Source organism: Dermochelys coriacea, chromosome 2 (genome assembly GCF_009764565.3).
Source record: "Dermochelys coriacea isolate rDerCor1 chromosome 2, rDerCor1.pri.v4, whole genome shotgun sequence".
In the NCBI taxonomy this organism is placed as follows: Eukaryota; Metazoa; Chordata; order Testudines; family Dermochelyidae; genus Dermochelys; species Dermochelys coriacea.
This window is the reverse complement of record NC_050069.1, coordinates 102,533,968-102,678,146: the sequence shown is the minus strand read 5'-3', so window position 1 is coordinate 102,678,146 and position 144,179 is coordinate 102,533,968. Positions and strand designations below refer to the sequence as shown.

Genomic DNA, 144,179 nt, shown 5'->3' with positions numbered 1-144,179 from the left:
ACTTAATGGACAATGGAACCTTGGAAGACTCCAATCCACATAAGAAGTCTACCTGGGGACATTCAAGGTAGCATGTGAACAATGGCTGCCACCTGTAAAGTTCTGAGTCATGCATGGACATGTGACTTGCCCATGTGACCTCCAAAACTCCAGCTTGCAGCTGGATTCTGCATAGGAGAGAGGAGGGGGTCTCCACCCACAAGAGAAAGTCTATTTAAGCCGCTGGGAGACTCCTCCATTTTGTCTTCTGCTGGCTCAAGAGATAGCCTCTCCACCCCCAAAGGATACCTGAAAGAAACTGGAACAAAGGACAGTAACCACAGGGGTGTGAGTGATTGCTGGACCCAGACTAGAAGGAGCCTAGTCTGTAAAAGAAGCATACTGTTCATATCTCTTTATGAGTGTTATAGAGGGTGAACAATTTATGAGTTTATCCTGTATAAGCTTTATACAGGGTAAAATGGATTTATTGGGGTTTGGACCCCATTGGGAGGTGGGCATCTGAGTCCTGGAGACAGGAACACTTCTTAAGCTGTTTTCAGTTAAGCTTACAGCTTTTGGGGGACATTGTTCAGACCTGGGGCTGTGTTTGTTGCAGGCTAGCATGTCTGGCTCAAACTAGGCAGGGCACTGAAGTCCCAAGTTGCCAGGGAAAATGGGCTCAGAGGTAGTCTCAGCACATCTGATGGCAGTTCCCAAGGGGTTTTCTGTGATCCAACCCATCACAGCAGAGATTTCAGCTTTTCTGCTAATATGAAGATAACACAATTAAGTATTTCCCAAGCCAATCTAGTGGTAAAGAAGGTTTTGGAGACTTTGACTACACTCAGGAGCACAAAGGAGCCCTGTTCTTCAAGCATGATTTCTAGGAATGTGATTTTCCTATAGATACCTAGAAATATTTAATGTTGCCCTTAGGACAATGTAACATTTACTAACTTCCACTTGGCCCAAATGTTAAAAAACAGTACAAGGAAAACTATGGATTTAATAATAATGGAAGCCATGTATTACATCTAGTCCTTATCCAAACCTTTCAGAAAAAAAAATATGATTTAGCAGCATTCAAAAATAAGAATACCAGGAAAAAAACATGTTCAGAGACCCTTTCCCCTAATCCTGCATATCTCTCCCTCTGCCCCACTGTGGGGTGAGCAATGTTTATGGGGCCAGTATTTGGAAAAGTAAGCTTGAATAACAATGGCAAAGGGTTGGCAGAAAAGAGATTCTTGCATTTACACAAGAGAAATGAAGCTTTTCTTTAGCATCTTGGGACCATCTAGGGCTCATTATTGATAGACCCACAAGTACTAATTATGAGATTCACACCAAGGGTCATGTTATGTAGTGAGGCAACAGTTCATTAGGAGTGAGAGCGAGGTCATGATTCCCCATGTGCTACCTGATTGAGCCTGAAAGTTCAAATCTAGGGAGAGAGGATGTTGTATGAAAATGCATTATAATTCATGGCATTAGCTTCTATTCTGATTTGATAGAGATTTGTTCAACAGCAGATTATCTCATACTTTTGCTGCATTTTTAATTGTTGCTTGAAGTCCAGAAATGGACAGTGATACCCATCCGTGGAATTCCATAGAACTCTTTAGCAGGATTTATGAGTCTATAGTTTTTATGCTGTGTAAAGTTTTGTAACACTTGGTAGTTTTGCTTTTCATATATTCATGTGAACATTTTCACTGGTTTCCATTCAGAAGGTTCACAGTCCCTGAGGCCTTGTGATATTACTTGGAAACTAAGAGTCATAAGACTTAATCTTTAGCTATGTCAAGTTCATGCTTGATACAGCTGAGGAGAGCAAAGTGGAAAGGCATGTCCAAGTCACTTTTCTGCTCACTTGATCCTGGGCTGCCAGGGGGCCAAAATGGACCCCAGTGAAATTTAGAACAGCCTAAGGGCTGCTCTTAGTTATGCCCACTGCAGCAATTTTATAAGAATCAAGCAGAATGTCATACACATTGCTTTGCCCCCTCCCACACCTGCCTCCACCTCTCCATACCCCTTCCGCCAAGGTGGTAGAGAAGCAGATGACATATAACAGCCTACACCAACCCTACACAAGCAGCCTTAGCAGTCCAAGGAGTCCCAGTGCCAGGAGGAATACTCCTTTAGGGTTGCTTTCTGGCTCATTTACATTGCTGAAGCAGTACACAGTGGCTAGATCTAGGGCCAAGGATTAAGCCTATGGCTTCAAACACACAACCACAAACAAGCACAGAATCATTCCAAACGTCTGAGAACATCAGCAGAACTTTTCATGAATCTGGTGAGAGTTATGAGTCATTTAAAGCTGGGGTGTGCAATATCCTAGGGATATCCCTTTCATATTCCTAACTAGGAGTTTATAATAATAAACTGCACCCAGAGTTTTAAATAAGCACAGAGCATGCAGATATAGAACTGGGAAGTTTAGACAGTGCTGGGTGAAAACATATGAAGGGATCAATAAAACTCATAGTTATGTACTCCATGATCAAATTGCAGTGCGCTGCTTCAAGGAGCTACCAGTAACCTGGCATATAATAGACTGAACTTCAGTGAATACTGTTGCTTAGAAAGGGGATGGAAACAATGATGCAACAAGTGAAATTTACTTCAAGGAGTCAATAGGAGTTTTGCCATTGACTTCAATGGGGCCACGATTTCAACTAATGTCTTGCCCGTCTCTAATATCTATGATCCTGTGAATGCTATTGAAGAGTCTGTGAGCACTGCCAAGCATCACAGGCTCTGATTTCTCAAGTACTCTATTTGTATTCACCCTCTTGCTGTCGTGTTAAGGAGTCCAGTAATAAGCTATTAAAGACATTTAATTTTACCAATTTAAAACTGAAAAACACAAACTATTGAGGTGGTGAAGTTGCCAGAAGAGACATCAGGTCTTACGTCAGCATATCTGATTCATCAGCTACTGTATGTGCAAAGCCTGCAGAATGGATAATTACAGTTCCATCACTAAAAGAAAAGGAGTACTTGTGGCACCTTAGAGACTAACAAATTTATTAGAGCATAAGCTTTCGTGAGCTACAGCTCACTTCATCGGATGCATTTGGTGGAAAAAACAGAGGAGAGATTTATATACACACACAGAGAACATGAAACAATGGGTTTATCATACACACTGTAAGGAGAGTGATCACTTAAGATAAGCCATCACCAGCAGCGGGGGGGGGAGGAAGGAGGAAAACCTTTCATGGTGACAAGCAAGGTAGGCTAATTCCAGCAGTTAACAAGAATATCAGAGGAACAGTGGGGGGTGGGGTGGGAGGGAGAAATGCCATGGGGAAATAGTTTTACTTTGTGTAATGACTCATCCACTCCCAGTCTCTATTCAAGCCTAAGTTAATTGTATCCAGTTTGCAAATTAATTCCAATTCAGCAGTCTCTCGTTGGAGTCTGTTTTTGAAGCTTTTTTGTTGAAGGATAGCCACTCTTAGGTCTGTAATCGAGTGACCAGAGAGATTGAAGTGTTCTCCAACTGGTTTTTGAATGTTATAATTCTTGACGTCTGATTTGTGTCCATTCATTCTTTTACGTAGAGACTGTCCAGTTTGACCAATGTACATGGCAGAGGGGCATTGCTGGCACATGATGGCATATATTACATTGGTAGATGCGCAGGTGAACGAGCCTCTGATAGTGTGGCTGATGTGATTAGGCCCTATGATGGTATCCCCTGAATAGATATGTGGACAGAGTTGGCAACGGGCTTTGTTGCAAGGATAGGTTCCTGGGTTAGTGGTTCTGTTGTGTGGTGTGTGGTTGCTGGTGAGTATTTGCTTCAGATTGGGGGGCTGTCTGTAAGCAAGGACTGGCCTGTCTCCCAAGATCTGTGAGAGTGATGGGTCGTCCTTCAGGATAGGTTGTAGATCCTTGATGATGCGTTGGAGAGGTTTTAGTTGGGGGCTGAAGGTGATGGCTAGTGGCGTTCTGTTATTTTCTTTGTTGGGCCTGTCCTGTAGTAGGTGACTTCTGGGTACTCTTCTGGCTCTGTCAATCTGTTTCTTCACTTCAGCAGGTGGGTATTGTAGTTGTAGGAATGCATGTTCCTGTAACCCACCCAGCAATATTGTTAATCTATCCAACTATACTCTTAGCCCAGCAGAAGAATCTGTCCTATCTCGGGGCCTCTCCTTTTGCCCCTCCACCCCCACGAACATGATACAGTTCTGTGGTGACTTAGAATCCTATTTTCGACGTCTAAGACTCAAGGAATATTTCCAACACACCTCTGACCAACATATTAACCCACAGAGACCTTCCTGCCAACACTACAAAAAGAAGGATTCTGGGTGGACTCCTCCTGAAGGTCGAAACAGCAGCCTGGATTTCTACATAGAGTGCTTCCGCCGACGTGCACGAGCTGAAATTGTGGAAAAGCAGCATCGCTTACCCCATAACCTCAGACATGCAGAACACAGTGCCATCCACAGCCTCAGAAACAACTCTGACATCATAATCAAAAAGGCTGACAAAGGAGGTGCTGTCGTCATCATGAATAGGTCGGAGTATGAACAAGAGGCTACTAGGCAGCTCTCCAACACCACTTTCTACAAGCCATTACCCTCTGATCCCACTGAGAGTTACCAAAAGAAACTACAGCATTTGCTCAAGAAACTCCCTGAAAAAGCACAAGAACAAATCCGCACAGACACACCACTAGAACCCCGACCTGGGGTATTCTATCTGCTACCCAAGATCCATAAACCTGGAAATCCTGGACGCCCCATCATCTCAGGCATTGGCACCCTGACAGCAGGATTGTCTGGCTATGTAGACTCCCTCCTCAGGCCCTTCGTTACCAGCACTCCCAGCTATCTTCGAGACACCACTGACTTCCTGAGGAAACTATAGTCCATTGGTGATACCCCAGGTCGGGGTTCTAGTGGTGTGTCTGTGCGGATTTGTTCTTGTGCTTTTTCAGGGAGTTTCTTGAGCAAATGCTGTAGTTTCTTTTGGTAACTCTCAGTGGGATCAGAGGGTAATGGCTTGTAGAAAGTGGTGTTGGAGAGCTGCCTAGTAGCCTCTTGTTCATACTCCGACCTATTCATGATGACGACAGCACCTCCTTTGTCAGCCTTTTTGATTATGATGTCAGAGTTGTTTCTGAGGCTGTGGATGGCACTGTGTTCTGCATGTCTGAGGTTATGGGGTAAGCGATGCTGCTTTTCCACAATTTCAGCTCGTGCACGTCGGCGGAAGCACTCTATGTAGAAATCCAGGCTGCTGTTTCGACCTTCAGGAGGAGTCCACCCAGAATCCTTCTTTTTGTAGTGTTGGCAGGAAGGTCTCTGTGGGTTAATATGTTGGTCAGAGGTGTGTTGGAAATATTCCTTGAGTCTTAGACGTCGAAAATAGGATTCTAAGTCACCACAGAACTGTATCATGTTCGTGGGGGTGGAGGGGCAAAAGGAGAGGCCCCGAGATAGGACAGATTCTTCTGTTGGGCTAAGAGTATAGTTGGATAGATTAACAATATTGCTGGGTGGGTTACAGGAACATGCATTCCTACAACTACAATACCCACCTGCTGAAGTGAAGAAACAGATTGACAGAGCCAGAAGAGTACCCAGAAGTCACCTACTACAGGACAGGCCCAACAAAGAAAATAACAGAACGCCACTAGCCATCACCTTCAGCCCCCAACTAAAACCTCTCCAATGCATCATCAAGGATCTACAACCTATCCTGAAGGATGACCCATCACTCTCACAGATCTTGGGAGACAGGCCAGTCCTTGCTTACAGACAGCCCCCCAATCTGAAGCAAATACTCACCAGCAACCACACACCACACAACAGAACCACTAACCCAGGAACCTATCCTTGCAACAAAGCCCGTTGCCAACTCTGTCCACATATCTATTCAGGGGATACCATCATAGGGCCTAATCACATCAGCCACACTATCAGAGGCTCGTTCACCTGCGCATCTACCAATGTGATATATGCCATCATGTGCCAGCAATGCCCCTCTGCCATGTACATTGGTCAAACTGGACAGTCTCTACGTAAAAGAATGAATGGACACAAATCAGACATCAAGAATTATAACATTCAAAAACCAGTTGGAGAACACTTCAATCTCTCTGGTCACTCGATTACAGACCTAAGAGTGGCTATCCTTCAACAAAAAAGCTTCAAAAACAGACCCCAACGAGAGACTGCTGAATTGGAATTAATTTGCAAACTGGATACAATTAACTTAGGCTTGAATAGAGACTGGGAGTGGATGAGTCATTACACAAAGTAAAACTATTTCCCCATGGTATTTCTCCCTCCCACCCCACCCCCCACTGTTCCTCTGATATTCTTGTTAACTGCTGGAATTAGCCTACCTTGCTTGTCACCATGAAAGGTTTTCCTCCTTCCTCCCCCCCCCCCTCGCTGCTGGTGATGGCTTATCTTAAGTGATCACTCTCCTTACAGTGTGTATGATAAACCCATTGTTTCATGTTCTCTGTGTGTGTATATAAATCTCTCCTCTGTTTTTTCCACCAAATGCATCCGATGAAGTGAGCTGTAGCTCACGAAAGCTTATGCTCTAATAAATTTGTTAGTCTCTAAGGTGCCACAAGTACTTCTTTTCTTTTTGCGAATACAGACTAACACGGCTGCTACTCTGAAAAAAGTTCCATCACTGAAAAGGATGTTTACTAGACCAAATTTGGTGCAGTAAAAGAAGACTAATGTATCAGAATTATTAACAAAGAGCCTTCAAGAGTGGGACAAAGCAGTGACACAAATTGACAAATAAGCACCTTTTACTATTTGTTGTTACCATTATTCTCTATGTAGTGATCATGAAATACAGTACAGTAGGGTTATGCAATAGTAATTTAATAAATGGCTTGCTGTAGGTCTCCACTTCATCATAGCACCCTCTTTATGGGCCAAATCTCAAAGTCCTAGCTCAGCATTTATTTAGGAAAAAATATTATTGCTATCAAATAGCCAGAGTAAAAACAGACTAAAAACGAAGGAGGACTTCAAGTTTGGCCCTGTGTGAGTTAGATTAGCATATAAATATGGAAAGAAAGAGAACTATGTGTACATAGCATGTTAAAATAAAAACAGATAATGAGAGCAGCTCCAGATAATACCCAAGCTCTAGAAAATAGCTAAAGCCAATTGGCTTTCAGTTGTGAGAGTGTTGGAATATGTGGGCTGGATGTTAGGGAAAAGGTTCCATCCCCTCTTGACCCATTCTGGGAAGATACAGAAAATAATTTCTAAACATATGCATTTAAAGAAACCAGGAAAGACTAGTGCAAAAGCTAAAGGAAGGCTCTGTCCTGTAAGTCAGGGTGCAGAAGTGGATCACAGTAATGAAGACATTCTGAAATAAAAGGGAGCTTGCTGAAACTTATCCTCTCTCTTACAGATCTCACACTTTCCTATTTAGATTACCACTCAACATGCTCCACTAGATATTTGGCTTAGCCTCAGTGTGATTCCAGAAAGAGATTTCTTCTAGCACTCACATTCTCATTCTCTCTTTCTGTACTCAGTTTGTTCAAAATCTCAAGAGTTCTATGAAACTATGCATAGGACAACAGGATCTCATTACACTTCAGAAAAATAACTTCAGGTGGAAATTTGTTTTCCAAGTTAGTTTGTCAAAGTTGCACTTGACAACATAAAATGTACAAATGTATTTCACAATGCTTCATTTGCACCATTTTCAGAGACAGTGCTATAAAAAAATGCCAACACATTTTGCAGTTTCTATAATTCTTTAGTGCCACATTCCTCAACCATGAAATGTTTTCATCACCAAATTCATCTGGCTATTCTGCCTGTGCGTCACACAAGTTTAGATAAACTTCAAGAAGTAAAGCTATGTGGCTTCTGTCACATTGTAACATTAAATCTGTTTAAGAAAATGTAAAAGACTTCTAACAAATGTTAATACGCAATAATGACCCACTATTAGACATTTGCAAATAATTTAGTAGCTCTAAGAATTGAAAAAAAAATGAATGAAATAGCTTTTAATTGCGCTTCGCTGCTGGTAATGATAACTTCTTGGAAATTGGAAAATTTAACCACTCTCTACATTTTTGACATACTTCATTTGATAAAAGTAGATGATTTTGAAATATTTTATATGGTAATACAGCCTATTCAAAGTCTTTTGTTTTCTTAACTACTGAATGTTTGTGCTGTGCTTCAAAAGCCTAATGTGCTAATATTACTATTATTTGTGTATGCACAATTATCAGTGAGATATCAGTAGGAAGGCACTCAGCTCTCTGAACAATATTTGTGGATTAATTTCTTTATTGAGAACCACAGAGCATTATTTTTGGTATATCACACAAAAATGGTGAAGATATAGCTATTATATATCTCAATTTCTTATGAAACACATACCCACACATATGCCTTCTGTAGGTAAGTCACTATGGTTTTTTTCTAACACGCAGAGCACTTTGAGACCCAAGTAGTAATGTGCCTTAAACGGGGGCTGGGCAAATTTCATAACATTTATCATTTGTGTTCAGTTGTGTATAAGTTTAGAGGCTGATCTGACCTTCTGACGTTTGTAAATTTGGGGCCTTATAGGTAGATGCTTATATTTGGGGCAGTGAGAACCCCCAGGAAAATGCCTCCCGGAGCTTCTTGGCTGGTAGGTGGAGTATAACTTCTACTATGTCTCTTTATGGGGTACAGTATGTTGTCTCTGCATGTCCAGCTCGGTCCATTGGCCAGTGCATGGAGGCAGCCACCTTACTCGCACCCAAAGAGGAAGGTTCTAGGATGGAGAAGTCACTGCATTGTTGTAGCATAAGAACTGCAGTTGGGCCTGGCTGTATGATGAGGCCATAAGGAGGAGGATGTGTCTATCAGCCTGCCCCCCTTACACAATTGCAAAACAGCTGGGCACTGTTGGCTCCCTGGCTGGAAAAGGCATGAAACCAAGCTTGCCAGTACTTCTTGCTTCCAGGGTGGGTTGTACTCTTCATAGCCCTCCTCATACTTGCTTGTACAGCCTGTGCTGAAGTCCACACCACTGCAATCTCTCTGCTATTTTAGCAAGCTAGTTAGAGTACAGCTAGCAAGGATATGTCGATACACGAGCTGCAAGTTACACCTCTGGATGCAGTAGAGATGTAGCCACTGTGAGAAAAGCTTTGCATTATAGTTTGGCACGTTAGCTCCTGCTCCTGGATGGAACCTGAAAGGCCAGAGGAGAGAATGAAAAGTAATCATCATGAAGGGACAACGGGGGCAGTGAGTACATAACTAAATGTTCTTGCAGGACCTAATGTTCAGTTCAGAGTGCGTTCTGGGCAGAAGTACGGGTGGGAGGGGTCACATATCTAAACCAGCTGGCCAATCCCTTAGTAAAGCTGCCAATAAATGGTGACTGGAGGAAAAGAAAAGAGAACAGCATTCTGTCTTTTATTTGTCTATAAAGCACTATATGCCACTGCAGATATAGTAACTAATAATAATAACGTGGATTGCAGCACATTTGTGGATTTTGCAATAAGTACTATCATTGGAAAAATGTTAAGTCTGAAATAGAATATCTCTGGGTGGGAGGGTAAAGCATTTGCTACCTATTTTACTCAGGTCTTTGTGTAATTGAAGAAAAATATATATATGCAGATACTTTAAGCCAGAAAACTATTATTCCTAACTGGAGCCTAAAATCTCAGCCTGCACACCTTGAACAATCTCTTAGCCGCACTGTTCTGTTGAGTGTTAGGAGAATTTTGTGTTTCATTTTTACAGCAGTAAATCATTAAATGAAAGAGGCTTATATTGTACATGCCATTGCTAGACGTGCACATGATATAACATCAGGATGAACTATTTTTTAATCTAATATACAACAATTTAGCAGCATTAGAAGCACATAAAACAGATAAAAGTATCGCTTTTACAGCCATTCATCAATTCATCTTTTCTTTTTAAAAAAAAAAAAGAGTTCAGATACCTCCTCAGGCTACGCATACATCTCTCTAGTTCAAATAAATACACAAAGTGACAGGGCTTCCAGTCAAAATAAACATTTGCTCAGTGTATACCCGATTTCCACCCAGTTCATGCAACGTGAAATACATTGAGGTTAACAAATGCATGCTAATCTCACTAGCACCTAGCCTGCAAATATCTCAGCTGCTCTATGGCTCCACACACATGTATAAGCATCCATGAGCATGTGACTAAAGTATAGGGTTTATTGTTCACATGGCACTTCCAAACCTACACTGGGACTGTTTAGGATCCAATTTTTAAAACATTTATAACCTGGATCCAGTAAAGCTGAGGATCAAATATCTATTTTAGTTTTCAGGCACCAAGAATGATTCAGTGTAGTGTGCTCCTATCTGGCTTTCTGATTTAGTAGTTGTGCAAACAACAACAGGAGCTACCTCCACAAATTTGTGCACCTAACTGCTACTTCAGACACCTACTTCCAAAACTTAGATCCTCAAAACCTGTAGGCACCTAAATTCCCACGGCACCTACATTTCTGCCAGCAGGTTTGCATACAGCTGCCCTAGCACTTTGCTCAATAGCTAAGCCTCAGCAGGATCCTCAAGATAGGTGTTCCCTCACTTTTCACACCTGCAAGAAGGCTCTCTCAGAGGCTGCCTGAGAGCACATCTAACGGATCAGAATCTGCACAAAACAATAGTGGTGGTCCCCCTTTCCCACAACAGCCCAGTGGTTAGGGCAATTGTGTAGGAAATGGGAGACCTGGGTTCAAGTGCCAGCTCTTCTGAGGCAATGTAGGGGTTTGAACCTGGCTATCTTACATCCTAGGTGAGTGCTCTAACCATTGGGCCAGGACTGAGGAGCCCTTACTTACGGAGGGAAACACCCATTCAATTCTCCACCCTGCCTAAGAGCTGGGACTTGACCCAGATCTCCCCCTTCCTCCCTGAGTTCACTAGGCTCTAGGGTATTTGGGTGCCAGGGGAAGGGGGTGGGTCTCCCCTCTTCTGAGGGAGTGCTCTATTCACTGAACTATTAATTAAAAGAGTAGCAGCAGCTCCTACTCCTTGCCCTTTTCTGAAAAAGGGCTGACCAGGCTTGGATGCCTACCTCAAGGAGAGCATTCATGGCTGTGAATCCCAAGTGGAGATAGGTGCCTCCCTCTGTCCAGTTGGCTAATTCCTTGAGAAGAATGGGGCTTAGGCTCTACCCCTCTCCTTGGCACCAGTTAGCTTAGGTGCTTCTCACTCAGTATGCTGGCTTGTGTGTCCCCCATTCTTAAGCACCTAACTCTCACCAGGCCTTATGTGAGACGATGGATTCCACCAAGTGGTGGGATGCCTAAACACTAAGGGTATGTCTACACTACCAGCTGGATTGGCAGGCAGAGATCGATCCAGCAGGGGTCGATTTATCACTTCTAGTCTAGATGTGATAAATCGATCCCCGAGCGCTCTCCCATCCACTCCTGTACTCCACCGCCGTGAGAGGTGCAGGCAGAGTCGACAGGCTGAACTTCACGTAGCTGGAGTTGCATAACTTAGATCGACCCCCCGCCCAGTGTAGACCAGGGCTAAGTATTACAATGCTGACCCGATACTCAATGGTACTGAGATGCCTGTCTCCTGTTGATTTCAGTGGGAGTAAGGCATCTAAGTATCTTTGAGGATCGAGGATGCTAAGCCTGAGTCCCCTCTGTGGCACTAGTTGCAGGAGTCATCAAGGAATGATTGTATCACTATGGAGAAAGTGTAGTGCAAGATGATACAATGATGATATCAGGTCAAAAGAAATATCTTATACTCAACAATACTTAGTGCTGAGACCTCAGGGTTCAAATTTTCAAAAGTACCTAAATGACTTGGGAGCCTATGTCTCATTGAAAGTCAGTGGGACTCAGGGTACATCTACACTGCAGCTGGAACCGTGCTTCCCAGCATGGGTAGACAGACATGGGCTAGATCTGCTCAAGATAGGACATTAACCGTAACAGCATAGCTGGGAGTAACATGGACAGTGGCTCAAGCTAGCCACCTGAGTATGTACCTGGGGGTTGGAGAGGGTTTGTTCTCCGGGGGCTACCCTGTGCCTGTGCTACCCTATGTTGCTCTTTTTAGCAGAGCTAATGCATGTCCCTCTCCCCATAGTGTGAAGCATCCTCTCAGCTGCAAAAAGTAACTAGCCTCCTAAGTTATTTAATGACAGGTTTCAGAGTAGCAGCCGTGTTAGTCTGTATTCGCAAAAAGAAAAGGAGTACTTGTGGCACCTTAGAGACTAACAAATTTATTTGAGCATGAAGTGAGCTGTAGCTCACGAAAGCTTATGCTCAAATAAATTTGTTAGTCTCTAAGGTGCCACAAGTACTCCTTTTCTTTTTGCTAAGTTATTTAGGTGCTTTTGATAATTTTAGGACTGGAAATCATAAACCTGTGTCCCATTCCCACAGCTTTACAGTCTGATGCATCCTCAGTGGGAAACCTTACTTTATCTGTATCTCACGTGTTGCCCCATGTGTGCCTAGACCTGACCTCTCACCTAGATTTTACACCCATGACTCCACCGCCTCCCTGAAATATCTAGCGCTGTATTCTCATGCTAGGACTTCCTCACTCCTAATAACAAGTCTGATGTACTTTTATGAACATGATGCTAATGAAAACTGATTAACTGAGGGTTCTTTAACTGAGATTACCTCTAGAGGCTACCTACAAGCTAGATAGACCAGGCAATCAATTGATAAATGCTTTTCCCCTTCTTAATTAGCTAAATATTCTTTTACTTAAACAAGCTCTCATTTTGCTACAGACACAGTAATAGATCCATTAGCAGGGTCTATATGAGACCAGGGATCTTTTATTTATGAGGACAAGTCCAAATGGTAACTACTTTTTTAAATATATATTTTTCCCTTGATACTGTACACTGTGTAATGGCTTTGGTCCAAACAGTGATCACACAATGGGTGCCTTTTTTCCTTTCTTGACCTACCACACTCCATATGATTTAATCTATTGTTTTGGATGTTGCTGATGATTTATGGTATGAAAAATGTAAATGATCTGGATGGCAGATGTTTTATATTTTCTGACCATTCATTTTCAGTGGGAATGTAATTAAAATTTATGAAGTGTATCTGCTGAATTGCATTGGCAATTGATGATCTCCTCTAGTGCTGTCTGTCTGGAGATGATGAGTGATTGTGGACAGTGAGACGTGTTGACAAGGGCAGAAACAGACGTGATGTTACTGTCACGAGTGAGGCTACCTGCAAAAAGGGCCGATTTTTTTCCCTTCTTTTTTTTCCCTGCTGGAGGAAGGTGGCAACCAGAACTGTCTTTCTTCTCACGAGATGGAGTACCAAGCCTGTTAATACACCTGAAAGCTGTCACTCTCCACAAATGCAATCTCTGTCTCCCTCACCACTGGGCATCTGGAAGTCAAGATATCACTTACGATAGCATACGTCAGAGATATTAATTAAATTCCTGATGGCCACCCAGAGAACTTAATGAATGCAGATTTTACAATGTCCCAACTCATAAAACTAGTGTTTAACCCTTTAAGTGTCAATATATTTCTTCCAGGAGGAAAGAAAAGGGGAAAGTTGGCAGCCCAGGGAATGTATAAGAAAGAGTTGGGGGACAAAGGCATCTAATGGACTTTCTGGAAGTCTGAAGAACAATGTAGTGCACCAAGATAAACTTGCCCACAAAACTTGCTATGGTTTTGTAATAGAGATAGACTTGAACAAAAAGCCCCTGGATTTAAATATCCCTGAGCTCTGAGAAATGACACGGAGAAAGTTTTCAAAATCTGGAGTTATTGCAAATGACTCTTATCTCTATATTGGAATGAAACTCCACATCTGAATACCCTCCAATTTGGAGGTGTTCAACTCCCAGTTCCAGATGTGAATTTTACCGTTCTAATTTTAACCTTTTACTAGTTACACTCACTTTATTTCTCCATTCCCCTTCTCTCCTCTTGCCCACTCTACTTGTTATAGAGCATATCTGATAAATGTTTAAGTGACATAGAAGAAAGAATAAAATACCTGCTACCATGCTATAAAGCTGCTCCCACAATAAATTACACCTAGCCCAAATGATTTTGAGGGGAATAATGTAATCCCCGAAAGCACAACTATTGGAACTAAAGTTTCTGGCACCTAATTCTCTGCTCAGATCTCTCGGCCACTTGGAAATGTTTAATTTTTTCGTTCAATTCTCAAACCATACTAAGTATTTAGACTGAGTCTTAAAAATAACTTCCATCTTAAGCACAATGGCTGCCACTAGCAGGAGGCTCATAAATGAGGATTTTATTTTAAAAGATTATTCCAAATGCAGTGTTACAGACATCCCAGCTCTGTTTCCATTATAGGTCAATGGCAACGCTTCCAGTGACTTCAGTGGGGAAAAGAGGAGGTCCATAATAAGGTGAGCATGTTCATGAAATGTCCAATCCCACTCTAACTTAAGTCAATAGGACTTCGGCCACTAACTTCAATGGCAATGGGATCAAGCGGAAAGAGTGGGTCTCGAGAACACAAGAACAACCTGAGCCTCTGACCTAGTGGACCATGTGACATTTCAATATAGCTATAAAATTAAAGTCACAATGGGCAGAGAATCATCTCAAACTGGTCCATCAATATTTTATCCATCTAGGTATTGATATGGTTCCCAGCACCAGCATGTGATTATGATTATGATTATTATTTAAGGAAGGAGATTGAAAGGGGGAGACCAGACCCAGATTAGGAACATTCTAGAAACACACAAAGAGGGTATGCACCCTAAGCTTAAAGGGCCTGGTCCCACAGAATGCCTAATGGATAGTGCAAAGCACTGGGAGCCAGAGGGAACTAAGTTCTATTCCTGGCTCCAAGAGTGACTTGTTGTGTGACCTTGGACAAGTCATTTAGTGTCTGTACCTCAATTTACCCATCTGTAAAATACAGATAATGGCACTTACCCAACTTTGTAAAGCACTTGGATATCTAGGGATGAAAGCTGCTTCATACATGCTAAGGATTCGCTGATTATCAGTGATGCCAATACAGAGCTGAAGTCACTTACAGGAAGCCCAGCACACCTTGCATGATTGGGCCCCACGTCACTAGCGACAGCACTTCTAAGTGTCAGAGAGACTTGAAGTGGGAGAGAAAACAGAAGGTAAACGGAATGATCTGAGCCTTCATCCCCAAGTAAGCACTTTTAAATGTATTTTCCCTCCTTAAAAGTGTCAGCAAATGAAGGAAAAGAAAAGAGTAGGGGAGCCCCAAAGGCAGCAATTTTGAGTGCTTTAGTTTTCTTTATTGACTTTAATTAAGCTCACGCAGGATTGGGGGCCTGTCACTCGGGGAATTTTTCCAAGAAGAAAAAAAGAGCTTGCTCCCCAGGTGGGTTTTCCCAAGTTTCTCAGGCTCTCACCACTATCTATGCTTGGCATCCATGACAGGATCGTCAAAACTAATAACTAAGGAACTCACTGTCTGTCATTCCAAAATAATTATGTATGGGGCTTTACTTGCTCTTGTGATAGAGCATATATTTCATTGAGAAAATATATGTAGACTAAAAATAATAATATATGTAATGCATTGCAGGCATTTTAAAGATTAACAGTCAAACAGGGGAAAGAAGTCTGTGTGTATGCATGTTAGCCATGGGTAGGTGGAGAGATGTCATTCCAAAGCTTAATTACAAAATGCATTCATGTTTTATTAGCCCCTTATCAGTAATTAATCACCCACTTTGATGTAAAGTTCAGGCTTACAAATGCACAGTGGAAATTGTCCCTCAGATGCATGCCAGGTTTTTAGGGGTGAGCGGGATCGACAGCAAAGATATAAGCATATTGCCCTCCAACTGCTGAAAGTGACTTCTGGCATGTCAGTGTAGTGCCTGTATAATAGCATGTGCGTGCAATAGCATTTGGGTGCCTATGAGGCCAAAAATGTTGGGGGGGAGGGAGGAAAAAAGGAAGAGCAATTTCAACAAGGAAGGGGAGGGATTGTACTCAGTGGTGTTCTTCAGGTGCATAGTTTGAATAAAAATGCAAAACGGGATGCTCCCATTCAGTAAATATTATCATTTTTATTCACTCATTAATTAAGTTGCTTAATTGCTGCTGTCAAAAGACTCTTGAGTTTGTGACTGAGGTTGTTGCACTGTTTTGATAGTAGCTGAAGACGAAAAAGCCAATATCGCTAATCTTGTTCTTTACCTTTAATAAGGAGGCATCAACGATGGGAGATGATAATGAATCGGCAGAGTTTACACATGGAAAAAAGACATATTTTCAGAAAAGGAAAAAATAAAAGGTCAGTTTTATGAACCCATCAGATGTTATTTCATTGGTGTGATTGATGCACCATTTCCTGCATATTATCATTTCAGTCATTACTCTGTGAAAATCATTTTTATGCAAAATATTTCCCCCCCTTTTAATCTAACTTTCCCATGGGGGCCTGGAAATGGAAATGGGCTCAAGCCTTGTCAATCAACGCAATTATAAATATTTTTTGTCTAGATCTGTCTCAGAAGGATTATTTTAAGCTGTTTCAGGAACACATCTTTTCTAGGGCACTAGACTGACAAATAGCCAACACTTATGGCATATTGTACATATAATTTGAGGCTTATTGTTTGCAATCTATAATGATCATGTCCTGTGAAGTTTGAGACAGTCTCAGAATCCACACCTATGTTACTCCATACATGACACCTACATAGCATGCTGATTAGGTACTATGACCAGGATTCATGAAGACAATTGAGCAAATGCCTAATTTAAGAAGGTGAGTGGTCCCATTGATTTGGGACCACTGAGATCTATTTATTTATCCTACTTCTTATGTTAACCAAACTTTTTCTGAATACTAGAAGCCACTTGATGGTTTATGATTGGGTGTGAATTCTATAAAGATAGACATACCGACTATGTCCACTAAGTCTGATCATCACTCAGATTTTGATGTAGAGGTTTAATTCAATAAGCAGCTCAAAGACGCCCTAGACAAAGCTCTTCTAGGGCACAGGCAGAGAACACTGCACATATAAACACAAGGTAAAAAGTAATGAGCAAGAGAGGGAGTGAATGGGAATACGATTCTGTATTAATAGTGCACAGTGCATGGCCACCAAGTTATTTTTGCCTAAAAACAAAAAGGGAAGCATGCAGCCATATTTGCACGGTGAAGACTGCACTTAAGCCCCCGGCTCCTTAGAAATGCCTCCTCTCTGCCCACAACTACTCTTTTTTATCCTGTGCTATTTGAAATTAAGTGGGTTGGCGTGTAGGGAGCTTAAGACTTATTTCTGCTCGATAGGAAGAGCTATGCCTAGTGCTTAACCTTACTTGTCCAGAAGCATAGCTTCAGCTCACATGTCCAGTGGAGCATGACTATGTCTTGATGTCCCTGCTGTGCACCATGCAAGGACTTATAGGATAGAGATTCCTTTTGGGTGTTTCAAGTCACTCATGCTGACGCCTAGAACACTTTCAGACATACTGTGACTGCCCAGAACACCCGGCTTGTTGAGTCTTTCAGTTCTGTAAACTTACCTACAAAGCTCTGTCAACACATTTCAGTTCTGACCTCAATATCCTTAGCTAATCATCTCCTGGCCCTCTGCTGAGCAGAAACTGCCAATTATGCTAAATTATGCAGTGCGTTTTGTACTGTGGACAATGATTCCCCAGGGACTCTGATGAGCCTACCAGACTAACACGCATGTCTCCTCACCAGAATCTCAACCTAGATGTCCAGAGTTGAAAGATTAGCAGCCCACAACTCCACCTAGTTTCAATTGCCAAGTTATTACAATATTTTCTAATGGCTTGGAAAAAAGGCCATATCATTGTATTACTCATAGTCATGTATCTCACTCATTTGTTTCTAAATTTGATACAGAGTAAAATAAAAAAGCAAAATGTATATGAAAAACTCCTGTTTTATAAGCAGAAAGTGTGTACAAAGAACACATCATTTTCATATATTCAAGTCTGAGGGGTTTTTTCAGCTAAAATATTCACAACACAAAATCCACCCGTATTGTTACAATTTACCAGTATAATACTGTTTATCAATATTTTTAAAAATCCACAATGCTAGAGAATCTAAAGCACCCATCTACTAACTTAAAGGTGTATTGCCTGTAATCATGTGCCCTTGTAAAAATAAGTAAAGTCATAAGGGATCAATTTATAAGGGATATAAATCCAAAACAGCCACTAACTGCCCTTTCATGGGGTTTCTTGAACCATCCTCTGACATATCTGACTACTCTTAGCTACAGGATAACTGACTAGATGAACCACCGGTTTCTCCAGTAGAGCAATTCTCAAATTCCTTTGTCTGAACTTGGGTACCAGGATATTGTTCTAATTTAGAAAAGATCTCTGATTTCCTTATATAAACTAAGCTGCATACCCAGCCCCTTCTGCCACCACACACACATGCTTCCAGAACTACAACAAACTGAACTATGGTGAGAAATGATATCAGAAGTCTGACTTTCTCCAGGGGGTGGTTGGAAAGAGAAGTAATGGAGAAGGTAGAGCTGAAAAGATAAGTGCTAGCCCATTGTTATTCTTTATTCCAGTAACTCACAGATTAATGCATGCTGAACTTTATGTATAGTGCTTGGAATAGAATCCATGAGACGGGCTGTGTTCCTATTAGCTGGAAGTACCTGACAACACACAAAAGATGATATTGTTGTAATGAATGTTATATCTTAAATCTGTGGAACTTTTAAAGAGCTGTAAAGAATAGCTGCCTTAGGACAGAAGAGAGACTGCAGTATGACTTCTATCTCTCCTTGGTGAATCTTTCTGTGCCTAATAAAATGTAGGCAACACCAGAGGACCCTCTTTCCTTCCTTAAATCAGCTCAATTGGAACTCAGGAAAACTGCAGAAGCCACACAGAGGAAGGTATTCTCCTCAGACAGCTTCGCAGACTGCCCCGCAGATACACTCCAGACTTTGAAGAGGGTATATGCAAAATCAAAGCCCTTTTCAGTCCTTTTCAGACCTGGTGACAGGCATTCTCCACAAAGTGATTTGGTAAGTGTTATAAAAAGGGAAAGAGTTCTTCCCAGACAACAGTAGTGCAGCCAACCCCAACACATCTAAGATGTTGTCCTTGTGAGTTTATCATGGCCTAAACCAGGATTTCTCAAACTTCATTACACTGTGACCCCCTTCTAACAACAAAAATCACTACAAGACCCCGGGAAGGAGACCAAAGCCTGAACCCCGCCCCCCCACCTTGGGGGGTGCCAAAGCTTGAGGGCTTCAGCCCTGGGCAGAGGGGCTTGAACTTTGGCATCAGCCCTGGGCCCAGTAAGTTTAACGACAGTCCTGGCAACCCCATTAAAATGTGGTGGCGACCCACTTTGGGGTCCCTACCCACAGTTTGAGAACCGCTGGCCTAGACTTATCCCCTAGCTCATTCAGCCATATAACTAAGTTACCAAATGGGCAAAGGGAATCTAAGTCACTCCCTAAATAACTCCCTGACATAGCAGTGGTAGTCTGGGGCTAAGCATAGTGTTGTAAATTTTGGGAGAAAGTTTCTCCTGAAGAGCAGGCTGAAAGGCACATGGAAGGCTCTCTTGGAGAAAAACACAATGCTTCCCTCCAGGCTTTTATTTTGCCAGCATTTCTCACTGTTACTATCCTCACAACGACTGTCATCCTAAACAAACCCAATGAGGAATCCACAGCCTTTGAATTCTCTTATTTCTGAAACATCAATGTAATTTTCTGCCATAGCAACAGTCTCCAGCACCATGCTGAGGACATAGTTTTGTCTTAGGACACAGAAAGGTGATATCTAGGCAAAGCAGCTCCTTTCTTCACCAAGTTTGTCAGAAGAAGACTTTTTCACAGAGAACTTGGACAAGGCCATTGCTGACTACTCCAAACTAAAAGGAAAATCCCTTCCTGTCACTTAGAGCCCTCAGAAAGTCATCTGCAATTTTTCATAAAATTCAGTCTTCCATTCGCACATATTCCCAGACACAGGCAATGGGAGATTATGGATACTCCAGAGGTAAGCCATAGAAGAAAGGGAGCTAGTGACAGCACATCAGACTTATGCCTTCCACCAGCTCCACCACGCTTCCTTATAATTTGAGTTCACAACCCCTGAGATAGGTCGTCTTCTATCTCTCTCTCTCTCTTTTCCTGGAAGAATTATATGTCATCACCACAGACAAATATGTTAATTAAGGCATCTATGCCCTAAAGCACATGGGACCTCCTTCTTCATCAAAATTACAGGGTTTTATTATTCTTCTGACTAAAAGCTCAGCCACATGGATGACGACTCTGGGGTGAGCACTGTTCAATGGGCTTTCTATGTGAAGAGAGATTAGCAGCCAAGAAGAAATGTCCCTTTAGCTGTTATCACAAAATACCTTTGTCACGGCAGGAGTTGACTCACACAGTAAAGAATCAAACTGTCCAGTAGCGAAACTTACATATGTAACTACAAATGGCATCAGTAGGGGTTAGATTGTGTGTTTGATCTCAGGCTAGAAATGAAGCTAAAGTGGGTTAAGAGGCCTCTTGGCCTCACTGAGACTTAGTTAACACTTTAATGTGTGCCTGAGTTGAAGAAGGGGTCAGGAGGTGAAACAGAGTTCAACCATAAGTTGACTGATAGCTGTGTGTGTACGGGAGGAGGATGTCTAGACCCAGGAAAAGAGTCACTAGAGGTTCATCCTGCCTGAGAGAAATTCCTCTCAGCAGTAGCTATCCCGTTGATGAATTGATCCATGGCCCTGTGGACAGGGCTGGCAATTTGCACTCACTTGTCTTACACAGCTGTGATACAGCTCCTTAACAGATGTGTACTGCTAGGCCCTGGCTACTCTCCAGACCAGCAGCCACCCATTGGGGTGTACAGGCACTCTAGGGCTTGGGAAATAAATTAAATACAAAAAAGATCAGTGGAAAATCACTTGGAGTTGGTTGATGTTATTTATCTATCTATCTATCTTGCCTAATCCAGTAGGAAAAACAAGTCCATAATTGCATCACTTGCTTTTGCTTTGTGGAATCCATAGTAAACTTTCCTCATTCCTTCCTCGCTTGTTGCTAAACGAACAGTAAGGACTGAGCTAGAATTTCATACAGAGAGGCTAATAGCACGGGCTAACCAAGAGTCTGATCCTGTGAGGTGCTGGGCATTCCTGAGACACGCTGCGCATCCTCATCTCCCATTGGTTTCTATGGTTGCTGAGGGCACTCAAAACCTCACAGGACTGAGCCCCAAATGTCCTAGTAAGTGTTGTTTTTAATCTGTTCTTAGGCAGGAAGGGACAAAACAAAACATTTGTGACTATTAAAGTTTTGCAGAGCATTAACTTTAGCAGCAATAAGGGTTTGCGCTTTATGGGCCTTCAGGAAAAAAAAAACGCTTTGAAATGTAAAAAGATTAGTTTGTTCCATGTTTAAACCAAAATAAGAAATTAGAGATATGCATGTGGAATGACTATTTTCCCCTCTAGTAGAGCCATGATGGATCAAAGAAAGAGAGCAGGCATCTCAGAACTGACACATCCCTAAAAATTTCATGATTGTTGCTATTTGATGTGACATGTCACAAGACTGGATGTCAAGCAGAAAAAAATCTGACAAAAACACGCAGTATTTTCAGAAACAGGGTTTGTTTAACTGCCGTTTTGAGAGGCATATCTGCATGATTTCAAAACTCTCCTTGTTCCCAGACATTTTAAAAAAATCACCTTCCCATCTGCTCTCAACATCTACACCCCATTAATTAAAATCAGCACTTAAAAGTAATACAAAAAATTAGCTAGATTAGAAAAGAATGTTGCTTAACTACGATGTTACTATCATACACACGTTAATAAAATCACCTTTCTTGTAATTAGAGGACAAATAGTAAAAAGTGGAGACCTAGCTATCATTTTGCAAAAAAAGGAAATATATTGGCCAGAGTCTGTCATCTCTCTCTCTCTTTCTCCCCATCCAGCAATACTTTGAGTAGGTAACAGCTGCAGATGTCATTCTTAAGGGATGCATTGGCAGTGGCAGAAAAAGGAATGCAAAAAGGGTTCTGGAGTATGGTCAAAAAGGGGGAGAAAACCAGAGGGCTGAAGACTGTTCAATAATAAGTGATTAATTTTCTGCTACTACTACAAATAGGGTATGGTCTGACTTTACAGTTTTTCTTCCAGTCACTGTGCTTGAAAGATACCATTTTAAAAGCCCTAAGCTTTCCAGTATTCAGAAACTTTTTCAAAACTTTGAATGTTTTGCAAAACACACACACACACACACACACACACACAAAAAGACATTTTACAAACTAAAAATACTTGTCCCGTTTAAGGGAAATCACTCAATATTCAGGGCAATTATTTTCTTTCCCTAAGAAAGTAGATTTTTTTATTTGCTCATTCAAAAAATATAGTTAAGAATAATTTCAGGTCTAAAAATAATTGCAGCCTTCATGATTGGATGGGTTTCCCAGGAATGGATCCATAAGCAATTCTCTGCATCTATCTCTGAGTGCTTATGGAATTGTGCCTTTCTTCTTTCAAGGCATGTCCCTTCTTTGCTTCCAAGACCTTGTTTTTGTTTTCAGCAACTTTCTCGTTTGTTTCCAGACTCTCTCATCTCTCTTTCTACACTCAGCACGTCCTCCTTAACTATCTAGCCAAGTTCTCTCCTGCTCTGTTTTGCTCCCAGCTAGAGTTACTATATGTCAGATTTTCCTGTGGACAGATTTTTAACTGTGGCAGATACATAAAATACATTTTATGAAGGAAAGCACTTAAATTCAAATTGTTAAAAGTCCATATACTGCATCTAGCCATTCCTTGATCTTTTTGGCTTTCCTAAAGCACAAAATTATAAACATTTGGTGCCCTATACCTCTGCCCCTGTGCACACACACAAATCCCACTGACTTCAAAGGGAGCTGTGCATGCACAACAGCAACCTGGAAAGTCCCCTGAATCCTTTAATCTTCTAAGAATTGAGTTTGTTTATTACTGTCTCAAAAGAAAATCCTTTTCCTTAAAGACAGAATCTTCTAAGAATATTGGCAAAGTGCTTAAACACATGCTTAACTTTATGCAAATGAATAGCATTGTTCCTGTCCCATAGAAGAGAATTTTGTTTTTAAGTCAGTGGCACTACTCACTACTTGTATGTATTTAAATACTTTACTGAATCAAGGCCATCAGACAGAACTTCCTCCTTCAAATGCATTTCCTCCAAAAGGCCTATTAATCCTCGCCCTTTCTTCAGAAATGGGCTAACTAATCAGGTGACAGAAAACACAATTACAGAGAAAACATTCCAAACAAAAATGGTGGAAATTACCACACCTACGATCAATTTCATTGTTGATTTTGTTGCATTACATCCACCTTCCTTCATCTAGGTCTAGATTGTGGCCTGTCCTGCAGTGGTTACCCATCCTGTGCCTAGTGGTGTGAAGGAGAGCACCGCTTCTGCAGGGCCACAGCAACCCTTCCACAATGCCCAGGAGTAGATAGAAAGACATAGGTAATGGATGGAGCCTGGGCTGTGCCTCTCTCAGTGCAGCAATGCACTGACCCATATGCGGGGCTTGTGGCAAAACCACACTTGAACCACCAATGTTTTCATATTTAGAGATTGATCATACTCCCATCAGAAATTTCCATTGACTTCAATAGGAGTAGAACCATGTTCTTCGGTTATAAGCAATTCTGATCAGGGACCTTGGTCTAGATCCCCAAACAGGACTTACACTCACTATTACACCCTGCCACCCAGTGGAATCCACAGTCCAGACTCAGGTACACAGGCTCCTCATAAAATGCCTGGGAGAGGTAGAGATGTAAGAATGGGATCACAAAAGCCAGCATGCTGAACAGGAAACCACCTAAATTAACCAATAGGAAATGCATAGGAGAGGGGCCTAAATCCCACCCCACAGGGGGAGCTAAGCACCTAACTCTGGGACAGAGGGAGATGCCTCCCTCTGCTCAGGATTCACATCTGTGAACCATCTTCCAGAATTTAATGACTTAGCCAGATCTGCCCTTTCTGACAATAAACTACAGAGGAGCAGGCACCCCTCCCTCACCCCAAGCCCAGTGGTTAGAGCACTCCCTCAGGATATGGGAGACCCAAGTCCAAATTCCCACTTTTGTATAAATATGTAAACTGTCACTGGAACAGGGGCTTCAACTTGGGTTTCCAATATCCCAGGTGTACACCCTAATCTCAGGGCAGTAGAGTTATTCACATGCTCTCTGGCCCAAGGACTATTTCAGTATTTCATACAAAGAGGGACAACTTCAACAGGAGAGACGGAGAGAGGCATTATCCAGTGGTTAGGGCACTCACCTGGGGTACAGGAGACCTAGGTTCAAGTACCTGCTTTGCAGGGAGAGTGAGGATTTGAATAAGGGCTCCCATGTTCTGGTTGAGTGCTCTAATCACTGGCTTGTAAGCAGCAATGCTGTTATGAGCAGGGTCTGATCTGGTAGGCAGCTTCTGAGCGTGCCTACTGAATCCAACCCTACAGGCAAGGTAAATGGGGAAATACCTATTCTCAGGATACCACTGGTGCTTAGGCATGAAGTATGTGCCGAGTGTCAGGACCTATATGGTTTTGCGCATGTGCAGACGCAGTAATTTAGGCATCTGGAGGACTTTATCAGGGAAACTTAGGTGCCTTGGGAATTTTGGCACCTAGAGGATTAGGCAAAAGCTGAGCAGTGGTTTTGAGAATCTAAATTTGGACCTAGGTGAATAAAGTCTTATATGTTTATTCCACAACAACATGAGAGCAACTGTCCAGTTTGACAGGTCCACTTTGGACAGCTTTGAGAGGAAAAGTGAAGTGAAGCAAGGATGTGTTCTTGCCCCTACACTCTTTGGAATTTTCTTCTCAGTACTCTTGAACTGTGTGTTTAAGAACATGAAACATGGAGTGTATCTCCACACAGGATCAGATGGGAAACTCTTCAACCTGTCCCAACTTAAGTTAAAGACCAAAGTCAAAAAGGTACTAATAGGGGATCTTCTATTCACTAATGATGATGCCCTCATAGCCCACAATGAAGATCTATTACAAGAACTCATGGACTGCCTTTCAAGTATCTGTCAGGCATTTGTTCTCACCATTAGCATCAAGGAAACGGTTGTATTAGGACAGGGGTTTCCACAAGATCCTTCAATTACCTTAAATGCAAACCAGCTAGAAGTAGTCCAAAAGTTCATCTATTTAGGTTCTACAATGACCATCAACCTCTGATTGGATGAAGAACTCAATGTTCACATTGGAAAGGCTGCTACCACCTTTAGCAGACTAACTAAAAGAGCATGGAACAACTCAAAGCTTACCATTAAAACCAAAATGCTAGTGTACATAAGAAGATAAGAATAGCCATACTGGGTCAGACCAAAGGTCCATCCAGCCCAGAATCCTGTCTACCAACAGTGGCCAATGCCAGGTGCCCCAGAGGGAGTGAATGTAACAGGTAATGATCTAGTGATCTCTCTCCTGCCATCCATCTCCACCCTCTGACAAACAGAGGCTAGGGACACCATTCCTTATTCAATAGTGTACCAAGCTTGCCTCCTCATCACTCTCATGTATGGTGGGGAAACATGGACAACTTATGCTCATCAGGAGAAAAGGTTGAACAGTTTCTACCTACATTGTTTACGCTGCATACTCAACACCAAATGGCAAGATAAAGTCACCAACTCAGAGGTTCTTCAAAGGGCAAATTTACCAACTGTGACAGCCCTGCTCAAGCAAAGACGACTGCGCTGGCTGGGCCATCTGTGTAGGCTGGAAGACAGATGCATACCCAGGGACATGTTATATGGGGAGCTATCAAAGAGAACAAGAACAACAGGATGTCCCAAGCTTCCCTATAAAGAAATATGCAAGTATGAAGGAATTTGGAATTGATCTTGACCAATGGGATACCTTGGCAAGTGGCGCCATCATCTCCATCAGGGTATCAAAGTCCATGACAGAAACTGGCTCCTACAGCTTGAGGAGAAAAGAGCCAGTAGGAAGCAACCAAGACACATACATTTGCAATAACTGCCAAAGGTCATGCAAATCTAGGATTGGCCTATTCAGTCACATGAGACATTGCAAATCATCTACATCATAGGCTGCAATTCCCACCCTCTCTCACAATAAAAATAATAGAACTCCTATAGAACTGATAGTTCCACATGGGCAGGGAGTGCAGACTATGTAACAGATACTCATACTCAAGTGAGAAGAGGAGATTCTCTGGCTGCAATCTTGGTACCTAGGAGTTTTACCCTTGACTTCAGTGGAAGAAGGATTCCACTCCAGAATTTTTGGATGTACTGAAAAATACCGACAGAAATAAACATTGCTTCTCATTTCAATTATTGCAGGAGGGTGAAATTCAACCACCACAGAGCAAATGACAAGCACAAAACCTATGCAATCAGTTAACTCCCATGTATATTAATTAATTATAAATTAATTGTAATTATGTTATATTATATTAATACATGTACAGTCAGTCGTGGTTTGGAAAATAGAATTTTCAATTAATAAAAACTATATACCAGGTGCTTCCAAGAAGCCATCCCCTTCCTCCATGCTGCTCCTATTCCCATAATATTGTTGCATATTTGTTATTATTTCATATATTTTTCTTTAATTTCCATATTCAAAAAAGTCATTTTACTATTGATGTGGTCAAATCCCTTCCAATGTGATTTGATGGCACATAAATAGTAATATGATTTTTATGCTGTTTACTGCTTATGTAGAGGAGTTTTCAGAAACCTTATATTATAGCCTTGTGTTAAATCCTGATAATTTTCAGGGGTCATCACTGTAATATATGGATGGAAGACTGCTACTGTGATGCTGTTGTCAGCCAAAAACCTTTCTTTCAAATGTGTGTCCAAACCATGGTATAACATAAATCAAAATATGTGCCAGCACAGCCATATATCCTTTTTGTGACTTTAAATATTTTTATAATCACTGGTGCAGGATGAGACACTGGGGACTCTTTATAACTAGCATTAGAAAAAGCTGAACATCAAAAGAAAATCTGCACATTACACTCCTGAAGCAGAAATGAACTTCTCACTACTTTTAACATGCACATAGATTTTGATGTTAAACCTTGTACAACTTTATATTTATTTCTACACCAGAAGCTATCCACCAACCCTTTGGACCTAGCATTCTGTAGTCCCTCATTCCCCAGCACACACTTACACAAAGAAGTATCTACATTTTTTCCATAAACTGCTCCCAGGAATGACACCCAGTGGGGGTGTCCAAGCTGTACTAAACAGAGATGGGCCCAAGCACAAGAATTGGGATCCAGATTTCAAATGTCCCAAAATTCAGAGGTATTCATATCCAGAGTTCTGGTTTGCAAACCATCTCTAGTTACAAAGGATTGACGCATAGCTAAATATTAGACTTAACAATTGGCTCTGTAGTTCTGAAGGCCAATGCATTCTAGTTGTAGTTTTTAAACCATTCAAAACTTCTTTCTTGCTTTCATATTCCTGCAGCTCCTATAACCTTGGGAGGTTATCTAAGCATCAATCAGTTCTCACTGCTTCTTGAAGTGTGTGTAAGTTTTATTTTACATCACGTTTTACCAGGCAACTTTATGTACGTCATAGCATTGCAGTTACACAGTTGCTGAAAGGCAGCATAAAGTGGGGGGAAAAATGCAAATACTGCAGCTACAATGACCAAACAGGCTGCATTCAAAACTCTTTCATTAACAAAACCTTCCGGACCAAGGTTCTTGTCTGTTCTGTCTACACAATGAAGATACCATGGTACTTTTAATAAAAGAAACTCAGTGTCTGTTGCCAAAATATCCCCTTCCCTCGCTGTAGCAGAGCATGCTGGTCAGTGGTTGGCTACTGCTCTCCAGCCCAGAGGTGGCTGTATTTTAATAGAGCTTTATCTATCTATGCCCAATCCTGCAAAGCTTTATAAGGTCACGTCTTCACTACCTGCCGGATCAGCGGGTAGTGATCGATCTATTGGGGATCGATTTATCGCGTCTAGTGCAGACGCGATAAATCAATCCCTGATTGCTCTGCCATCGACTCCAGAACTCCACCACGGTAAGAGGTGGAAACGGAGTTGACGGGGGAGCAGCAGCTGTCGATCCCGCGCAGCGAGGACACGAAGTAAGTGATTCTAAGTCGACCTAAGATAAGTCGACTTCAGCTACGCTATTCTCATAGCTGAAGTTGCGTATCTTCGATCGATCCCCCCCACCACCCAGTGTAGACCAGGCCTTTATGTGAGCAGCCCTTACTCAGACCAGAAATACTAGTGACTTTGATATGGCTAATTGCATGAGTTAGCACTACAAATACAAGATCAGGCTCATAAACTGTGAAGTGCTTTGAGATCCTTGGAGAGGAAAGGTACTACCTAATCATAAACCAGTATTATTACTAATAATTAGGGCTGTCAAGCGATTAAAAAAAATTAATCACAATTAATCGTGCAATTAAACAATAATAGAATACCATTTATTTAAATATTTTTGGATGTTTTCTACATTTTCAAATATATTGATTTCAATTACTACACAGAATACAAAGTGTACAGTGCTCACTTTATATTTATTTTGATTACAAGTATATGCACTGTAAAAAACACAAAAGAAATAGTATTTTTCAGTTCACCTAATACAAGTACTGTAGTGCAATCTCTTTATCATGAAAGTTGAACTTACAAATGTACAATGATGTACAAAAAAACCTGCATTCAAAAATAAAACAAAGTCCACTCAGTTCTACTTCTTGTTCAGCCAATCACTCAGACAAACAAGTTTTTTTACATTTGCAAGAGAGAATGCTGCCCACTTCATGTTTACAATGTCACCTGAAAGTGAGAACAGGTATTATCATGGGACAGTTGTACCGACGTTGCAAGATATTTACCAGTCAGATGCGCTAAAGATTTGTATGTCCTTTCATGCTTCAACCACCGTTCCAGGGGACATGCGTCCTTGATGATGGGTTTTTCTCAATAACAATCCAAAGCAGTGTGGATCAACACATGTTCATTTTTGTTATGTGAGTCAGATGCCACCAGCAGAAGGTTGATTTTCTTTTTTGGTGGTTTGGGTTCTGTAGTTTCCACATCAGAGTTGCTTTTTTAAGATTTCTGAAAGCATGTTCCACACCTCATCCTTCTCAGATTTTGGAAGGCACTTCATATTCTTAAACCTTGGGTTGAGTGCTCTAGCTATCTTTAGTTTCAGAGTAGCAGCCGTGTTAGTCTGTATTCGCAAAAAGAAAAGGAGTACTTGTGGCACCTTAGAGACTAACAAATTTATTAGAGCATAAGCTTTCGTGAGCTACAGCTCACTTCATCGGATGCATTTCATCAAATTTGTTAGTCTCTAAGGTGCCACAAGTACTCCTTTTCTTCTAGCTATCTTTAGAAATCTAACTTGGTACCTTCTTTGTGTTTTGTGAAATCTGCAGTAAAAGTGTTCTTAAAATGAACAACATGTGCTGGGTCATCATCTGAGACTGCTACAACATGAAATATGTGGCAGAATGCAGGTAAAACAGAGCAGGGGACATGCAATCTCCCCCCACCCCCCAAGGAGTTCAGTCACAAATTTAATTAACGCACTATTTTTTTAATGAGCATCATCAGTATGGAAGCATGTCCTCTGGAATGGTGGCTGAAGGGGTATATGAATGTTTAGCATAACTGTCACGTAAATACCTTGCAATGTCAGCTACAAAAGTGCCATGCAAATGCCTGTTCTCACTTTCTGGTGTCATTGTAAATAAGAAGAGGGCAGGAATATCTCCTGTAAATGTAAACAAATTTGTTTGTCTTAGCGATTGACTGAATAAGAAGTAGGACTGAGTGGACTTGTAAGCTCTGAAGTTTTGTTTTTGAGTGCAGTTATGTAACCAAAAAATGTACATTTGTAAAAACACTTTCGCGACAAAGCGATTGCACTACAGTACTTGTCTGAGGTGAATTGAAAAATACTATTTCTTTTGTTTATCATTTTACAGTGCAAATATTTGTAATAAACAATAATATACACTTTGATTTCAATTACAACACAGAATATATATGAAAATGTAGAAAAACTTCCAAAGTATTTAATAAATTTCAATTGGTTTACTATTGTTTAACAGTACAATTAAAACTGTGATGAATGACAATTAATTTTTTAAATTGAGATTAATTTTTTGAGTTAATCATGTGAGTTAACTGCTATTAATCGACAATACAACTACTAATAAACATCCTCATTTTCTACCCATTTCAAAAAAATGTTTCTCTCTTAGCACATGGTGTTCTTATGTTGGAACCCCAATAGCTCTCCTTTTGGCTGATTTGATCCTCTTTTTAAAAGTGCACCTTTTGTTTGCTCACAGACAGGCTCCTAAGGGAAACGAGTGGTTAACAAATTGCAAAACCAGGTAATTTGCTGTAATAAAGTACTGGGAAATTCCACGTAAATGTGGTTCTATAACCTCGACCTTAATTTCTTTGGCCTCTGCAACTTATCAGTACCTTTCAACAAGGCTAATGTCAGGTACTGTACAGTATTCCTGATTTTCAAAAAGCAGTTTCCTAAGGTCCAGATGATGTTCTAAGTGGTATAACATGACTCAAAGTAGTTTTGCCAGATGTGATATCCCCTGTTGTAACCTCAAATAGACTGAGAATGGGGAATGCATGCTCCATTAATTTCCATAGGAGTGAAGAATGTGTTACTCCTTTGCCATCCCCATCAGTATTTTCTAAAAAATCTTCACATAGTCATGGCTTTATTTTTTTTTATTCAGGAAGCCATGTATTACAGCCCTCTACAGTGTTTGCTCTTTAAGGATATTCACTTATTTTCCTTTCTCACTTCTGCAACACACATGCCCACACTCCTCTGCACACAAATTATGTCCTTAGGGGAGTATCTAAAATGACCTGTTACTGTGGGTATTTCGTAGCTGTTTTTCTCCTTCTAGTGATTAAAACCACAATTTTAGTTAATGTACAGAGCAGGTTTCATGCATAAATCTCCTCCCCGCCCCCTGGCCTTCCATAATTGCTTTTAAAATGCTGGAACCAATCTTGAATGCTGTCATCCATTTCTTTTGTGTCTTCAGTAAATCAAAATTTACATGACTATTTCCCACCAGATATTTTTGCAAGATAGATCTGTTTTCTGTGTGGTCTTTTTTGGCAGATATTCTGGTGGATTAGAGAGAGAGAGAAAGAGAGAGCGCACGCAGAATATAAGTATAAAAAAATGACCAGAATAATCTTAAAGTATAGTGACTGCTAAGTAGTCTTCCACATGTTAGCAAAGAGGCAAAACTGTCTCATGACCCATGTCTCAGGATTGGTATATCAGTCATTACAGATTGTTCATCTCACACTATCATTCTGAAGTGTTACAATATTATTAAAAGCATCAGTAACTTTGTCTTTTCTGAATCAACTGTTCCTCACCTCTAAATGTCGAGAAAAAGAGATAATATCTTTTTAACTAGTCCCAGTGCCAAATTCCTAATCCACAAACTGCACAATTCGCATTCAGAAAATGACTGCCACTTCCTTCTTAGGAAAGATTTAATGGCCGAGATGGTGCTGTAACAGGTCTCATGTTACTACAACTTCCTTATATTTATAAAATCTACTCTAGAATATTTGCTAGTATACTACGCAGTATTGGTATATGTTAGTAAAGACAAATTTTACACACCAAATAAATGAAAAAAGTACATTCCAGGAAGCATTATCCTCATTTTTAAATTTGTTTGTTTGGTTACCAATTCACAAAAATCAATAACACTACCAATGGACGTTCTAATCACCGGTGCAAATATAACAATGTTCTAACTGTATTTACATAGGATTTTACAGAAGATAATTGTTTTCTTTTAACTATTTTATTTACATTCACCACTCTGTGGATGAACCTATTTGCTTAACTAGCTGAAATATTTTTAAAACTCCTCACCAGTAGAAGATAGAGGGTGGCTAGATGGCTTATCTCTAAATCCATCTCCATAGGCCCATTCCCACCACCTTCCACAAAAAGTGCTATCAGAAAGCTGGAAATTTGGGCCAGATCCTCCAATGGATCTATCTAGCAGGAGGTCTGTCATGATTCATCACTGCTTTAAAAATAATCTTGAGTCACAAATGCAAGTAATATTACTAAACATGGGAATTATTGCACCAATGCAATAATATTGCTCAGTTATTTTTCCTCATGCAACAGGCCTCTTTACAATGCATAATCCATACTAAATCTAAGATGTTAGATCCAATATTAAATGATATTAATAATAAATAATACATAAATTATAACTTTTTTATTAAACTAACTTCATGGCACTGAGAGGGTGAGAATGGGTAAAACATTCTTGGAAGGTATGAACAAGAAAGATAAAATGGAGAAACCCTTAAAACAAAATGTTTGTTTTTAAAATAATGTAGCTCTGATGCTGATCTCAGTTACACATGTGGAAAGCTGGCAATTTACAAAGTCATTGGAGTGCAACTGGATTTGCGCCAGTATGAGTGAGGTCAGAACCTGAGTGTGGATACTTCTCAGTTCAGTCCTAAGAACATTCAAGAAGGACAGGCTGCTAGACAATAGTTTTCAGCAGCCAAGTAATATTTCAAGTTGGGTGAGCCCAGATCACTTCTCCAATACCAGTCCCATCATTATAAGGCAATAATTTATTGGGCCACAATTTGAGGTTTCCTGGCCTGTCCAATTCACTTAAAAAATGATAAGTAGCGTCACTTCTCAAACCAAAGCTGAAATTAAAAAGGCAGCTTTTGATGAGACAGTTAGGATCCTTGTAACTCAGACCATGCACAGACAAGAGAGGGGAAGCTCACAAGTCAAACTAAAACGATCTCTCCTTTTGAACCACTCATTGTCCTCCTCTGCTCCCCTGCAACCACAGACTCTCAGTGGTTTCTCTCTCCTTCTTTCTTCTCTTGTCACTCTGATTGGTCTCTCCTTCTCTGACTTCCTCCTAACTAGGAACTCCATTATGTATGTGAATGGAACCACTGAACCCCAGCTTCCTATCCATCTTGACTCCCTTTGTATCTTAGTTTATCACCCCCCAAGCCTGTGCCCAGGTCTCTCCTCTTCAAATCACATCAGCATCAACTCTCCTTTCCTCTTTTCTTATTCCATTCATGATCTCAACTAGTGATTGCCCTCCTTCTTAGGTTTACCAGCCTATCTGATGTCCATTCCTCCCTTTACTCCTTGTTCTGGCCTCCTCTCCCTCATTTGCACAACATCGACACTGTTTGCACAAGAGCCTTCTCTGCATGCAAAACGGCCTTCCTGTAGCAATGCACCTCATTGACTATCCACCTTATTTTAAAGCTCACTTGATAACAGAGAGGAAAGACGATCTAGTGATTGGGGTGCCGGTTTGGGGCATGAGGGATTGGGGTTCAGTTCCCTGCTCTGTCACCAATCTCTGTGTGGCCTTAGGAAAGCCACTTAGAACTTGTCTACATTTGCGGCAGCATGTAGGGTCCATGGAGCTATACGCCGCAGTGAAAGGTAGGCTGTGTCTATGCTGTGGTGTGTAGCTACATGTGGCAGTGAAAGGCTCCAACAGGGGGAAGGCTGCAGGGAGCTGCCAGAGACTTTCAGTGCAGTGGGGAAAGACTCAGGGCACTAAAAATAGCAGGGGAAGCATTTCCTGGGTATGTAGAGAGCTGCTTAGGATACATACTCAAAGGTTCACTATACTTGCCTCAGTGTTGGCACTGTTATTTATGCTTATGCTAGTTGGGTGTGCACTGTATGTACTATACACACCTCACAAATGTAGACCGCCCTTTCATTTCTTCTGCCTCCGTTCCCCATCTGTAAAATAGGATGCTAATAAACCCCACCTCCAGAAGTGCTGTGCAGATAAATACATTAAAGATTGTGAGGTGCTGCTCAGATATGATAGTAATAGGAGTTATTTTAGTACCTTAGACAGTTGTCTTCCTTATCACTATCTCATAATTCTTACGTCCATCTTCTATTATTTGCTATTTGACATTGCTATCATATTAAATGCAGCAGAGATGAGTGAATAGACTGATTTTACCTCTTTCTGCTCATAGAATGATTTCCTCACATTTATTCACTACCTGAATTTATCTGATAAATACTTATTCAAAAGTTTTTACTCTATGGCTTGATCATGAATATGTAAAATTTGAGCAGAGTTATTTAGTTGATGCTGGTCATGTAAGCGACATGATATTATTTCTTTCCCCTGATTGGATGAACTCACAAGCCCTTCCAGTGCATCTATTTACATGCACAATCTACTTTAATCTATTAAAATTCCAGTATCCTTGCACATTTGACTCAAGTTTTTAAAAATTATTTCAAAATGTATATTTTTATAATAAATAACAGAGGTAGATAGGGTGTCATCAATTTGGGTACTCAAAAATTACTGCAAAGCATGAGGGTTTCTGCCTTCCCTTTGAATGATTTCTAATGTGGTAGTATAATCCTTCATTCTCCATTTATTATCCTATTTATAATCTTCTACTAACCTTTATGTTACCATTTGTTCCTAGTGCTTACTCAAATAGGGAACCTGAACTTAAAACCTTCCCTGGGGCCTGGCAAAGATTTAGGTGGCACTGACTGCCGCTCTGCCCTTCCTCGCATGGCAGACCAAAAAGTATGTGGATTTATTCTTGCCCACAAAGATCCCTTCCCATTGAAGGGTATTCAAAGTGCCATAGGCACATAAAAGATATTCCTTTGGCTGTATGGCCCATAAACACTTCACCGAGAGAAGAACCTTGTTTCCCCAATGGACCTATGAGGATAAAATTGAATACTATGGAGGGAAGTAAAATCAGGTTATAAAAATGTACCCACCCATCACATCATGGTAGAGTATGTGCCCGATTCTAATCTCATTTTACACCACTGTGAATCTGCAGTAAATCCATTAAAGAGATTAGACTTTGGATTTACCCTTACGTAGATGACCACAGAATTTCATTGTGTGCATCAAAGTCTGATTATACCAAAACACACATAATCCTAAAGCAGCATGGATCTGCTTTTCAGGCCCCAATTAGGTGTGCAATTTGTGAGCACATAGACATTTACTAACTTCATGCAAATGTGTAAATCCTAATATGATTAGCACATCTACAATAGCTCAGTTTATCCACAAGTTTTGATGCATGCATATTTTCTAGTATCTCTTTCATAGCTGCAAATACTTCAGAATATAGTCTGGTAGCCCAATACAAGTTTTTGTCAGCACCTTGTTTTAGGACCTTTTTGTGGATTTTGACCCTCTATTCAAAGAAACTGCCTGATGACACTTGGTCACTGTTAAACACTTCGATATGAGCACTTATTAACATTTAATTTCACTTATTTTTAATGAAATCTTCACAGTGATACTTTGTAACAAAACATTAGCTAGGAGATATATGTTATATCTATATTAGTAATATACCTTGCTAGTACGCCCATCCCAATTAAGACATGATGATATGTGTAAGAGCAGAGAGAGAAGAAGTTTGGCTACTGTATCTAGAAGCCATGAAATTGATGCCGTCTTACTTTTTTGCAGCTGGACATGCCACAGTAAGCGTTGTATCACCTGTGATCCATAGAATCCTTGCCAGGTAACATCTTAGAGTGGTTCATTAAGAGTGTGCATGTCATGCACCATGCTACAGGCATATGGAATAGTGTATGGAGTGACATGTATATTTAAACTGCCTTCATTAGATTTGGCCACGGTCATGGACTCATCCTGAAACCAAAGACACTCAAGATCTGGACTCTTAGCCTCCACATATGCAGCTGTCTAGTTAAGATATTTTCAAACCAATGACAGGTTTCAGAGTAGCAGCCGTGTTCAAACCAATGAGGCACAAATACAAGAGATCCACAAAGAAGAAATTAAGTCAAGGATTGCTGCAGATGCAGTGCACAGAGAAGCCATTAGTAAGAAGTCAGAGTTGTGCACTGATCCCTTCAAACCAACTCGGCACCCAGAGGCAAAATTAAACATTGTCAGTGGTAGAGCATCACCACTATCAGTCAATGTAGATGACACACATACAGCTAGAATTTGCCAAATGCAAGAATTTGAACACAGGTGGCCCGGGGAGGTTGTGCACAATACCAAAAATAGAAGAGACACTGGCAATGACAAATAGCATGTGCAAAAGTTTGGTCCAGCAAAGATATGTGACATTAAATTTATCTATTCAAGAGTGATAGGCCTATCAGCAAGTTCACAAGAGGTTGACATCAAGAATACTTTGTCATGACTGCACCCTTGTACCAACATCAATGTTCACTGACTGGTGACATGAGGATTGCCCAGACTAAGTCTAGGACTAGGAATTAGGGGGGGATGGATGGGAGATGTCCAGAAAATCTCCACGCCAGATTTTAGCATTGAGAGGGAAGAAGATGAAGTAAGAAAGGATACAGCCGTTGGTAGGAGAATGTATATAAGGAGCGAGGGCGGTGTGGATACTAGTCTAATAGGTTATACTGGCTGTAGAATGACTGTGCCTAATAGGGTACAAAATGTGAGCGAGGCCAAACAGCAAAAATTAAGATGTTTATACAGCAATGCGAGGAGTCTAGGTAACAAAATGGAGGAACTAAAGCTACTGGTGCAGGAAGTGAAACCAGATATTCTAGGGATAACAGAAACATGGTGGAATAGTAGTCATGACTGCACTACAGGTATTGAAGGGTATGTGCTCTTTAGGAAAGACAGAAACAAAGGTAAAGGGGGTGGAGGAGCATTGTATATCAATGATGAGGTAGAATGTAAAGAAATAAGAAGCGATGCAATGGATAAGACAGAGTCCATCTGGGCAAAAATTACATTGGGGAAGAAAACTAGTAAAGCCTCTCCTACGAGAGTGCTTGGGGTGTGCTATAGACCTCCGGGATCTAATTTGGATATGGATAGAGCCCTTTTTAATGTCTTTAATAAAGTAAATACTAATGGAAACTGCATGATCATGGGAGACTTTAACTTCCCAGATATAGACTGGAGGACCAGTGCTAGTAATAATAATAGGGCTCACATTTTCCTAGATGCGATAGCTAATGGATTCCTTCATCAAGTAGTTGCTGAACCGACTAGAGGGGATGCCATTTTAGATTTAATTTTGGTGAGTAGCGAGGACCTCATAGAAGAAATGGTTGTAGGGGACAATCTTGGCTCAAGTGATCATGAGCTAATTCAGTTCAAACTAAATGGAAGGATTAACAAAAATAAATCTGCAACTAGGGTTTTTGATTTCAAAAGGGCTGACTTTCAAAAATTAAGGAAATTAGTTAGGGAAGTGGATTGGACTGAAGAACTTATGGATCTAAAGGTAGAGGAGGCCTGGGATTACTTTAAATCAAAACTGCAGAAGCTATCAGAAGCCTGTATCCCAAGAAAGGGGAAAAAATTCATAGGAAGGAGTTGTAGACCAAGCTGGATGAGCAAGCATCTTAGAGAGGTGATTAAGAAGAAGCAGAAAGCATACAGGGAGTGGAAGATGGGAGGGATCAGCAAGGAAAGCTACCTAATTGAGGTCAGAACATGTAGGGATAAAGTGAGACAGGCTAAAAGTCGAGTAGAGTTGGACCTTGCAAAGGGAATTAAAACCAATAGTAAAAGGTTCTATAGCCATATAAATAAGAAGAAAACTAAGAAAGAAGAAGTGAGGCCGCTAAATACTGAGGATGGAGTGGAGGTTAAAGATAATCTAGGCATGGCCCAATATCTAAACAAATACTTTGCCTCCGTCTTTAATAAGGCTAAAGAGGATCTTGGGGATAATGGTAGCATGACAAATGGGAAAGAGGATATAGAGGTAGATATTACCATATCTGAGGTAGAAGCAAAACTGAAACAGCTTAATGGGACTAAATCGGGGGGCCCAGATAATCTTCATCCAAGAATATTAAAGGAATTGGCACCTGAAATTGCAAGCCCATTAGCAAGAATTTTTAATGAATCTGTAAACTCAGGAATAGTACCGAATGATTGGAGAATTGCTAATATAGTTCCTATTTTTAAGAAAGGAAAAAAAAGTGATCCGGGTAACTACAGGCCAGTTAGTTTGACATCTGTAGTATGCAAGGTCCTGGAAAAAATTTTGAAGGAGAAATTAGTTAAGGACATTGAAGTCAATGGTAAATGGGACAAAATACAACATGGTTTTACAAAAGGTAGATCGTGCCAAACCAACCTAATCTCCTTTTTTGAAAAGGTAACAGATTTTTTGGATAAAGGAAATGCAGTGGATCTAATTTACCTAGATTTCAGTAAGGCATTTGATACCGTGCCACATGGGGAATTATTAGTTAAATTGGAGAAGATGGGGATCAATATGAACATCAAAAGGTGGATAAGGAATTGGTTAAAGGGGAGACTGCAACGGGTCCTACTGAAAGGCGAACTGTCAGGTTGGAGGGAGGTTACCAGTGGAGTTCCTCAGGGATCGGTTTGGGGACCAATCTTATTTAATCTTTTTATTACTGACGTTGGCACAAAAAGTGGGAGTGTGCTAATAAAGTTTGCAGATGGTACAAAGCTGGGAGGTATTGCCAATTCGGAGAAGGATCGGGATATTATACAGGAGGATCTGGATTACCTTGTAAACTGGAGTAATAGTAATAGGATGAAATTTAATAGTGAGAAGTGTAAGGTTATGCATTTAGGGATTAATAACAAGAATTTTAGTTATAAGTTGGGGACGCATCAATTAGAAGTAACGGAAGAGGAGAAGGACCTTGGAGTATTGGTTGATCATAGGATGACTATGAGCTGCCAATGTGATATGGCTGTGAAAAAAGCTAATGCGGTTTTGGGATGCATCAGGAGAGGCATTTCCAGTAGGGATAAGGAGGTTTTAGTACCATTATACAAGGCACTGGTGAGACCTCACCTAGAATACTGTGTGCAGTTCTGGTCTCCCATGTTTAAAAAGGATGAATTCAAACTGGAGCAGGTACAGAGAAGGGCTACTAGGATGATCCGAGGAATGGAAAACTTGTCTTATGAAAGGAGACTTAAGGAGCTTGGCTTGCTTAGCCTAACTAAAAGAAGGTTGAGGGGAGATATGATTGCTCTCTATACATATATCAGAGGGATAAATACAGGAGAGGGAAAGGAATTATTTCAGCTCAGCACCAATGTGGACACAAGAACAAATGGGTATAAACTGGCCACCAGGAAGTTTAGACTTGAAATCAGACGAAGGTTTTTAACCATCAGAGGAGTGAAGCTTTGGAATAACCTTCCAAGGGAAGCAGTGGGGGCAAAAGATCTATCTGGTTTTAAGATTCTACTCGATAAGTTTATGGAGGAGATGGTATGATGGGATAATGGGATTTTGATAAGCAATTGATCTTTAAATATTTAGGGTAAATAGGCCAAATCCCCTGAGATGGGATATTAGATGGATGGGATCTGAGTTACTATAGAAAATTCTTTCCTGGGTATCTGGCTGGTGAATCTTGCCCATATGCTCAGGGTTTAGCTGATTGCCATATTTGGGGTCGGGAAGGAATTTTCCTCCAGGGCAGATTGGAGAGGCCCTGGAGGTTTTTCGCCTTCCTCTGTAGCATGGGGCATGGTTGACTTGAGGGAGGCTTCTCTGCTCCTTGAAGTCTTTGAACCATGATTTAAGGACTTCAATAGCTCAGACATGGGTGAGGTTTTTCATAGGAGTGGGTGGGTGAGATTCTGTGGCCTGCGCTGTGCAGGAGGTCGGACTAGATGATCAGAATGGTCCCTTCTGACCTTAGTATCTATGAATCTATGAATCTAAGTCTACCATAAAGAAGAAGCTGCAGACAGAGGTGCAAACTAGACATACTTCACAAGAAGTCACCTGCAGAGTCACTGACAGTTCCACAGTTCTTTGGACAGTACACTGGTCAGCAAGTGGTATGGTCAAAGTACTCTGTGACCCATTTCAGAGTCTCTATTGTACACAAGCTAAGAGCGGATGGTGTATATCTCGTCTTTGACAGGTACTGAGACTTCAGCACAAAGTGTCACAAGATCTAGCAGAGCTACAGACGCAAGCACAGTGCATCAGCTGAGTACAAGGACACAGCTCTCTCTACAGAAAGTTGTCGTGACAGCAACTGAAAATAAGAGAGGAGATAACCATCATTTGTACAGAATTCACTCAAGACAAGAAGTTTCACTAACAACACACACTGATGACGCACTCAACCTAATCAGCACAGGCAGAGACAATACTGTAGCTGAACTAAATCCTGGAGGGGTGGTGATCAACAGAGAAGACATGGTCACTTTGCATGAGGAAGCCCACAAAATCCTTGCACAACAAATGGTAATGGCTGCAAAAGAGAAACCAGTGGGAATATCAATATTATCAGATAACACTGACATATTTGTCTGACTCTTACACCATTACCTTAAACAGGGCCTAGCAGCTTTACTGATTATGGAACCCTGAGTCTAAGAAAGAGTTGTAATAGACACCTGTTCCACTGCAAAGCAGCACCAGAACATTGGAGCAGGATTATTAGCGGCCTTTGTTCTCTCATACTGTATCACAGTAGTTTCCTACCTTGGCCTCAGCAAAGGCATTGTGTTGAAGATTCTGCGATCTGGATACTCCCTCTCTCTGATGGGTGACATCATTGCAGCAATGCCTGATGTCATTGAACTGGCAACCAAATTCATGGCTTCATGTTACAGGCAATCAAATTGTGCCACCATGTTGGAAGCACAGCAGAAATCATGGGCAGGGAAAATTGGCAAAGGTAGCACATCAACACTAAAGTTCAGCTCCTCATCACCGACAACTAGAGCAATATAGATAATGTAAGACGAGCGGATCTTCAGGCAGGTTTGTAGAAAAGCACTTTGGATCCAGGCACAGTTCCACTTGAAGCATGGCAGTATGTATGGATACACAATTACAATTCAATGCATCTGTTTTCAAAACTGTACCAGACAATGTTACGCTTCCTCCTCCAGATTAATCAAGTGCTCTTGTGAGAGTGATGCACTTTGTAGATTCATGAGATGTGTATGTAACACTGCCAAATTGCCACATACCATATTCTATGCATGCCAAGGAGGTATGGTGTGTTGCAATGACCTGACAAAATTAGCTTTATCATTTGCAGATGAAAATAGTGATGACAAGTAGTGATGGGTATTACTCATTTTAGGTCACTCAACTGTAGTTTGAATGAGATGGAACACTGGTAATCATTTATAATTATTCCAAAATGAAGTATTTGTTTAAAATTATCATCATCATGCTACATATATTTATAATTTGTTGAATATTTTACACACTAAAAAGAGTGGTCACTAAATTAAACAAAAATTGAGATTTTCTGCTATAACCACAACCACCATCCTCATGTACCCCAATTATTAAAATTGGTATTGTTATTGATTTATATCACAAATGTTAAATACATATATTTAGTGTATTAGAACACTTCAGACATGATTTTTAATGCCCCAGATCACTGCAAAGTCTCAGCAATTGTGGAGTAGTGGTGATGAAATGTAGATGTTTCAAAATGTTCAATAGTGACAGTGTGTCATCTGGCAAAGTCTTAAAATGTATGGTCTTGAGACATAGAATCCACAAAAAATTCTTGTATGGACTCTAGAGCAAGGTTAACCAGAGTGGCTGCCAGAGAAATAATACACTGTGTATTATTTCAACAGTGATCCACAACAGGCTGCAATGTACTTGATTCACATATGGTATGGTACAATGGAATTACCTGAAAAAGGTATTTAGACTGTATAAATGGAGCTATGAAAACTTGAAAAAGATTAGTCTGGAGAAAAAAGTTCTTCCTCTCTCTATTGCTTTGGGAATATGTTCAAGTCTATGTAGAGCTTCAATTAAAGTTTCTGCTGCTCCCGTACTTTAAAATATGTCTGTGATATGATTGCAAAGTTTCTCACTGCACTGTGTCAAAACCGGATATATTATAAAGTGACAGGTGTAAAAAATTATGGTTCTCCTTTTGTCCTCTTCCCCATGCTGCAGACTCCTATCTTGATCCCATCTTTGAGCCTCAATAAATGCACACACTGAACATATAATATGGATTTCCCCTTGTCCCTCAGCTGCAGCTTCCCACCCCTTGTTCTCCCCTCTAGAGCCAGAACTAACATGGCACTAATTCTTAAAACAAAAGCCTCCTCGCCCTCTGCCCTTACAACTGCAGATTCCGCCCCTCGGCTGCTGTTTCCAGCCCTGCTTTGCTCACATACGTCATAGAAAAGTGAAAGTTGTGCCAGAGCTTCCCCCACTTCCCCATTTTTTTTGTACTGCAATTATTTTAAATAATTGTTTCCAAAGGGTGACTAGACCAGAGTTCCTGAACAGGATTCAAAAACGACTTTTAGGCCCTGTTTATGCTAGAAAAACAATCCACTTATGATGTTGGGTGCTGGGTTAGCTGCAAACATAGATAAGAGCAAACTATATATAGCACTGCTTCAGTAGCCATAGTTCAACTGAAAGGGTGATGCACATAGTTTGTCCTTGTGTATACTTGCAACTAAATCTATGGCAAACCTATGGCAAACAACCTTTGTTAGCAACGCACAGTTTATTTTGAGGACCTAAGTCATTGTCTGTTTTTAACTGGAACAATTAAATAAATAGCTTAAGTCTATCAGGTGGTTGGTACAGCATCTGAGTATGCCCAGCCCTGAACGGGGCTAAGTGTCAGTAGCAAGAACTAACGTAAGCTTGACCTGTGTCTGACAGGTGTAAACGGAGCAGGGTAAGACAAGGAATGATTTTTATTGGTGGGGTGAAGACATAAAAAGACATATACCCAGAATGTGAAGCTCTGGCAAACAGCTCTACAATTTATCATCACGCCCTACTTGTGACTGTAACCTAACAGTGTGTCATCTTTATTTTTCATGTTATTTATTTACAAGTGCATTTTTAGTACCAACCCTTTCATTCATTAATCCTAATGTGGCCTTTTTCAATGTCTACTTACCATTTTAAATACTTACTATAATTTACAGGGCTTTCTTGAACACATCCAAGGTATATTATATGGGGCTAGCTTAATGGAAAGTCTTATATACACCAAAGCACGAAAAAACCCCACATTTTAATTTATAGTGGCTTTGAATTTTGATCATAATTTATTCCTAGGGAACTATTCAAAGCCACACCAGTAAGAATTTTCAGTGGCAATATAGAGGGGGAAAAACAATAAATGCTGATCTTATTATTCATTTTTATTTTGAAAGCTTTCCCATATTGCATTCTGGGATTATGAAAATTAGTTATAACTGCTGAACCACTGTGATTTAGCAATGTAATTTTAGCACCTCAGTATGAAAGAAATCCTATGCAATGGCACAGGGGCCTTAAGAGAGTCTGTTTCAGGTGTGGTCCTAAGATCCATTTTCAAAAAAATCCATGAAACAGAACAGTAAAAACTCAAAAATAAGAACCTGTCTAATACAGGAGAAATACATAAGACCCATTTCTGCCATCATCAGAAGGCTCTCAGGACTGAAAAGGGGCTTGATGGTTTGAATGTTGAGTGTGATCACAAAACTAAGCAAGTTTCATGCGCTTTTGTATTTTGCTATGAACATTTCACACAACTCTAATCTTAATACTTTCCTCCTTTTAAAAACATGTGCAAAAGTAATTATTGTTTGTAAGGTGCTTTGAGATTTTAATATGAAAGATTCTGTAGAACAGAAAATAATTATGATTTGTTGTTAATTAAAATAATAAAGTGCATGAAAAGAATGGCTGGGCTAGGTGGGGGTTTTTCCCCCCCTTTAAACAGCCAAAAGTTTGCAACCACAATTTTGTGTCTGCAATTAATTGTGGCTTCAGATTATATCATTTAAAATCTGACTCCTTGATTATTCCAGCAGAAATGGAGGCCCTTGAAAATATGCAGCCATGTATCATTAAATGTTAAACAACATTTAAAGAAGTTAAACAATTTAAAGAACTCAAAGGGATGCATTAAATAGACTAGAAGATGAACATCATTTCCAGTATTCATACTTCATCCAAAGTAATCTCTGTGGGTTTAGCTGTGGCTTTGCCACAAGCCCTGACCAAGGGGTAGTGTGCAGCATGTTGCCCCTGGAACAGAACAGGAACCACTGTGATTTAGACAGTCGTACTCTCGTCTCTGCTTCCCCTTCTACTCTAAGGGGAAAATAATCTGTGCCAGCCCTTTAACTAGTGCAGGTGACCTCCCTGGTGTGCCTGCTAAGATGTGCTGGCCAGCACTCTGGGGAAGTGAAAAGGAGTACAGAACCAACATTCTGTCTATTTCCCTCCACTCCTCATCAATATGCTCATGAGCAGGGCTGCTTTCACACTGTAACCTCCAAAGAGGTAGCTTGTGCCTTATTCCTTGCATGGCTTCATAGAGTAGCTCACAACTGAGCTCTTTGAAAAGTGAATAGTCAGTCTTCTCTTCCTGATGGAAAATTCTGAAATCTCAGTGTTAGGACACAGGACTTGCTTGGGGGGCTGAGTCGGGAGGGACAGGGGCTCAGGAGAACTGGCTTTAGTCTGCCATGTTAACCTCTCTGTGCCTCATTTTCTCCAATTGTAAAATGAGGCTAATATTTCTGTGTTATAAGGGTTCATCAATTCATGCCTGGGAAGCACTTTCAGAGTGTGATATTTAAGGTCAATTCATGAAACCTATCATTAAACTCAGGCTAAAAGGGTTTCATAGTGAGAGAGCAGAAGAAGATGGGCAGGACTAAAGTCCAGCTATATCTGCCCTCTGCAGTTGCAGTAGATCTGTGATTTTACAGTCGGTTAGGGACGAGCGCTGCTTGGTGGTACACAGGTTATAAGAAAACCAGCTGTGGCATTCAGAAATCATGAGAGACATGGCAACAGATAGATCAATACATCATGACACTGTATACAAACTGTCAGTAATAAATAATCAGGTATCAACTCACACAGTGTTGGATATACACCCAGGAGCCAAATTCTGCCCTCATTTACACCAATGCAAACCTTCTGTTTTAAAGAGCTAACATCCCCCCGCGTCTACACAACAAATCTCGGAATTACTCCAGGTGCTTGCCAGCAGTTCCTTCCTATATTATCTATACCAGAGGTTCTCAAACTGTGGTCTGTGGACCACCAGTGGTCCGCGAGCTCCATTCAGCTGGTCCGTGGATAGTTCCCTCTAAGGCACACGCCTGGGCAGCTGCACATGGGAGACTGAAGGGCCACCCACTTAATTAGTGGAGCAGGCTTGGCTCCACTAATTAAGTGCCTGGACCCTAGAGAAGATGCACATGTAAGGTGAGGTGGTGGCTTTGGGGGGAATAAGAAGTTGGTGGGAGGGGGCAGTGGGGCAAGTGAGAAGAGGGGATGGGGGGAATTTGGGATGTGCAGGGCTGCAGCGGCAAGAGAAAGAGGCAACTTTCCCCAGCTCCAGGGCTGCGGCTGCCTGGGAGAGATGGCCCTCCTTCCCAGCCTCAGCTCTGTGGCTGCTGTGGCAGGGGAGAGACCCCCTCTCTTTCCCAGCTTTAGCTCGGGGGCTGCTGCGGCAGGGGAGAGACCCCCCCTTCCTAGCCCCAGCTCAGGGGCTGCTGCGGTGGGGGAAAGACGCCCCCTCCTTCCTAGCGCCAACTCTGGGACTGCTGTGGTGGGAGGAAGAGGGCACATCCATCACATTAGAAAGGTAAGACTACAGATATTAAAATATGAGTTGTGTGCTTTTATTTGTAGAACAAAAAAACAAATAATTACTAAGTTTTTTTAAAATATAATGCTTTACAATAGTTAGCTAATGGTGCAAATAACAGTTGGAACGATCATGAAGTGGTCCACTGAGACCCTCAGTAATTTTCAAGTTGTCCGCGAAAAAAAACTTTGAGAACCACTGGTCTATACCTTTCAGAAGTTCACGACGACACAAAGTGTTTGGGTTCAGCTACCTCTACATGCATAAATGACACTTTAGAATCAGAAATCTCATTCTGCTGTGATACAATTTTTCTAGGAGTCTTGGATATGAAAGCAATGCAGGCTGCAGACACGGATTGCCTCACTGCTCTTTCTTGTTGGCTCTAGAACATAAAACCATCCCGCAGCTATGGAAAATTGCTGGGGACCTCTCTTGCTAGAAAACTAGGCAGACTTTTCTGGCAATTGCTTCACAATAGATTCTACTGAATCATACATCTTCAAAGAGAACCTAGAAGATTTCTGTGATAAATGAACCAAAACATGGCAACAATGCACTGGAAATACAAGGAAAGAAATATTAGACTCCAACTACAATACTAGCTTTTGCTCCAGCTTTTTTGTTGCCCCAAGCGGTGAAGGGAAAAAAAAAAAAGCCTGGTTGAGCTGCCGCCGAAGTGCCGCCAAAGAGGAAGAGAGGGACTGCAGGGCCCGCTGCCAAATTGCTGCCGAAGACCCAAATGTGCCGCCCTGAGGACAGACGGAGTGCCACCCCTTTCTATTGGCACCCCAGGCACCTGCTTCCTTCGCTGGTGCCTGGAGCCATTCCTGATTGAAGGGAACAGACTACAAAAACCTATGGGGAAAGGAACTGTCTACTTTTTGACTTAGGGTGTGCATAAGAGATTCATAAATTTGTTTTCTTTAACTGGTATAACACAGTTTATATTGATCTCGTGAAAAACTACCCAAAACTAAAGTTTAAAAATGTTTAGCACAGCTCAGTTGTCAATCCAAAAATCTTATTAGACATGTATTTGTCTTCAAATTCAAGGGTAATATATTTTGATAACAGAAAATGATAGACCGTGAAGTTATGCAGTTAGACATGGATACGACAGCTTTTCCCTCAAGAATAGTTTAAGAATGTAAGGATGTGGCCATCCACACTATCTACTTTGTGGGAAAGATTGGTTCTACACAACTTTTCTTGGGGGAATGGAGCAGGGAATTCACCTTTGTAAATAATTTGTGCTCATTCCTGCTTGGAATACACACACTTTTCATGTCAGTATTCCATATCCATGCACAAGTTCTAAGAATGGTTCTTTGGGACTGGCTGTGGTTTTATCAGCAATAATGGGGTGCACACACAGCCACCCAGGAGATTTACCTACTGCAGCAAGAATAAGAACTCATGTAGTAATAATAATACTATTCATTTAATACCATGTAGGGATGAAATAGGGCTTAAGTGGTGCATACATCTTGTGTTGGTCAACTGTACACGAATGAATATCACACTCATATCAGAATACGAGAGTCTCAAATACATACACATATACCAATTTCCTGAATCTAGTTCATATGCTGCTTTGCATCTTGACCGGTTTCAGAGTAGCAGCCGTGTTAGTCTGTATTCGCAAAAATAAAAGGAGTACTTGTGGCACCTTAGAGACTAACAAATTTATTTGAGCATAAGCTTTCGTGAGCTACAGCTCACTTCATCGGATGCATTTGGTGGAAAAAGCCACAAGTACTCCTTTTCTTTTTGCTTTGCATCTGACACTTTGACTCAGAAGTGTTACACAGTACGGTGTCTGACACAATTGTTCGCATTTACTTACAAATGAGCTACAGCTAGCACTAACTAAACTCGTCTCATCCTTTAATACACAATTTAAAAATACACATTAATTTCATTAGGTCAAAATGTTGCCTTACATCACTGGCAGGGGAGAGGCAGGACAGAGCTGAGCTGTAAGGCATATCCAAGCAGAATGCCTCAGTGGAAGAGAGGTGACTAGCACATCTAACACCTGCTTGAGAGAGGAGCATAGCACATTCCCACTTTATATGCTGTTGGTCACTGGTAGATGTGTAGAGAGAGACAGTGTGAGCGTGTTCCCCACTAGCTGCATACTCCCACTTGGAGCTACAGAGGTTGCAGGCATGCAGATTTGCCTCTTCCCCTTTAGCACTCTAGAGAGCATTAGGTCTGTACTGTGCTCTCATGTAGGGAAATGTCACTTTGGGGGGCAGAAAGTGCATTGGCTGGTGGCCCCCAACCTGTTCAGAGATTAGAAATTATAGCTGGAGAAGATTAAATCATCCTGCAGGCTACCATATTTATAAGTGCTTGGTTCAGTCTTCAATTACTTATTGTGGTAGGGCTTCCACTACTTCCCTTGAAAGAGTAGACACATAGGCCAGAAGGGATAGTCACGATTATCTAGTCTGACCTCCTGCACACAGGCCACAGAACCTATTTCAGTCCAAAAAAATCTCATGACTAAGAAATGTTTCCTGATATCTTGCCTAAATTGTCTTAAGTACCTCATCATCCCATCATACCCAATGGGACCACCCTAAACTATTCCATTCCTACCTTGATGTGTATATCCTTCAGTTACTTACAGACAGTTAATATATAGCCCTAATTATCAATTGCTCAAGATGCAATTAATCTAATTTTTCTTTATAAATCAATCCCTCCAGACTCTTAATCATTTGCATTACTTTTTTCTGGATTTCCTCCAGTTCTCTGACATCTTTCTGAGATTGACGTGCCCAGAACTGTATTTTTGATGCAGTCTGAACAATGCCGTATGTAAAGAGACTATCACTACCAATGGTCAGAGAAACTTCAGCAGAACCATATTCTGACAGAGTATGCAGTTTTATCAAAATTGAAACACTTTGAAAAATCAGATCCTCAGCCCCATGCACTCTGATTTGCTCAGCTCCAGTGGCACAAAAGACAACAAACCCAAACCAGGTGGCCAGTTCAATGTTCTCTCATGTGGGAATCCCCATGTGTTATAGGGCCATTCTAGTGGCTCCAGTGTCGCCCAACTCCAGCCACCAGGGGGCATAGTCAGTGTCTGGCATGCCCTTGCACACTGGCAGTCCCCTGGCTGCGGGACTACAGGCAGCCGTTTAAGTGCAGAACACTCCGAGGGTTGCTCCACTTTACGCCAGGAGCTGGAGCCTGTACAGATTGGCCCCTTGATCAGAGAGCCACAAAGGAGGTTGAAAAATCACCTTTCCATCTGCCTCTTCTCAGCTATGTAAAGCGCTCCTCCAACATGGCGGACGAACTGGCACTGTTGTTTTCCAAGGATTTTGCCTCCTGTTGGATAGCTGTAGTTCAGATTATTTGGCCCCAGATATATTAGCTTGCATTTTCCCAGATTAAATCACTGGGCTATACTGTGCAACCCTTGCTCATATTGAGGAACACTAACCTGTAGGAGCAGTTACACTGATTTCACTGGAGTCCATCATTTGTAAGTGCTCACAGCCTGAGCATGTGCTGCACAATCCACCGCCTTCCTGCCCACATTTCTAACCTCTCATGGCCCTTTTGCCTTATTCTGGTGTCTTCACTCATGCTCATGCCATTTCTCACTCTATCGTTGCCAAAGAATATAAATAGTTTATTATCTCTATTTATAGGCTTTTCTTGGGTGTTCACCAGGTACAAATCCAATCACCTATTTCCCCACTCTTCCAGATCATCATCAAAAACATTAAATAAAAAAAGGCCTAACACAGATCATTGTATAGCACCACTGTGGGAAGTCCCCAGCAACTCATCACACTACATCACATTTATCACCCCCCTGGGTTTATGGTCCTTCAGTCAGTTTTTAGTTCATGTGGCAATGCTGACATCCACATTAATTTCAATTAATATTTCAAGTAAGATGTGGTGAGGGCCCTGTGACCTGATGCTTTACTAGAGTCCAGATGCATTACAACTCCGCTATTCCTTTTGTCCACTACCATAAATTGATCTAAAAAGCTATTAGGTTTCTCTGGCATGATTTATTCTGAACAAACCCATACTGTTAATTGTGCTTATGATTCCATTTCTCTTTAATATACATTCCATTACTTTACCAGAGCTTGGAGTTGGACCACTAAATGGTCATGGCCAGAGTTGCTTTTTTTCCCCTCTCCCTTTTTACCAGTTCAGTATTTCATTTGTTTTTTCCCCCTCTGGTACTTTCCCAGTCTCTGTAACTTTTCGTAAATAATTGCCAGTGTTTCTGTAACTTCATTAGTTAATTCCCTTAACACACCTGCTGATCTGTATCTGTGTTCAGTTGTTTTAACTATTCTCCTACCTGCTTTTCAATAGCTTTGACAAAGTCATCATTGCTTCTTAAATTATCCATTCCTCTTTACCTCATTTTTTCTTAAATTTTACAGATTTTATAAAGCAGCTCAGTAGTTTACCCACTTAGAATTATAACTGATTTACTCTTCTTCTTCATTTATTAATGGGTCTACTTTCGCTTTAGTATTTTTTTTTTTGCTTAAACAATTTCATAAGTTTTTCTTAACCCCTTTGGCTAGCATTAATTCATTCTTCTTGCTGCACCGAGAAGCCCTAAACTGACTCTGTATCTTGGTTTGCTTCTCTCTCTCGCTCTCTCCCTTGCCAATACGGGGCTTTTTTTTTATCCTTCCAATCAATCAATCTCTAGCATGCTACAAATTGCCATTATCTGGCACTGGTGAAGCTGGTGACTACCTATAACTATTGACACCACTGTGACGGCCAGCTGATGAAACCACATTTGTCTCTACAATTAGCTTGTCCTTCCAAAACCTTCTGCCTCATTTGTCTGTTTATTAAATCCTAGAGAAGGGACTGTTTTTGTCTGTTTGTACAACATGTAGTAAAGTAGGTGTCGGATCCTTCCTTCAGATCTTTAGGCATAACAGCAATTGAAGTAATAAACAATCAAAATAATAAATAGTTTTGGATGTTTGCATAGTCCCTCATGAAGCCATAGGGATCTCATCTTGTTCCTTGCATTTTTCTTTTGCATTGGTATTTTAGGTCAGTCAATGGGAGTTGGGTGTCTTCTTCCGCATTGATGACCCCATTCTGCCACTACAGCATACAAGCTGGTCCACCTGAAGGGAGTGGGAGGCATATCCCATGGTAAGAGAATATCCCACAGTAAGAGAATGGGGCACATAGATTTTATGTCCTCTAGTGGGATATTAAAGGCTTACTTGTGGATGTCCCAACATTCCAGTGATCAGAGATACTTACAGTTTGATACTTGCACTTAGTCTATATTTAATAAATAGCACACACAAAGAGTGACATTAAATAAGCATTAAGGTTGCAAGGTCAAGCACTGAAAAGTTAGGAAATGCCAGAGTTAATTCCGCCCCCTCTTATGTGCATACTTCATGAGACAGTCTTTAAATTACAAAAAGAAAAGGAGTACTTGTGGCACCTTAGAGACTAACAAATTTATTAGAGCATAAGCTTTCGTGAGCTGCAGCTCACTTCATCGGATGCAGTAATGAGCTGTAGCTCACGAAAGCTTATGCTCTAATAAATTTGTTAGTCTCTAAGGTGCCACAAGTACTCCTTTTCTTTTTGCGAATACAGACTAACACGGCTGCTACTCTGAAACCTGTCTTTAAATTACATGATCACATACAATATTTTCCACAGGACCCCTGGCAAATTTATCAGTAACTCAAAACAGGGTCTTATAAAGGCAAGTGATGGGCAACCTTAATACTAAGGAGTGCTACCAGCCCCACATATAATTTAACAAAGCAAGAAAACAAATTGGTTATACAAAACATCTTGTCTCTCTAAAAACCATCTCTCCAACAACCTAAAATTACAGTAAGATATAGTCTTAACTGGTACATTATATATTCTCCTGGCAGGCCACATCAGTTCACAAAAATGCAGTAGGGCAACCATTTCCAACATCCTACTTATGAGCTAGATGCCCCATTGTAAAGCCAAGAGCTGCTAGCAGCATAAAGAATGAGGTTCCGACATAGTTAACAGCACAGAAAGAGTTTAGTTTATAGTTTAGTTTATGCTGAGTGATTACAGAAACCTAACCTCCCCTTCCGCCCTCCACACACAGTATTTTATTTTCAGTTTGGTTACTGCTAACTATTCTGTGTTAGTTGCAAGCCAAGTGGAGAGAGTTTATTTTACATCATCTATATTCCCTTTTCCTTAGTGGTACTTAATGAGTTGAAGGTGTTGGAAAGTTGTCCTCATCCAAGCCAATATCTTTTGAGTTATAAATGATATTTCATCTTCATATGCAAATTTTCTGTGCCTATGTGAATTATTTACAAGGTACAGCTTGTGGGCTCCAACAATCAGCTGTCAGAGAGTTGCACCGATACTGAGTCCCTGCCTTCCTACTAAAAGAATGTAAAGTTTTCCACTGCCCTTTAAGATCTGAAGATTTAACAGAGAATAGTTTGTCCTGAAGCTGGGAGTGCCTTTCCTGGGATGGTAGCTGACTAGGTTTTGTTGAGGGAGAGAGAATAATGGTGAGCTGAGAAATACCAAGAATAACTGCTTCAGTATCTTAAAAAAGTTCATTTTTCTTCCTCTGCATGCAGCTGCAAATCAAATCCATTATGGATCATTTAAATTCTATACTTCCAGCTTTGCATGTGTAATGCCAAAAGCAGTTCTGCCATTGCTTTTTTTCTTAATAAGAAAAAAATTCACTGCTGCTGTTACCTAGAAAGTAAGGAGGAGACAGATGAGAAAAATAAGGAAATTATAGTCTCCTCACTAATACCTCCCTTAATGTTTGCAAGAAGGAGGCTAGTACAATTGCGCCGTATTTTAAGACAAATTATTTTAAGTGCATTGAGTGTTATTTTGAAAGTTGGATTTGCACTTACTGAGGCTCTGCATTCGTAACACTGTCTCAGGGAGCAGAGTATGGTGAAGAATGATTGCTATTACAAGAGCAATTATAACATGATTCAGCATAGTTAGGAGCTAAGTTATACGAGTGTGAGTGAGTGTAGGTATAGGGGTGGGTGTGGTTTCTTCCAAATATCAGAAAGCAAAATTGTTTCTCTCTAGTAATCTCTGTAGTTTTTCCACCAGCTTTCAACCTTATTGTGAAGTTTGTTAGACCAATGATTTTTACACATGATGGTACTGCTGAAAAACAACAACAGTGTGCTACAGAATAGTCTCCCAAGAGAATCAGTAGAACCTCAATCACTTGGTACATCTAAAATAGACCAGACAAAAACACTAGTAGGTGTGAGTCAGGAACAATCTCACACTGGGAAGGAGATGGACTAGATGACTGGTTTTTCCCCCCGTTCTAATTTCTGTGATTCTGAAGGACTCCAGTCTGTGTTGTTCTTCTTTCACTTTCAGTTGCAACCCCACTGAAAAAGGTAAGTTGGTAATTCTTTCAGTTTCCCCTTTTCTAATTTATTTGATATTATAATGTTGGAAATTGTGTAATTGTTGAATATTTAAATGCTCTTTAAATTACTGTTTAAGTGGCTAAGTGCATTATAGGGGAAAGGTGTCTTCTTTTGGCTGAATTATCATGTTTCTGTCACAATCAGAAGTAAGATATTGGAACTAGACAAACCTATGGTTGACATTACCTGGTTGACAGAGATCTTGTATAAAGTGCTACAGTTTCATTTGGGCACTGAAAATTCATCTTCTTTTTTTTTGTTTTTTGGGTATGGCATTTTCCACTCTTTATGGCTGCTGTGCTTTTGGGATTTGGTCCAGCAAACCATCCCTATTCAGCAAAGCACTTACACCATGCTTAATTTTAGGAACATACTTAAAATCTCATTGACCATAAAAGTTAAGCAAGTGCTTGAGGATTTTGCTGAATTTGGGCCACATTCTATATTTGGTACCATCTTCTAATATCTGGCTGCATTCTCTTCTGTCTCAACAAGCCCCTGGATTTGCTAACTTTCTTCACTACCGGAACAGGATGTAGAAAATGTAGCTGGGATTATTGTTTTGCAAGGTATGGTGCATTTTTTTAATCTTTTGTCAAAAACTCAGAATGGCTGTAAAGCACTTTAAGAACAGATGAAAAAAGTTAAATATCATATCCGTCTCCAATAAAGGGTGTGCATTTTTGCTCTGTCTCACTCATCCTGGGACTAAATACATGTGATTTTTTTCACCTTTAAACCAGAGAACAGTAAAATGGTAATTAATGTGGACCACTTAAAATATACAATTACCTGGTAATAGAAAGATCATAAAAGTAGTATTTTGTAAAATCGATTTCATTACTACCCTGTACATATAAGTTCTTTATTATACAATGCACAATATTGTGCCTTACCATTTTCACAGTACAATGGCTTGCTTCTTTTTCCCCACAGACCATCAGCACACAGTCACATTACAGTACAATGGGCAACTACATTAGCTGCTCAGACTTTCACTTCTTTATAGTCTCAAAGTTATTATGCTCTATGCCTTTAGCAACTCCAAAGCCCAAAATACCTTGAGAATCTAAATAAAAAACTGTTTTGGATAAATGTGTAAAGTTTTGTGTAAATGTGATTACATTTACTTTGAAAGACAGATTGCAATTTTTGGGTCTCAGAGTTTAGAAGTATCACAAATAAATTGAGAAAGTTACAAAATATGGATAATCATCTACTATTGTCTTGCTAATTTCCATCACATCATTTGGTCCAACACTTTATTTTCAATCTGACAAATACATAATTTTATTTATTTTTTGCATATACCACATTCCAAGATGCATACATTTTTACTATAAAGTAGTTACTTCATGCAAAAAGAAAAATTTTTTCTTCAGTTTTTTTGTTGAAGTATTGCCACTTTTAGGTCTGTTTTCCACTGAATGCATCCAATGAAGTGAGCTGTAGCTCATGAAAGCTTATGCTCAAATAAATTTGTTAGTCTCTAGGTGCCACAAGTACTCCTTTTCTGTTTGGCATGACTTTTTCATCTGTTTCATTCCAAAGTATCAGCATCATGATGTCTCCCAGCTCTGTGAAACTGCCCTGGTAGTGATCAAGAGCCTGAGCTGGAATAAAGAACTTCTTCATTAGGACTTCAAAACTGTAGGAATATTTTCAATTGCTGGTATAACTTTTTCTTGCAAATGCTTTCACCTATTTCAAGACCACCTAAGGCTCTATAAGGTACACAGCAACACAGTTTCAGACATCTCTGTGACGTTCTGTACATCATATAGTTGCTAACAACCTGTCAAAGTCATCCTGACACCAAACTGAGAAGCTGATGGCTTGGTAACATATTAGCAGAGATGAAAAAAGATGGTCCTCATTACTTTAATAAAACCAGCAGAGACACACTGAGAATCAATTACTGATTTGTGACCTCTTGAACTAACTCTCAGTCAAGTAGGGAACTGCACAGAGCTTCTTACATTATCAAATGATTTAGGATGGAACACTGTCTGAAGACTTGCAACAAGTCAAGGCAAATACATTTCCTTAAATTGTAGCTTACTTAATTACCTTGTTCCTGAGCACAAAGATCAAATTGAGCAACTTAAGGTGCTAAAGCAATGTGCCAGCTGGACATGGAAAGGAAATAATTAACACACACACAAAGAGCTAAGTGTAACAATGAGATACCTGCTGACAAAAGCAAGGAGATCCAAAGTTAAGGCAGACACCATGTCCTTGACTAGATCCACATACCTAGGATTGCAGCACATACTGGTTGGTTATATAACGTCACATGCTGCAGCCATTTTAAATAACCAGATGAGATTTTAGGGAATTCCATTTAGGGAAGACAGAATTTCTCCAAGGCTGTGCAGCTGTCTGGACTACTACCTCTTGCCTTGTTGTTGGCAGGTGGTGCCATTAGTCTACCTCTTGCCCCTACATTGAATGATTATGGCTGAAGAAATTTCCATACATAGAGAGTGCTGTGAAAATATAGAACAAGAGACAGGCCCTGCCCCAAGGTGGTGATCAGTGAAACAAGATGAGTAATAATATTACTTGGCATCTAAAAAAACATTTTAAATAGTACCTAACAGTAACTAATTAACCCTTACAACATCTATCTTATGGGTGAGGAAGCTGAGAATCACCAGCTTTTGAAAATCCTAGTAGGTGCCACTCTGCATCTTTAGGCACCTAAAGATTTTTGAAAATCTGGCTGTAAGGCAACTTCTAGCATCTTTCATAGTCCAAACATCTCCCAAATGAAGCACAGTCACTGTGTAAGCAAATTCAGCTCAATGCGATTGCTCACATGCAACCTTACACATTAACTGAGGAACTGGAATTTAATCCAGGACAACAGCTTTAAACCCTTACAGACACCTGCTACCTGTTTTTAATAGGGCCTTCAATGCCTGCCTGAACAGCCAGTCAAGGCGAGCAGAAGCGACACCTCATTTTAACAGCTCACCTTGAAGCCTGCGTTCTTTTGTGTATGGCCCACGACATACTTGTTATGAGCAGAGAGGCCAGATGTCACTAGCTGAGCAGTTCAATGCAGCGCCACTGCTATGTGTTTCTGCTCTAGCTGCTGCCCTGCCCTTATGGCAGTTGCTATGATTCATTGGATGTAATATCATCCAAACGGCCACTCCAGGGAATTTTACAAAGCATGATTTTCTAATACAGCATGTGCCATTAAAAACACCGCCAACAGTCTTGCGCTTTATAAAAGGGCATCTTCATTAGCTCTCATTGTTGGGAGCCAGAAAGTTCCAGTCTCTCCAGGAGTCACAAGATAATTCATAGTTATCAGAAACATTCCATTTTACTTCTTTATTCCTGCAAAGCAGGAGTCCACTGGTTACTAAAGACAAACTCCTCCTTTTAAATCATAGGAATTAGACAGGAAAGAGGCCTATTAGATTATTTTGTCAATCCCTCTTTGAAGGCAAAACTCGAAAATACACACCCTTTTCAACAAAGGAACTGAGTGCCACAAACACTCTGCCGCTATGTTACAGGCCAGTACACTTTTACTAGTGGTTACCAACATTTGGCCTTTCCCCTGTGACATTGATTTCCTGGATATGACACATTGCTCCTCTCTTGCCCTCATCTAAGGCCTGGTCCAGCGCCCACTGAAGTCAATGGAAGGCTCCAATTTACTTCAATAGGCTTTGGATCAGGTTTTAGGATGGCTGTCTACTCTGGCATGCTCTCTTTGCTCTCCCAGATATAAGGGTATATAGGTGCAGATCTTACTTGCATTGATCAATGGATGGATTACACCAATGCATGATAGATTACTTTCTTTTGCATCTATCTCATCATTTTATAGCTCTCAGATAGAAAACTCTTCCCTTTCCCGGAACTAAACCAAGTATTCACATCACTTAAGACAAAACACCATTTTGAATTAAAATCCTAGTTAGGGCAACAGTCCCTTTGTCCAAACAAATAAACTTCATCCCTTCATAGAAAAACACTTTCTATCTAAGGATTTTGTACTACTCACCACCATCAGAGTACCTGAGCACCTTCTATTTTAAATGAGCAATAACAGAGTCCCCAGTGGACTTCAAGGACTCTCTGGCTGTTTTCCCATTTTGGATTATAAAAACTCAGATTAAGGAGATATTTTTCAGAGGGTTGGGGAGGGAGGTTGTGATGGTTGTGAATGTCTCTTGGTGATGGTAGCAAATCTTTATCATAGAAGGAAAGAGTTACTGGATTTCCTGAAGATGGTCAGACTGGATTTGTCTAATCTCCTCTGGAAATTTGTTCCATGGTTGAATCCTCTGAATCCATTTATGCATGATGGCCTAAACCACAGAGAAGGCAGTGTCTTTGCACTTCAATAGAGCAGATTCCACTACCCACACTTGCAGTTGTATACAGTAGCAGTTAATACCAACAAGCAACAACAAATACAATATCACAATCCATCTCAAGTTCTCTTAGGTTCTGGACTGAATTCCAGTGCAATCCCACACAAGGCTGCAAGGACAAGCTCTGGGGCTAGGTTGCAGCTTCTGAATAGTAGCCAAGAATGAGTTCTAATTCTGTGGTAAGTTTATCAAATAGGGAGCAACCCTTTTTATTATGTATTACCTCCCCAGTCATTATGAAATCATTTGGTATTCATTGGGATAAAACCAATCATTAATACACTCACTTGACTTTCATGCCTGTCTTATGCACTTCCACAGGAATTCCTTTGTAATTAAGCATTAGTTAATGTTAATAGTAATGGATATTTAAAGTAAAGTATTACCAGATAGGGTCACTGGCAGCAGACAATTAATGTATTCAAGTACTGGAGACAAGAAATAGCACCTGTTGCATCAGAAAGCTCCTAAAAGGATACTGAAAGCTAAGTAGTAAATATAGCACTTATTTCAGGGTTCTGTAATTGGGAGAGGACATGTTACAAGCATCTCACCTGAAAAATATAACCAGCATTTTTCCCACTCTTGCTGCATCACCAGAGTGTTTCTGTTTATGGGTCAAATAAGCAGAGACATTGCATCAAATATGCCATCAAGACATCAAATAAAGACACTCATAATATTGTACAACTGATGGACTATGAATTATTTTATATACTTTAAAATAAAAAAGAAAGCACCAGAAATGTGAACAAGCTTCAAGTTACACTGATTTTATTGCCTGCATCACATTAGAACCTGGATACACCACAATGAACTGTGAGAGAACAGAATCTGGCAATACCTTGTTACATGCCAGATTTGTGTTCCTGAAGTAGTTTTAGAGCTGAAATTCCCTGACCTTTGTACAACTGCCACAGATCTAGCTTTCTGGTATAAAACCACAAATTATCATCAAGTGGAGCTGGAAGGACAAATTCTTACACAAAGCAAAAGTAGCATAACTTGATGTTTTGCCAGTTTTTCAAAAGGCCAACAATTTTCACTCTTCAGCCAGGGGAGTTTTGTGAATTATTGTCATCAGCAAAAACTGCCTTTTGCCAAGTATAATAGAAAGTGGTGCTTTTTTCACTGTCATAATGTAACCTGGCCAGAGCTCCTGTAAACAATAACAAGCCGGGATTTCACTCAACAAGAACCCAGTCAAAATGTCTTAACAAAACTGCTGGTCACCACCATGTTAACATAATTCCACCTACTTCAGCAGCATTAACCCCACTGCACAGCATTGATCTAGAAAACTTGCAAAAAATCAGGAGTCTCCAAAATTGGTTGGAAAAATAAGCCAAATTGTGTTTGCAGTTCTTCAACTACTACTTCACTTTTATTATTGTGTTTCAGTTTATAATTAACTAACAGAAATGATTCCTTTTTCTCTTGCTTTTGGGAAGGCAAAAGAAGAACGGTGAGGAAATTCTGGATGTGAGAGGAGTGAAAGATTAGCTCTGTGCAAACCTTTCACGATAAAATCTGAAATCATGCAAAATTCAGCTTGTTTTGGATTAATGCATGAAACAAAAGCCAGCTTTGTTTGTAAAGCTTTTTTTAAAAAAACAAAACAACAACAACCACAACCACAAACTTCTTGGTATCCCTGGATAGTCCCAAACTTTTCAAGATTAAATGTTGTGACTTTATTTTAGTTTCTTAATGAAACCTGTAACAGTTCATCACAAGGGACTTCTTGGTTGGATGAACTTTGGGATACCCCACCCAAAAATAATAATAAATAAAACAATAAAATAAAATAATAATAATAATAAAAAATCACATTGCTATTCATAGAGCTTAACAATACTTGCCAGTCTCACCTTTGTCTTTTTGCATTTGCCTGAAACTCAACTAGTTCAAAACCATGTGAACAGAAACCAGTTCAAAGATTTGGCAAATCCCCGGCAAGCAAAGCTAACATGTTTGAATAGACTAGTGAAGAGAGCGATACAAATTTAAAAAAACCTCTCCAGGTTTAACTCTGGTAAGGAAAAGAGAATGAATGAAACATGGAACAAGTCAAAATATGGAAAAAAAGCAAACTCTCTTTCAACCAGGAATGTATCTTACCCCATCACCTTCTATCCAGAGAAATGCTACAGACGCATTACAACAGCAGTACAAATTAGAAGTATTATCTGGCATGGTCCTCAAAAGGCTTTAGGAGGTAGTATACAATTCTGCTGAACAGGTATCAGGTAATAGAAAAAGGACCCTTTGTCATTCTACCAAATTACGGTGATTCAAGTATACAGAGAATAGACTTCTACCTGGGCAACATCTCCCGTTATACCAGGGATGGGCAAACTATGGCCCGGGGACCGCATCCAGCCCTCCAGATGTTTTAATCCAGCCCTCAAGCTTCTGCTGGGGAGTGGAGTCCGGAGCTTGCCTCGCTCCGCGTGGCTCCCAGAAACAGCAGCATGTCCCCCCTCCCGCTCCTATGTATGGGGCAGCCAGGAGGCTCCGCACACTGCCCCCACCCCAAGTGCCACCCCTACAGCTCCCATTGGCATGGAACCATGAGCAATGGGAACTTCAAGGGTGGTGCCTGCAGACGGTGCAGTGCGCAGAGCCGCCTGGCTGCGCCTCCACATAGGAGCTGGAGCGGGGACATACCGCTGCTTCTGGGAGCTACTTGAAGTAAGCGCATATCAGAGCCTGCACCCCAATCGTGTCCCATGCCCCAACCCCTGCCCCACCCCAATCCCCCTCCTGCCCTCTGAACCCCTCGGTTCCAGCCCGGAGCACCATCCTGCATCCTGCACCCCCAACTCCTCATCCTCAGCCCCACCCCAGAACCCTCACCACCCCCTGAACCCTAATCCCAGCCTGGAGCCCCCACCCACACCCTGAATTCATAAATTCTGGCTGCACCCCGGAGCCCTCACCCCCCTCCGCACCCCAATCCCCAATTTTGTGAACATTCATGGCCCGCCATACAATTTCCATACCCAGATGTGGCCCTCAGCCCAAAAAGTTTGCCCATCCTTGCGTTATACAATCTTTTGCAATTGGTATAGGCTACAAAGGAATGGAAGAATGTGGTCAGGCATTATGGTGATGGGTGCCAGTATAAGAAACTAGATGGATAGAAGTGACAATATAATTTGGTTTATACTATATTATAGGTTTTCTTCTTTGCCTGTTGCCCATTTCTTGGCAGAGGAATTTGTATGAATGCCTGTGCCTCCCTACTCTCCCTATAACATTAGGCGGGGCTACTTCCATATGTGTTCTCAGGGCTTTTTATCTTCAGGCCGTCCCCAATGACCCATATTCCCATAGGACTTGGGAATCTATCTTCTGTACTGTAACCTTCTATATCACAAACATACAATTAGCATACAATGTGATGGAGACTGAGTAAATGTCCAGTTCAGCAACAAAAAAATGCATGAGGAAAAATTCCACATTTCCCATGTTTGCCATTAAAGATTTTTTTCACTTCACTATCTTAGCTTATCTACAAAAGCCATACAGAAGAAATCTTTAATTACTCAGAAAGGTCAGGCTTCAAAACTGTATATTTAATCTGGATTTAAATGAGCATTTTCTGCACAGATGTGCGGGTTTGCAAACACCTGCTGCTCACTTTTTCCTGATATTTAGAAAATGCACATTTTCTTTTGTTTACAATTTCCAGCGGTTGACAAGAACATGTGAGGAACAGTAGGAAGGGAAAATAAACATGGGGAAATAGTTTTACTTTGTGTAATGACCCATCCACTCCCAGTCTTTATTCAAGCCGAATATAATGGTGTCCAGTTTGCAATTTAATTCCAAATTCAGCAGTCTCTAGCTGGAGTCTGTTTTTGAAGTTTTTTTGTTGAAGAATTGCCACTTTTAGGTCTGTAATCGAGTGACCAGAGAGATTGAAGTGTTTTCTGACTGGTTTTTGAATGTTATAATTCTTGACATCTGATTTGTGTCCATTTATTCTTTTACATAGAGACTGTCCGGTTTGGCCTATGTACATGGCAGAAGGGCATTGCTCGCACATGATGGCATATATCACATTGGTAGATGTGCAGGTGAATGAACCTCTGATAGTATGTCTGATGTGATTAGGCCCTATGATGGTGTCCCCTGAATAGATATGTGGACACAGTTGGCAATGGGCTTTGTTGCAAGATAGGTTCCTGGGTTAGTGTTTTTGTTGTATGGTTGCTGGTGAGTATTTGCTACAGGTTGGGGGGCTCTCTGTCTCCCAAGATCTGTGAGAGTGATGGGTCATCCTTCAGGATAGATCCTTGACGATGCTCTGGAGAGGTTTTAGTTGGGGGCTGAAGGTGATGGCTAGTGGTGTTCTGTTATTTTCTTTGTTGGGCCTGTCCTGTAGTAGGTGACTTCTAGGTACTCTTCTGGCTCTATCAATCTGTTTCTTCACTTCAGCAGGTGGGTATTGTAGTTGTAAGAATGTTTGATAGAGATCTTATAGATGTTTGTCTCTGTCTGAGGGGTTGGAGCAAATGCAGTTGTATTGTAGAGCTTGGCTGTAGACAATGGATCGTGTGGTGTCATCTGGGTGAAAGCTGGAGGCATGTAGATAGGAATAGCAGTCAGTAGGTTTCCGGTGTAGGGTGATATTTCTGTGACCATCGCTTATTAGCACAGTAGTGTCCAGGAAATGGACCGCTTGTGTGGATTGGTCTAGGCTGAGGTTGATGGTGGGATGGAAATTGTTGAAATCATGGTGGAATTCCTCAGGGGCTTCTTTTTCATGGGTCCAGATGATGAAGATGTCATCAATGTAGTGCAAGTACAGTAGGGGCATTAGTATTTTTAAAGTTTCAAATACTTATCTGGAATGGAATTTTTAAATTAAGCCTCACGGATGATTGGGAGATTTTTGGTTTTGTTTTGAGGTTTTTTGGGACAGGGAATATGTCACTTTTTTGAGTATTGTTGTTATTTATGAAACTAATTAGGAACGTAGAACTGGGAGGGATCTCCTGGGTCTGCACATTCAGTCCCCTGCTAGTGCAGGCTACCATGTCACACAATCCTGTTCATAAACTTATCAAACTCCTTCTTGAAACTAATTATGATGTTTGTCCCTACTATTTCTACTGGACGACTAATTGCTCTAAATGTGGTGACACTGTTCAGCTGCATCCCATCACTATCTTGATCTCAGTTATACCCAGTTTAACTGGAAGTAACATCACCGACTTCAGTACAATAATGCCAATGTAACTGCAATCAGAATATGACTTTATGTATATGCTGTGGCAAAATGATCGATGTTATTGTGGTGATTCCTGTGCTTTTCCTTGATGTGGAGGGTCAGGGCGCTACCCCTGCCCCTATTCTTGGGCTCCGCTAGTGCCCTGGAGAAGGAGAGAAGGGGAGTGGGAGGAGAAGACCCTGGTTCACCCCCTCCTCCAGTCCCAGCCCCTTCAGCTTTTCAGGTTTCTCTCTGACCTCTGTGCTGGGGGAGTCCCTCCCTGCTTGGGCAAGGTCTCCCTATCCCTGGTTCTCTAATTTTCTGGTCAACACCAGTTGACCTCTAAACTACAGTCAGCTCTCCTTCCCATCTCCTGTCTGACTGAAGCAGGGGTTTTTATTAGGTCTCTGGTGGGGCCTTAATTGACATCAGGTGCTCTAATTACCCTGTAGTAACCTCTCCTTAATCCACAGGGAATAAGGCTCTGATCATCTTAGGGCTTATATACCTCCCATCTATCACTCTCCTGCTGCTCTCTGGCCCTGTTGTATCACAATGCCAATACAAGAGAACCACACATAGGACCTGCGTACACTACCAAGTTAGGTCAATGTAAGCCACATTGTGTCAATCTAGTTGTGCATTTAACTACACTTAAATGTGTCTCCCACTGCGTAAGATCTCCTTTAGGATGACATAGTAACATCATCTCCTCAAGCAGCATTGAGCCATGGCTGATGGGCATTGATCCAAGGTCAATGCAGCACAAATGTAGACACAGCGTTACCGATGTCAGCCCTAACAGTCCTCCAACAGCTGTCCCACACTGACTGACACTGACCACTCTGATCACAATTGTTAATTCCACTGCCCAGGGGTCACGGAGACCAGAACCCTCACCCCCACTTTAAAACACTGAATTTTTGAAATGTCTTTTCTTGATCATCCAGCTTGGCGAGCACACCTAACAGCTCTCCACTGTTGTCCGCAACTGCCCAGTTGACCATGCTGGCTACACGCTCCAGATGTGCTCCAGCCTAGAGTAGACAGGAGATCTTTGATTTCCAGGGCCTGTGGAGATAAGAGGCTGTGTAAGCACAGCTATGGACCAGCCCTCTAAACATGAACATCTACAGTCAGATTGCCTGAGGGATAAAGGAGCAGGGATATGACAGGGATCAGCAGCAGTGCCACCCGGAAGTGAAGGAACTGCAGCAAGCGTATCAGAAGGCCAGGACAGCCAACAGTTAATCTGGTGCTGCTTTTACGAAGAGCTGCACGTCATACTTGGGGGACAGCCCACCACACAGGATACTTCTGAGGAGCCCAAGACTCAGACTCCTGCCCTGAACCGTGAGGATGAGGGACATGTGACCAGGGGTCCAGCTATGCCATGAGCCAGGACCTGTTTGAGATGCCACTGTAGCCCAGTCAGTCCTTGCAGTTGAGCATAGGCGAGCCCGATGCAGGGGAAGGAACCTCAGCTAAGTGTGTACGTGTATTTCCCATTACAGTGATGGCACCTTTAACTTAGCAGGACACAGCTATCAACTTTTCACTAGTTCATTCATACCAGAAGAGGTAGCAGTACAACCATGAGGGGCAGAGTTGTTACCTGCTTTTCATTCCCCTGTAGAGTTAGGCAGGTGGGAGGGGCTGTGGAGCAGTTTGTTTATGTACATAGGGATGTCCCTTGAATCCTCCTGAGATGTCGCTGTGAAACTTTCATGAGGGGACTCTGCAATCCTCTCCTGGAGGTTCCTAGGGATGGCAGCCTTATTTCTTCCTCAGCAACAGGATACTTTCCTATGCCATTCGGCAATAACTTTTGCAGGCACTATTGCAGAAAACAGGCTACCAGCATACAGACCCACGTGGCCAGCAGCAGCTGCACTCTCTGTGCCTTTGTTACCCAAAGGAGTGAGATACCAGCTAAAATCACCACTGCCACTATTCAATGCAATTGCCCTATCATCATCGTCGTCGTTGTTTCATGCAACTGAGCAATTCCTTCCTCATTTCCCTCATGCCTTTAGGAGAGCAAGGGAGAGCGTTCTGCATCATAACTTTCACTTTCCACTGTGAGTATACTGACATGGTATCTCGCGGTTTTATCTGTAGCTGCTGCCATTGCAGCCTTGATGGGTTCCCCCTCCACATCAATGGTCTGCCTGAGTCAGATAAGGAGGAGAAAGAGAGGGATTTGAGGTGACATGTTTGCCAAGATCCTGCAAGCCAGTGCAGCATCAGACTGAACAGAAGGTCTGGAGGATAAATACGGAAGACCGTTTTGAGAAGGAAAGAGAAAGGAGTCCCAGCAGGAAGAGAAGTGGGAGATGCACTAGGACATAGTGGGGCTTCTGCAGCAGCAAACACTGATGTTGGAGACTTATGGACTTACAGGTTTAACAATGCTGGGCTTGCCTCCCTCTGCAGTCCATGGAGAACTTTAGTATAGCACCTCCCTACAGCCCTCCCCCAACATGCCACATGGTGTCTGGGGCTGCATCCATACCCCTTCCACTCCACACCTGGGGACATTAAGGATAGTCTCAGCTTCACATACATCAACTGTGTCTCTCACAGGTCAGTATATGTGTAGCGAAAATGGACATGAATGTTCCTTCTCAAAGCTCAGTTCCATAAATGTATTAAGTTTATAATGTATTTGCTTTCAATTTGCCCTGAATTTTTGAAGTGTTTTCATTACTCAATAAAACTATTGTTTTGAAAATAATTCATCTTTATTAGTTCCCAACATATGTTGCAGAATGCCTCGTGGTAGCGAAAGCACCCACTTGCATGTTATTGTACACTGTGACACAACTCATAGGATCAGTGACAAAGATGGTGTAATAATCATAAATGTACAACAAGCTCCGCAAAATTAATAGTTGCATTGTCAGTGATACCAACCATCACATAATTCCTAACAGGCCCAAAACTCCAGGGCCTGGTCAAGCACAGTACACCACACTACATGAGCCAGTCACAGAATCTTTTCTTGGTGCTCTTGATAGCAGGTATACAGCTTCATGAGCCAGGATAGTAAGAGGTAGTCTGGGTCTTCCAGAATCACTACTGGTATTTTCCAACACTGCCAGTGGTAATCTGCTGGTTGGGAAAGTAAGTCCCTGCTTGTTGCTTTCTGAACAGTCTTGTATTCTTAAAGACGCGAGTGTCATGCACCTTCCCTGACCAGCCTACCTTGATGTCAGTGAAGCATTCCCAGTGATCCCTCAGTGCTTGTATTACCATAGAACAGGGGTTCCCAAACTAGGTTTGTGGCTTCTTCAGGGTAAGCCCCTGGCGGGCCACGAGATGCTTTGTTTACCTGCGCGTCCACAGCCACTTGCAGCTCTTTGTGGCCGCGGTTCACCGTTCCTGGCCAAGGGGAGCTGCGGGAAGTGGAGCAGGCGAGGCCACCGCTTCCCACATCTCCCATTGGCTGGGGACAGTGAACTGCGGCCACTGAGAGCTGCAAGCAGCCGTACCTGCGGACGCTCAGATAAACAAAGCGTCTCGCGGCCCGCCAGGGGCTTATCCTAAACATGCCACAAACCAAGTTTAGGAACCCCTGCCATAGAAAAATAGCCTTTTCTGTTGAGGTACTATCTGGCAAGGTGGTCTGGTGCCAAAATAGGGATATACATGCTATCACTTACCACAGCTCTGGAACCTCATTGTTGCTAAGCCATCCATTTTGTCCTGCACATTGCTGAGAGTCACATTCCTGTATAGCAGGAGACTGTTAATGGCCCTGTGCACTTGTGTGACGACAGCTCCAGGGTGGATTTTACAACTCCGAAATGATTTCCCACTGAGGGGATGCAATCCAGCATTGCAAGTTTCCACAGAGCAATCACTACTCGCTTCTCCACCATCAGTGCAGCTCTGATTTCGGTGTTCCTGCACTGGCGTGGGGGGGGGAGCGCGAGTTCTGCACCCAGATCCAGGAATGTGGCCTTGTGCATTTGAAAGTTCTGCAGCCAATGTTCATAGTCCCAAGCCTGCATTGTGATGGAATCCCACCAGTCAGTGCTCATTTCTTGGGCAGAGAAGCAGTACTTCACCCTTGATAGCTGCTTTGTGAAGGTCACCCAGAACCTTGAATTGGCTCTCGCTATGTCCCACAGCCCTCCAGGAAATAGTTATGTCCTTTATGGCTCTCCTTGAAGCTTGGCAAATATCAGAGGATCATGCATCCTCTGCTTGCAGTGCTCATGACAACAGTGCAGACTTCAGGCTTGTCAGAGATGATGGACGGCAACAAGTCCCAGGTGGGTTCATGGGATTTTTAAAATAGGCACTAAAATTATGGGCTAGAGATGACATTATGGTGTGGAGAACTTGCATGTTGGATACTTGACCCCACCCAGTCCCAGTGACCCCTGCATAATTCATTTCTGCCCCATCATACGTTGCCAAAACTTCCCAAAATACAACGCGCAAACAGTGGTGAGGTGCACATTGAATATCTACCCATGGTGCACTGCACATCAATACAAGCACTCCTGGTGAGTGTGTGCAGTGATGACAGGAGGACCCAAGTATGCACATGCCCAATATATGCATAAGTGATATACTAACTGTAGTGGCTTTATACAGATGTACCTTTCAGCAGCAAGAGTGTGTAGTATAGACCCACCGTAAATCTCATTTCACTAATTGGCAAAACTGGGATGAAGGAGGTAACTTTTCCCATTTGTCAACTAGGAGTTCATAGCAGATTGTTGAAGTGCAGTCTCCTGATACTAAGGCATCATTTCTTTTACAAAATACCCTGTAATACTAGTATATGAGAATGTATTACCATAAATAACCTCCAGGTGTAATAAAATTTGTAGACTGGCTTCTAAGGGCAAGAGGGAGTGCTGGAGATCAGACAGCATCATCCCCAAAATTAGCTATTTTGTATACAAGGGCTCTCATTTCCCATATGAGAATATCCCCCAGTTTCAAAAAGGTGGGCCTCAGTTCTTCTGATAAACATACACCTACAAAGTTAAAAAGAAAGTGTGAGTAATGGTTTGCCTGCAAATCTTGATGCGAGACATAGTGAAAACAATGCTTCTAACAATGACATTTCTACTTTTCTTTATTATGAATCATGAGTAAACATGACATTTCTTCAAAGAGATCGAGACGTGATCAAAGATTAAAATTGAGCCATTTTAATATTTTAATTATTCTGTTACTGCCAGGCTCCAGACTGTTATACCAACACCCAGAGCAGAGCAAATAATTTGTAAGAAAGAATGTGATGAATTTCAGCTTCTATTTTTCTTCTATGAGAATTGTCTGTATGCAGTTCATTTTCTCAGATTTGCTCATTACTCAAAATGATCCACAATGAATAATTTCTGCTAATAATTCTTGTTCTGAAGCTTCTACACACGCAGTTTGGGTTACTTTTGACTGGACACATAAATCACACGCTATTGTTTCTGCTCCTTGATTGGTTAAGCCTAGCTCTTAGACTCAAGTTGCTGGTAATGATACTCACTTTTATGAGTTTAAAATTTATTTTCTGAAAATATTCCCCAGTAGTTGCTTAAAATATGCTGTGTCCATGACCATTCCTACAAGTCAAGTCATTCACAAGACCATTCATGGAAAATGAAACAGAAAGGGAGCACAAACGCAGACAAAACAAATTCAAAGTTTTATTCAAACAATTATTTGCAGACATTTTTTGAGTTATTCACCCCATTCTAATACCACCTTTGGCTAATGCATCTTCAAGGAGCTACTACAAGGTGGGTACATAACTGGTTGGAAAACCATTCCCAGAGAATAGCTATCAGTGATTCACAGTCAAGGTGGGCAGGCATATCCAGTTGGGTCCCGCAGGGATCAGTCCTGGTTCCAGTTCTGTTAAGTATTTTCATCAATGATTTAGATAATGGCACGGAGAGTGCACTTACAGTTTGTGGACAATACCAGGGAGTGGTTGCAAGTGCTTTGTAGGATAGGATTAAAATTCAAAATGATCTGGACAAACTGGAGAAATGATCTGAAGTAGATAAGATGAAATTCAATAAGGAAAAATGCAAAGTACTCCACTTAGGAAGGAACAATCAATCGCACACATGCAAAATGGGAAATGACTGCCTAGGAAGGAGTACTGTGGAAAGGGATCTGGGGGCCATGGTGAATCAAAAGATAAATATGAGTCAACAGTGTAACACTCTTGCAAAAAAAAAAAAAACAAAAAAACCCCCATCATTCTGGGATGTATTAGCAGGAGTGTCGTATGCAAGACATGAGAAGTAATTCTTTCGCACGGATATGGCCTCAGCTGGAGTATTCTCTCTGGTTCTGGGCATCACATTTCACCAAGTCCCAGGAAAAGCAGCAGAATTATTAAAGATCTAGAAAATGTGACCTATGAGGGAAGTTTGAAAACACTGGGTTTGTTTAATCTGGAGAAGAGAAGACTGAGCAGGGACATGATGACAGTTTTCCAGTACATAAAAGGTTGTTACAAGAAGGAGGAACTTCTGAGGATAGGACAAGAATCAAGGAGCTTAAATTGCAGCAAGGGAGGTTCAGGATGGACGTTAGGGAAAACTTTCTAACTGTCAGGATTGAATATATTGCCTAGGGAGGTTGTGGAATCTCAGTCATTGGAGATTTTTAAGAGCAAGTTAGACAAACATTTGTGCATCTCCCTCAAACTAATTTGCATGTCTTGTCTTTCTTTCTGCCTTTGGCAATTCATCCCTGTGAATAACACAAAGCTACCTGAAGGTTCCCTAAACTGATTCTTCCATTTATGACCCATTGTTCTGGAATTAGAACATGGGCAAGAGTGGGAAAGTATTATCATCATCAATTTACAATTGAGAAACCGAGGTAGAGAATTTAAGAGACTTGACCAAGGTTACAACAAGAAGTCTGTGGCACAGTTGTGAATAGAACCCAAATATTCTGAGTCCCTAACAGGATCCCTTCACATTCCTCATCAGCATTTTGGAACCAATTAAAAGGAGACCGTCACCAGGTAATCCGTCCCAGTGAATACTGGGATAGGGCTTCAGGAATGCTGGGTGGCTACTCATATAGTGCAACCCGATCAATAAAGCCTAGATTTATGTATCTCAGTATCAAGTCGTAGTGTCTTGATTTAAGGAGCTATTAGCCACCAACAATTTTGCCTTCCTCCTCCTTTTTCTGTGTTTTCCTCCAACAGGGAAAGTTCCATGGGGGTTTCTTGAGCCTGTTCCTATGCTGCTGCCCCTAAAAGGACAGAGGGGAAACAGCAAGAAGGAGATCTGAAGTTCAGGACAGCAGCAGAGACAAGAGGAACTTGTCCTTCGATCTCCTGGAGATAGGAAGGCAGAGTCACTTTTGTGAGGGTGAAGGGCTGCTCTCAGTGTCTTCCTAAGCCCTACTGGTGCAAAATACCACTCAAGCACAATTTATAAACTCTGCAGCACGGAAAAGCAACAGTCATTGCACAGGTCCAAAATGCCACAGGAATATGCAGCATGGGAGTTCTGAAATTTAGCCACCTCCACTTCTAATCCTCCTTGCCTATCACCAGCTGGCCCATACAAACCAAAATGCCTCCTTTCTTGCGCCGCACCTGAGATGCACAGGAGTGTTATTCCTCAGCTAGGATGCAAGTAAATATAATACATTCATTCTAGATTTTCACTTTGTGATTTCACCAAAACTGATGGTTATTGGGTGATTTCATAACCAATTAACTTGGCTGCATAATTCTTTAATTTGCCATAGTAGCAATATTCTGTGCAGCTCTGGCCCTAAAATGGAAGCAGGGTGGTGGTGCAGAGCTTGCCACTTCATTTGGGTCTTACATGCCACATAGTGCACAGGGTTTTGATGATGAGACTATGCTGTTTAAGAGATACTCTTCCTCGCTTACAGGGAATAATGGTGAGTCATGCACATGGACACAGGATCAGAAAACCTTCCATTCTGCAAATGGTAAGTGATGACGACAGTTAAGCAAGAGAGTCCACTGTGACTCTCCTATTCCAAGATGTGTCATTATAAAGCTGATGGAACACCTGCAAAGAAAATACTGTGTTCCAGCTGGTTCGTTAGTTGTCCTCTCTTAGATGAAAGGAACATTCATATACATTTTAAGTTTCACCTTCACATTCTTTTATGTTTTCATCTTCAGAGCGGGCAGGGGGAGGGGTGTTTCTGGGAAATGAGTGTAATGCAGCTATATCTATCTATCCATCCATCTCTGCTTCATCCCTGTGAGAGCCAATAGCAGCTGCGAGACCATGCCCTACAATGGTACCTGTAGGAACAAGAAAAGAACAATTAACTTATTTAAAAGATATGCTTTCATTTGTCTCCCTCCATAAATAATCAGTTTTCCGATACTGAGTACCTCCAGAATTTGCCCACATATTATTACAACCATAAAGCACATATGAGCTAATGTAGACATTACATACAATATACCATGCTTCAAAACAGAGAGGAAGGTCTCTCAATCCTACTCATTAGCACCTACTAAATGTTATATGTGTATTACATAAAAATACATTCAAAGAACATTGAAGTTGCCAAATCAAGCACTCAAAAGTTAGGAAATGCCTTGTGTATACGTGTTATGATTAACGCTACATTTTAGTCATGGGTATTTTTAGTAAAAGTCATGGACAGGTTATGGGCAGTAAACAAAAATTCAGAGCCCGTGACCTGTCCATGACTTGTACTATATAGCCCTGACTAAATCTTGGAGGGGGGGAGGCCAGGGGGCACCGCAGGTGCTTGGGTGCGGGGAGGGCGCATGGCCTGGGACCCCCGCTGGTGCTCGGAGTGGGGGGCTTGGAAGGGCTGGCAGGCTTCCTACCCCACTTCTTGCCTCCGCGGAAGCGGTGACATCCCCCTCCCTCAGCTTCTAGGTGGGGTGCTTTGTGCACTGCCTCTACCCTGAGCGCTGGCTCTGAAGTTCTCATTGGCCAGGAACCATGGCCAATGGGAGCTACGAGAGTGGTGCCTGCAGGCGGAGTTGCCTGCAGTTGCCTGGCCACACCTCCACATAGGAGCTCAGGGATGTTGCCACTTCTGGGGAGCCCCTCTGAGGTAAGGTCCACCCAGAGCTCTCACCTCCTCCCACGCATCAACTCCTGCTGCTGCTGGGGAGGACGGTGCAGTGGCCCAAGACTGTCCTAGCAGCGGCCAGTGCGGCTAGCCTGGGGGCCACCTGAGCTGCTCAGGCAGCCCCCGGCCAGCCACACCGGCTGCTGCAGAAGTCACAGAAGTTCTGGAAAGTCACGGAATCTGTGACTTCCGTGACAAACTCGCAAACTTAATTATGATATCTTATGATAGTTATCTTCAATTACGTGATGGCATGTTATTTTTCTACAGGACCTCAGTTTCATTCAGTACGCAGGCTGGATGGTGCTGACTAAACAGATAGCTATTTCTTTTTATCCTTACTTGCAATATTTACTGCACTCTATCCAAACTCTGCACTGAATATAGTTTTAGTACCATATGCACTTTTCTGTGGTTCTTTCATGATAGTATTCTAGCTCTTTACCAACATTAATGAATTTATCTTCAAAATGCCACTGTGAGGTGAGGTGATATTATTTTCCCTATTTTTCATGGGGGGAACTAAGAAACAGAGATTAAAGCCAAAATTGTCAAATGTATTAACTAATGTTGGGTGCTCAGTTTGAGAAGACCTTAGTCTCATTATCCAGAGTATTTAGCATTTTTATATTGCTTTCTATGTTCAGAGCAGAGCGCCCATTAACCTCAATTGCAGTTGTCAGTGCCAAGCACTCCTGAAAATCAGGCCTTAGGTGTCATACATTCGGTACCCAGAACATGAGGAATACTCAAAGGCAACCTGTGAAAAGTTTGGCTTAAACAAGAACAGACATATTGGGTCAGTCCTAAGGTCCATCTAATCCAGTATCCTGTCTTCTGACAGTGGCCAATGCCAGGTGCTTCAGAGGGCATGAACACAGGTAGTAATCAAGCCATCCATCCCCTGTTGCCCATTCCCAGCTTCTGGCAAACACAGGCTAGGGACACCATCCCTGCCCATCCTGGCTAATAGCCATTGATGGACCTCTCCTCCATGAATTTATCTAATTCTTTTCTGAACCCTGTTGTAGTCTTGGCCTTCACAACATTCACTGGCAAGGAGTTCCACAGACAGACTGTGTGTTGTGTAAATAAATACTTCCTTTCATTTGTTTTAAACCTGCTGCCTATTAATGTCATTTGGTGACCCTTAGTTCTTGTGTTATGAGAAGGTGTAAATAACGTTTCCTTATTTACTTTCTCCACACCATTCACGATTTTATAGACCTCAGTCATATCCCCCCTTAGTCATTTTTTCCAAGCTGAAAAGTCTCAGTCTTATTAAACTCTCCTCATATAGAAGCTGTTCCATACCCCTAATAATTTTTGTTGCCCTTTTCTGAACCTCTTCCAATATATCTTTTTTGAGGTGAGGCGACCAGATCTGCATGCAGTATTCAAGATGTGGGTATACCATGGATCTATATAGATGCAATGTGATATTTTCTGTCTCATTATCTATTCCTTTTCTATGAGCAACTCTGTGGCAGAGACAGGGATAGAATCCAGTTCTGCAGGGCAATATTCAAATGTATTAACCATGAAACCCTCCTTCTCTTCCTGCAGTTTCCTTCCTCATTCACTACACACCTTCCAACTGCTGCAACAAATGAGACAGGTGGTTCTATTGACAGCTTCCTTCACTACACAGCCCTAATTCACTCCCAGAGCATGATCCAGTCTGTAATCACATAATTAAAGACTATCTCATAATGCATAGACACAATGGGGTGAATTAAGGATAGATACAATGTGCTATTCATCTCTTAACTGGATAGTTTTGGGTTATGCAGGTGGCCTTTATTCACAGATGGATTCTGTCCCCTCATTACTCACATTGCTTAGTACCATACCTTATTCAGCAAGTATCCCCATTGACCATGGTAGCAATGATTTTGATAGCAATGGAGTTACTCACTTAGTAGGGCACTAATTAGCATGCATGAGTGACAGAATCTGGCCTTTAGATAGTAACACACCAGTCATCACCCATGTATTGTCTGGAGTTTTCATTGATTAGTATACAGTTAAGCCGTATCATTTTCATCTATCCACCCATGCAGTTATTTGGCCCAGTCATAGTACTTGAGCACCTCATTTCTAGTGAGGTATCTGCTGCATTGGTAAGTTTATTCTTAGACACGCTTAGATAAACATTATGGATGAGATTTTCAAAGCTACCTAATTAATTTGGACACTGAGCTCTCAATAATTTCACTTAGATTGTAAGCTCTTTGGGGCAGGGACCGTCTTTTTGTTCTATGGTTTAAAGCACCTAGTGCAATGGGGTCCTGGTCCAGGACTAGGGTTCCTAGGTGGTAAGGTAATTAATAAATAGTAATAATTAATTATGGGGCTTCAGAGTCCAAATCCCTTAAATGACATTGAAAATCTCAGCATACCAGTGTTAAGAGCAAGGTGCATGAAGCAATATCTTTTATTGAACCAAGATAATTTCCTACCCACCTTGTCAATCTAATATCCTGGGACCACACATGGCTACAGCACCACACACACTGCTGGGGCATTCAGTCTGAAATGACGACTGTTGGGATTGATAGTATAGGAAGAAAATGATAAGATCCAGTGTTAGCTCCCTGGCCTTTTAATACTGGAGACCTATCATCCCTATCTTAAAGCAAAAATGAAAATGACTTGCGAGTTAACACCATGCTAAAAGTCAAGTGGGGAAGCCTGCTAGCACTATGATCAAGTTAGTACTACTAATCTTTCACTCTTGGGTGGAATAAATTCATCAACCAAATTAGTTTTTTATATTTAAAGTCCTACTGGAAAATATTTAACATTAAACATTATACAGCTATTGATAAAAACAGGAAAACAAGGTAAACAACTGACACAAAGCATACACATATATGCCACAAACCCATATTTTCTAAAGGGTTTTTGTGGAAATAATAAAATAACCAGGTGACTAAGGGTTTGGTTATACAGGGTAGTGGTACTGGGAAAGTGATTCACGTTAGAGGGATCTGAATCAGATGGAGTTTCAGAATAAAATTGGTTTGGTTAGTAAAAAGAGTGAATGGTACAAATGCAATCCAAAAACAAACATGTTTTATTTTACTAGTTGCTCTGTATTTGATTGCTTTTGTCTAGAGAGGATGCATTTGATGTCCTAAACTCTGGATCTAAATACCCCTAAACTTTGGGGTACTTAAAATTCAGATCAATATCCAGTTTGGATTCTGTGCCTGGACCCTATCTTTAGATCAACCAAAACAAAATCCAGATCCATCTATCCCTGCAAAACAAAATTTGGATGGGGGCGTTAAAATCCAGATTTGGATCCAAATGTTTCATCTCAGCCCAATCTTTATTTATCACCCATTATATCATGTCACATATCACAAGCATACAGCAGGGTGCTGTAAAACAATGAGACATAACACAATAAAGTTCAACACAACACATCACACACAATAAAGCATGGCAGCTACAGTTAAAAGTGAATGTTCTTTTTCATTAGATCATCACTGCCTATTTGGTTGTGCTATAAATGGTTTTAGAAAAGCAGGACATAACATGCAGGATCACCTAGAAAACCCCACATACCTCCATCCCTGCACTCTGTCTCTTACTTACAGCAAGGGTAATATTATCAGCACCAGGCAACCTAGATGAGAATTATCAATTGGTGACTGAGAAACCTAATGATTTCATCAATAATATTTTACCAGTTACAAAGGTCATTTGGAGAAGTAATGCCACATGAAACATGCCTCTGAAGTGGGTGATGTGTAGGCGCCTGCTAAGGGTCAACGCTTCATTTCTCATTTCTTTAATTGATACTTCTGAATGAGTATTAATTGAGCTGCAATGAGAAGAGTGTGCCATTTGACAATGCAAGTGACAGGATAGAAGTGCCATTTGCAGAGTGTATATAACCACAGCTAACACCCTCAAAGCGTTAATTCCATTTTATGTCTTTCACATTTAATAGCAAATTTGCCATTTAATCTTTAAGACAGAAGTTACTTATTCTCAATCTACCTCTCACTTGCACTGATATAATCTCATGCCACTCAGACCAGCCTGTGGCATGAAGCACATCACACTTTCAAATCAGGTCCATTTTTTCATTAGCTCATATCCTTCCTGAGATGCCCTCCTTTACAGATGGCTGATCAGCAATCAACACTAGTTTGTTTCAATCAGAAAAGCAGCCGTAACTTCTCATTTAAAGACTGTTCCTGGAGAAGCACATTAGTTGAAGGCATAAAGCTGGCAGTGGGGCAACAATGACTGTAACAACTGATATTTTTTTTAAAGAGACATACACCATTAAAGGGGAGGTGGGATTTATTTTTAAATGAAGACTAAGTTCATATTATAGCACATTGTGAAGAACCCCCAAAGAGGAGTACAGATGCCAATACACTTTAAATCGGAAGAGTGACTAGAAAAAGGTACTGGGAGCTAAGGAGAAGGCCTCGGCATATTTCCCATATGCACATGCTGACACTTTCTCCCTCTCTGGACCTTGTCCAGCAATCCAGCATGCTGCCCTTTAATCCTATTTGACTGAGGTTAAGCATTTACACTTTTTGAAAGGCTGGCTTATCCACTCTGGGAGATACTGACTTTTATAGCAGGGGACTTCAAAATGATTTTCTCTTTCTACTGATCTTTCCTATATTTTGCTTGAGTAGTTTAAACACACACACACACACACACACACACACACACACACACACACACACACAGAAACAAAGGCCATATGTCAGGTGCCAGCCAAAGATTTTGGGATACATTTTTAAATGGACCTCAACCCAGCCGCTGATTTTATGGGGTTCCATTCTGCACCTAAGATTAATTCCAGTAACTTTAATTGTGGGCACAAATGATAGAAGTTAGCCTTCCAGGCACTGAGCAGCAGGTGCAACCAAGTAGCTGTGTCATTAAATCATACCATTTGCAGGCACAAAACAAAACTGCAATTAATTGTGGCAACACAACTGCATTGGCAAAATAAGAGGCCTTCTCTCAAAAATCAGGTTTTTAGCTCAGGTGAGAGAAAGCAACTGGTTTTATGTGGCTTTCAAGAAACAATGAAGCAGCTTATCATTGCATTCACTGTGATTTACGTTCCAAGCTCAGTGCATGTGTCTTTACTCAGCTTTTTGCCTTCCATTACTTGGAGTTGCACAGGTTTCATGTCCCTTTTCACATTTCCTTATTCACTTCTTTCAGCTCACATCCCACTCCCCCTTCATTTGTATTTTAGCTCCAGACAATTTTACCTCTTTTGCTTCCTCTCTTTTACTGCATTTTTGCTTCTATTTCTCTTCTTCATCCTCTGTGCCTTCTCTCTCTCTCTCTCTCTCTTTCCTTCTAGTATCCAATTACCTCAACCAGATCACCTCTCCCCTTCCTTTTCCTTCTTCTCCATTCCTTCTGTTCTTCACTTGCATTTCTGCTTTTTTTTCTCCCTATACTCCTTCCCATTTTCTTCTGTCCCCCAAATTGATTCCTTGTACTTTGATGCCTAATTCCTGATTTAAAGGCCTAGCTGCATGCATGAAAGAATGAATATCAGGTCCCTGAGCATGTATCTTTCCCTATCTTTTATGCAAGTGAACATGAAAATTAACTTTTTCAATATAATGTCTGTGAATGCAGTGATGGGTTCGGATACAGAGACCCTTTAGAGGCTGTCACCCGATGAGCTGGAATTACCTCTGAGCCCATTTTCCACTGCCCACTTGGGACTCCAGAACCCTGCCTTGTTGAGCCAGACACGCCAGCCTGCTGCAACAGAGATCCAGGTCTGGTCCATGCCCCCAAAGCTGACTTCAACCAAAAACTGCTCAGCAAGTCACCTATCTCCAGCACCCAGACACCCAGCTCCCAATGAGATCCAAACCCCAAATAAATCCATTTATCCTGTATAAGCTTTATACAGAGTAAACTCATAAAATTGTCCGCCCTCTATAACAAAAAGAGAGATATGCACAGCTGTTTGCTCCCCCAGGTATTAATCGTTTACTCTGGGTTAATTAATAAACAAAAGTGAGTGTATTAAGTATCAAAAGTAGGATTTAAGTGGTTTCAAATAATAACAGACAGAACAAAGGAAGTTACCAAGCACAATAAAACAAAACATGCAAGTCTAAGCCTAATACATTTAAGAAACTGAATATAGATAAATCTCACCCACAGAGATGTTCCAATAAGCGTCTTTCACAGCCTAGACTCAGTCTTAGTCTGGGCCCAATCCTTTCCCCTGGTATAGACCTTGTTAGTTCCAACTCAGGTGGTAACTAGGGGATTTCTCATGACCGGCAGCCCCTTTGTTCTGTTCCACCCCCTTTTATAGCTTTGGCACAAGGTGGGAATCTTTTGTCTCTTTGGGTCCCCACCCCTCCTTCTAAATGGAAAAGCACCAGGTTTAAGATGAATTCCAGTACTAGGTGACATGATCACATGTCACCGTAAGACCTCATTCTCCATTCTTTCAGGGCTGGCCTGCATAGACCCAGGAAGGTTTGTGAGTAAACAGATTTCAGAGTAGCAGCCGTGTTACTCTGTATTCACTAAAAGAAAAGGAGTACTTGTGGCACCTTAGAGACTAACAGAGCCATTCACAACCAATTGTCCTGGTTAATTGGAATCATCAAGATTCCAAGCCACCATCAGTGGCCCTCACTTTGCATAGTTACAAGAGGACTTCAGAGTAATACTTCATATTTCTAGCTTCAGATACAAGAATGAGACATTCATACAAATAGGATGAACACACTCAGTAGATTATAAGCTTTATAATGGTACCTTACAAGAGACCTTTTGCATTAAGCATATTCCAGTTACATTATATTTACACTCATAAGCATATTTCCATAAAACATATGGAGTGCAATGCCACACATGCATGCACCCATGTGTGAGTGGAGAAGGAAAGTGTTGTCTCTTGTCTTACATTGTAAGCTCTGTGAGGTAGGGACTGTCTCTGTGTTGTGTTTATACAGTGCCTAGCACATTGGTTGGGTGCCTAGTCATTGTTTGGGGCCTGTAGGCACTATAGGAATACAAACAAAATTTTTCAATAAAATTATAAGAAAAACATTTGGAAATGCAATGTCTCATCCAGTGCAGGATACTTAATTCCTATGTCTGCAACCATTGAACATCTGTCTTGAAAATCAGGAAAATGTTAAGCTTCTGTTGAATTTGTAGCTAAACCAGATATAAGCTATTTGGAAATATGTACTGAAACTTAATTACTCACACAGTCTAGTACAAAGCTATTCCTCACATTCTGCTTGGTTGTGTCATTTTAAAAGGACAATTGGTGATTACACTCAACAGATTGTTTGTGACAGGAATGGGTTAATTTTCGTAACCTTTTGGGTTCTTGTTCCACTCTCAGGGTTGTCAAAGGATGGATAAATGTGAGGATATTTTCTGGTTTTGTTTCAGTGTCTATCACAAGAGTGGACCAATTTCATACCATTTGCTGCTTTCATTACTGTCTCAAGGTTGTCACAAGAATTGATAAATTTCAGACTGTTTTTCGTGTCCTCATTACAATCTTCAGGTTGTCATGAGAATGAATTGATTTTATGCCATTTTCCGTTCTCATTATAGTCTTTGTCATGAGAATGGCTTCATTTGGGGCCATTTTTGTTCCTGTTACTTACAATCTTTTGTCACAAGAACAGGGATTCTTTGACGAGAATGAGCAGACAGCATCTCAAATATTGAGATTCAGGGACACCTTGTTCTCGTGACAGAGACCATAACAAGGACAGAATATGGTACAGGATGTATCCATTCTTTTGATGATTTTAAGGTTGTGATTTTGTGACCCCGATCATATTGGATGACTTCCCCAGGAGGAGGTGCTCCTTTCACTGCTGCTACTGCCAGTTCAGTCTCTCTGTAGGCAGATTTCTGCAATCTCTATGAAGAAGCATTTGTGTCTGTGTATAAGGAAGACTTTGGCTTCAAAGAGAAGGGAAAAATGTAGTGAACAATTTCAGGCTTTGATTTCTAACAAGTTAGAATGATCCGAGAGGCTCAGATCTTGATAATTCATGTTTAGGATTCTATTCCCTCCATTGAAATCGGAGGGTTTGGGTGCATAATTTTCATCAGTGTCAAGTGGAGTCACTAAAAGAGACTAGGCACACTTATCTAAATTCATAAGTTTCTTCTTTGACAGATTGCGGTAGCTTAAGAGGCAAGTGGTTGAATATAAGGTGCAGGCTGGTGATCTGCATGTGTGTTGTTGGTTTTAAGTTCTGGCAAAGGGAGCTGTGCAACAAGTCTTGTCTGGGAGCTCCGAATGGGGGCTGTGAGATTCTGAGGCCACATGAAGGAGTTAAGGTAAACCAGTGAGGTAAATATATGGAAACAAGTGGCTAAGAATTAGTTATTGGTAAAGGAAGAGACAGAAGTAAGAGATCAAGGATTGTTCAACAACCAGGGGCTAGAAAACACCAAGGTAACTGGGAGTTCTTGAAGGAGATCAAAGAGATGGAGCAGGAAACACAAAGAACATGAAGATTATGTTCCAGAAGCAGTTCAAATAGAAGGATAAGAAAGGGTTAAGATGGAGAGAGATCAAGTTCTGGATAAGGCAAATGAGGAAAACTCTAGATAGAGACTCTGGATGAAAAAAAAGAACAGGTCTTATTGGTGTGAGGCAAAGGGTTGACCAAGTGTACTGAAAGTAAAGCAAGGATAGGAGGATGATATGCTACCTCCCAGAAGGGAGAACCTGTGAAGGCATACAGATAATGAATGATCTCTTAAAAGGAAAGAAGTTGCTCATTGTTATCCACACTGGAACAGACAGCTTGTCTAGAAACAGGACAGAGATGTTTAAGAATTCAGAGCCAAAGTCTCTGCTGTTGTAAATTAGTGCTGCTCCATTGCTTTCAAGGAAGTTTTTATTTACATTCTTTGCACTTTGTTGACTTAAATTGAGTGGCAACATTTTACAGCAGCAGAGAATTTGTCCCTGAATTCAGGACTCTGTGTCCTTCAGAAACTGAAGAAGAGCAATGAATAGGTGATATTTTTGGAGCACCTACTGATATGGAGGTCCATAGGAGAGAAAAGAAAGGAGAGGTGGCTTGGGAAATGGTGTTGAAAGGAAAGATTTCGGTTATAAACGTACGGACTGGAGTTCTGTCGCTTGAAGAGTTTGGGGAACCAACCTCTTAGATGATCAGCTTGGCAAACTAGTTGGGAGAACTTCAGAAAACACCTTTAACAATAAATGCACTTGGACAATGAAACAAAGGAGGAGTTTGAAAGGGATATGCACAAATAGGCTAGGTATAATACAGTGGGAATGATATAGGAAGTAGGCCTACCAAGTACTCGGTGACCCAACTGATATTCCCTTGGCCTACTATCTCTCGGCAAAATCCTCAGTGGTGCTGACCACTGGCAGTCTCAGCATTTTGCCTTATGATTCTATAATCCTTTTTTATTCTTTCTACCATAGCATCTAATCGATATGCCTGTGCCTAATCTCTCAGCTTTCTACCATGCATTCGATAACACCCATCTGCCATTGTCTGATGTATATGGGAATACAAGATTAATCATAAAATTGGTAGCCCTGGCTGCATATATTACATGAACCTTCTACTTTCATGAGATGAAATGACCTCCAAGTGGCTTATTGCTCTTCATTAATTTCTCTGTATAATTGAACATTTTTAGGCATCTCATTTAACAAACTGTTAAGCTCCTTATTGCACAGAAGAGCCATGTGATATGCAAGTATTCTAAAACTCTTCTACTCATTCACAATTCCCTTACTAATATCCTGGGCATTATTAGCAGTTCACAAAGCCAGCACATTTTCTTTGTGATAGTTGTCCCTTTCTAACCTCCTTTGTCCACCTCCTAATGCCGTCTGGTGCTAATAAAGAGTAAAACCATGCTTCCTTTGGCCTGGTTGCTCTGAGCTGCTACCCATACTCCGTCTGCTCCCTGTAAGGGGATGTACTTATATCAATGATAGATAAATCCCAGCTAGAAATACAGGTCTCTGACAACCTAATCACTGAAATCCTGTCAAGTAACCCCTAATTTTGAAGCAAGTGGTTAATTCCCAGCAAATTGATTTATGCACTGTTTGAGGTTTGGCGAGTTGTGTTGTTCATCTGTTATTACCAGGAACTCAGCTCAGCCTATTCATTTAGACCACTGACACAACACAGTGCATCTCCCAAGAAAATTTCCTTTGTCAGCACATCTAGAATTTGCTAATTAAATCAGCAATGACATTATTCACTTTCTGTAGAAAAAGAAACCTCTCTCTCTCTCTCTCTCACACACACACACACACACACACACACACACACACACATACGCACACACACTTAAATTCTGATTTTTGAAATACATTAGATATAAAACTTTTTGAATGACCTTTCCTACCTGGATTATTCAACTTTAATTCCCCTGCTTAACACAATAAGCTAGTAGTTAGCTACCCAATTTGAATTCACTTTAAAGCAACACCATCACTGCCACAATAAACTTTAGAGGGGAAAAAATATTATACTTATAAGCACCTCCGGGTCTCACTTTTTCACTACAGACCCTGAAGTGTAGATTTCATTAAAATGATAGGGTTGGCCAGTAAGTACTTTTATTGTCTGTATTATTGCAGCTGAAGTGAATTCAGAATGCCAGAAGAGACAGGTTGTCCCCCAGACCCTATAATTATGGGTCCATAATATCACAGCATTTCTTTGTACTATTTAAGATGCAGAGAATAAAGTAGATTCAAACTGAATCTTTTTAAGCATCCCATAACTTTTCAAAGAATGCTTATTTCCTCAAAGAGGTTAAACAAAAGAAAGACAAATGTGACAAAAAATATTGAATACTGTTTAATTGGTTTTAAGAAGAATTTGAAAGCCTGTATTTGTCAGCAGAGAAGTGTGCACATATGAAGGGAGGAAGTGTTGTTCATGTTTGGGATAGCAGTATATAGCTTTTTTTTCCCTTAACCATCCCTCTCCAATGATATGATTTCTTCCTAACTCCACCCAGCCATGCTGTTATAGGCTATTCCCCCCAGTGATACAACCCCACATTTCCATGGCTGTGGAAATTTTTCCACCTTTCCTATGCCCTGTGATACAACCCCATGTGGTCTCACTCCACATAGCGAGGGTTTACCACCACCCATTTGCAATTAAAATTTGGACAGTCACACTGTGCACAATAGAGATCTCTCATTACCCCAATGCAATACAAGTAGGCAGCTATAAAACAAGAACTGAATGAGGAAATGGGTGCTAAAAAATAAGGCCTATTTCTTGTATCCCCACATGTAGCAATCCCCAAGCTCTAGCAGAACACAGGGAGTGGGAAAAGCACATTATCACTACCAAAAAATTTTCAAAGTTCTACCTTTTCATTGTGTCACTATGGATTTCCCATAGAAAAGGGAAGTCTGAATTCTACACTTCAACTAACATTCCTTTCGCACATGCTGGCTACTCCTATGCCAGATCTCGTTTCATCACCACTGTCCTCTGGTTTAGAGAGCTAACCAGACCTCCCTTCAGAGATAAGATAGTGCTACTTATATAAATAGAAGTCACTACTGAAGGACCAGAGATGCACCCTGCCATCCCTCTAGCAGAGCTCAGATTAAGACCTTCTTAGTCAATTTCAATAGGCTTGATTCTTTTCATTCCCTTTAATATTGTTTATTGAAACTACTTAGTTCCCTTGTGTAATCAAATACATTTCTGATGCATGTTCTTGGCCCATTGTTAAAAGGTTACAGAATTTCTTGTCTTCATTCTTCATATCTGAAGCAGCAGTGGAGTTTTTCCCACCAACTCATTGCTTACTAATGAACTTTTTTTTAAAAAGCAGCCTGTCATTTCGTTTAATGTTGCAAAATAAGGCAGTCTTTAAGTGGGATCTGATTTTGCTAAGAGGTGTCTAAACTTAAGTGAGATAATGGATGTAACAAAATACCACCAGATATGACAGCTTTGTTCTGCCAATGTAATTTGCTGATTCTGGAAACCAAATGCAGAACAGTCTGTGCCAGTCTCAGAAAAAGAGGCTTGTTTGACAGATATAGACCTGCTTAAATACCAGCATACACTACATTAAATAGCAGACGTCTGCATTCATTTATGGGTTTTAGTCACTTGTCACAACAGGTTTCTTTTAAATACTCATTGTTGCTATCACTGTGATGCCCAAATATGCTTAGTCTCTTTTTAAAGGTGGAAGATGGTATGACTTGATAAAGCTACCAAATTCTTTAAGTTTTAATAGTATTAAAAATAAGAGCTGCCTCTTCCTCAACTCTGGGAATACAGGCTGGTATATAAATAGGATTCTTAAAGGGGTGGCTCTCTCTATGTTAGCACTGACAAAGGGAACTTAAAAGAGTTGAGCATGGTGAAGAATCTTGGGGTTAGACTTCGTGACATCATTTCCAGGGAAAACCACATGTGGCAGAAAAACTGCTGGTGTCCAATTTGTGCCCACTCGGTCCTTTTCCCTTGATGACCGCACACCATCAGTATGCGCCATTGGGATCACAAGGCATGACTATTGTAATTCCCCATTAGTCTTACATGTCAGCTTTTGCAGCTTGTTCGGAATGCAGTAGCACATTTACTCACATCATGGCCAGCCACTTTCCTTCCAATTGGCTGCCTAAAAGGTGGTGGATTCATTCTAAAGTGCCACTGCAGGCTTTTAAAACCCTTAAGAGCACGGACCCAGACAGTCTTTCTGAACCTCATCCTGACATGCACAGCATTCATCTTTTAGGGATGGTACCATTGAGTTTGTCAAGGGCAGAAGATTCGACTTGTACTGCACTGGGCCACAGAGTGTGGAACTGGCCTCCTGTCAGCCCTCAAACCTCTTTCTCCCTCAGAAATTATTTTTATCCACAGGAGGACTTTGTACTTTTAGGTGTAGATAGAGATTTTTAAAATAGGTCTATCTAAGACTATTTCTGAAGTTATTCCTCATAGCTGTGAGACTTGTAGGGGAAGGTAATTGATAAGGACAGGAGTGAGCCCACCTTTCGATACATAGAATAGCTTTCATTTTCAAGTGCACTTGTTTATTTCTACCTGATTTACTTTGCAACCACAGAATACATTGAATGCAAAATAAATAAATAAAAGCAGCTGATCAAAGTCTTCTTGGCAAGTTAACACCACCACTTCCTTCCCCAAATCCACCTACAGACATGTCATGGGGAGTGGATGACTCGCTCACCTTATTCCTTTCATTCACTTATCAGTGGGCATCAAGAAGTGTTTCTTTGGTTTACTGTTGCCACTTAACTGCCCTCTCTCTCACTATGGAGCTGAGAATCCTCCAAATGCACCAGGGAATGTAACAAGGAATCATAACTTTTGCTAGTGCAAACTCTGAGTATCCTGTTTTCTTCCCTATCAAGCTCTAGAGAGGGACACGTCCCCCTGCCCCCGTCTTTGCCTCTAGGGTAATTTCACTTGACATTTTAAGGTTTGTGCAATCTGAACAGCAATAATTCATTTGATGGCAAAAGTTGGGAGACAGTGTGGTCTAGTAGTTAGAGCATGGAAGAGGGAGTCAGGAGACCTGGGTTCACTCTGTCATTGACTAACTGTGTGACCCTGGGCATGTGTCACTTCATCTCTCTTTCCCCATCTTTAAACTGCACACACCAGTGGACTGAACACAAAGGTTTTCTATTGCTAAAATCGCAAGGCCTGAAACCAATGGGATTTGCACACCCATAGCATTAAATGTTTATTTCCATGTTTAGGGACAACTTAAAATGGGAGTCATCATGGTATTGTACACTCTCTTCCAAGAACAGACACTCAAGTCTGCTCTTGATATATATAACTACTGCTTCATGACATGAGTTAGAGACACTTTTCTGATAAATAGAAATCTTTGCCCTTTAGGTAGCTATCCACACATGTTTTAGCTAAATTGCAAATTGCTCATACTGCAGCAAGAAGATTTCTTACTGCAACTCAAACTGGTAAACCTCTCACCTATTCTGCTTTCAGATTTTCTCTGCCTCTAATGCATAAGAGGTAGAGTGTACTTATTACTATTCGAGTCAGCAGTGTGAGCAATACATACTTACAAAATCCCAGTTCCTTCTCAAAAGCTTTTCTAGCAATCATGACCTATAGTCCTGGTGGAAAAAAATCAGATTTGATACGGCTCAGAACATTTGAAATCCAGGTTGCTTATTGTGGCTGGAAGTCTGTGTGTGTGTAAATTGAGGACAAGTGTGTTTTTACATATCAGTTTGGCACTGGCAAAACCTTGCACTTGTGTACACACATTCCTGTGAGATGTCTTAACTGTCTAAATAGTAACAAAAGGTTATTGCACAGCTCAATGAGCCATTTGCAACATACAATCGTAAAGTGCATGTCCAAAGCTGTGATGTTCACAATCATGGCTCAGTTTGTAGGGAATGGATTAAATGCCCTTTAAAAAGATGTCCCTAAAAGATTTTGGAGTGGGACAGGGTTTGATCAGGGAGCAACAGAGGGGAGAAGCTCTGGAATATTTTTTTTTTTTTTTACTTTGGCCAACTCTGATTCACCCTTAAAATTATTGAAGGAAAGTATTAGGTAACTCCTGTCAATTTACAATGGATGGAGAAATCCCAAAGGAGCGTACAAAGGTGACCAACAAGATCTTCTTTACCTACATTTCCCAACTAGCTCCAGGAGCCTGCTGGGAATTCACTACACAAAATCCTAGAAAAATTCATTCAGTCACTGATAGAATGCAAAGCACGGCTTTCTTTGAAGGTCAAAACTCAGAAAAGTTATTTGAAAGTGAATTCATCTGCAGAAAATGGAAAGCCAATGGGAGTGGTTAGAAACCAAATAACGTGATTATGTGTCAGGGGTCAGAGCAGTCTGCTCCCCAAACAGACCTGTAAAGGGGACACAATCGCCAAATTAAATACATTGCAAAGCAGACAATACCAAAACTTTGATGATCCTAGTTCATCACAAAAACAAGAGAATTTATTTCCCTCTATGGGGCAATTAATACACACAAGCCTGAAATAAAGGATATAGAGTGACCATTTAGGTTGAATAGCTATACAAGATCCTTACCAGGAATGCAAACAAAACACTGAAGACCAGATTGATACCCATACTCACACTGAATAGTACTTTACTATATGAATAGTCTCATTGATGTCAATGGAACGACATGATCAGCAAGGTGCTATTCACAATGCATAAAGGTATCAAACTCTGGCTCTCAAGGTGGCAGTACAGTTTTCTTTGTCTGATTACTGGGATCAGAACAGGATCTGTTGGGTCGCTCAGATACCATAAGATATTTAATATAAAGGACAAGGTCTTGTGTTTGCCCCTACTGTCAGCCAAAAACAACTCTGAGCAAGACCATTTTCACTGATAAGGGACATGGAGGCTTCTATCCTGCTCTTCATAGGTGCTGACTCTATGGGTGGTCTGGGGCTGGAGCACCCACAGAAAAAAATATTGAGTGCTCAGCACCCACCAGCCACCCACTTATCAGCTGTTTGGCGGGTCCCACCAATCAGCTCTTCCTTCTCCCCTACCCAGCGCATCCCCCTGCCACTGATCAGCTGTTTGGTAGTGGGTGCGAGGCGCTGGTGGGGTAGGGGGGGAACGGGAAAGGAAGAGGCAGAGTGAGGGTGGGATGTGCTCAGAGGATGGGGTGGGGGTAGGAAAAGGTGGGGTGGGATCAGTAAGAAAACTCCTGGGGAAAGCTGAAAGTTAGCACCTGTGCTCCTCCCATCAATGTCACCATTTAGCTCCATGTGAAATCTGACTACTTAGAGCTGTGCTGAACCCGGTTTTTCAATTATTTGAAGGACTAAACTGAAATTATAAGCTTGGCAAGTGGATAATATTTAAGTTGTGTTCGTTTATAAGTAGATTTCATCACCGACATTGTGATAAGACTTTGGGCCTGATCCCATTCTGGGGAATTAGTTGGGAATACCGTTATTCACTTCAAGCAGAAATTAGACCATTTGTTTCCCATTGCTATTTACCAAGGCAGAAGAAAAATGTTTGAGTCAATTTGTGCTTTCAGATGTGCTTGTGCAACTCCAGCTGAAGACAAAGGGAATTTCATCAGTCATTGAAATGTGCAGGAATCTAAGGGCAGAACTTGGCTCTACATGATTCAAATCCATTAGTTTGAGTTCTTAATATTACTGTTCTTCCTTTATTCACTCTCCAACACCAGCTGTGGATTCTCCTATTGTAAAACTTTATAATTTGATCCCATATCTTTGTACTGAAATATTGGCACCTGCTAAGTTTGAGCTGTCATGGATACTGACATTCAGCATGCTCATGTGTAGAAACATGCAAGGACCTAGTAGTGAGAAGCACCATTTGCAACAAGTGTTTGGGAACAGTACAACAAAGTCAGTCTGTGTGCACATGGCTAGAATGCTAGTTGCAGCATCTCTGTAAATAGTTCCCTTAATAAAGAGCCAGTTTAGTTTTTTCAAGCAGGGAATCCTTTCATGCACCCAGCATGCAATACATAAAATACTCATGTAATTATTCATTGAGACTCTGATTCAGCAAAGCACTTAAGCACATGTTTAACTTTATGCACATGAATAGTCCCACTTAAGTCAATAGGACTCTTCACATACTTTAAGTTACGCATGTACTTAAGTACCTTGCTGAACTGAGATCTAAAGTGTATGCTGAATTGAGACGGGCTCAAAAGTTAGATATTTGCTTAAGTGCTTTGCTGAATTAGAACCTAAAATGTGCTTAGAGAAAACTGGGTTTTGTTAGACTGTTTTCAATGGGAGTTCATCTCAGTAAGACCTGCAGGTTTAAGACTAATAAAGAGTCATTTTAGTGTTTACAGAAAACATAACCTTTCCTGTTAATTAATACACCTAAGTATCCACAGTTCATTTTTGTTTGATGTGTAGTAGTACTAATTATTAGCCATCTCTCAAAGAGTACACTTTTGTTTAGATTCATGCATTTTTTCCTACAAAGCACTTTGAGACATTTTTATGACTGCAAAGCACTGTGTAAATACAAGTTTGCAGTTGTCAACCTTTTTATTTCACAGTTTCAGCGATGAATCCTGCAGAACTAATTAAGTGATAGCCCCTACCATTGCAAGTCCTACACAGCTGCTGCTGCTACTATCCTGCAAGATAATTGATTGCTATGTGAGTTATGTATCCTAAGCTGAAGATGGGGGTGCATAAAGGAAGTGAAGGCCAATTAGTTTGCACTAGTGCCCATGAAGAAGGGGACAATTGCAATTATACTTTGGAAGCCATACTAATCTTTTTTTCCTTAAATATTCAAGCATGCCCATGAATACCTGTGAAGTCTTGGAGTCTTCTTGCTTTTGTGCCTCTGCCTTGTGCTAGGATGGTCTACAGTGTAGCTCCAATTTTCTGATGAGTTTCAAAGACTTTGGAAAAGCAGGCATTGGTTCTACATGGATCATGGAATGTTGTCACAGACTTGTCTTCTAGTCACCTTAACCCCACATCTTCATTACACTTGCCATTAGGACCCTGACAGAAAATGGTAATGGTTAGCCAAGGTTACTTCACAGGAGTGCTAACGCTCTGGTTTGTCACAAACATAAAATGAGGTGACCCCTTACACTAGGGCTCCAATTCAAACACTCTGCTGTTTGTGCCACCTAATGAGGAATAAAACCAATCTGCCTGAAAGGGGCAGACTTTTGGTGACCTTCCTTCAGGAGGCACTCAGAGTGAAGGTCTTTAAACCATTTTGTGAAAGAGGCTCAGAAACATACTTTAAGTTAGGTTTCAGAGTAGCAGCCGTGTTAGTCTGTATTTGCAAAAAGAAAAGGAGTACTTGTGGCACCTTAGAGACTAACAAATTTATTGGAGCATAAGCTTTCGTGAGCTACAGCTCACTCTGTGTCAGAGGCCAAACACAATAGTAAAGATTGCAAAAGAAAAGGGGATTATCCAGAAAATGTTTTACTGCAAACTTAATTAAAGGTTTTGGTTATGTGGCAGAAAGCTTAGTTACCAAACCAGAGGTAAAGATTCTACTTACCATACCAGTTATAGTCCATTATCTCGGAGGTCTTCTCTAGACTTCAGTCTAGCCATGACATTGAGAGCTGGAAGGAAGAATATCACAAGCACTAACTTGCCATCTTTAAAGCTGAAATTCTACCCCTCTTCCACATCACATATTTCCTTTCTCTGGTAAAGTCCTACCAAGTCAGATGGCATTGGCAGCTTCAGCTTCATTTAAAATTATCTGACTTTGGGATCCATCCCTTTAATGGCAGATGAATCTTAATTAGATTCACCAGCACTTTCTTTCTTCCCTAGAAGAAGTCAGCCAAGTTCCATTGAGAACTGCAAGCCTAACAAAAACATGAATGCCTGACACACAGCTGCTTCAGCTGATGAGCGAGAGCATGCAACAGGATGTGCAATCATACCCTAGTTCAACCTCGATCAGCTTTGCCTTGTCATACCCTGTCATATCCTAGATCACCCTAGATCAGCTTTGCCCTGTCATACCCTAGATCACCCTAGATCAGCTTTGCCCTGTCCTCCACATCTCAGATACAAAACTGGGAGGTTGTTTGGTTTTTTTAATATATGCAGTCCTGAAGCTGCAATACAGCCTCTGAGTCACTCTGCTGTGCCAATGCTCCTTCCACCTGACTCCAGTTAAAAAACAAGCACTTAAGCACATGTAGTGCTTTCCTGCATAGATCTGGATATACAGTACTATGCCTGCTTAAGTGCTTTACTGAATCAGGGCCCTATAATGGAAGAAGACCCTTGTCCCTGATCCCCACAAACCCAAAGTAATTCAGACTATGCACAGGATCCAGGGTTTGGCCCATCAACATTAATAATAATGTGAATAATTTTCAGCTAGGTGGGAATTCCAGTTAGCCAGAAGTCAGATGTTCAGGTTAATTTTGTGTTCCATGCACATCCATTCAGACATCTTTTCAAAGGATCCCCAAATTGCTCTCACATGCTGACCAGTGATGTCTAGATTTTTCAAAAGAATCCAGCACATGGATGTTAAGCATTTTGGAAAATCTGGTCCTAAATGACCCAGATCCAGCCATTAGAGCTGGCTTGGCACGGGTTATGAGCCATTTCTATAGCTGGCTGTAATCTTCATTGGCTGAATGAAGCAGATACCCTTTTAGTGAATGAAACATTCTTTTTTTTTTTTATTATAGCAGCTCAGGTGAAAATTGAGGGTGGAGGAAGGCACTAATAATTCAGGTATGATTAAGAAGAGGATATTTACTGGTTTGTAGGCCTTTGGGGGGGAGGTGGAGGACAGCACCATAGCTTCTATATACACCCCTAGGAAAAAGCTCAAGAAATAAGAAAATGCATATAACCATTGTTTGTGTGCATTATGCGTGCTTTAAAAAAATACTCTGAAACTCAGTACAATCAGGAAAAGTCTTTGGACTGCATTTAAGTGAGAAGGATTAGCTTGCATGATGTTGATTTATAAATGGCAACAACCAATCCCTTATATTCTCTACTGCAGTCATCTCTCCTCCACAGTAATTCCCAATGTTCCCTTTTGAAAGCCCTTGATACTCAGTTAGCCCCGAGGTATAATGTTTGATAATATAACTACTGCTTCTGTCACTGAGTTTTGTACAAACGCATTATATGTGGCCCAGAATGGTAAAGATTTATGTATGGGTATGGAAAATAAAAATCAGCATTGATTAAAAGCCCCAGATAGACCATCCAATACCGCCCAAAGAACATCAGTTATTTTGCATTTTGACGTGGCGATTGATAACTCATAAATGCAAGCAGGAATGACAAATGCGGATGGAAACTGGCTTTGACAAAAACGATAACAGTATCAGTCTCGAGGGGCGATGGAGGTATAAGCAGGAGCTGTTTAAAATATTTAATCATTTTATGAAGGCTGCAAGATGTTGTTTGACCCTGAAGGAGTGTGAATGTCACATGGATCAGAAATTGCCAAGTCTTTGAAGTGAAATAAAAAAATGGTGTTATTATAGATCCTTCTTGACATCCTATCATTTTTGTATAGGATTAAAAATATGTATACAAAGCTCTAGATAAAGGACTCCAGCAAAAGATGTCTTGGTTGAAGGGGGGAAAAAATAAAGACATACTGTTGTGAATTTTTACTTCAAAATCCCAAAGCGTCTCTTTTATATTCTTCTCAAAATGTCATGAATAGATCCAGCAGACCCTAGTAAAAAGATTCCTTCAGTTTTTAACTACAGGGTAAATTACGCTTTACTTTTGTTACCTCTGGTTTGACTTTTGGTCTTCAAAGAAAAGCTTTTCTTTCCGTTGTACTTAACTAAGCAGTGGGTATTGTGTACGAATGTATATAAGAATATCCATATGATCCCTAGCTGTAAGAATACATTTGAACATATTTATTTTATTATACACATGCACAAAGGTATACAATTTGCAAGGTGTGGAATTTTTAGGGGTTCTGCAGTGAATTCTTATTTACATTTCTGCTTTTAAATTTCCCAGGTCTTCCAGAAGACCTGGAATCTAACTAGTCAAGAGAATCAAAACCACAAGTAAATTCTCAGAGGATATTCCCATATGAATGAAGATTAGTTTATGTTTCACTGTGGTATATTGACTAATGAAATATTACATTGTATGTTTTCTCTTTATCTTGTGTATTTCTTTCATTGTTTCATCCCCCTTGCCCCAACTCTTTATTTCTCTTTTAGTTTATTATTCTAATTTTGTTTTGTCTGGGGCAAGTGAGAGTTTAGGTGGCCATTTACTTCAAGGGGATATTTTCCAAGAATTTGTGTTTCATTTCAGGGTCTGGTTCTGTACCGTCCTTGAAATATGGTTTTTCTTTTTTCCTCTCCTATTTGGCCTACTCCATATATTTCTTCAGGGCAATGAATCATTTAGCCTTGGCATATAATTTGTTTATTCAGCGGCTGTCTTTTATATAGGCAACACTTCTTTTCCTCTCCCATTAAAGATTTTGCTTTCTAATTGCAGATGTTTCTCTCCTGCATGTTGTGACCTTAACTAATATTCCCTGCTAGAAACTGGTTAAGCTCTTGCATGCTTGTACTGAGTTACCCTTATATTGCTAAAACCACATAGGAAGTTACACATATTCAACTTCACAACAGTCCCCTCATAGTTACTATGGGGTCACAGTTCTTTGTGTGTCCTGCAGGAACTGATCCTTTTATTTGCTTAGGATACCGCAGATGCTTTGTTCATAGCGGTAGAAGGGATTCTGCCTATACCGATTTACATGTCTCATTGATTTCAGCTAAGTACATACAGTACATGGTATTGCAGCAAAGGCCATTGGAAGTATCTCTGTTAGAGCAGCATGCTGCACACTCTGCAGCAAATCTGCAACACAATAAACCCTCTTCCTGCCGTATCTAGAGATATAGGAACAGCAGCAATGGGAAAATATCTTATGGGCTCCTACGTGATATTTTCCATTCAACTGTCATTTTGGCCTGCATGTTGTAGCCATTCAATCCTGGTTATTTATTAGAGAAATTTCATAATCACTGTTTTTGCAGGGTTTTTTGGCCAGTTCAAAACCCCTTTCCTTCATCTGCTCACAAATGTTCTTTCCTCTGAAGTCTGAATGTTAAAGCTGAACTTAGTGATTTAGGCCTGCATCCTTCCAACATGTAGGTATTTGGATAGTACCACATGGTTATTTGATGCTTAAGGAAAATTCAGGCAAGGAAGTATACCTTCAGTTTTCATTTTACATACAAGGTAGTTTATTAGGTATATACCAATCATTTGAGGGACCACATTCTACCCTGCAACCCCCATTAGAGCCAATGGGAGATTCATTGCCATCTGAAGTAGGTGTATTTGGCCCATGATATTTGCCAATAGACTAATGTATAATGCAATTTCTTCACTGTGATTTTTTTTTTGTTTTGTTGAAAGTGGGACTGTCTCTATAATTCAGCTAGATCTGGTAGTTGCCTAAGGCAGCAAAATAATAGGGGCAGAAAAATGTTTGGTGACCACTTATCATGGGAATGGCTGCAGGACTGGAAGGGGCAAGTGGCCTAGGGTAGCCAAAATTCTAGAACTGGTTCTAGCTGGAGAGACAGTATTTGAAATTTTTGAAATATGTAATACCTGTACATATTGTTGTACAGGCATTAGCATGACCTCTAATTTTGCACCCACACGTAATTGTGGGTGCAATGCTGCATGCACCATTACATGTAAGCACAAATGAATGACTTTTGAAATCGAGCTATTTGCCAGCTCAGTCTTGTCGTTAGATGTCTAACTACTACCATTTGAGCCTGTGATTCATTCAACATGAAAAATATATTCAGGCACAAAATAGGAGGCCGTTTTATAAACCAGAGCCATGAAATGGGAGGAGTGTGCTTCAGTTATTTGTGTGTTCTCTACATCTGAGGAATTTTGTACCAAGATGCAAAATTGTGATTTGTAATCTGCAAAATTTGTACTAATGATGCAATTGGCTAGACTTCAAAGGGAGATAAAAAACAGTTATCCCCATTGTGTGATAAGTTAGAACTATACACATATTGGTCTTAAATGCAACACTTTACCAATTAAAATGTATTTGTCTGGAAAGTACACTTTAATAATGCTTAGGGCTTATGTAGAGCTTTCCAATTGTCAATCTCCAGACAAAGGTAGTTAAGTATCAGGACTGACTGAATTTTTTCAATTCTGATTACCTATTTAATCAAAATTTTGAATGTTAACCAAAAAGAAGGGGGTGAAAATTGTTTCCCATTTTTCAAGCGGCTCTAGTAAGTATTGTCATTGTCACTGGGGAAATTGAGAAATAGCTAATTGAATAAACTTGACATAGGTCACACGGTAGGTCCGTGGCATAACTGAAAATAGTACCTAAATCTCCTGACCCTCCACCCCCATCCAACGAGTGCCCTATTGCAGGGCCTTCAGAAAAGCTCTCTTTCAAGGTTCATCAGTTCACAGGAAGGGAGCAGCATGGTGCTGAAATATATTTGTACCCAGGATTATTCTCGGTATTTACATATGTGGCACCTGTGGGATGTTCTTGTGTATCCATACCTGAAATTTTGTGGAATCTCTGAGTAAAGAGCATCTGGAGCTAGTGGGCAGGAATAATTTGAAAGAAGAGAGAACTGAGCCCAGGGTCTTAAACCAGAGCACGGAGTCTTCCTTAAACACAACAGAACTACTCATGCTAATTTTCCCCTACTTTTACTCACACCTTCTTGTCAACTGTTTGAAATGGACCACCCTGATTATCACTACAAACGTTTTTTTTTCTCCTGCCCACCTTAATTGATTTGTCTCATTAGAGTTGATATGGCAACCCCCATCTTTTCATGTTCTCTGTATGTATATATATATTCCTACTGTATTTTCCACTCCATGCATCTGATGAAGTGGGTTTTAGCCCACAAAAGTTTATGCCGAAATAAATTTGTTAGTCGCTGAGGTGCCACAAGTACTCCTCGTTCTTTTGGTGGATATATAGTCTCACTTATTCTACACCATATTCAAGCTTCTTATCCTCACCTTAACTCTGCCCTGCCTACAATTCTGTTTTCATTTCCTAGTAGTCCCCCACCCAGTCCCTGTCCTCCACCCATGCTGTTTTGCTTAACACTCATGCCCCTCCTGTTTGCAACTTCTTCCATGCCACCCCCTAAACTTGAACCTCCTTCCCTCTGCTTGTGCACCAGTTGGCCTCCTCCTCTTCTTTCAAAAGCCTTCCTTAGTCATACTTCTTGTATCACAATTTTGAATATTAATCCAACAAAAGAATAGTAAAATCTGTACAAATTTGGGATTAGACCATTTCCTGACAGTCGGTGCATTGGTTGCACAAAATGTGTGTAATTTAGAATGTTAACTCTTCGTTCCAGGGAATATGTCTGCCTCTATATTCTCTACAGCACTGCCCAACTGATGGTGCTTAACAGATGGATACATTTTGGTCAATGCATTTCTTTCACATAAATTCTTTGACTGTTATATGGTTATCATGCAAAAATCAATCTAGATCTTAATCAAAATGAAGAACATTTTAAGAATTCCCACCAGTTAGCGATCTCAGCACTTGCTAGCTCTGTTCCAAGATGAAGAGGTTAATCATTTGCAGACAGACAATAAGGAAAGAACCTCGTCTCCTCCTTCATCCTTTACGCAGTTCCTCCATCCAACATCCTTGTTTCTAAATCTGAATATTTATGTAATAATATGTAATTATACAGAAGAAAATCTCTCAGGGGTATAGCTGAAGTTGCTTAAATTGTGCTGATTTACAAAGATGAAGGATTTTTATATTTTTCACCCCAACTAGAAAAAAAAATACCTTTTTTTTCATAATGGCAAACAACCTCCTGCAAAGTCAACTCCTTTTCTGAAAGTCATTGCTAGTTTTATAATTTCTGAGTCATTAGATAACAGATAGAACTCCACACTTAGTGGTTTCAAATGTTTATGGTCTGCAATTCATTCTTAATGAGCTCTCTCCATGTCTTTATTCTTCTTCACACCCTCCTGCTGGGAAATGTCTTACTCTGCCTTGGCTTTTGTTAATGATTCCACAATCATTTCAGAGCCATTTCTTCTGCCTTATGTAATTCTGACACTGCATAAGAGCCTGGCTCTGCAGCCTCACAGTTGGAAACGTAACCTTTAATATATTAATTTCTCTTGCTCAAAACAATTTAACCTCTGTCTGGGTTTTGTGATTGCTAAGTGTTCCAATTAAATGCCTCTTTCATTTTTTGTCCTGGAGGGCTTGATCTTACCAGTATTATGTTTAACATACCCTACCTCGCAAATGATGAGCACTCCTGGGTCCCCTCAAGTGTTGTTTATCAATCCATTATCTATCTCATGAGTGCCTGTCCTGCTTTCAAAACAAAAAATTAATTAAGGTTGTTTTAAACACTAAATAACAAAAAAAATTAGTACACGTGGAAGCTAATAATTACAAAACAGGCGAAATAGAATCCGGGAGCAATAAATGCCCTTTTCCCCCTGATCAATAGTAACCAGTATATGGCCGTCTAAATGTTGAATCTGCCACATCAGGATGCAGCAGGTGTCAGGAGTTGTAAGAATGTGGAAATTAATCTCAGTAACAAAAAGTCTCCGTGTGCCTGTCTTTTTTATTTCTGAACCTGGTACTGAACAGAAAACCTGCCCACCGAGTTGTGGGGATTTTTGGAGAGGTTCTCCACTAGTGTCCTACAGAAAGAAATGTAGATGGGGAGGGGAATTTTAAATAAAAACATGAGCAAGCCAGCATCTCCTATCATATCGCTAGTATTTGGGCTCCTGATAAGAATGACCAGTCAGCTGCAGACCTTATCAGTGGTAAAGTTCCCTCTACTGTCTCAATACCTCTCTAAAGTCTGCTTGACCAAAGGTCAAACTCCTTTTCACACACATTCTTCCATGTCCCCTGTTGTACCTTCCCATGTTTGACTTTGATTAAAACAACTTAAAGAATTTCAGAACTAAGGTGTCAAGGTGTTTATCCACAACTGATATTCACCAAAATACGCCTGGAGTGGCAAACACTGTACGATAGCTTCAAGACAGGAAGTACAAGGGGAAGGGACACTCTTTTGTATTAGAAGTACTGTGTCACCATAGTTGTGAGATGACGTTTATGCTAATACAGTCTCAGTTGAATGAAACTTTATTGGCACAACAAGCTATACATGTATTGCCCAAGTATAAAGAAGACAGGGTACCCTCAGGTATCTGCAAGAGGAAGGCAAGATCCACCCACAGTAGCTTTGCATGGTCTGTTCAGGTTTTATCCCCAAAATCCATTTGTCATAACTCGCCATTTCTGACCAGGCATATGTGTAGAATCATTTTTTTTCTCTCTCTCTTTTCTTTCTTCCAGTTTTTGGCACAGTTTTTTCCTCATTACTATTTGATAAGAAGTCTTTTATAATTCCTAGTAATTTGGGGAAAATATCTTTCTTGCATTTCCTGGTATTACAGATATTGGAGCAGAAAGCGTGTCTCTGTCTCAATCTCTCCCCAGCACATTGGCTGCACTGTCTCTGGTGTCTCAGTATAGACTGCGGTTTGTACCTACAATTCCATACCTAGTTTATGGTCACTGATTCTGCATTTGAGGAGGGTCTGGTTTAGTTCTGCAGCTTTCACAGTAGTCGGATACTGTAACAGTTCTGTGCAAGGATCTGTAGCACTCTAGCTTGTTGCTATTTTGGATTTACTCATCCCATTGACTGCAAATACAGGCTGGGACTCTTGAAAGTGTAGGATCACCATTTTTTTCTTCCATTAAGGATGGCAGTCTAAGGCTTGTAACTAACAATTACCTTACACCTGTGTTGTCTCATGCTGATTTAATCTTCTGAACTTCCAATGTTGATCACAATGCCATTTTTTTCAGTATCCAAATATAGTAACTAGCCTTCTCTTAGATTATTTGTCTATGTCTCTGCTCTTTCTGGGGAACCAGTTATTTCTGTTCATCTGCAAAGGTCCAAATTCCCCTCTGCAGGATAAAAGTAACTTTCACTAGGGGGAGTCACTTGTATCCTTGGATGGGAGGCTCAGCATTTTATCTACAGTGCAGACTATTATTTTGCCTGGAATTTTGAAAAGAATTGGGTTTATTTCAGCTACTGTAGTTCTATGCTGAGCATTACAGAGCCCTCTCTGTTTTCAGTCTATCTAAGGAGACCTTTTTCATGGATCCAGGTGCTGAAGAATTATTCCACCTCTTCTGCCTCTCTGCTCAGTTTCTCCTCCTCAACTAAGGGACCATTGACTTATATGGTCTTTGGATCACACCATTGTATTTTGTAAAGTACATAGGTTCCAATTGTAGAAGTTGAAGGTATATGATACCTTGCAGGATCAGGCCTACAGTGGGCACTCCTGCATGCTTGAATAATGCTCCCTTGAAACAATTCACAGGCTCTGGGCACCACTGCAGTACTTCAGCTCTGGGGATGCAATGACTATACATGTCCAGCATGCACTATGCTCCCCAGAGTGTGCAGGGAAGGGCAAAACCCTTCCAAAAGTTGTCACACCAGCCATACTGTCCACCCTAAGGTACAAGTTGTCCAGGAGCTCCTGAAAGATGGTGAAGTTTCACAACCACAGTATAAACAATAAATACCTGAAGAGTCATAATCTGACCCAATAACTGCAGTCCTTCTCCCACCTCTGGTGCTCCCTGTAGGTTGTTGGCCAACCTTGGCAGGATCTTCAGTAGTATCTTCCTCTTGTCAAATGAACCACTTACTGACTATTAAATCTTTTTATCCTGGCTCTGAGCCCTTTAAACTCAGCCCTTCGTTCAGGCTCTCAGGTAAGCCCTGTCACCTTCTTGGGGTTCATGCCACTTTAACTATGGCCAGGAGGGGAACTCAGGTACACCCACTACCCTGGGTTCTAATCCAAGGGACTCTGTCCACAGCAGCTATGTACTGCCTACTCCAATCTGTTGCTGCTATTTCACTGGGCCTCTTCCTATGAGGCCCCTTTTAACTCCAGCCCTATCTCAGGGTCAGCATCCTCAGGTTCTTCTCTGTCTCCAGGCCAAAGAGGAGCACCCTTCTTCATTCTTCTGGTCCCAGCCAAGAACTGAATAGCTAATGCCCTGCAGCCCCTTTTCACTGAGCCTGCTGGGCTCTGATTGGCTGCTGCCATGAGGCCTTTCTAGAGGGCCTATAGGACCCCCTTTGCTGCTCCTTTCCTGACACTTCACTGCTTCCTGGATCAGGATGTAGTAGGAATGCAGGGCATCCTGTAGGGAAGTATTTTCAGAAGTCTCCCCTATTCTTTTGTGTCTATGTTCCCACTTATTGAGGGGATTTTTCAGCAGTAACAGATCATAACATTCCTCTCAACCCTGCCATGTCCATGGAAAGTCATTGAATAAAGTGTTTCCACTGCACATTTTGCACCTCTGTTTATCACATGACAGCTTCACAACAACTCCTGCACTCGTGGCCATGAAAATTTGATTTTTGTAATTACCTCCTATCACGGCTTCTCAAATACTTGTGTCTTGTTTGGCTCTTCACTGATTTGAGCAACACTGATCATATTACCTCAGCCCATCTTCTTTATATGCACTGCCTATAAAGCAGAAGATTGATTTTAGGTTAGCTTTGTTGGTCTTTAAAGCCTTTAATGGTGTAAGCTCTGGCTACATTTGACATGTCCTTCAGCCTCATCCTGATAAACATCTTTGCTTACATAACTTTTAAGGTTTCTATCATTACATATTAGCATGCAGGCAATGAAGCAAGTAGTTTTTATGCTATGCATCTGTGGCAAAGAATTTGTGTGATATGTTCATCTGAGCAAGTGGGTGTGCTTGTGTTTGCTTTGTACAGCACAAACTTTATGGTTTAAAATTTTTTCCAAATCCTTTTAGCAACCAAAATAATATAAAGAAGTGGCAATGAAAAGTTTGAGATAAGTAGATGTTGCGTGCTAGAGATGAAATAAAGGTTTTATGTGGTTATGTATTTTATAAATCAGTGGCATGAACAAAGCGGGAACCAAAACAGAAATACCCATTTCATAAGTGTGAAGACAGTTAACCTTTAAACAGATGGATAATTCCAGACAGCAGTGTAAAATTAATAGAGCCTAAACTATAGGTCTCAAAGCTGCAGAATACATCTTTGGAGACCATGTTTTTGAGATCGTCATAAATCAATTTTTTTCTTATCAGTCCCTTATGCGTACATCGACTACAAGGCCTGCTAGGTTATGAATATGTATGCCATGACATGCCAACTGATCCAATTCTACAATATCAAAGGTTCTGTGATGTTACTCATACTGTACCATCAGCGAGTTCACATTTCATATAAATAGTCATAACACCAGTATTATTGCTAGACAGGGAAAAGGTAAGACTTGGAAAATTTCTACTGAGAGCATTATAGCAAATTCAAGCAGGATTTCTCTTGGGAAGGCCATTTCCATCTTTATTTTATTTGCAAATCTTTTATTCATTAAATCACTGTTATAGACATTTTACTCTCCATGGCCAAAGTGTTTCAACTTTGGGGAGAGCAGCCTAACTGAGAGGCAAAATGTGAGCCAGGAGAAACCTGAAAGTATTTATTCCCTAGAGGAGAGCTTTCTTAACCTTACAAAATTGAAGTGGAGCCAACCTGTGGAAAAGTACATATGCCCGCGCGTGCACACACACGCACTACAAACATGTACACACAATTACCAACAACAAAAATAATTAATTAACATTATTATTTTGAGCTGCCTTCAGATGCACTATTGAAAATATACTTATGAACTGGATACAATTATAAATATGTGATGTGATCAAAACCAAAACCAGCATGGGGGCTGGGATGGAACTGTAGCTCAAAGAGTGATGTTACAGAGCTGCCAGCCTCAGATGTGCCAGTCCCTAGGTGACTTTCATTAGCAATAGGGAAGACATTGGCTGTGGAATAAACATGAAACTTGATCTGATGATCTCTTGCCTTGATACCACATAGACTGCTGGTAATTATGAAGCTGCTTGACAAGCAAACAGTGTCCATATTTAAAATAAAACAACAGACACAATCCTCCAATTTGGAAAAAGAAAAGGAGTACCCGTGGCACCTTAGAGACTAACAAATTTATTAGAGCATAAGCTTTCGTGAGCTACAGCTCACTTCATCGGATGCATTTGGTGGAAAAAACAGAGGAGAGATTTATATACACACACACAGAGAACATGAAACAATGGGTTTATCATACACACTGTAAGGAGAGTGATCACTTAAGATAAGCCATCACCAGCAGCGGAGGGGGGAAAGGAGGAAAACCTTCCATGGTGACAAGCAGGTAGGCTAATTCCAGCAGTTAACAAGAATATCAGAGGAACAGTGGGGGGTGTGGTGGGGGGGAGAAATACCATGGGGAAATAGTTTTACTTTGTGTAATGACTCATCCATTCCCAGTCTCTATTCAAGCCTAAGTTAATTGTATCCAGTTTGCAAATTAATTCCAATTCAGCAGTCTCTCGTTGGAGTCTGTTTTTGAAGCTTTTTTGTTGAAGTATAGCCACTCTTAGGTCTGTGATCGAGTGACCAGAGAGATTGAAGTGTTCTCCAACTGGTTTTTGAATGTTATAATTCTTGACGTCTGATTTGTGTCCGTTCATTCTTTTACATAGAGACTGTCCAGTTTGGCCAATGTACATAGCAGAGGGGCATTGCTGGCACATGATGGCATATATCACATTGGTAGATGCGCAGGTGAACGAGCCTCTGATAGTGTGGCTGATGTGATTAGGCCCTATGATGGTATCCCCTGAATAGATATGTGGACAGAGTTGGCAACGGGCTTTGTTGCAAGGATAGGTTCCTGGGTTAGTGGTTCTGTTGTGTGGTGTGTGGTTGCTGGTGAGTATTTGCTTCAGATTGGGGGGCTGTCTGTAAGCAAGGACTGGTCTATCTCCCAAGATCTGAGAGAGCGATGGCTCGTCCTTCAGGATAGGTTGTAGATCCTTGATGATGCGTTGGAGAGGTTTTAGTTGGGGGCTGAAGGTGATGGCTAGTGGCGTTCTGTGTCATTTTAATGCCCTAAGTACATTTGGATTTCTCATAAAAGCAGAAGCAATGAAATGGGGATGAGAGTTTCAAGTTTAGAAACTAGGGGAAAATATTTCCATGTAGTCTAATATGTCTTTATATTTTTTCCATCATCCTACACTATTCACTTGCTTTAGTCCTCAAACAATATTTTTTTAGTTTCTGTCAGTTAGATGAACATAGAGGGTCACGAGGAACTGCAAGTTAGTAGTTCTACATACCAGATCCAATCCTGTGATCCTTACATAAGTCATCATGCTAATCTCACTCACACTATCATAAATCAGGAGCAGCTCTGTGCATTTACAGTGGTACAAAACTGTAGTAAAATCCCATTTCCTTCAGTGACTAAAACCAGAGTGAGAACTGGGGCATTTCACCTGCAATTAGAAAATTAAATGAAGGAGCATTACACAACAACAGCTGGAAAATTTTAAACCCTCAAGTTTTCAGTAGGAAAGGATGCAATCTCAGTGAAACCCAGACAGCATGGACAGAGGTAATGCAGAGGTAGTAGTGACTTGCTTACTTCACGCAGAAAAAAATTATTTGAACAGACACATGCTGAATGGGATACACAATCTAAAGCTTCTACGCTATATGTGACCCACTCTGGCTGATATCTACAGCTGATGAATGTTCAGCATCATATTAGCATAAATGCTATTAAGTTTTGGCCCTGTATCTTCTTTAGTATTTTTTTAATAGATACATAATTATTGAGAGGAGGTTGTTAACTTTTTATAGACTTTAAATAAAGTCTATCAGGTCTTGCTATCTCATTTTGTTTAAGGCTTCTCCCAGCAGAGTGATTGTGGTTGTGCCCCATTACACTATTTTTAAAAAAATGGTGTTGCTGCTTCATGGAATGAGAAGAGACACATCCACTGTAAACTCTCTGGTGCACATAGATGAGGTACTCACACATTAGCCCAGATTCATCACAGGCAAAGCACAGACAAATCCAGCCCTCTTACTTAAGAAAACTTGGCACCCATTTTTAAGGCATGTTTTAACTTCTGCAACATCATAAAAATAATAAAGAGCAATGTCCCATATCAAGAAATGGAAATGATTTCTATTGGAATTTATGTATTCAATGTAATTAATCCAGATTTTTAGCTTTGTATTTATTTTCTAAACAAGAAGCATTCACTCAGGTCTGCCACAAAAACACATAAAAAAGATGTCCTTTATTGAATAAAATGAAGCAGTAGATTCTTCTGATAAGGGGCAAAGCCAAACTTTTCATAGTGTTTCAGCCTGTTTTGCTCCAACTGTTTTGTTTTTGAGCTTCTTAAAAAGACAGCCAATAGAGGCAATGCTGTCCTTCACAATCCAAAAGATTAAACAAAGTCTCAACTAATTGGCTTTCAGTGTGTCACTGTTTTTCCCAAGAAGGGGAACGCTTCAACCATCTACATTTTGCACATCTGTCTGCCTAAAGATATTGTGTAAGGGGAAGTTTAAGAGGGATTTCAGTCTTGCTATATCCTGAAAATGTCTTTAATACGGCTTTCCTCCAAAATACGTATCATAACTAGGTATGATTGGTAGTTTTGAACAGATACTACATTTGAATTGCCACCATGTCCTGAAACTATTATTTTTCCTGCTGGTTTAGTAGCTAAAATACATCAGTGTTTTCACTAGCATTAGCATGTTTACAATAAAAAAGAAGGTCCTACGGGAAGCTTATTTGCTTTCACTGCACAGTTTATAAATTAACAAGAAATGGAGACTGTTCTGAATGGCAGAAACAAACAGAAGATACATACTCACTGGGAATTTAATACTGGTAAAAACAAAATGATCTCTGATGATAGAACAAGTCCCTGACCCGTAAATGTTGATTCAGCAAAGGCCTTTCTAACTGTGACATAAAAGGAGGTCAAAAAAAGAAAAGGAGTACTTGTGGCACCTTAGAGACTAACAAATTTATTAGAGCATAAGCTTTCGTGAGCTACAGCTCACTTCATCGGATGCATTGGGTGGAAAAAACAGAGGAGAGATTTATATACACACACACAGAGAACATGAAACAATGGGTTTATCATACACACTGTAAGGAGATTTCAGAGTAGCAGCCGTGTTAGTCTGTATTCGCAAAAAGAAAAGGAGTACTTGTGGCACCTTAGAGACTAACAAATTTATTAGAGCATAAGCTTTCGTGAGCTACAGCTCACTTCATCGGATGCACTGTAAGGAGAGTGATCACTTAAGATAAGCCATCACCAACAGCAGGGGGGGGGGGGAAAAGGAGGAAAACCTTCCATGGTGACAAGCAGGTAGGCTAATTCCAGCAGTTAACAAGAATATCAGAGGAACAGTGGGGGGTGGGGTGGGGGGGAGAAATACCATGGGGAAATAGTTTTACTTTGTGTAATGACTCATCCATTCCCAGTCTCTATTCAAGCCTAAGTTAATTGTATCCAGTTTGCAAACTAATTCCAATTCAGCAGTCTCTCGTTGGAGTCTGTTTTTGAAGCTTTTTTGTTGAAGGATAGCCACTCTTAGGTCTGTGATCGAGTGACCAGAGAGATTGAAGTGTTCTCCAACTGGTTTTTGAATGTTATAATTCTTGACGTCTGATTTGTGTCCATTCATTCTTTTACGTAGAGACTGTCCAGTTTGGCCAATGTACATGGCAGAGGGGCATTGCTGGCACATGATGGCATATATCACATTGGTAGATGCGCAGGTGAACGAGCCTCTGATAGTGTGGCTGATGTGATTAGGCCCTATGATGGTATCCCCTGAATAGATATGTGGACAGAGTTGGCAACGGGCTTTGTTGCAAGGATAGGTTCCTGGGTTAGTGGTTCTGTTGTGTGGTGTGTGGTTGCTGGTGAGTATTTGCTTCAGATTGGGGGGCTGTCTGTAAGCAAGGAGTGGTCTATCTCCCAAGATCTGAGAGAGCGATGGCTCGTCCTTCAGGATAGGTTGTAGATCCTTGATGATGCGTTGGAGAGGTTTTAGTTGGGGGCTGAAGGTGATGGCTAGTGGCGTTCTGTTGTTTTCTTTGTTGGGCCTGTCCTGTAGTAGGTGACTTCTGGGTACTCTTCTGGCTCTGTCAATCTGTTTCTTCACTTCAGCAGGTGGGTATTGTAGTTGTAGGAATGCATGATAGAGATCTTGTAGGTGTTTGTCTCTGTCTGAGGGGTTGGAGCAAATGCGGTTATATCGTAGCGCTTGGCTGTAGACAATGGATCGAGTGGTATGATCTGGATGAAAGCTAGAGGCATGTAGGTAGGAATAGCGGTCAGTAGGTTTCCGATATAGGGTGGTGTTTATGTGACCATCGCTTATTAGCACCGTAGTGTCCAGGAAGTGTATCTCTTGTGTGGACTGGTCCAGGCTGAGGTTGATGGTGGGATGGAAATTGTTGAAATCATGGTGGAATTCCTCAAGAGCTTCTTTTCCATGGGTCCAGATGATGAAGATGTCATCAATGTAGCGCAAGTAGAGTAGGGGCATTAGGAGACGAGAGCTGAGGAAGCGTTGTTCTAAGTCAGCCATAAAAATGTTGGCATACTGTGGGGCCATGCGGGTAGCCATCGCAGTGCCGCTGATTTGAAGGTATACATTGTCACCAAATGTGAAATAGTTATGGGTCAGGACAAAGTCACAAAGTTCTGCCACCAGGTTAGCCGTGACAGTATCGGGGATACTGTTCCTGACGGCTTGTAGTCCATCTTTGTGTGGAATGTTGGTGTAGAGGGCTTCTACATCCATAGTGGCTAGGATGGTGTTTTTAGGAAGATCACCAATGGACTGTAGTTTCCTCAGGAAATCGGTGGTGTCTCAAAGATAGCTGGGAGTGCTGGTAACGAAGGGCCTGAGGAGGGAGTCTACATAGCCAGACAATCCTGCTGTCAGGGTGCCAATGCCTGAGATGATGGGGCGTCCAGGATTTCCAGGTTTATGGATCTTGGGTAGCAGATAGAATACCCCAGGTCGGGGCTCCAGGGGTGTGTCTGTGCGGATTTGTTCTTGTGCTTTTTCTCTGTGTGTATGTATATAAATCTCTCCTCTGTTTTTTCCACCAAATGCATCCGATGAAGTGAGCTGTAGCTCACGAAAGCTTATGCTCTAATAAATTTGTTAGTCTCTAAGGTGCCACAAGTACTCCTTTTCTTTTTGCGAATACAGACTAACACGGCTGCTACTCTGAAATCTGTGATTATGCAAGGCACTGAATTTAGCCGTATAGAGTGGAAATCTGACAACTTCATGAAAAAACTCGCACAGATACAGACAGACATCATCTTCCTCTCCAAATGCAAACAGATGGACATCATACCGAAAGGACTGAAGGTAAAAAATCCATTACAATCTACATACCACACAGACTATGCTGACAGCTTGTGCCACACACTCTCAAGGAAACTGCGGAACCACCTGATCAACATCCTCTACAGCAAACAAGGAAAGATTAAGAATGAGCTCTCAAAACTGGATACTCTCATAAAGAACCAACCTTCCACACAAACTTCCTCGTGGCTGGACTTTACAAAAACTAGACAAGCCATTTACAAAACACACTTTGATTCTCTACAAAAGAAAAAGGACACTAAGCTATCTAAACTACTATATGCCACAAGGGGCCACAACAATGGTTCCCGTAACCCACCCAGCAATATTGTTAATCTATCCAACTATACTCTTAGCCCAGCGGAAGAATCTGTCCTATCTCGGGGCCTCTCCTTTTGCCCCTCCACCCCCACGAACATGATACAGTTCTGTGGTGACCTAGAATCCTATTTTCGACGTCTCAAACTCAAGGAATATTTCCAACACACCTCTGACCAACATATTAACCCACAGAGACCTTCCTGCCAACACTACAAAAAGAAGGATTCTGGGTGGACTCCTCCTGAAGGTCGAAACAGCAGCCTGGATTTCTACATAGACTGCTTCCACCGACGTGCACGAGTTGAAATTGTGGAAAAGCAGCATCGCTTACCCCATAACCTCAGCCATGCAGAACACAGTGCCATCCACAGCCTCAGAAACAACTCTGACATCATAATCAAAAAGGCTGACAAAGGAGGTGCTGTCATCATCATGAATAGGTCGGAGTATGAACAAGAGGCTACTAGGCAGCTCTCCAACAGCACTTTCTACAAGCCATTACCCTCTGATCCCACTGAGAGTTACCAAAAGAAACTACAGCATTTGCTCAAGAAACTCCCTGAAAAAGCACAAAAACAAATCCGCACAGACACACCCCTGGAGCCCCGACCTGGGGTATTCTATCTGCTACCCAAGATCCATAAACCTGGAAATCCTGGACGCCCCATCATCTCAGGCATTGGCACCCTGACAGCAGGATTGTCTGGCTATGTAGACTCCCTCCTCAGGCCCTTCGTTACCAGCACTCCCAGCTATCTTTGAGACACCACCGATTTCCTGAGGAAACTACAGTCCATTGGTGATCTTCCTAAAAACACCATCCTAGCCACTATGGATGTAGAAGCCCTCTACACCAACATTCCACACAAAGATGGACTACAAGCCGTCAGGAACAGTATCCCCGATACTGTCACGGCTAACCTGGTGGCAGAACTTTGTGACTTTGTCCTGACCCATAACTATTTCACATTTGGTGACAATGTATACCTTCAAATCAGCGGCACTGCGATGGCTACCCGCATGGCCCCACAGTATGCCAACATTTTTATGGCTGACTTAGAACAACGCTTCCTCAGCTCTCGTCTCCTAATGCCCCTACTCTACTTGCGCTACATTGATGACATCTTCATCATCTGGACCCATGGGAAAGAAGCTCTTGAGGAATTCCACCATGATTTCAACAATTTCCATCCCACCATCAACCTCAGCCTGGACCAGTCCACACAAGAGATACACTTCCTGGACACTACGGTGCTAATAAGCGATGGTCACATAAACACCACCCTATATCGGAAACCTACTGACCGCTATTCCTACCTACATGCCTCTAGCTTTCATCCAGATCATACCACTCGATCCATTGTCTACAGCCAAGCGCTACGATATAACCGCATTTGCTCCAACCCCTCAGACAGAGACAAACACCTACAAGATCTCTATCATGCATTCCTACAACTACAATACCCACCTGCTGAAGTGAAGAAACAGATTGACAGAGCCAGAAGAGTACCCAGAAGTCACCTACTACAGGACAGGCCCAACAAAGAAAACAACAGAACGCCACTAGCCATCACCTTCAGCCCCCAACTAAAACCTCTCCAACGCATCATCAAGGATCTACAACCTATCCTGAAGGACGAGCCATCGCTCTCTCAGATCTTGGGAGATAGACCACTCCTTGCTTACAGACAGCCCCCCAATCTGAAGCAAATACTCACCAGCAACCACACACCACACAACAGAACCACTAACCCAGGAACCTATCCTTGCAACAAAGCCCGTTGCCAACTCTGTCCACATATCTATTCAGGGGATACCATCATAGGGCCTAATCACATCAGCCACACTATCAGAGGCTCGTTCACCTGCGCATCTACCAATGTGATATATGCCATCATGTGCCAGCAATGCCCCTCTGCCATGTACATTGGCCAAACTGGACAGTCTCTACGTAAAAGAATGAATGGACACAAATCAGACGTCAAGAATTATAACATTCAAAAACCAGTTGGAGAACACTTCAATCTCTCTGGTCACTCGATCACAGACCTAAGAGTGGCTATCCTTCAACAAAAAAGCTTCAAAAACAGACTCCAACGAGAGACTGCTGAATTGGAATTAGTTTGCAAACTGGATACAATTAACTTAGGCTTGAATAGAGACTGGGAATGGATGAGTCATTACACAAAGTAAAACTATTTCCCCATGGTATTTCTCCCCCCCACCCCACCCCCCACTGTTCCTCTGATATTCTTGTTAACTGCTGGAATTAGCCTACCTGCTTGTCACCATGGAAGGTTTTCCTCCTTTCCCCCACCCCCCTGCTGTTGGTGATGGCTTATCTTAAGTGATCACTCTCCTTACAGTGTGTATGATAAACCCATTGTTTCATGTTCTCTGTGTGTGTGTATATAAATCTCTCCTCTGTTTTTTCCACCCAATGCATCCGATGAAGTGAGCTGTAGCTCACGAAAGCTTATGCTCTAATAAATTTGTTAGTCTCTAAGGTGCCACAAGTACTCCTTTTCTTTTTGCGAATACAGACTAACACGGCTGCTACTCTAAAAAAAAAAAGAGGTCAGTATGTGGTCTTTAATACCATAACACTGCTAGTGATGATGATCAAGGTTAAATCTTGTTGATGAAATAACAATTAATTATTTGTTCTTTTTTATTACTCTCTGTTGTAGTGACTGGAAGCTGCAGTGAACTGAATCATCACAGTACTGAATTCTCACTGGTTTTCTAATACAGTATTTTAACTGTTTCATCAATGTTGAAATGTTGATACAACAATACTGACTTGAATTATTAGAAATACTATTGCTTACCCAATGATTCTGGTCTTTCTAGGACAGATAGCCTAATAAGTATATAAACAAGAGGAAAGGCACATGACATGAGAATCTCCAAGACAAAAAAATGCATCATTATAATACCCACCGTTTGGGGAAAGTGGGAGAGTACTTTATTGTAGGTTTCTAGGATTACATAACACAATCACATTCCTTTTGACTATATTTTACATATGGCCATCACATGAAAACCATTATTCAAAGGAATATGCAAGATATTCCAACCTTTGTGAACATGTCTTCAGTCAGCTGAAAACTTTCAAAAGTTTGCAGTTCAAGAATCAAACAATTCATTCTTATATTTTGAATTTTTTCCATTCACATTCCTACCACTATTTTGTAAAATTTGAAGTCATCTTTAAGCAAGGAACAAATCCCTTCTTTTGGTATTTACCTAGACATCAAATACCAACTATAGTTCTTCACTGAGGCCCCGACTCAGGAAAGCACTTTAATATGTGCGTACAAACAAGCATGTCCTGGCACATGCTAAAGTGCTTTCCTGAATCAGGTTCTGAATGCTGACTATAAAAAAGTAATCTCACAAGAACTAGCAGTCTTGGATAGGTTGCTACCTCCACCAGTAAACAAGGAAACCAGATCATAGACTGGAAGTTTTAGAAAGTCTATGGGACTGGAGTGACTGAAACTTGAAAATGTGGATTCCATTGAAATGCAATTACTGGCAACTTCACAGACTTGAAACATCTCTGTGTGATTACTTGATGGGTGGCAAAAATTTCTTTTCTTTTGGTTTTAATCTTCATAGATGTTCATAATCTTTAAGGCCAGACAGAACCATCATAATCATCTAGTCTGACCTCCTGTACATCACAGGCCACAGAACCTCACCCCCACACTCCTGCAATAGTCCCATAATATCTGGCTAAATTACCAAAATCCTCAATTCTTTATTTAAAGACTTTAAGGTATAGAGAATCCACAACTCACTCTAGTTCAAACCAGCAGGTGACCTGTGCCCCATGCTGCCACGGAAAGCAAGAAACTACCAGGGTCTTGGCTTACCTGACCTGTTCAGCAGATTGAAGAAATAGATGATGGGAACTTAAATGTTTGGTACAAAATAGAACTGAGAAATTCATAGTGAATTATTTATTTGACTAATTTAGCCCTCTCCTTTCTGTTTATTAAGTATTTGCAAAGAAATCCAATGTTTATAATAATTCTATTATTCAGAATTGTTTGAATACTTTATGTGAACATGTGTGAGCCTATGGCTTGAGCACAAGCTATTTGCTATGGCTCTGTATTCAGACTGGTACTGTTTTGGCCCCCTAATTGGATGACTGAAGTTTTTAGAGTGGATTGGAGGGGCCTTTGAGCATGTACACAGGGATATGCAAGAAACCTCCCACTTTCTTCTAATTCTCCCATAATAGAATCATAGAAATGTCCAGCTGGAAGGGGTAATCTAATCCAAACCCCCACAGTACAGCAGGACCAAGTCTACCTAGACCCAATCTTGACAGGTGTTTGTCTAACCTGTTCTTTTAAACCTCCAGTGACGGGGAGTCCACAGCCTACCTTGGAAGCCTATTCAAGTGCTTAACCATCCTTATAGTTAGAAAGATTTTCCTAGCCTAAATATCCCTTTCTGAAGATTAAGCCAATTACTTCTCATCCTATCTTCAGCAGATATGGAGGACAATTGAGGACCCTCCTCTTTATAACAGGTCTTAACACATTTGAAGACTTATCAGGTTCCCCCTTCAGTCTTCTTTTCTCAAAACTAAACATGCCGTTTTTTTAACCTTTCCTCATAGGTCGGGTTTTCTAAACCTTTTATCATTTTCGTTGCTCTTCTCTGGACTTGCTCCAATTTGTCCACATCTTTCTTAAAGAGGGGCTCCAAGAACTGGACACAGTACTCCATCTGAGGCCCCACCAGCGCTGACTAGAGGGATACAATTACCTCCCAGGTCTTAAATATGACATGCCGGTTGATACACTGCACAATGATTTAGCCTTTTTTGCAACTGCATCACACTGTTGACTCATATTCAATTTCTGATCCGCTATTGCCACTATAATCCTTTTCAGTGGTACTAGTGCCTAGCCAATTATTCCTCTTTTTGAAGCTGTGCATTTGATTTTTTTTATTCCTAAGTGTAGTGTTTGGCATGTGTCTTTATAGAATTTCATCTTGTTGAGTTCAGACCAATCCTCCAAATTTATCAAGGTCAATTTAATTCTAATCCTTTCCTCCAAAGTGCTAGCAACCCCTCCAGGACTCCGCTAGATAGTTCCCCCCAGATTGACAGTGAACCATTGATAACTATTCATTGAGTATGGTCTTTCAACAAGTCTTGGACCCACCTTACAATAATTTCATCTAGACGATATTTCCCTAATTTACTTATGAGAATGTTACATGGGTCTATTCCAAAAACCTTCCTAAAATCAAGATATATCAAGTCTACAGCTTCCCTCCACCACCCCATCCACTAAGCCAGTAACCTTGTCAAAGAAGGAAATTAGATTGGTTTGGCTTGATTTGTTCTTGACAAATCCATGCTAGCTATTCCTTATAAGCCTATTATCCTCTAGGTGCTTACAAACTGATTGCTTAATAACTTGTTCCAGGTACTGAAATTAGGCTGACCGGTCTATAATTCCCCAAGTCCTCTTTTTTCTCCTTTTTAAAGATAGGCACTATGTCTGCCCTTCTCTAGTCCTCTTGGGTCTTACCCATCCTCCATCAGTTCTCAAAGTAATCAATGATGGTTCCAAGATTGTTTCAGCTAATTCCTTAAGTACTCTATCATGCATTTCATCAGGTTCCACTGACTTGAATATATCTATCTTATCTAAATATTTTTAACCTGTTATTTCCCTATTTTGACTTGCAGTCCTTCCCCCTTGTTGTTGATAATATTATTTGTGTTAAGTGTCTGGTCACAATTTATCCCTTTAGTGACAACTGAGGTAAACTGGCATTAAACACCTCAGCCTTCTTGATGTTGTCCATTATTAGCTCTCCTTCCTCACTAAATAATGAACTTACACTTTCTTTCATGTTTCTCTTGCTCCTAATGAATTTATAGAACCTCTCCTTATTACCTTTTATGTCCCCTGTGGTTCTTGCTCTTTGGGCAAAGGGGATCAAGTTGCCAGAGAGAACCACCATACACAATAAAATAATCTCCCTCTTCCCCATCCCCAGTAGCTAGTTTTTTCTCCAGTTTGGTGCCTCTACCATGCTTTCCCCTGGTTCTGGTGCTCACTACTGTGCTTATTTTAGGTAACTGACTATGATATGATACCATAAGTGAGAAATTGGGCTACCCACTAAACAAAAACAGAGACGGAGATAGACTGAAGCAATGAGTAACTCAAACTCTGCGCTTATTAGTAAACTCTTATTACTAAGGTACCCCTTATGTTCTCTATGCACTATCCCCTTAGAAATTACAAATATTGCAGCTGAAGAGACAGAGATGAACTGGAATCTACCTCATTATACATTCAACCCACAGCAGGACTAGCTAGAGACATTTGCATGGGTACTTCCTTGAGAGAAAATCTCACTAGACCTTGCTCAGGCTCTTACTCAGAACATTGTTGCCACACTGAAATAAATTCAAGGATCTAAGTCGAGAGATCCTTCTGTTAAGATGGCGCTGTGACGGGATTCCTAGGGTACAGCCTGGGACTGTGGAACTGCTGTGCCCCGTTAATGCTCCAGCTTGGGCTGTCTCTCATAATGCTTTGTAGTGACAAGCAGCAAACCCCTCCAGACACTGTTATCACTCAGCACAACAGCATGTGGAGCCCCACCCAGCTATAGTGCACGAATGCTCCCAGAGCCACTCATGAATCACACAGAGAAAGGCACTCACCAAATCTCCCCAGCTCCCAGCCTAGTACATCAGGAATATACCGTCTTGCACTGTTCAAGACCCTTTCTTGAGCAATACAAGTTTATTAGTTGGTTAACCACTTCATTAATGGAAAGTGGATGTACACCAGTCTTTGTAAACTTGAGCAGATTTACCACACACTTCAGGCGATCTCACTGGCAAAGATAAACAGTAAAACAAGTTTAGTGACTACAAAAGATAAATTTTAAGTGATTATAAGAGTTAGGCAAAAGGTCAGAGTTAGTTACCAAAAGAAAAGAAAAGAAAAGAAAAGAAAAGAAAAGAAAAGAAAAGAAAAGCACAGTCTAAACTCTCAACATCTAGATTCAGCAGTTTTTCTTACCTCATTGGAAATTGCAGTTCATAGTACACAGGTTGCATTTTTTTGGCAACAGCACATATCAGTCCATGCATTACAACAGACGGAAGACCATGTGAAAAATCACTTGTCGTCAAGTGCGATGTAAAGAGAAGCCCATCTAGGATTCAAGAAAGTTTCTGAGAGTTAGGGGCAAAGGAAATTTTTAAAGAAGGTAATATGGTCAACTAAAAAGAAGGAAAGGTTATAATGGAAATCCATTTTTAACCTTAACCATAGTACTTGCTTTTGTTTGTGCTATATAATGAGCATTTGCATAATAAATATATCTATGTATTTGCATTTAATATGCTACATAATATAAATTTAGGAAATTCTATAGTAGCTGAGTTCTTTTTGTCTTTATGAAAATGGCCCTACTATTAACAATATTTTCTAATTAAACCAATCTGCAGGTAATATTAAGGTCAGAAGAAGGATGGAACTATCACCTGTATGACACAATACTCTCTGATCAAAGACCCATATTCATGGCTTCAACTCCTCAAGCATTCTGATATTCAGCAAAATGAAGTGCCTGGCATGTCCTAGAGGTTAACTTCAAGGTCTGTTGGGCCACATTTTAAAAACATTTTAATAAAAACACAATATTTGTCCCATCCATGTGTTATCAAATCTGATAGTGAGGTTTTTGTTTGTTTGTTTTCCTCCTGCAAGTTCCTGCCCTGTGAATAAATGTATTCAATGTTTTAAGATCATCTAAATCACAAAACACAAGGAAAAAATATGTTCAGTGCTTAAACCATGAAAGCTACACATGATGCCTCTTTATTTTGCATAGTTTCTTTCATACAAACTCCTTCCATATACTTTGTAACATTCATATAATTACAGACTTAAACAATGAGTTAAAATGTTACAGAGTTAAATAATGAAGGGCCAGATTTCCCACCGATCCAGCAGAGGATTGTGTGGTAGAACAGCTCTGGAGGATTCCCTCATGGTGTTTCCCTGCATGGTTGCTTCTTCAGGTTTACCCCCCTGTTGCAGTTTCTTGGAAGCCCTCCAGATTCTAGGGTGACCTGAGAGACTAGGGCCATCTATGCAGCAGACACATGACCCTTCTGAAGCTCTGTACATCTTTCAGTCCATGAAAGGCTCTTTCCCATTCTCCATAGTTATCACTACAGACCCTCCTTAAAAGGGGATCGCACCAGCTACCTACCTCCATAGATAAGTTTCAAGCTGCATTATCTTTCCTTAGCAACTTCATGGTCAAAGGTGGTGAGGGGGCTAATGCTTTCCTCTGATAAATGCATTCCTAAATTAGATTTAAAACCCATCAAAATCCAGAGAACTGCCCCATACACTAAACACACAAAGAGCAGCATTTGCAATAACTCAGTAATGGGCCACCTGTGCTGACAGAGACTCTGTCTTCTTGCAAAAACAAAAAACACTCATGTTTTTGTCAGAGACATGGACATGACAAATTTATTCTCTTAGCCAAGGTACACAATACCTGATTGCTTATGAACCTTTCCAATACAGTTGCAGCTGGAATGTATGGGCTGTGTATTTGCTTAGTTTTTCTTATTAAATATAGATTTGTGGTAAATCAAGAGTTGCTAAAATATTATTAAGGTGATATTATTAAGCTAATCATATTTCCCTTTGATAATGGTCCTGTGGTCAAAACATGAGTATTCAGAGTACAAAAGGAAGCAGGATCCAGTTCTACATGCACTTCCCAATAATTAAAAAAGTAAACACAAAAGTGTTACATGCTCTCACTAGCTGCTACTGCTGCTAAGTAGTCCCACTTTTACACAGATTTGGTAGCCAACTTCTCTCAACTGACATCACTTTCTTTCCTCTATTCCTCCAAATTTTCCTTTTCTCTTTAATCTTGTATCTTTGGAAGCAGCACCTCATCTTCAATTGCTATAAGAAACTAGAGGTGTCATTGGACCATTACTTTACATATTGACTGTATCTGCCCGGGAGGATAGTATGCCATATAAGGATGACCAAGTTCTTGGCTGGTAGGGGTGAGCAATGTAGCTTTCCCCCTGGGCTCCTAGAGCACAGGGTATTGCTATAGTCATTGTCCACTCCTCATTCCTCTTTGGCCCTCTCAAAAAACACTCAAAAGCCACAAACTACTGCCCCCTTTCCTTCCTGGTTCTAGTCTCCCACAACTGTCCAACTGTGCTCCTATACCTAACCCCTTCCACTTGCTGTCTCTATTGCTCCTCTCTTCAGACTACTCCCCCGCCCAACTGGTTCCCCCATTGAATGGCCCTTACTGACCTGCCTCCCAGCTACTAATTCCCTAACAATAAGACCACACGCTGGCAGTTGGGAGGTGTGTTGCATGGCGAACACAAGCTAGGAAGTCAGGGAAAGGGAGCCACTTATTTAGAAAAGGGAAAACAGCTTTTCCAGTTTAAAGGGTTGTTTCTGTTCCTATTCATGCAGAAAAAAAGCACAAGGTCTGGAGATGATGGCCTGTTGAGCTACCTACGAGACAAAGTAAATTGGAAGCTGTGCCAGTTACTGATGACTGACAGGTACACCCTGCCTCCTGGACTGCAAAGATTGGAATGGTGAAGTGGGGCAGGTAGGAGAAAATGCTTAGTTGACAAGGTCGGGCATTAATACTGAGCCTTGTATTGTACAGCTCTGTGTTATCACATTTAGAACATGTGGATTCATGCTTCAGACTACTGAAAACATGTCTGAAATTTATAGCTCCGAAATGCACAAAAAGAAGAAAAACTTGTAATAACTATAAAAATGAAGGGTATTTGTAATGTTAAGCATACAATGATTTTAAATGCAGATCCGCCTTCATGAAGCTCTGGGTAGACCTAGGTCAGGTGGCAGAAATTAGGCAAAATGATATTCCTTGGACTCCACTTTTCATACTTGGTTCATCACAAATGTTAAAAGCAAAAACATTCAGCTCATAAAAAGGGTTACCAGTCTGACAGAATCAGACTGATATCCTCCTGCTAACTGAGCATATGTGATGCTATGTTTATTGGGGATGGATGAGCTAAATAATACAGTAATAACTGGCTGAAAAGCACAAATACAGTAGAACTTCAGAGTTAGAACACCAAGTTACGAACTGACCAATCAACCACACACCTCATTTGGAACTGGAAGTACACAATCAGGCAGCGAAAGAAAGAAAGAAAGAAAGAAAGAAAGAAAGAAAGAAAGAAAGAAAGAAAGAAAAGCCAGTACAGTACTGTGTTAAACGTAAACTACTAAAAAAAAAAAAAAGGGAAAGCAGAATTTTTTCTTCTGCATAGTAAAGTTTCAAATCTGTATTAAGTCAATGTTCAATTGTAAACTTTTGAAAGAACAGCCATAACATTTTGTTCAGAGTTACAAATATTTCAGAGTTACAAACAACATCCATTCCCGAAGGGTTCATAATTCTAAGGTTCAACTGTATTGTCCATAGTGAATATAAAAAAATTCTGCTCTTCAAATTTTTACCTGTCTATTCACACACATATAAACTAGCCCATTTGCACTGCCATTTCCCCCATCTCCCTGCCAGCATTTGCTTTTGTAAGCAGTCCTTGCAGCGGCATATGGGGAGGCAATCGGGTACTTTCCTTCCTCTAGTAGGATAGATTAAACAGGACTTAAATTTCCCCTTGGAAAAGAGCCGTTCCTCTAGTTCACAGGGCATAGGACATGAAGCCCCATCTTATCCAGCTTCCCAGTAGAGCTAGTCCTATATATAGGACTATTTTTTCATTTTGCTCAAAAATTTTCATTATTTTTTCCAAACAAAATGTTTAAACATTTTTGCTGCATTTTTGGTGAAGAAAAAAAAAATCTACCTTCCCTTGATTTTTCCATCTTTTTTCAGCAGGAAAAAGCATCAAAGTGGTTTTCCTTCTGCTTTTCCTTATTTCTCCACTTTTTCCCCCTGGCTATTTCTAGTGGAAAGAAGGGATAAAAAGCTCTAAAAGTGGGAGAAAAGGAGATTTTTTCTATCAAAACAAAAAAATTTGAAATTTACTGAAAAGTATGCAGATTATTTTCATTTCAGTTTTTCATCAAAAAACAATATTTAGAAGAAACTGTTTTTGACAATATGTTTGTCATTTGAAAAATTTCAATCTACTCTTCTTTCCTATGTTTTCTCTGGATCCGTTTCACCAGCCGGTAGCTACTTACCTGTTGCTAATTGACCTACTCTTCTATCGTTCACGGTGGTGACAAGGAAAGACCCAAGACATCTTCCATCTGACGGGTCAACTGTTCAGCAATGCTGGGACAGGAAAAGACCCCAATCCTGCTACTGCAGCCTTTCATTGACAGAAGACCGTGGACTAACACTGAGACCAGATTGCACTGTGCAGTAACTCTTGAAATGTCTCTTTCTGCTGGCTTTTTTAATTTGCCTTTTGTTTCTGGAATTGTTGTTCCACCCATTATTATTTCTTCCTTGAATTATGAAACTGAATATTGTAGTGTTCTACAAATAAAATGTGTTCTACAAATAAAATGATCAACGGTTGGCAGTGGTGAACTAGATTGCTTAATAGGTCTCCCATCTCTAATATCTATGATATGATGATAAGCACACCTAGACTGCAGGAAACCATTCACAAAAGCAATCAGATAATGAGGAACATTCTTCTCAGAAGGTCCATCCTGTATTTGAACAGGGGAAGCAAATTAAAAACTCAGGTTTTGTGGTCGCTTGGAAATCGTGCACATGGTGACTAAGACTCTTATCAGAGACAGCACTGAAATAACATTTTCTGCTAAAAAGCTTCAAGAAATACATTACAAAATTATTAATAATGCATTAAAATTTGCAAAAGCATGAAGGCAGAGATATCTGAGCTGTGTACTCCCAGAGTTTGAAGTGGAAAAGCAGAAGTGCTTGTAAAGCACAGACATGGATGTGGCTCCTAGTTACAGTCTCTCATAGCATTGCATAATAATAAAATAAATAAAATAATAATAATAATAATAATAATACAGGTTTGTTATTGCTGCTGGTGCCATTACATGACAAAATTTGGAAGGGCAAAAAAGAATAGAAAAATGCTATGGGTAACAAATTAATTTGTATCTCCCCCTTTTTAGAGCAAATGATATCCTGTTATGATCACAGGGTCAGAGTAGTCAGAAAGCAGAAAGTACACATAAGTGGTACTCAGCTTTGGAGATCTGGAAAGATCCTAGCCAGATCCTTAGCTGGGGTAAATCACGGGACTATGAGGATCTGTCCCCAACTCTTTGAATGGAGTTTGTCACATTTCATTGCAATGACTGTGCTGTACAGTTGCATAACTGTGTCAAAGCATTGACACATAATGACACAGTATTCTGAGGAAAATATTACAACACAACAGGACAGCAGCTTGAGATTCTCTCTCAGATTACAGTGCAAATATTTTGTGTGCATCTCTCTGCAACTCCATGCAATCCAATATCTGCTTTCCTTGACCAGTTTCAACAAAGCTTTTCTCCATAACCATGTGCATAACTTTAAGCACGTGAGTAGTTCCAGTGAAGTCAGTGTGATAGCTCAAATGCTAAATTTTGGTACGTGTTTAAGTACCTTGCTCTGGGTAACAAATACTATTATTAAATATGTAACTGGGCTTCACTCTACCTTGCTTTGAGGAGTGGAGGAACTGTCCCTTAGTCATCATGATATGCCTTAAAAGCATATAATTATGCTCTATTAATAATCATACATCCACTAGAGGTGGTTGAAAGTGGTTCTATTTAGGCTTTTTGCTTCTCATGATGATATCTGAAAAGCCTGTGCAGTTTTCCAAAGATTTCCTTGTTGCTGCCATGAATATTTCCTGCCATGAGATGATACTGTACTATAACTAACCTGCACCAAAACTGAATCCTAGCCCATTTCCTTTGAATCAGACAAAAACCTACTGCTTCATAATCTACACTATAAAAAAAAAGAGTGTTTCCCATGTACGATCTAGCTCCATAGCATACAGCAAGGAGAGTTGGTCAGTATAAATCTTTATTTTGTGTTTCAGAAGGTTTGAGATAGAAAACCCATTCTAACAATAAATGCTAGTCACCTGAGGTCTATAGCTTGTTTAGTAGCTAAGAAAAAAAGCCCTCTGTTCACCCTTCACCAACTGAGTTACATTTTCTGCCATTATTAATGCATTGCAAGGCTTTTTTTTCATATCAATTTGAAATTATACATCTGGGAAATCCCAGTACAACGGCAGTCAATGCTTTGTTTCTTTGTGTGGCCCTTTGCAATTACTAGAATGTGCAAATATAATTTAGCTCAGGTAAAATTCAATCAGTCACCCCAAGCACAAAGAAATCTCCATCTCCCAGAAAAAAAAACCCAGAGAGTATTTCCCTGCAAAAGGCACAAGGGAGCTTTAAGAGTTTCTAAAACAAATTTATTAGAATATTTAAATTCAAGTTATAATGGGAAAAATTTAGCTGGATAGGTGAGATGGTGGTACGCTGAAATCAAGGCAAAGTAAGGAGATAGCTTTCAAAGCATCAGAGCTGCCTCAGATTACAGTGCTGTTCCTGTTTGCACAAGAAGGATTGCAGGGAAAAAATGCATGCAGGGGATTTAAAAACGCAAATCCCATTGATGCCAATGGGAGTTGCACATTATCAGTGGGAGAATAGATTCCTTAGTACTAAATGCTGAGGTGACAACTCTTTAGCAAAGGAATGCATGTTGAGACATAAAGGTGAAAGGGAAAATTGTTCAAGATCCTCCAACAATTAATAGAATATTAATACTTGAAAAATGATGGGTTTAATTCTCTACTGCCTTGCACCTCATCTCATCATTTTAATAGTAGATAGAGCTTTACACCGGTGTGTAATGAGTGCAAAACCAGTGTGAAGCTCTACTGAATCAAAACGTGCAAGAATAAAGGACTACACAAGGGCAGAACAGGATTAAGGCATAGATGCTATATGGCTATGCCTGCAGCCAGGCTCCTGGAGTCATTTGATTACATCACAATCTCTGTTTTCATTTTAAAACTGAAGTAAGTTTCTAGCCCTTATGGTTGAGAAGCAAAGCTTGAAAATGTGACCCAGGCGTAACTGATGAATTAGTCTGCAGACAGCCTGAGTCACGAGAGCTGGGAGAGTGGAACTGCCCTATGTATCTCAATGAAGTGTAAATGCCAATGTACACTGTTCTAGGGGCATCCCAACATTACCCCAGCAGAAGCCTCTATGTGTGGCAGACGAGTGCAGCAAGCTCAGTTAAGGGTCATCAAAGATTACAGCTATTTTGTTCAGCCTCAATTGAGCTTCAGTGAATCTTGGACCAGGAAAGCCCGAAACTCAGGGCAAAATTCAGGCCACTTAAAGGAAAAACTGAATAACAGGCCAAGTTAGCCACCTGACAACAAGCTGCTGCACCCATTGCTCCAATGGGAAACTGGAAGCCAACCTCCATAGTACTGAAAGTGCGCAGGGCTGACCTATGACAGCAAGAGGCCAGGCAGGCTTATATATATGCTCATTCAACACAGCTCTCAGGTAGCATCCAATGAACTTTACACTTGCCATCCCCTTAACAGAACCACTAGAGGACTGTGGTAGTCTGTTGTCCCTCAGTTTGAATCCTTCTTGGGCATAGCTACCTCTGTGGGCACACAGGGCGGTACAAACTGCAGGTTCCTGCGCCCAGGCAGGTTAATCTGACCCAGTCATTTTGCACAAAACTCTGCTACCCGAAACTTCCAAGTTTAATGCAGCTAGAGCAGTAGGCCCAATGGTTCTTCTGTGGACTCCATGATTCTGCTGTTGCTGAGGTAGATCCTTCAAATACAACAAGGTTTTTGCAAGGCCTTGTGTAGTGTCTGCAGTATTTTGGTAACTGCAGCGTCCATGATATTTAAGTAGGGCATCAGATGTACGGTTGTGTTTAAAGGTGTTCGTTTATTATGAAGTTAGATAGTAAAGAGGCAGTGATATCTTTAAGAACAAGCAAAAAACAGCAACTTAGACCTGCATCTACACAGTGTTATTTGTAGTCTTCCAGTAATCTCAGCACCATGATGTTTAGTTGTTTATCAAGTAACAAAGGCCCCTCATTCACCTTCCTCTGATACGTTCAATGAGAGTTTTGTCATCTGCTTCAAAGGGGTCAGAATCAGGCTTCAAATGCATTAATCAGCAACAAGAGTTACAGTAAGAATTATGACAGGTTTCAAAGTAGCAGCTGTGTTAGTCTGTATTCGCAAAAAGAAAAGGAGTACTTGTGGCACCTTAGAGACTAACAAATTTATTAGAGCATAAGCTTTCGTGAGCTACAGCTCACTTCATCGGATGCATTTGGTGGAAAAAACAGAGGAGAGATTTATATACACACACACAGAGAACATGAAACAATGGGTTTATCATACACACTGTAAGGAGAGTGATCACTTAAGATAAGCCATCACCAGCAGCAGGGGGGGAAAGGAGGAAAACCTTTCATGGTGACAAGCAGGTAGGCTAATTCCAGCAGTTAACAAGAATATCAGAGGAACAGTGGGGGGTGGGGTGGGAGGGAGAAATACCATGGGGAAATAGAAAAGGAGTACTTGTGGCACCTTAGAGACTAACAAATTTATTAGAGCATAAGCTTTCGTGAGCTACAGCTCACTTCATCGGATGCATTTGGTGGAAAAAACAGAGGAGAGATTTATATACACACACACACAGAGAACATTGTTCCTCTGATATTCTTGTTAACTGCTGGAATTAGCCTACCTGCTTGTCACCATGGAAGGTTTTCCTCCTTTCCCCCCCCTGCTGTTGGTGATGGCTTATCTTAAGTGATCACTCTCCTTACAGTGTGTATGATAAACCCATTGTTTCATGTTCTCTGTGTGTGTGTATATAAATCTCTCCTCTGTTTTTTCCACCAAATGCATCCGATGAAGTGAGCTGTAGCTCACGAAAGCTTATGCTCTAATAAATTTGTTAGTCTCTAAGGTGCCACAAGTACTCCTTTTCTTTTTGCGAATACAGACTAACACGGCTGCTACTCTGAAACATGGGGAAATAGTTTTACTTTGTGTAATGACTCATCCATTCCCAGTCTCTATTCAAGTAAGAATTATATTCAACACAAACTTGGGTTGGCTGCGATTATTACACCATGCAGCTTGTCACAGATTGCTTTGTGCTGGAAACCTACACCAAGGATTAATCAGTGAATAAGACAATTAAAAGACATTGCTGTTTTGCAGAAATTGACTGCTACTATCAAGGGGAAAAAAGACAACAGCCACATCAGCAACAGATATTTTGGGACTATCTGAAACTCAGGAGAGGGATGGTTCTTCATGACAACATGTTTGAGTATCTGAGGAGTCCTCCAGTTACTTCTGTGTGCCAGAGAAGCAATGTTGCTTGGTCTGGAATGTTTCTGTGTTCAGTATGTAAGAGAGAAGGGACTTCACTTTCACTGTAATACAGTATAGAATATTTTGATTTTGCTCTGAACACACCCAACTTTGCCTTTAACAAGGTGCAATTAAAAAAATTAAAAGAAAATATTTGAAAAAAAAAAGAAGCACTTATTGCTTTTGCAAATCCAGAGTTCATGTCAACTTTGTAGAAAGAAGAGCAAGGTGTTTTGCAGTGCTAAATGAGGTAGGGTCCCCAGGAAAAAAAAATAGTTTTGGGGGGGGGAGTTGCTCACCCTTCCCTTGCCACGTTATCAATCATTGAAACCATTTGTTAGCTCTTTTCTATAATTTGGTTTTCAGCCATGTCAAAAATGGTTATCACGATTTAAAACAACAAACTAATAACAGTAATTTAACAAATTTAACACCTACAACTTTAAAAAATCCAAATGTTTTCTTTAAGAAGAGCAAATGCCTCCTGCCTACTTGCTTTTTGCCCATAAAGATCATCTTTGGAAAGGGTGTGCAGACAAAGAGATCTTCCTTACCCTTACATGTAGGACTAAGATGGGCAATACCACCAACAGATGGTTTTTCACTCTGTGGTCGGCATTTCCCAGTTGCTACGTTGTCCTGAGTTTTCATGCACCTGCCCTAGGGTAAAGAAGGCCCCTATGCCTTCATCTACATGGCAGCTGTGAGCAAACCTCATAGCCCAGGTAGAGTGGAGCTCAACCTAGAATGTTAAAAACAATCAGTGTGGACATTGTGGCTCAGGTTCTCAAGCCTAGGGGGTCTAGTGAGCTTGAGAACCCGAGCTGCAACATTCATATTGCTTTTTTTTTTTTAGCACTCTTGCTCAACCCAAGCTAGTGCAAGTCTATCCACTTGGGCTGGGAGGCTTGCTTCCTGCTGCAGTGTAGACAAGACTTACCAAGTCCCAAACCTCTGAGTTCCTTTTTTAAGCCTCTGTTGAGGCAAGATTTTATCCCAGAATATGGGGCTCCAGTAAAAACTGGGATGATAGAGACATTGGTGGTATCAAGAGACTTCTGCCTGTCTGCCATGAGGAAGCAGAAACCCTGGAGTAAGAAAATTATATAACGGCTCCCTCCTTTACAGAAATATTAGTACACTCATTTTACAGATGACAAAACTAAGTTACAAGGATATGCCCAAGTCATGAAGTACATTAGAAGTACATGGCAGAGCTCAGGGAAAAAAACCCACAGGTCAACCGGCTCCAACACCTGTGCCTAAACCACAAGGCCAACCTTCTTCTTTCAGAGCAGCAGCCGTGTTAGTCTGTATTCGCAAAAAGAAAAGAAGTACTTGTGGCACCTTAGAGACTAAATTGTGATCAAATAATTATAACAGAAAGCAGACTACATTTCCCCTAGCTTCCATCACATGCCCCCCGCCTCACCCCCCTGATTTGCTGCTTAGCTTCTACTAAGCATGCTCACATGGACTGAGCATGCACACTAACATCTGCAGAAGCCACTGCCTGCACTCTGCCCACCCTTACTCCCCCCCCGCTATTGGCAAGAACGGGTTGTTTCTACTCATTTCCACTCCTCTGGTCTCAGATCCAGCAATCTTCTTACCCCACTGACAGTTCACTGCTCCAGACTTTGCTTTGTCTTTGCAGTATCTCTTAAAACAGTGCTGTCCCATTTCTAGGAGCTCCCTCCCCTCCTCCTTCCAAGTCACTCAGTCACATCCTGTTTTTATATCTTGCCTTAAATCCTTCGTTTTGATCATAACTTACAACCAAAGCTATAAAACAACATTAATGTTGTAACAGCTACTTTTGAGCTGATGTGACGGCATTTTCTAAAAAGGCATATTAAAAGCTCTTAGAAAATTTCTGTGGGGGCTGGATAGGGGAATTAGAGCATATGGGCAGGTGCTGAATTAATTAAATGCTTAAGTTATTTTTATGTTTGTCTTAAGGCAGTTAGAATAGGTACTAGTGCCCTAAAGCAATATATACAAAACAAAAACAGAATTGCCTATAAAAGAATGGGAAAATGTACCCACAACTAACTTTTTTGGATTGCAAGGGCCTCCTCTCCACACACACTTCTTAACTTCATAAGCAGCCTAGATGATTTTCTTTAATTTTTAAGAAAGGTGTATTGCTTTTGGCATAGCATGAGCCTTCATACCCCAAATTTAAACCCAAAGGAATGTTTCATGTGAAATTTTAGAATTCCTGGGGCCATGGGGGGAGCAAGGGAATTGATCAGAGAAACACTGACACATCATAAGATGCAGCATTGTTAACAGGCACCATCCTAATACGCTTGCTTTTCTACAAAACTCAAAGTTGTGTGACCACAAAAACAACCCACACATATATGCCAGAGTGTGAGGGAGAGACAGCTCTCAGCATGTTAGTTTCAATTTGCTCAAGAGACAAACAAGATATCACAACTGAAACTGCCTGCAATGCATTGATGTGAGCAGGAACGTAGTTTTTGTCAGTGACTCTACGCAGCTACCAAACCCTGGCTCTTTCTTTTCATGGCTTAAGGTCTGTAAAGCCTGCTATCTAAAAGCCAATCACATAAAGCATTGAGTCACTCAGTTGCCACCTAGAGACAGATAGCAAAAGCAGTCATTGTATGAAAGGTTGATGCAAACATTTTGTTCTCAGTTAATTCAGTATGAATAACATGGAGTCATATGGTTATATTTATACTTAGGTACAGTGAAATCTACAGTGCATAAAATCTGCTGTTTTAAATACCGAAATATTACCTTGAATGCTGATGTTAAATCTGAAACGTATTCCTTGTATAAAATGTACTGCAGCTATACATTAACAGCTTTCCCCTGCAACTGTTACTCTGCTGTAATAGGGTAGACATTCTGTGGTTAATTTTCAATTAAACTTTAATTTTCAAGCAAAAGGGTTTATTCAGAATGAAAGTATATACTAACTTCATTGTTGCAGAATGTTACCTTTGTTTTGCTTATTATTCTGGAAAGAAAGAAAGAAAGAAAGAAAGAAAGAAAGAAAGAAAGAAAGAAAGAAAGAAAGAAAGAAAGAAAGAAAGAAAGAGCTTTTCCAAAACTCCATTCCATATAGGTAGAGCCTTATTCCAGCAGATTCTAGGTGTTTCAGATAGTGTTTGCAAATGTTGTTTGGATTATTTCACAGAACATATACTGGATTCATAAGAATTAATAAGGAAGACATGAATTTCCTTTTGAGAAAGACAGACTAGAACAAAAGCCACTAGGAATACAAGAAAGGTGTTAGGTACAATGAAAGGTCACTGTTCTAGTAGGAAAGCTCATATCTATACATAATTTATAGAGTGTGGCTCCAGAACCTCCTGATTGTTTTACACACACTCCTTCTGCTAAAAATAACCCTTTCAAATGAAAAAATAACTGTATGGGGCAAACAAGTATTAACAGCAATGGTCAAATTTGAAAAGAAAAAAATGGTATTCTTCCAAGCTCCTCCCACAAACAAAGTTCCACCCACTTGAGATGCTACTCGCGGTAAATGTTGCTGTAAATTTACCTGCCTGTTTCTCAGGTTGTACAGAAGTTCACATGAAAGCCTTCTCCTTCATGAAGTTCAGGTACATCCATGAGTTCAGATCTTTCTCTGTGGTTCAAATGCTTGCTCCCAGGCACAGTGGCATGGATCAGTTACCAATTCTTGTTGCTAAATGGTTAAACCTGCTGAATGCTGGGATCTAGAAAAAAAGAGAATGAAATGACTACATTTGTGAGAACATTTGTTTTGAATCCAAACCATTTCCTCTCATGTATTAATATGAATTACCAGGAGATCGCCTGAGAATTTATATGGATAGTATTTTTCCAAAAGAAAAAAAGAAGTCTGAACAGGAATCATCGGTTTTCAATTAAGATGAATTACTCCAAGTTTTCTTTTAAATATATGCATGTCTATTGTTTATGACTGTAGAGTTCAAAATGTTCAGCATGTCTGTTGATAAGCTATATGCCTCCCCTGCATAACTTTTTGCTCTAGTTATTTAAGAGACATCCCGATAACACTGCAAAAAAAGAATAAAGGCAATATTATTGCCAATAGCTAATGTTTGAGGTGTTTAGGCATAAACTATCAATTTAATTTTTTGTGTACTAGAATACAATCCCCCTCTATTTACATAATAAATAAAAGTTAAGAATCAGAAGCATGACTACTCGACCTGCCAGTAAAGCTGTTTCTTTCTTTGTGAGAAAGAGAGAGAGAAAGTTTCTTCTGGAAGTTCGTTCCTTTCTCATACAGTGAGTATTATATGTTGCACAGACAGCAGATACAGAATTTGCGACAATATATTAGTTTGATAACGTTGTAAAGGCTTTCTCATCAAAATACAGAGATGGGGAATTACAGTTCCAAGGCCTAAATTCAATATCAAAGTATGCATTCATTAAAGCCATTTTTTGCCTCAGATATTTCCTGCATTCTATAGGCAGCGTGTGCATCGTACATGGCATATGGGAAGAAAAAAGGAAGAATTATGCGGACAAATACTAGTATGTGGCTAGGGCTTAGGAAAACGTGTAGCTGCCTCTCAGTGTCCTTATTGCCCATAAAAGAACATTTCACATGGTCAACAGCTCAAATTTATGTGGACCCTTAGGGGTAAATTTTCAGTATAGTGAATGGGAACTCACACACGCAATTCACATTATTGTTAATGGGAGTTGTGTGTCTACTTCTTCTCACTCAGTGCACTGTGCTAAAAATGTGCCCTTTGTTGTAAAAAGGTAAATATCTGTAAACTACTCCAGCTCCCACTCTTCTTTTTTGTTAAACACTCCCCATGAAGCAATAAATAGTGGCACAGAAAAGCACTGTCATGCAAACTCTCCCCATGCTCGGCTGTCACAGTGTTAGGGAAGGAGTGTTTCCAGTGATTAGAGCTGGGAGTCAGAGTTACTGGGTTCTCCATGCTACACTATTCTGGCTGGGGCAACCGATTAACCACTCTATGCCTCCATTTACCTATCAGGAAAATGGGGAATAATAACTCAGGGAGGTGTTATTAGGTTTACCTCTTACTTGTAAAATGCTTCAGAATTCTCTGAAAGGTATTGTGTATAAATTCATTTATTCCCCCTCTTCAAATGTAACTGTCACAAGTAGGTTCCATCATCCCACATTTTTACTGTTATCTGATATCAAATAAATTTGTCCTCAGTATCAGTTATCTGAATAGATCTTACTACTGTGGAACATGTTCCTACAGTACTGCCAGCTAGAACATACCTGTGTAACATATCCAGGCATGACTCAAGCACAATTGAGGATTATAATAGGATATCTGTATGCTGAAAGGATCTCTTGAAAGTGGGTGATTAGGGAGAATTGCCCAATATTTAAAATAAATGGACAAAACAATAATGTCACGCCTTGTTGTTTAGTGTAATCCCTTTAGCTAAATTTCCCTAGAGTCTAGCAACTCATGTCCTCTACTGTCTACTTTTTGTCTACCAGGCTGAGAGTAAGGGTCCTTTTTTATTTTCTGACCTCTGCGTGGGAGTGTCATTCTTGGCTGAAGCCAGCCGTAAGTATTCAACAAGGTATAACACAAGCCAGTGACTGGAAGCTGAAGCTAGACAAATTCAGATTGGAAATAAGGCATAAATTTTTGACATTGAGGTTAATTAACCATTGGAACAGATTACCAAGGGTCATGGTGAATTCTCCATCACTGATAATTTTTAGATCAAGACTGGATGTTTTTCTAAAAGATCTGCTCTAGGAATTATTTTGGGGAAGTTCTATTTTCTGTGTTATAGAGGAGGTCAGACTACATGATCACAATGGTCCCTTCTGGTCCTGGGATTGATGAATAATCATGTCAGGCCTCAACAATCCAGGAAATTGGTTAAAAATCATGAGATTTTAAAAAATAATTAGATTAATTTTTAATGATATATTCAAGGTTCTTTTACTTTGTCTTCTGGTGTTTGAGCCTTTAGTGTACACTAGGGACACATTTCCAAGCTTTTCTCTTCAACCATGAGGGCTAGAAATTTACTGCTGTTTTTTTTTTTTTAATGAAAGCTGAGATTCTCACATAACCACTTGCCTCCAAACACAGGGGCTTTAAGCAAAATACCAGATATCACAAGATTTGCAATAGAATTGTCAGCATCGCAATAGTGGGGGCCACTAAAAGTTAGATGCCTAGATGGCTGTTAGTTTGAGCACCCACAGTAAGTCTGTGGTGTATTTGTCATGGGCAGCCAGCACTACTAAATTTCTGTATGTACTATCACGATGAGCATGGATGCATTTTCCTTACCTAGGACTAGGAGGAGATCATCCACTAGTTCAACCAGTACCTGGAGCATTACTGAGAAGGATCCGGTATACTGACAGGTGTGGTTGGAGACTGTTTTTGCTAGCTCCTCCATTAGTGCGCGTATAAAAGGGAAGTTAATTGTTCTACAGTAGCTTATGATGTCTCTGAGGTGGAGTGATGATTACTTTAATTCTGGTCAGACCACTGCATGACTTCTGTCAAAGTAGGTTTTGACAATATCTATCAATAGGTGTGTTCTCTACTTTCTTTTTGACCTCCAGCATGGGCAAAGGCCACAGTCACAGTTGGTGCTCCCGCCGGTTGTTAGTACTCCCAGGGCTTTATTTGTAAATGGGCCAAATTCATGGCAGGATGGTGTTGTCCTGCTGTCTGCTTCTTGTTGAAATGAAGCTACCTTGAAAGCAGGTGATCATCTCTGTAAAATAAAATGATAATTTCTCACAGCAGGAAATGTGGTATTCTGGGGTCGGGATTTATGAAGTGATTTATGGCCTAGAGAAGTTCTATGGGACATGACTTTACAGCCTGTACACCAGGCTCTCTCAGCCAGAGTACTCCTACCTTTTCACAACACTTCCTAGAGACAAGAGGGAAAGAAGCCAGTTGACCTGTGGGGTTTTTCCTCCTCCCTCCCCCCATCCCACTGTGCTAGTTACGCAGAATGTTGGCTGGGGCTGGGTTCCAGACCCCAGAATAGTCACAAACAAAAATGGAATGGCTGGCACTATTTAAAAGCAGGACTGGTAAGAACTATCATAGGCACAAGGAGAACTAAACAACTGGAAAGTCACCAGCCACTCCTCCATTTTTTTTACCCTTTTAATACCAGTTTAGATTATTTTAAGTAACACGCTCCAAAAGAACAACAAGGAGTCCGGTGGCACCTTAAAAGACTAATAGATTGATTTGAGCATAAGCTTTCGTGGGTAAAAACCCCACTTCTAGCTTATGCTCAAATAAATCTGTTAGTCTTTAAGGTGCCACCGGACTCCTTGTTGTTTTTATGGATACAGACTAACACAGCTACCCCCTGATACTACGCTCCAAAAGAGTAAGACAAATATTCATATCCCAGGCTAAACACAGTTCGGGAAATCTCAGTATCCCAACTGGTGCAGGCTACCAGTGCACAAGAGAGAAGATGGACTGGGAGGAAAAAAAATTATGAACATGCCTTTACATATCCCGCACTGTACAAATGCAGAACATGAGAACAAACTATGCAGAAATGTGCTAAGTCATTTTCTGAGGAGGGCCCTGGAGGTGTCAAGCAAACCACAATCCTCCTCCAGAGTGACCTTGGTGGGGAGCAGATACAGCTGAGTGACCTGAAATTCTTCAAAAGGCAGATCAAAACTGGGCCCTGCAATTAAAAATATGAATCAATGGTTTTTTATTTATTTAATTTGGTGATACACATTTGAGTACGAGGCCTGGAGATTTTGTATTTTGTTCTTTGAAGTAGTCATTTTTCCCCTTCCTCAATCTGCAGACCTACTTTAGCTGAATATATAAACTGGAATCGCCCGCAGGTTCTGATGTAATAGCAGTGCCATATATTCTCTTCACACAATGGTAAGAGGAAAAAACCAAAACCGTTTTCAAAACTTTATTTAGTAGCTCAGCAGAACTACAGCTGTGGCTACAAACAGACAACAACTGGAATATTATACATGATGCATAGGGCTACAGCAGTACATATCCTCCCCAGAAGGCTGCTTAGTTTTATGTACCATTTAACTGGGAAACCTCCCTGTATACTGTAAAGCTCCATTAAAGCACACAAGCAGGTGTGGCAACCCCAGTGCTTTCAGTGTTAGATCATTCAGCACCTCTGGTCTCCAAAGCACCTTCCATTGTCTGCCCTTCTCCAGGTGTTTGCAGCAATATCTAATGATACTGACTGGGACATGCTGATCAACTTTCATTATGGGCTGTTCTATAACAGACAGATTAATCAAAATAATGCTATAAGCTATGCATGTGTTTTATAGCTACAGTTGTGCTTTCAGAATTACAAGAAGACACCTGTTTTCACCACCCTGTCTTTCTGAGTAGCCCCTTTAAGAGCATACCCATATTACCAAATAGATGATACACCATCAGAGCTGTAAAGCTTCATATGAACACAAATAGCACTCTTCAAATTGGTGTTTTTTCTACAAGCAGAATCTAATGAAAATAAATTCAGTCCAAAGGTGAATTATGGGCTTATTTTCATATTTATGGACTTAATACTTCCACACACAAAAAAGATTCTAATTATAACCTAAGGCATAGAGTAATCAAAACAACAGCTATTGAAAGGGAAGGAAATAAAGACTAGTACCGCTTTGAAATTCTACCTCCATCTCATTGTGTTGTTTATCAGCATGTACAAAAAATGCTGTTTCCTCAAACAAATATGACTTTTACCTACTTACTGTCAGCTTGCTGTGAAAAAGAAACCAAAGGCAAAAGTTGTTAGATGAACAACCATTTCTAAATTGGAGTTAGGAAGGATAAGGTAGGAACAATCATATCTCATGCTTTGGGACAAACTGATTGGCACAGAGAGTCAAGAACGAATTTGTCCCTCTCCACCAATCTACAGCATTTATGGCTTTTCCCCTCCATTTCTGCTTCCTCTGTATCATCAAGTATTAGTCACTACTGGAGGAAGGATGCTGGGCTTTATGAATCACCAGTTGATCTTGTATGGCCTATACTGATTAAGAGAATTTGTGCCTATGTATTGTCCCAGTTGCTTTCTTGCATTTTATACGTCAGGTAAGGTTGCATGGGGGAAAGGAGCATGCGTGTTTAAGCTTCCAGTGCTAATTAGAAGAATATAGTCTGCTCAAGCAATCACTGAACAATTCACGTGGTGCAACTTCATCATGTGGTTTCATGAATTAGTTATTTATTAACAAATACTAAATTTAACCATCTTGCATTTGCTTAGATAAATGATATGTTGTTACTTGGAGCAATTTGTGAGCCAGTAATAATCTGTGTTGATAACGCATCTATTACTTTGGAGCTATGTTTTTAGCCATCAAGGAGATTTTTATAGTTCAGAATTCAATGTAAAGTGCCCTAAAGCTCAAGCCTTAGTTCTCTGGAAATATTATATGAGAAATAGCAAAAGAAAATGACATACTCTTCTCATTTGCTGACTATTTTCAGAGCTCCTGAATGCCTACGAATAAACCCTGCCACACCACCTGATACAAGCCATTCAGGAAGCTTAACATTTTTTGTAACCCCAGTTTCCTGGAGCTAGAGTTCTCTTTTAAATAATTTATAACTCTAAAAGTGAGATAAGACTATCTTCAGTCTTGGCTTTGTTGTTTGTCCGGGGTTATTCCAAACCACTTTTTGCAAAGGGCATCCATCATGATAGGCCCAGTTTTACCCTCATCCCACAAAGGCATCTGAGACACACAGACTGGAAAGAACACCAGAATGGGAGATATTCTGATGAGATAGTCATTTTAATTACTACAAGTTATTTAAAGAAGCCCTGAAGAATCCAGGAACTGGGTTTATAATAATTTTCACATATTTATTCAAATTTATAAAATGTACTGACCTCTAAGCACAAATACATACAATGAAAACAAGAGTTTTACAATTGTCCCACATTTCCACCAACCTGGACTGCTCTTGCCACCACCCCAAGAAAAGCCTGGGAAAAGAAACAGGCCTTGCACATGCCTTGAAGGTGATCAAATCTGGATCACAGGGGAAAATAAATTCAGAATCAGTCGACCATCCCTGAAATTGGCCCTCCCATTAAAACAAGGAATGTCTAGACTGACTGCAACTGGCGTGGAATCACGCCAGCCAGTACCAGTACGGAGCACAAGCAAAGTTATAATGTATTGTCTACCTGAAACGTTGCTTAGTAAGAAGCCACATTCTGCACTGGTTTCATTTTCTGAAAGGTGCATTCCATGTAACCCTAATTCCAGAGGGTGAAAGCAGGAGTGGTGGTGGCGAGCTTCATATCCAATAGAAATGATCACAAACTTCTTGCCAAGCACAAATTATGAAAATTGCCATGACAATCAGTACTACCTCCTTATCAAGTAATCCCTGGGGATCCAGTATGACACCCCCTACCCCAACCACCACTAGTTTGCAAGCCTACCCAGCAAGTGGTAGACCGGACTCCCAAAATTGGCAGTGGTGATATAATCATTGCCATTTCTTCTTGTGCCTTCCTGAACCCTATAACATCACTAAGGTCGTATCTAGATTAATCCTGACCAGCAATCCCTCAGCCACACTGCAGTTCAATTAGACATTGGGTAAGTCATTCAAACTACACCAACCAAGGTAGAAGAAATGCACATGTAAAGTTTGGGGTCATCCACATATTGAAGGCATCACAGCACACAATAACCCTGCTAATGACCATATGTACACATTAAACAGCAGTGGTGACAGAACAGACCACTGTGGGAGCCAACATGATAGGGTGAGAATTCTCAGGGCAGGAGAGCTGTTGCCCAATACTACCATCTGGGATCTCTCAGAGAAGAAAGGAGTGGAGCCATTCAAGAACAACCCCATCTAATTTTGCTAGGTTTCAGGGATGGGTTAACACCAACACATGGTCAGTTGTTACAGAGGCAGCGGATAGAGCTAAAAGAATCAGCTGACACCCGTTTTTTTAATCTGTTCCCAGGGGAAGGAGATGAAACAACATACATAATGCACTCTACATACTATATCCAGGCCTAAAACCAGACTGACTGGGGTGCTTTCAAAGCTGTTTCACCACAACCTTCTCGATCACGTTTTCCAAAAAGGAAGTTTCAACACAGAGCAATAACTGGTGAGACTGGCAATGTAAAGAGGTGGTGTCTAAAAACGTGGCATTGTGACAGAATCTTTCATAATGGTCTCAGAGTATTTCCTTTTGTGCTAGGCAGATATCATTGTATCCATTTAACAGATGGGTAAATTGAGACACCAAGAAGTTAAGCCCAAGATCATAAGTAGGGCTGGGAACAGAACCTATCAAATTTTCAGCATAATTTCCCATTGACTTCAATGGGAAGTCCTGCATAAAATCTGATGACATAATATTACTCAAAGAATATTACTCCACTCCTAATCATGAGTCAAACCACTACACATTCCCTCCAACTCCTCGGGTTATGGAAAATGGTAGATTTCCTGCACTGCTGTTTCTCTTGTGTTCCTCATTTTGAGCCATTGTTCCACACATTGTGTCCTTTGTTTTTCAAGGCAGTAGGACAGAGAATATTAAGGAATGAAGGAATGTCTTCTCTTGAACACAATGTAAGAAATGTCTCATGTTCTTTTTGTGTTCTGTGTATCTTGAGTTTTAATCTGCAAGCACAGGAAGTAAATTTAGGTCTAAAATGGTAGGCATCCCTGGTGACAGGAAACTGAGAGATACGGGCTAGGCCAAAGCAGTAAACAAAGCCAGTCATACCTTAATTTATTCCCACCTCTGAGCCAAAAATACCAAGCATAGTCTTAAATGTTTAGGGAAAAACACAGGTACATGATTTACTGTTGCAGAATGGAAATGCTAAGATTTTTAACAATGAGAAGACGACATTTTTCTTCAACAGTTTAGACATCACATATCAGCTTCACACTTGTATTTGATAGAAGGTGACAAACAACGGCATACAAATTGTTGTTAGGAGGCCTTGGCACCTGAAAACTAACAATTTTAGTTTCCTTGGCTTCACCTAAAGCTTTCCTCAAGCATTATCTGCCATAACCCGGCACTGAAAGATTTTGTGCTGTGGCTGATAACGCTTAACACACACATACTACATGTGCTTACACAAATCATGCCATTTTTTTAAAGTACCTAAATATGAATTTAGGACTAGGAGCCTAATTTTATTAACTCATTTCTGAAAATCTTGGTCTGGGCATTCCTGTTGTTACTGTTTCAAAGCTCTTGAGGACAGCAGAACAAATAGGGTTTCGCTGGCCTGATCCTATTGCAGCATCAGCTCATGTTCTTGTTCCTCACTTTTAGTTTTCATATTGTGACTGGTGGAGCTTTTCTTGAAAAAGTATTTTATTTCCTCTTCCCCATACAACTAACAAGCAACTTTTTCCTGCTCTGTACTGGCCATTCACCTAGCTGTTAGCCATTAAAAATCCTGATGGTTGGGGATTTAAGTTAAGTTCACTGGTCTGATATATGATACCTACACACACACATATGCACTTTAAATACTGCTGTTGTTCAGAGAAAATGGCCTTGCTCTGGCTTGGCATGTATTGTGCATCATTAGTGGAAGTTTTCACTGTGTTCATGGAAAGGTGGTGTGTGTGTGTGTGTGTGTGTGTGTGTGTGTGTGTGTGTGTGTGTGTGAGAGAGCGCGCGCGCACCAGGAATTATTTATTCATAAAGAAATTAAAAGAGAATATTTTTCCAGAGCAATTGAAGCCCATCTCCTGAACAATGACGACAGCTCCTCATTTTCGACAACAATAGAGGGCACGTAGGAGTCAGCTCATTAGAATATCTGTGGCTCTTTTCTGTTCTCTCTGCATTAAGCCCCCATAATGTCAGTTGTCACTTATTAATGACAATTAACTAGTAATCAGCAGTGAGACTCTTCGAGGTGGTCCTTGCCTGACAGGTGAAGAAAGAGAACATTGCGTAGTGCCATGCAGTGACATGGAACCTTCAAAGGGAGCACAGCATTTCCATAAATTATTTCAGAAAGGAATTTTCTTTTATACATTCTCTTTAAAGCTTTAGGATCTTTAACCCTAGAAGGACTATTCTGTTGTAGCTGTCCTCCTCTGCCCCCATATTTTTATTAGTGAATAAAATCTGAAGATAGCCCAAATTGTCATGTAATCAGACTCCCATCTGGAATACAAATAAACCCACCCTGCTGTAAATAATAATACCCAATCCAAATATTCAACTTTAGGTGCTGATTTAGAATATCTGGGCATCATTTTTAGGGAAATTGCTAACTGATAACAGCTAGGTGAATGGCCAGTACAGATTGCTGCAGATCTAATATAATTTTTTTTATTAAATGACTCAAAAGCATCTGAGCGTGGACATAGCCAGTCTACAAACTACATGTTCTTGTCAATGTTCTTCCTCTCCCAAGGTTCTTATTGCTTTTTGCACCCGCTTGTTTTGTCTTTTTTTAAATTAGATAGTAAATACTTTGGAGCAGAGACTGTCTATTACTATGTATTTGTACAGCACCTAGCACAATGGGCTTTGAACATGATCTGGGGGCTACTATATTATATAAATTTAACTAACAACAAGCAACTTTTTCCTATTATTGTTGAACTATTTTAATGAGGCACAACATCAGAACCCTTTACCAATCCCTTTCTGACTTGTGGTCACGTTTATCTGATTTACTGTGGAACAGTAGCGTTTAGAGTAAAAGCTCTTTGAGGCAGAAACTGTCTTTTTTATTACAGGTGTGTACAGTACACTGGGGCTCTAAACCCTGACTGGAGTATCAAAATGCTATCACAATACAAATAAATAATTGCTGCTTTTACAAAGACTTAAGTGACACACAAGAACAATACTGTTTTCCTCACTCCTTACAGTTGCCCATCCTGTCTTACATAATACTACTCAAACAGCATTCACTCCTCACTTTAATCGGGCTCTTTACTCAGTCTTCACTTCTTAAGCTTCCCTAGCCCTGAGCCCCCAACTTCTTAATGAACAAAAAGAACAGGAGTACTTGTGGCACCTTAGAGTAACAAATTTATTGAGCATAAGCTTTCGTGGGCTACAGCCCACTTCATCGGATGCATAGAATGGAACATATAGTAAAAAGATATATATATATCTATATATATATAGATATAGATGTATATAGATATATATACACACACACACATACAGAGAACATGAAAAGGTGGAAGTAGCCATACCAACTCTAAGAGGCTCATTAATCAAGATGAGCTATTATCTGCAGGAGAAAAAAAACTTTTGTAGCGATAATCAAGATGTCAACTGTCTAAATGGGCCAAGAAGGTGTGAGGATAGTTAACATGGAAAAATAGATTCAATATGTGTAATGACCCAGCCACTCCCAGTCTCTATTCAAATCCAAGTTAATGGTATCTACTTTGCATATTAATTCAAGCTCAGTAGTTTCTCATTGGAGTCTGTTTTTGAAACTTTTCTGTTGCAAAATTGCCAACTTTAAGTCTGTTACTGAGTGGCCAGAGAGGTTGAAGTGTTTGCTTACCAGTTTTTGAATGTTATGATTCAATTGTTAAAAGTTAAATTGTGGAAAAGCAGCATCACTTGCCCCATAACCTCAGCCGTGCTGAACACAATGTCATCAACAGCCTCAGGAACAACTCTGACATCATAATCAAAAAGGCTGACGAAGGAGGTGCTGTCATCATCATGAATAAATTGGAATATGAACAAGAGGCTGCTAGGCAGCTCTCTAACTCCACATTCTACAGGCCATTATCCTCTAATCTCACTGAGGATTACCAAAAGAAACTACACCATCTGCTCAAGAAACACCCTGAAAAAGCAAAGGAACAGATCTCATAGGGTATGAGAGAGATCCTGTAGGCCAAAATGTTCACAGAGATTAGAGAGGGCACAAAAACAGAAAACCCAATAATAATGGGGGATTTCAACTATCACCATATTGATTGGGTATACGTCACCTCAGGACGGGATGCAGAAAATTTCTTGACACCATTAATGATTGCTTCTTTGAGAGCTAGTCCTGGAAACCACAAGGGGAGAGGCAATTTCTGATTTAGGACTACATGAAATCTGGTCCAAAAGGTGAATATAGTAGAATTGCTCAGTAACAGTCACCATGATGTAATTAAATTTAACATCCTTGTAGCGTGGAAATACTAAAGAAACCCACCACAGTAGCATTTAACTTCAAAAAGGTGAACTATGCAAACAGGAGGAGGCTCAAAAGAGTGAAATTACTGCAAACTGCATGGAAACTTTTTAACACCACCATAATAGAGGCTCAAACTATATGTATATACCAAATTAAAAATGAAAACAACAGTAAGAGGATGCAAAAATGTCACAATGGCTAAACAGAATAAAAGACACAAAAAGACATCTTCTAAAAATTGGAAGTCAATCCTAATGAGAAAAATAGAAAGAAGTGTAAATTCTGGCAAGTCAAATGTAAAAGTATAATTAGGCTGGCCAAAAAAGAATTTGAAGAGCAGCTTGCAAAAGACACAAAAACAAACAGCAATAATTTCTTCTAAGTATATCAGAAGCAGGAAGCCTGCCAAATAATCAGTAGGGCTAATGGATGATCATAGTGTTAAAAGAGCACTCAAAGAAGATAAGGCCATTGTGGAGAAGCTAAAAGAATTATTTGCATTGGTCTTCTCTGTAGAGGATCTGAGGGAGATTCCCACACTTGAGCCATACTTTTTAGGTGACAAATCTGAGGAACTGTCCTAGATTCAGATGTCAATAGAGGAGGTTGGAGAACAAATTGATAAATTAAATAGTACTAAGTCACCAAGACCAGTGTGCTGAAGGAACTCAGATATGAAATTGCAGGACCACTACCTATGGTATGTAACCTATTGCTTAACTCAACCTCTGTACCAGATGGCTGGTGGATAGCTAATGTGATGCTGATTTTTAAAAAAGGCTAAAGAGGCAATCCTAGCAACTACAGGCAGATAAGCCTAACTTCAGTACTAGGCAAATTGATTGAAACTATAGTAAAGAATAGAATTATCAGATGGCTGAATTAACTACATTCTTCATCGTACTATTCTGCCCCAAGAATATTATAATTTAAAGAGGACAAACAGCCCAGTCTACATATACAGAGCACCAATATATCCTGTGATTGGAAGATCCAATGGCAATTTGGGAGCAGATACTTAAAAAATGTATTCACTGGTGGACTTGTGGGTGTTATGTCAGTTTGTATTAATCTTCCTGAGCAATTCAATGTCATTATATCTTATTATACATCATCATGTCCAGCATCCCTTTACCTTTTCAGAGACACTGCAGATTCCAGAGCGCTGAGATCAAATGTTGGTCCTGCTAAATTTATTTGGAATCAGGGGTTTTTGCATTTCTGAATGACATGATAAAATCTTAGAATTGGACACAGTCTTTCTCAGATGTACTTGTACAGATTGGGTCACATATCATTTTCCATCATTCCTTTCTGCAATTAGTGGAGACCAGTGATGTAAAATTCTGAAGAGGAAGCTGAATATATAAATCCATTAGGAAAAGGTGGGTTTTCTGATTCCCATACAAAATAATAAACATTATATTCACGCAATCCATGCAAAAATCTCAACACTAATAAGTTTGTCAAAAGCTTGGCTGAGCTAACGTAATAAAAGTGAAGTTGGGAACTGACTAATAAAAGTTTCAACTAAAAATATGTTTTAAAGCACAAAAGAAATTTAAAAAAAAATTAAAAGAGAGCAGGGTAATTTAAAAAAAAGAATGAATCTATGGCTGGGTAGAGGGGCAACTGGGCTCGAAATCAAAAGAGAGCCATCATCACTCTAGCTACTTTAACCCTTATTCTACAATCCAGTCAGACTCATAAAGATGGCTGCACAGATGCTGCCGATCCCAGTGCAGGACTAGGTAATCTTCAGAGGGCAGGGAGCATGGATTCCTCGGTGTTTGGGAAGTACTTAACACATTTTGGGTGCTACTGCAATTTAAGTACATGATATTATAATAAAAACAACAACAATAAAAAAAGTCTTCTGTGTATCTTATAGGGAAGACAATACTGACAGTGTTCAAACAATAATAAATGTATTAAAAGTGCAATCTAGGTAAGCCTTTAGGGCCATACATTAGTTTGCTAAAGCAGCAAAACAGAGGCATAATTATTGCTTAAGCTCCTGTGTTCCTACTTAGAAAGAGATTCTTGTATAATAAAGGTGAAAACAGAGATTACTACATTTTAAATCTGATAATTATAACTTAGATCCTACAGGTTTTCTATGGTGTCCTAAAACTTTTGGCTAATTATTTATTATAAATTCCAGTATCACCTAGAATTATCTGTTTTTAATTAGACAAGAACATAAGCCCTGCTGTACGAGAGGGTGAGCTCTGTTCTGCTGTGGGTCAGAGAACAAAGGTAATGTTGCTTTAAAATTATTCAGTGTCAAGAACCGTATATTATTATTTTTTTATATATATATATGCACACACACACATTTAAAAGAGATCAACATATTTTGAGAAGACACGAAGAGTTGTTATACTATGATAAACTTAGTTAATATCTACTTGTTTGTTGATTAAAGTGCAGTGCTTCAGCACATGACCTTATTCCAATGGAGAATGGGGTGAAATGAATGGGGGTATTTTTATTTTAAATTATAGTGGATGAAATTCTGTCCCCACTGAAGTCAGTGGGACTTTTGCCATTGACTTCAATGCAGCCAAAATTTTATCCAATGCGTTTCTAATGCATTAGTTTCCCTTCCATGATGTACTTTTTAAAACCTAGGTAATAATCAATTACAGGCCACAGTAAACAAATCAGACTGGGGCATTAATTGATACAAGGAGTCACTTGCAATGATCACATTCCCTTATGGTTTATATAAGATGAAATACCACTCGTGAAGAGCAATGTAACAAATGCCATATGAATAAAGGATTTCAGACTTCACAAACTTATTTAGATGATACAGATGCTCTAGGGTTAGTATCATTTTGTGAAGAAGTGTTTTGGTCCAGTTGAAGGGACCTCATATCTCCATTTGGCTCTGTTTTTAACAGTAGCTTAGTGAAAAGTCCCAGTCTCAAACCAATTTTGAGTATCTTCGAACCAACAGGTTAGCATTGTGAACACTGATACATGGCTATTGGACACGGTTACCATCGTAAAACCAACTTCAGAAGAGATGATGATGACTATGAAAATATTGTTTACACATATGTCAGAGACTCCTGTTATTCATAGTTAAGCATCAAGACCCCCTTTTTGTCCCCCATTATTTTAATCCTTGTTGCTGCATGTGGCCTCTAAGACTATGTCTACTCTAAAATTAAAAACCCACGGCTGGCCCATGCCAACTGACTTGGGCTCACAGGGCTCCACCTAAAAGGCTGCAGCCTGAGCTCTGGGACCCTCCCACCTGGCAACAAAAAATGACCCACACCAAGTCTAACAGCTTGGGTCAACTGACTCGGGCTTGCGTGATTTGTGCCACAAGGCTAAAAGTAGCAGAGTAGACATTTAGGCTCGGGCTGGAGCCCAGGCTCTGAAAGTCAGCAGGCTGGGACGGTCTCAGGGCCTGTGTGCCAGCCTGAGCCTGAATGTCTGCACTGCTATTTTTAGCCCCGCAACTCAAACCCGAGTCAATTGACCTGGGCTCAATCTCATAACTGGGTTTTTATTGCTGAGTAGACATACCCATAAATACCCCCACCCTTTGGCAGCACTACAGGCTTTTGTGTATTATTTGACTAAATTCATTATAATATCACCTTCCATTTATAGGACTGCTTTCATCCCAAAGGCCTCTCAAGTGTGTCAATTATAGACATGCAGCTACCACTGAGGCAGAACACAGAACTACTTAACAGCGCACAGCAACATTACACAAAACATAAAGTGAAGAATTCGGCATCCAGTTGTAACAGGAGAAAGAATTTAAGGGATCACAATAATGGGTAACAAAATGGCAGATGAAATTCAATGTTGATAAATGCAAAGTAATGCACACTGGAAAACATAATCTCAACTATACATATAAAAGTACAAATTAACTGTTACCACCCAAGAAAGAGATCTTGGAGTCATTGTGGATGTTTCTCTGAAAACATCCACTCAATGTGCAGCGGTAGTCAAAAAAGCAAACAGAATGTTGGGAATCATTAAGAAAGGGATAGATAATAAGACAGAAAATATCATATTGCCTCTATATAAATCCATGGTTCGCCCATACCTTGAATACTGTGTGCAGATGTGTTCACCCCATCTCAAAAAAGATATATTGCAATTGGAAAAGGTTCAGAAAAGGGCAACAAAAATGATTAGGGGTATGGAATGGCTTCCATATGAGGAGAGATTAGTAAGACTGGGATTTTCATCTTGGAAAAGAGAAGACTAAGGGGGCATATGATAGAGGTCTATAAAATCATAACTGGTGTGGAAAGAGTAAATAGGATAGTGTTATTTACTCCTTCTCATAACACAAGAACTAGGGATCACCAAATGAAATCAATAGGTAGCAGGTTTAAAACAAGCAATAGGAAGTATTTTTTTTCACACAACACACAGTCAACCTGTGGAACTCCTTGCCAGAGGATGTTGAGAAGGCCAAGACTATAACAGCGTTCAAAAAAGAACTAGGTAAGGTCATGGTGGACAGGTCCATCAATGGCTATTAGCCAGGATGGGTAGGGATGGTGTCCCTAGCCTCTGTTTGCCAGAAGCTTGGAATGGGCGACAGAGGATGGATCACTTGATGATTACCTGTTCTGTTCATTCCCTCTGGGGCACCTGGCATTGGCCACTGTTGGAAGACAGGTACTAGGCTACATGGATCTTCGGTCTGACCCAGTATGGCCATTCTTATGTTCTTGTCTACATAGCCCTGCAGTATGGACTACAGGGTGTGTGAAAAGTAGTGTGCACCTATATGCTTGGTGCAACTCCCACGTGTGGATGCTACAGGCACAAACTAAAAGGTTCCTAGTTCGCATTAACATATTCCTTTTCAAATAGGATTACATTAACATGAACTAGGAACCTTTTAGTTCATGCCCGCAGAGCCCACATGGGGGAGTTACAGCACAGCATTTTGGTGCACACTGCTATTCTCAGCCCCTGGGACAGTGTAGACAAAGCTTACATTGAGAGAAGAGAGGTTTCAGAGCTAGTCTGAATCCGCAAAAAGAAAAGGAGTACTTGTGGCACCTTAGAGACTAACAAATTTATTTGAGGATAAGGTTTTGTGAGCTACAGCTCACGTCATCGGAATTCATCCAATGTAGCTCATGAAAGCTTATGCTCAAATAAATTTGTTAGTCTCTAAGGTGCCACAAGTCCTCCTTTTCTTTTTGAGAGAAGAGAGTTACTCAAATTAGAATCTGGTCAAGAAATTGAGGCTAACATTCTA

The 144,179-nt window shown here is 40.6% G+C and overlaps 2 long non-coding RNA genes across 2 annotated transcripts; one reads left to right on the top strand and one right to left on the bottom strand.

Moving 5' to 3' along the window:
- The first annotated feature begins 52,209 nt into the window (after window positions 1-52,209).
- On the top strand, window positions 52,210-118,818 carry LOC119850972. Its single transcript, XR_005291088.2, has 6 exons — window positions 52,210-53,213; window positions 70,063-70,498; window positions 70,764-70,823; window positions 114,769-114,918; window positions 116,795-116,936; window positions 118,505-118,818. It is a non-coding gene; the product is annotated as an uncharacterized LOC119850972 (long non-coding RNA).
- Window positions 69,423-114,327, bottom strand: LOC122458740. The gene is made up of 4 exons (XR_006278951.1): window positions 113,974-114,327; window positions 90,050-90,116; window positions 89,334-89,532; window positions 69,423-71,148 (listed from the first exon to the last, which is right to left on the bottom strand). It is a non-coding gene; the product is annotated as an uncharacterized LOC122458740 (long non-coding RNA).
- Window positions 118,819-144,179: the final 25,361 nt, after the last annotated feature.